Source organism: Hippocampus guttulatus, chromosome 1 (assembly GCF_054856545.1).
Source record: "Hippocampus guttulatus isolate MCC_2025c chromosome 1, RoL_Hgut_1.0, whole genome shotgun sequence".
Classification (NCBI taxonomy): domain Eukaryota; kingdom Metazoa; phylum Chordata; class Actinopteri; order Syngnathiformes; family Syngnathidae; genus Hippocampus; species Hippocampus guttulatus.
This window is the reverse complement of record NC_141261.1, coordinates 28,760,172-28,904,350: the sequence shown is the minus strand read 5'-3', so window position 1 is coordinate 28,904,350 and position 144,179 is coordinate 28,760,172. Positions and strand designations below refer to the sequence as shown.

Sequence of the window (144,179 nt, the reverse complement as noted above, 5' to 3'; positions counted from 1 at the left end):
AACAGTGGCAGACATACAGGAAAGAGTCTCAGATATGAAGAACTGGACAGCACCAGGCCCGGACATGGTCCACACCTACTGGCTAAAGAAACTCACAGCACTCCATGAGCGCCTAGCAGCACAAATGAACCAGCTGCTGAGGGATGGGACTCACCCAGGATGGCTAACGGAAGGGCGAACGATCCTGATCATGAAGGATCCTTTGAAGGGTGCAGTCCCATCCAACTATCGGCCAATAACCTGTCTCTCCACAACATGGAAGCTCATGTCAGGCATCATTGCGAAGCACAGAAGGGCATTGGTAGAGATACCAGAGGAGCCAAACATCAGCTCCTGGTTGACAGAACAGTCGCACAAGACTGCAGGTCCCGACGTAACAACCTGTGCACAGCCTGGATTGATTACAAGAAAGCCTATGACTCGATGCCACATACATGGATCACTGAATGCTTGGAGTTGTATAAGGTGAACAGGACCCTAAGAGCCTTCGTTGCGAACTCGATGAAGATGTGGAAAACCACACTGGAAGCCAATGGCAAGCCACTTACCCAAGTGTCCATCAAATGTGGCATATACCAAGGTGATGCACTCTCCCCACTGCTGTTCTGCATAGGACTGAACCCCCTAAGCCTAGTAATCACCAAGACAGGCTATGGATACCGCCTCAGAAATGGAGCTACAATCAGTCACCTCCTCTACATGGATGACATAAAGCTGTATGCTAAGAGCGAAAGGGACATAGACTCCCTGATCCACACAACCAGGATCGACAGCAGCGACATCGGGATGTCATTCAGGCTTGAGAAATGTAGTCGGATGGTGACTAAGAGAGGAAAGGTAGTCCGCACTGAAGGGGTCTCACTCCCTGAAGGAACAATAGCAGACATTGAGGACAGCTACAAGTACCTCGGTATACCACAAGCCAATGGCAACCTCGAACTGGCAACAAGGAAAGCGGCAACGGCCAAATACCTCCAGCGAGTGAGGCAAGTCCTAAGAAGCCAGCTCAATGGCAAGAATAAGACCCGGGCAATAAACAGCTATGCCCTGCCAGTGATCAGATACCCTGCAGGAATAAAAAGGTGGCCAAAGGAAGAGATTCAGACCACGGACGTTAAGACCCGAAAGCTCCTAACCATGCACGGAGGGTTCCATCCCAAATCCAGCACCCTGAGACTGTACGCAAGCCGAAAGGAAGGAGGCCGGGGACAAGTGAGTGTGAGAGCCACTGTCCAGGATGAAACATCCAAGCTCCATGAATACATCAAGGAGAAGGCTCCAACGGATGACATACTCAGAGAATGTCTCAGACAATGGGGAACAGAAGATGAGGCGCTGGAAGAGGGACCATCATGGGAGGACAAGCCCCTACACGGGATGTACCACCGGACCATAACTGAAGTGGCCGATCTCAAGACGTCTTATCAGTGGCTAGAGAGGGCTGGCCTGAGGGACAGCACGGAGGCACTCATCCTGGCTGCTCAGGAGCAGGCCCTGAGCACCAGAGCCATTGAGCCCCAGATATACCACACCAGACAAGCCCCAAGGTGTAGGTTGTGCAAAGAGGCACCTGAGACGATACAACACATAACTGCAGAGTGGAAGATGCTGGCAGGGAAAGCCTACATGGAACGCCATAACCAGGTGGCTGGCATCGTCTACCGAAACATCTGTGCGGAGTATGGACTGGAAACCCCAAGGCCAAAATGGGAAACACCTCCGAAGGTGGTGGAGAATGACAACCAAGGGGTGAGACGAGGATTTTTTTTTAAAAAAAATATATATATATATGTGTGTGTGTGTGTGTGTGTGTGTGTGTGTGCGTGCCCTGCGGCTGGTTGGCGACCAGTTCAGGGTGTAGTCTGCCTTTCATCCACAAGTCTTGTGGGATAGGCTCCAGTACCCCCCTGTCTCTTAGTGTGATTGTGAGCATGGATGGTTGTTTGTCTATGTGTGCCCTGCAATTGGCTGGCAGCCAATTCAGGGTTTACGCCACCTACTGCTCGAAGACAGCTGGGAGAGGCTTCAGCACGGCCGCCACCCTTATGAGGACATATGGATGAGAAGATGGATGGATGTATAGATGAATGCATAGTTATTCCGCCATAATTTCAGAAATGATTTGTTCTTTTTCTTTCAGAGGTTTGTATGCGTGTCGATGTTCCTGATGTCTACTGTGACATTCACTGCCACCTTCTTCAGAATTTTTCAGCTTAATGCTGTGACATGTTTTTATCAACTGATGTTCCCGGACATAGCTGGCATGACATGGCAATCATGTGATATCTGTCACGCCGGCAATGTCCTTCTGCTCCTGGTGGCATCTGGAGGAGTGAATCCCATGTGTCCGAGCGCAAAAAAATTCCTCGGTCTCTGTTGAGCGTGTCGGTGTTCCTGATGTCTGTTGTGTCTTTTCTAAATAAATGTATCCTATGGATATAAAAGGTCGACGTCACGCCGGCTGGGTTCAGGAACATTAGCTGATGCAAGATGTCACAGTGCTCAGCAGACAGGCTCTGAATAAAGCGGGAGTGAACGTTGAAACTAGTAAATGTAAATACAAAACTTATTGTCTTAAAAAAATAATTTTATGTACAAGAAGACAAGATGGACCTGTCCCCCAAGTGCCTGCCCTCTAAGATTCTTGTGGCCCCCACTTGAGGCACAGATCTCTACAAATAAGCTTTTTTATTTTTTACAAAGTCATTTGCATTTTATTTCATCATAGTAGCTATTTTTGAGGAGTGAAATATTGTTGAGTTGTTTCTCACTAATACATTAAAAATATGAAAAAAAATACATATGGTGCGATTTAATTTGAATGATGGCCAGTCTTCTTGACAGCAGCCTATCGTAGCCTTAATGAAAATACTTTTCGGTGAACAGGCCTATATGTGACAAATTTGTTAATGTTGGAATGCCTGAGCCCCGCACATTTATCAAAGTGAATCTGCAAATGTTCGTGTCATGTGTTATGTGGAATGCAGAACCGTCCCCACCCATCATCCCCTTGTGCCTCCCCGATTTTAGCCATGGATCTCTAAAAATAAACTTAATAAAAATACATTTATTTCATCATAGTAGCTGTTTTTGTGTTGTGAAATACTAATGTGGAGTTTCTTATCCAACAGGTTCAGGGTGTCCCCCGCCTACTGCCCGAAGACAGCTGGGATAGGCTCCAGCACCCCCCGCGACCCTTGCGAAGATAAAGCGGATCGGTAAATGGATGGATGGGTGGATGGATGGAGTTTCTTATCACCAAGACATTAAAAATATCAAGAAACAGTGGTGTGACTTTTGTTTGATTGATGACCTTATCAAGCCAATCATGGCCTTACTGAAAATAAAGTTAGGTATGCAGGCTTAAACGCAACGAATATGTCACTGTTGGCATGTGAAAATCTAGCACTTTTTAAAATAAATCTTCAATTTTTTAAAAACTTTTCTTTCCAAACGTCCATAAAATCTGTGCATATTTGTAAATAACAAGGGCCAAGGACACTTAAGCAGACTGTCATTTAGGCCACTGCTGGTACTCTAAAACTCAACATTAATGAAACAAAAGAGCTTACGTCGCTTTCAAAATCTTCTTGCAACAAGAAAAACTGTTCACGAACGTTTGTGACCTTGAATGAACACTGATGTGAAAAAAAACAAAACAAAAAAACAAATGTTTGCCCTTCATTGGGTTAAGGGCTAAAAGCCTGTCTATCACAAGCTGGCAAAGGTTTGCAAGTACCGGTACTTTTGCGCATGTAGCAAATGTTATTTTTTTGTCAGGGTTTCGTAAAGGTTTGTGAAAAAGGTTTTACTTGTGGCAAACAGTTTTTTTCTTCTTACAAAGACATTTTAAACATGTTCAAAAAGAAAAATTGTTTGCAACAGTTTAGCAACTCAGACAACCAACATTCACTACGCGCGCAAAGACTCGCGAGCAGTTGCGGCTCAGAGAGGTACCAGCTTTAATATGTTAGAAAACTGCAATAACTGTGCACCAAAATGTATATGGACATTGCAGTTTCAGAATTGAACAACGATCCGTTGCATCTTTCAAGAAAATAAAGAAAGATACCCCTTGGCAACAACTGGCTATGGTTTTAACGGTTCGTAGTGATAAGGAAAAGAGTTCTGCGGTACATCTGTGGTACAACTGATTCCTATCACTGCCCTTTTGACACTTGGTCTTCCTGTTCATTTTCAAAACTGTTTCCTTCGTCAAACTAAAGATTGACCCTGTCTCTTAAAAAATAAATTTTGCTTAATCCACCAAATAAAATGTAGCCATTCTTACAATTAAACCTTCCCAACTGTCAGTTTTGTCAATACCGGGCTTTGACACAGGACACAGTTGCAGGGTTCAGAGTAAAGGGGAGATTTATTTGAGGGTCAGCAGCTGCTGAAACATGGCAAGGGCTGGTCAGACCTGTGGCCAAAGGCTGGAGTGCACGCACAAGGACAAGACACACTGGCAAAGGACAAAGGGAGACAGGACTTTTTAAACACTAAGTCTGGAGTAACAGATGGAAACAATCAGAACGAGGCTGACAATCAGACCGGCACAGGAGGAAGGGCAATTGATCTTCACCTTCACCTGGTGGGGTCCAGATGCGTGCGAGCATGGCGGATGACGCGTTTGGAGCGACGGGAAGCGAGCACATGCACCGAAAATTCACCAACTCTTTGAACTTTTTACGCGCTTCGCCTCGTGGCAGCCATTCTTGGCTTTGGGATGTGCTACGTCACACACAGCGTCCCGTACATTGGGCGGGATTTGTGACCACATTTGAGAGCACAATGGAGGAGATTATTGTTGTGGTCTCCGGACACACCGAGCTGTATGTACAATTCGGCCAGTTACTAGCGCCGCAGTAAAAATAAACGTGAGCTAGCAGCGGAACTCCCGCTGTCTAATGCTAGCAAAAAAAGCGAGGTGGAATGTTCGCAATGGATTTGTCTGAGGTGTGGGGATGTGCCCCTGAGTAAACAGCAAGTGATTAACACCTCGTCAGTCATGCACTCTGTCGCTGATTGGTTGTTTTTCCTGGGGATGTTGCCTTCTGGCGAATCAAATATAAAAGTTCATACCTCATCTATTGCGGGGAATATATTCCAGTCTGCCGCCCATGACAGACTAAATCCACAAAACAGCCATAGAACATTTAGTTATTTTATTATGTTTTTTTTGGTTTGTTTTTCCTGAGCTTTACTCATAAAACCAATACTATATTCATGTGAGCTTTGTCTCATTCGGGGCCGCAATCCTCTCATTCTAAAGTACTGTACTGTATCTGTGACTGAATGCGTGTCACTTTCAAAGGCGAGTCTTGACCTGCTGAGTGACGTGGGACTCAGCAAATACAGGTGTAGAATTGGCTGGCTATTAACTGACTCACTATTAGCGCGGCTGCGAGGAGAGTGACTCTGCTTTAGGTGCTTGTGTTTATTTTGGTACCGTTGCTCAATAACGAGAAATTGCACCGGTGGCTTCGTGAACCGATCCCAAATTTTGGTCATTCTTTACCTTTTATGCAGTCTTTCCTGCTGGATCTCACTTGTTGCTCTACAGAATTAGTTTGTGTGGAAAAATCCAATGACATATAAAAATAATCTGCACTGCATCTTTGCTGCAAAAAGTGAACCCCGCCATACAGATACTACTGTCTGGTACTACTGACAGACATTTGACAAAAAAATGTTTTTAGGAGGTACAGTGGCGAATTCACTGATTACTTCAGCACCCTTACCTCCTGACCTGGACAGTTTGTGATGGTTGTACATTCTTGGGCCAGGAAAACAATTTTGAAAAGGAAATGGGGGTTTTGATCACATGGCTGCTACACTGCAATCACTTCCTTGACTCCCTGTGTCTTTTAGGATTCAGTTATTTATTTATTTATTGGATGTGTGTGAATGGTCTGGCTCCTGTATATTTGTCACAAATGTTGTGGATGAGCCCTCTGGTCTTGTGGCCAATTGTTGCTAACCTGTCCTCATTCAAGGCTGAAAATCACAGGTGAGAGGGCTTTTGCGGTCGCAGGACATAAGCGCAGGAATGAGCTTCCTCTGAAAATCCGCTCTGCTTCATCTGTCGAGTTTTTTAAGTCATTCTTAAAAACACATTTGTTTGCACTGCCGTTTAAGAGAAACTGAGCTTGACATTTGCATCTTATTGTTTGAACTAGTATTTTTTTTCAAAATGTTATTTATAATATGTGTTACACTTAAGGCTGTGTATTTTAAATGTGCTATATAGATAAATCTTGCATTTTAAGAATGAACCCTGAGGGTGACACGAGTGTTGGCTGGACCTTGAGATACTCTCCTGCTGTGTCTATATGCGCAGTAATGGAAAAGCACATTGGAATGCAAATCGCTGGACATAATTGTTTGGGGGACGTATTTGGAAAATGTGTCGCACTCACACAAAATCTGACATTCTCCCCCTCACTGAGCCTGAATAGCATCGCCGGTGATTCGGCCAATCGTGGTGATGGCATATTCGCTGTTGTTTGACAACACTGATCACTCCAGCTGCATATCTTTCCTGCAGATTACTAAAGCTGAAATTGTCTGCATTCCCCATGTGACTGATTTGCATTTGATATTGTCGGCCGGATGCATTGGCGGTGATTTGAATTCAGCACCATCACCGAGGACTCTTTCACATGAGCGTGCACACACGCTGATGATGATCACACTGCAACTACAGCTCATTCACGCACTAATGACACAGCATGGGAAGCAATTAGGGGATTCACTATGAGGCTTGGAGACATTTTGGCACTTGAAGTGACTGGAGGATCAAACCAGCAATCTTTTAATTGCAAGGCAGCCGCTCAGCCTAAGTCGCGTCGCTGCTGCTGCTCTATCAAGGCGTTTGCTTTCCTAACCACTCGTTCTACTGGGTCAATTTCAAATGAATTGAATTGGGATGGATGTTTGTATTACGAGGGCCTACATTCTCATTCCTCCATGCACTGAATTTTTGAACTGGTATTTGCCTGCATCTTTTAGATGTTTCCCTCCTCCGTCACACTGATTCAAAAGATCAGGCTCATTGTCAGGCTTCTGCAGAGCTTGCTGATGAGCTGCTCATTTGAATCAGGCGTGTTGGAGGAAGTAAACATTGAAACATGTAGGATAGCAGCCCTCAAGGACCGGGATTGGTCACCTGTGTTCGTAGAGGCTGCCTAGAACTGAAGCCACTTACAGTGTTCATTCAGTGGAAGGTATTGTGTCAAATAATTCATCCGGAACTTGCAAAGCTATCCTAAAGTTTGGACGTGGTAATGGCTGTTTCTCTATGTATGCGTGTGTGTTACGGGCTGATAAGAGTTGCTTGGACGTGTCCTCTGGAGGTCACAATACCCTGTGGGAGAAGGTGTCACAGAGGAGGATATCAGGCAGAACGAGGACGACACCGCTCTGTGATTGGTGTGGGGGGCCTTTCCCTTCTCGATGCCTCTGTTCATTACAGTGTCCCAGAACTGGCAGTACACATTACTTGGTTCCTATTTCATTTATATTTACATGTTTGGTATATTTTGATTATGTTACTGCACTCTGAGTTTTGAATGAAATTACATATTTTCAGTCACTGATAATAAAACAATATTCATCCTTATCACACACATTTTTACCAGTTTAATCAACTTTTTTACTTCACATCTGACCATGATTAAAATGTTCTTTCCTGTTCATCCAAGCCCGTTTCCACAAAATTTAGAATTGAAGAAAATAGAAAGTGCTGAGCAGCAGGTGAGCTGAATTCTTGATTTAGGAATGTGATAGTGGTGTCTGGTGGCAACTTAGAGTTGTGCCATCCCGGCTCATTCATCCAATAATGTTCAGAACCTTGCTCATTCAATCACATTCAGACACCGAGATTGCCTCGCAGTTGGAAATTGTAAAAAAAAAAAAAAAAAAAAAAAAGTCTAGCCACTAATTCAAGTAATATAACTACAGGGTCGTACAATAATTAAAATGGCAGGAGAAGGGAATGCTTTGCATTAATGTATCGCAGTGGCTCTGCTCCTGACACTGTTACATAGATTCTTGTCGGGATTGTATAAATGAATACAGTGAGGCAGTAACGGTGCCGGCACTGGATTTGTGACTGGATGAGTCAGTTGGGCGGAAGGGTGACAATGTGTTGGTGTGTGTCCGCAGGATGAAGGCTTGAGTTAAACCCAAGCCAGGAGTTTTGTTTTTGTCAGTGTACTTACAGCCAACATTAACCTTTCATTTTCATAAAAAAAGATGTTGATTGACAAACACTCGTCCTCGTTTCATCGTCCAGTCAATCATTACAACATATCGTCTGACTTTGCACTGGTCCAGGAGGGTGTTTGGTCAATTTACTAATTGCTGCTCATCAGCTAGTGTCAGCAAATGACTTTTCAGATGGACGTTCATAGCACTTGTATTTTTGCTAGATTTGTGGATAGGCGTGCACATTTTGCAAGTTACTGTGTTACTTGTTTTTGAAAAGTATTTCCACATGCTTGAGGTGCTACTGCTTGCTCACTATCCCGGCCAACCACCAGTTGGCTTCGGTTAGGCATCTGTGTTATCACCAAAACACGTGATTGACGATTCATTGACCTACCACTGATTAATTGAGGTTCCTAAATGAATGTCCACTTATATCCACAGCTTATTGCAGTGTTAATTTTTTTTCTACATTGCAAATCGTCAAAAGGGCCGTAACATGCACCATAAAGTGACATAAGAACTTAGATTACTTGACTCAGAGTCATGAGCGTGTTTGCCCCAATGTCTTCACTGTCCCGTATGGTATAATTGCACACTGCTACTTAAACTTGTTAGTTGCCAATCAACTGTCACTCACTCCTCTCTAACAGTCCAGGCAGCACACAGGAACATGCTAATAAGATCTTAACAATGTGGCCACCAAAGTCTTATAATGTTGTGTAGGCTTTGTTAATGTTTCAATTTAACTGTTACAGCCGTAGGAAAAATCTCGTCCATTACACGTTTTATTTTCCCTTTCGTTTAAATAATTTCAATTGATATTTAATTAACACTTGACCTTATATTTGACATTATGTTTCATTGTTATTTCACTTTTAGTATCTTTGGAATACTTATGTCACAATTTTGTGTGGTGGAGGCAAAGGGTAGACTGAAATACAGTAAATCTGGGGTACTCCAAGAAAAACACATTTTCACCCCCCCAAAACAAACAAACAAAAGCAAACATGGCATGTAGAATGATCAAAAATACTAAATTAACAAAGTCAGAGGAGAGATGAGAGTTAGCACTTAAAAGCAAAGTAAAGAGAGATAGACGACAGGAGAATTGATCCATTTTGTGTGTACAGTATTTGTTGCTCGCCAATGAAAAAGCTATTGGTTTTTGGATAACTGCCAGTGCTTCTTTATTTTGAAACCTAGCATGTCGTAAACGTGACTGGCCTCATGCTGACACAAGGAAAAGTTGGAAATGACTTTAATAATAACTTTGACATGAACTATGACAGATCACTAAAAAGCCAAGCTGCAGAGCAGATAACTTCTCGTTCATGAGACTTTAAAGGATAGAAATTTGTTGTGGGCCAAAGACTTCTAATGCTCCGTAATCCACATGTAGCAAGCCAGTCATGCTCATACTTGGTAACCACAATTCACACGCAGCAGGACAGGGAACTCACAAATTCATTGTCGCGATAGCAGAATCCCCAACAGCCACAGGGACTGGAAAACAAACGTGCTGAAGCAGAACTTGTGGTCGGAAACAGAAGGCTGGGTAGACAGCCACAGGAACAGCCAAACGTGATATGGCAAATTGTATTCAGAGCTGGAAGTGATTCAATGTATTGGATTGCCGCGCCTTTCATGGATAGATTTTTGACAATGACACAATCGTTGCATCATCGACAAAGCCTGAAATAAGGGAGGTGTATCAGACTGTGTCTTACAGATTGTGATTGACTGACAGACTATGACACATGCACGCTGTGATCGCACCATCTCTGATCCCGGCACTCTCATACTGGTCAGGGGAGACTTCGGTCTTGCCGATCTCTCATCTACAAATAGCCACAAACAACAAAGACAGGGAATAAAACTCTACGCCTCCTGCATTTGAATTGCATGTGTACGAAGATCTGCCGTATATTTGGATTAGAGATTTTGTTAGTGTCGCGTTCTGCATGGTGGTAATTGGACGACCCCAAAAAGCAGGGAGGAGCAGGGTGGCTTGACCAAAATATATTTCACAAAAAATACACACAGGATTACAATGGAAAAAACACTAAGTCGAAGTACTCAAAAAATGTCAAATTTCATCATCATGACGTTCTTACAGACTGAATTGGTAAGATTTTTTTCTTTGGGGCTATCTTAAGGACAGAGTCTACGCAGGGAAACCCAGAACCATCACGGAACTCAAGAAAGCCATCAGGGAGGAGATGAGATCCATTACCAATTCAGTCTGTAAGAACGTCATGGAGAACTTCGTGCTGCGCCTCAAGAAATGCACGAAGCTAAATGGAGGCCATCTAGAACATATGCTGTAGAACGGAGAAAAAAAGGCCAAAGACCCTCGTGTTTTGATGTGATGTTTTGAATATAATAAACTTGTTATGGCCAAAGTTTCATTTCATTCGGACAAAACACTAAGAAACGGGGCCTAATTAGAGTTGGGGCCCGTTTTTTTGGGTCACCCTGTATAATTGCTCAATACCTTTACCTAATATTTATCCCCGTGATGTATTTCTGAATCAAACGAGACATGAAGGAAAGTAGCATGCGGTGAATTTCTCAGCCCACCACCAAGCTCCCCTACTTTCATCTCCTCCCCTTCCCCTGATGAAGGACTAATGATTTTCACTTGGTGCTACAGTGTCAGAAATCTCCTCAAGGCTGACTTCAAAGACTTTAGAAAGGGAGAAAAATGTATAGATATTGTACATTAAAATAAAAAGTGTGAAGAATTCTTGTTCGAGTGGCATCTGACTAAATCAAGTGCAACAAGTTATCTCTTTCAACCGAAAACACCTCAGAAAGGCCGAAACTTCAGTTGATCGAGCTTTGAAACAGCACGACACAGCACCAGGAATTTAAAACTTCCAAAGATGTACTGCCAAGTTCATATTGTCATAAAAAGTTTCATTCAAAGTTCTTTTCAATTTCCGACCTGTTTACACAAAGAGCTTTTAAGCACACTGAGAAAGTTTCGAGGAAGGGAATATTTTGTGGCCCAAGTCAAGATCACCCAACAATGCCTCAAAAACTTGCTCATCTCACCAAATAAAGTTGACATTTTGCATTCAACATCACAGTCTCTGTATCAAGTCGATGTTGGACTGCAACATGTGACTGCAGCCAAATAACAAGACAAAACAGGCGTCACAACGCGCACAATGATTTTTTTTTTTCAAACACGAGGCAAAAAAGATGAATCATGTTAGATACTTGCCTCAAGGTCTGATGAGATTGAAAATTCAAAGAAAATTATGCGCACCTATGATGGCAGGTTTTAATTACAGCGCTGAGCTTATGTCTCTGCTTGATCTACTGCCCTCCCCCGCTTTCTCCCCTTCTTCCCTCAGTGACCAGTCAAGTCACAGCCTTCATCAAATAGTGACTATATTGCAAATGCAATTAATCGTTCGGCCCTAGTTCAGATTCAACACGCCACATTTAAGATCATGTTAAGTGTGAGTCAACACATTACGAACACCATTTAAAGTGCATCAGATTTACCAAAAATTAAGTTCAGCTGTTCTCTTTGTCTTTGCCTCTCTTTTTTCTCTCTCCACAGAAGCCTGACTAGTATTTCATACTAGTCATAATTTTCTTCACCTTAACTAAGGTCCCTGTTCCGGCTGAAGAAAAATGGCTCGAAAGCATGCAGGCGATACCACCCGCACGCTACAATGAAAGCATGATGAGCAATGTTGAGTTTCTGCCAAAAATACTTTTAGGGCCAAAATGTTCAATCTTGGTTTCATCGAACCATAACACATATTGTCACTTTCTTTTTTTAATTAATATTGAATTAAAATTATTTTTGGAATGAGCAGGCTTTCATTTTAGCTAGCCTACCCCTTAGCCCTGCCATATGAAGATTACAGGAGATTGTTTTCACATGGACTACACAGGACTTGTCAGAAAACCTTACAGGTCCTTCAATGTTGCCATCGACCTCTTGGCAGCCTACCAGGCCCATTTTCTTTTAGTCTTTACAACAATTTTGGACAAATGTGAAGTTCTTGACAATGTCAGGCTACATTTTCTCCTCTGCGTTCCATGGTATATTTGATGCCACTTTTGGAAAATTGGAAAATGATACCTTTGAACAGGAGTGCCCAATCCGTCTATCGTGCGTGGTCAACTGGTAGATGGCAAACTGCTCCCAAGTAAAGAGAAGGAAAAAAAATGTTTTTTTTGTTATGTGTCTGCTGTTGGTGTATCTTTTTTATGTACGCTACAGTTTGCGCAGTCTACCTCACGTCCACAAAAATATTTTTTTCTTTTCAAATAGAAAAAAGTGGGTCACCTTTTTAAAATAAAACCTCACTTCCTGTCCCTTCAAATACATTGCTGAGCTAATGCGACGGCCTGGAATTTTAACTCAGTGGTCAGTGCTCTCCACTCCCAACTGCAGTCGGATTGGCGGTGCGAATTCGGTCCCCGAGTTGAGGATGCCACCACAAGAGTAAAATGCCACCATTTACACAAATACACATCAATTCCCCCAAGTCGCCACCCCCAGTTGGCATTAAAAAAAAAAAGGGTTCTTGGGGATCTTGGGTCACAAACTGGTGGTCATCCCTTCCTTTGATCAGTGTGATCCCTCTGATGTTGTGGAAGCTCTTTGCGGACCATGACTTTTGCTGTTAGATGCCACTCGACAAATCACAGAGCCTCCTCCAATTTTTGCGCTTGGGATTAATCGGAGGCAATTGCAATGGTGGCAGGTGAGTGCTGACTTCAAATTAACATAGTTTAAATGATTGATTTTGATACATCAGCAGTTATGAGGGTGAGGACACTTGTGCAACTCTATTATTTCAGATGTTTATTATTGCTCCCCTTCTCGAAAAAAAAGACGTTTTTTTGGGGATTGAGTTTACAAATCATAGGTCATAGGTGGAAAACCTTTTGAAATGATTTTTCTGGCTCTATTTATAAATTTTCTTACACCACAAAAAAGTCGTTTGAACAGGGGCGTGTAGACTTTTTAGATGAAGTATAACCCAAAGACTAAATGCAGGCAACTGTGCTACTATCCATCCATCCATTTTCGCTTATCCTCACGAGGGTCGTGGGCATGCTGGAGTCTATTCCAGCTGTCTTCGGGGAGTCTATACCCTGAACTGGTTGCCAGCCAATTGCAGTGCTACTATCCAACTAAGCAAAACACTCATTTATTCATTCATTCTCCAAACCGCTTATGCTCACCAGAGTTGTAATTGTGCCGAATTGGTGTCATGATGCTAACTTCCATCCATCTTCTATTTTAGATCCTGTGTGGTCACTCCACCAATGACAAAATCTGAGCCGAGCATCGTTACCAGTCCATCATTGGAACGTTGAATCTCGATTGCCATCTCAGCTTCTCCTCTCCTTTGTGATCTTGCCCTCTCCCACCATCTTGTTCACCTTCCTCTTATCCTTTTTTATCATCTTAAGTGCTTTTATGTTTTGTCCTTTTGTTGTATCTTGTCTACATTTTTCTATCTCTCTCTGTTCATTTCCTTCTCTTCACTGCTGGGCTGGGCCAGAACTCACTTGCACCCAATCTGGCCTGCTGACTGCGCTCAGCTAATTGCTTGCTCACTCACCACATCCTCTATAGTTCAAGCAGAATGGAATTGTTCACAACTCATTAGAATAGTTAAGAAAATTGGCACATATAAAGTAAAATACTTTACAGGCTTTTGAATTTGCTGGGAACTGATTAGATCCAGATGAAAGCGGCCGTTATCAAATTATATACAGTATTTGTTGAAGCTGTCCGAACAGTAAAATGATCTGAGAAAAAAAATCCGCCTTTCTGGTCCCGTCTTATGCATTTGCAAGAATCCACTGCGCCTGGGGAAAAATAGCCAATCAGCGACAGATTCAGGAGCTTTGCTGAAATTGTGGCATAAAATCCAATTCTGGAACGAATCAGAAGTGATGTGGAATTAATAACATTTCTGCTGGCCAACAATGTTTAGTACCTCTTTTTGATCTAAAATAGCTTGTACACCCCCCCCCCCCCAAAAAAATTACAACTTTAAACCACTAACATTTAGTGTTACAGTAACACATACTCCAATGAAAATAAGTCATGCTATCAATGTAAAAGCTGTTGTTTACAGTGCTAATGCTAGCTTATTATTGCTCGCACTGCAATTTTGAAGCTGCATATGCGCCATTTCTGACAATCACGACAATGCATTTTCATAATTGCACGCCATTACGAACGGCCGTGTTTGAGAATCGTGATGATGCATGTCCGTGAGGGAGCGTGGTATTGGTTGAATACTCGAGAGGGGAGTGATGAGTAAAGTTCCATGATGTAAATTCAATTCAAATCTTGCTAGCAGTTTTAAAACTCCACCTTTGAGTTTGTACAACAACGCTACAAACAGGAATGTGTATTTTGTTTATTATGTTGCTCTTATGAGAACTTGCCAATCAGTTCCTGGAAGAGGAAGAAGGCCTACGATCCCTCCAGCGCAGATTGCTGACCAACAGTAACAGTCCGATCACAGCCTTTCAGAGTGGAGAAATTTATTTGCTGATTGCACTGTTTGTTGTGTGTTCCGGCAATCTTCTTGTTAAGTGAACCAAGTGGATAAAATGTAAAGTGATTTCGCTGCAAAAAATAAACCCGAAATCTACTGAGCCTTAAGAGTCGTTTGAATGGATGACATGCTGAATTATATTCCAAGGACAACTTTGCCCCAAGGTGAATACAAATGAAAGTGAAACAAAAGTCCATAAAAGCATTTCCTCTCCATGCATTGAACCAAACGTTCATAGCTTCAGTTTGATTAGCTTGGTCTTGGTACACATCTCCCGTGGGCTTGACTGTACTGACTCCATTCTCTACACCGTGTGTTTATACGTGATTACCATAAGTCTATTATCATCACATCCACGCACAAGATATAGCGTAACCTATAATTACTGCACTCACAGATCACCAAATGTGAATTTGAGCAACAGCAAGAGATCCGGTGTTAATCTGATTATTATTTGCATGAATAATACCAATCCGTTCATTCCATTCACGTAACACTGCAACATTTGCCTTGCACTTTGTTCTTGGGAGGATTCGCTTGGGGAAATCAACACATATTTCCGAAATTCTCAATGGCCAGCACGCCCCTGGTTATAATACCCTCAGAGTGGTTCTGGAATCTTTCCTACTTCAAGGAAGGACCAATTTGTTTTACTGTACACATGCGTCAGTTCATATTTTCCTAAATGCACATCTGATGTTGCGCAGAGGGGGCACAACTAATGCAGTGGGACTGCAGCGGTAAATGTACTGTATTTAAATTGAGTGCTTTGTGAACAGACCTTTGATACAATCCTAGAATGCTTCGTATAAGTCTTGCTCTCAGTGACTGGGACCTCGCAGTGATTAGCCTCCCAGCACAGACTGCCTGATAAGATTGTACTGGGGGTGTGGGCGATAACCACACTGACGGAATTGGTATGCACTTTGAGTGCGAAGGGGAAATGCAGCAAAGGAAACGTGTGAGGCTCTTGAGCAGATATAGACTGATGATGGAAATTCTTTTGGAGATTAAGGTTATTTTTCTGTTGTGAAAATACATTTTGTGTTGAATACTACGATCGATGATCTGTACGACTGCTTGATAACACCCACACAAGCCTGCTACGCTAGCTGCAGCTTTCCCTTCATTTTAGAAAGGGCCTCCCTCGTCCATTGAGTGACCTCCCGTTTGAAGTGAAGGATCCAAGTAATACTGATTTATGTGACTGAATTTGTATGTTTCATTCGAGACTCCAGACGCCTGAGGCTGAATTGAATAATGTGCTCTTTTAATTAACGCCAACGCCTTCTGTACTGAAATGCGCACCAAAGTCACATTCACATCACTCCCCATCCTTGCAAAGACATCTCTTTAAACGGATAGAAATTATTTTCAGTTTTGTAAAATAGCTTGTATAGGTTCTTTTCACATCAAGGGTTTTAAGATAGTAATAGAATGCACAAAAACTGATGCTTCTTTAGTCGACGGAAACAACAGTGCAAACATTTTTATGAATGACCATTTTCTTGAATTAGCCTAACAGAAAATACTTCTTACCCATGACGTACATGTGCATATCCATATGCACATTAAAAGACACTGTACGGTTACTTACATTTGTGATGCCTGTGCTCTCAGATTGCGCTTTTGTTATTTTCAGAACCAGAGTGTGAGCGGTGGCCGTGATGGAATAGTGGTTAGTACCCTGCGTTGTGGCTGCGCATCGACCTCACAGTGCAGAGGACGTGGGTTTGATCCCAGCTCCGGCCTTCCTGTGTGGAGTTTGCACGTTCTCCCCGGGCCTGCGTGGGTTTTGTCCGGGTAGTCCGGTTTCCTCCCACATTCCAAAAACATGCGTGGCAGGTTAGCGGAACACTCTAAACCATAGGTGTCAAATTCAGGTCCTGGAGGGCCGCTGTCCTGCATGTTTTCCAAGTCTCCCTGCTGCAACACACCTGATTCAAATGAACAGGTTCAATATCAGGCTTCCGCAGAGCTTGCTGATGATCTAATCATTTGAATCAGGTGTGTTGCAACAGGGAGACTTGGAAAACATGCAGGACAGCGGCCCTCCAGGACCTGAGTTTGACACCTATGCTCTAAACTGTCCCTAGGTGTGATTGTGAGCGCAAATGATTGTTCGTATGTGTGTGCCTTGCGATTGGCTGGCAACCGATTCAGGGTGTCCCCCCGCCTACTGTCCAAAGACAGCTGGCATAGGCTCCAGCACCCTTGTGAGGATAAAGCGGATCGAAAAATGGATGGATGGAGTGTGAGCAGTTCCTCCTGCCGCCTGTTTGCAATCAGCTGCCTTTATAGGGCAGCTGAAGCTCCTCACAGGTGTCGGACTATTCACTGAAATGTGTCTTTGCTGTGTTACTCTCTGGTTTAATTTGCTCCGCTTTTGGCTTTTCTGCGATTCTGCTCATGTGTGAGTCAATTTACCTGTGTTTCCTTTGGTTTTCCTGTTTTCCCATTAGCATTTATCCCACTTGCTTGCATTACCATTTACTCCAGGAGTGCCTAACGGTACCATTAGACCATCCGCGGACTGGTTCCAAATCGACCGTGTGGGGTATAGGAATAAAAGAAGAAAAGAAAATGTACGTGTGTGCGCGTGTTTGTGTGTCCGCACGCTCGTTTTGGTTAATTCAGGAATGTTGTCAAGTGAAAACACTTCAGTCCTAGAAGACGAAGCACTTGATCGATCACAGTGACCATATTATATTGATGTGTTGCTTAGTGAAGGTGATTGGATGGAGATCAGTGAATATTTATCATGTGCTGGCCAATATCTCATGCTTCCATTCACTGTGAGTCCCCCACTACTTCATTCCCAGTGGCAATAAATTTGAGATGAGAAAGAATGACACACGGCTCTTTGCTGTCAGTGCAACACCCTGACAAAAAAAAAAAAGATCGTGACAGCAAAATATTCAGAGTTAATGATCTAATGATGTTCCCTCCTCTCATTTCTAGTTTGGTTTCACGCTTCCCTCGCATGACAGAGTAACAAGTAGAGAATGGCATGATTTTGGATAAAGACAGTGATAAAATTGAACTTGCAGGTTGCAAAATATCTGAAATATTAGTATATGCGCAAGGGAAATACTACAGTATTGTCAAATATGTAAAGCAGAACATTTGTAGGTGTTTGACAATGTATGTACCTGATGGTGAATCTTTTTGTGATCTTGGCAAAAAGTGCAAGGAATAAATGCATGTAAAAAGAGGCCTAATTGGGGATTGGTTCTGAAATCACCCCCACTGCAGTTTTCTTTGGATATTGAGAATCCATAATTCAATTTCTTCTCTTGGCCTTCAAGGATATGAGCTAATTTCCGATTGTTCTATAGGTTTTTAGTAATATTGCTATGGCAATGTTGACAATAAAGTAATATGAAATTAAGATGAGATGATCAACTCTTGGAATCAAAGATGGATCTTAACAAAGCCCCTTGAGCCAAAAGTTGTGCTGTTCCATATTAGTCCATTGAAATAGGATTTGCTGGATTTTAACATACATACACCATTGTCGTTATTCCTATTTAAAAGTATGGTTAGTGTTTTGTGCAATAGCCCAATCCTGAAAGGGCAATAAGTCCAAAAAAATTCTAAAGCAAAAAGGCACTTTATATGCCAGCGTTCGTTAAAACACGGAATTCCTTTTAACAATGTGTTTGATGGAATAAGAATTGGTGTTCGCTGATAGAATGCAAAGAGTGATGGATGTACTCCAAGCCTAAGACGGAAAACATACAGCGATCATCCGAAGAGGTGTCACCGAGAGTCAGCGTGCTGCACATCAACTTTTTAAAACTTTTCTTCAAACACATTTTTATTCTTTGTCACATTAGAGAATGAACCAAATTATATTTTGGATCCCCAAAATGCCAACAACAAAAACGTTTTTTTAATCAAGAATGCAAAACTGACAGAAATCGCTGGTCACAAGGAGCCAGGAAAAACAAGGCATTAACAAAACATGCTTGCAAAAGACAAGGTAATAGTAAACCAGAGAATACAAAGGAAATGACAATAAGTCCAATTAACACAACAAAAAAAGCAAAATTAAATGACTAAACTATGACTATACTTCGGTCTAGAAAACCATACTCGAGCATGAACAGCAAACAAGGTCAATAATCCGACAGGAGACTGGGCAGCATGGCAGTCCTTAAATATTTGATTGGAAACAAGGCGCACTTCACTCCAGCTAGAGCTGAAACAAAACAAACAGACACCGAACATGGCATTTTGGCTTTTGACTCAGCATTGATTTGGTGTTTTATGGTGTTCACTGTTTTAGGTGATTTTTTTTTTCATTGTCTTTGTTTTGTATGTCCAAATTGTACTCCACGTACAGTAGATTGCATTCAACAATGTGTGAGTTGAGGAGCAGAATTAAGACCCAGAAGCTGACAGGACATAAAAGTGGAAAAGTCTTTGCACAAAAGTTGTCAAAGGAACAACAGAGAGCAGGGCTGAATGCAGATGACATGAAAGAAAGCTTGATGTTCTGGCAGGGAAGAAAGCTTGATGTCATGGTAACGCGTCCCTGAGCAACTCAAGCTTAAATACTTGCGACATCAGGCCATGCCTAATCTTTTATGACAATAAAGGTGACCGCATCAGGACCCAAAACACAGTCACACCCAGTCACAATAGCACCACACCTCAAAGGGCACTCCCGGTGTCCGACCCGGCTTGTGAGGGAACTCCCAGTAGAGTCCCGGAGGAGGTAAAGGTAGGGTATGATGGACCTTGAGACCTAGGAACGTTCCTTGGGGCCGTTTGGAAGGAGGCCTGAGGGGGCTAGAGACCAGCTACAGGAGGGATGCTGAGTCGAGCCGGGATGGCATGGTTGTTGACTGGCTCGCACGTCCGCTTCACAGTGCAGAGGTCTGGTGTTTGATTCCGGGCCCGGGCCTTCCTGTGTGGCATTTGCATGTTTTATCCGTGTACTCTGGTTTCCTCCCACATTACAGAAAAAATGGATGGCAGGTTAATGGAACACTCTAAATTGTCCGTAGGTGTGAGTGTGAGTGCAGATGGTTGTTCGTCTATGTGTGCATTGCGATTAGGTGACAACCATTTCAGGGAGTCCCACACCTACTCACTGAACACAGCTCGGATAGGCTCCAGCACGTCTGTGACCCTTGTGAAGATAAGCATGATCATGGATGGATGGGGTTTTACTACTAAATTACACATTATATTGTTGTCATCTATCCATCCATCCATTTTCTAATCAAGTCACGGGCGTGCTGGATCCTATCCCAGCTGTCCTCGCGCAACACCCTGAATTGGTTGGCGGCCAATCACAGGACACCGATAGACGAACAACCATCCACGCTCACACTCACACCTAGGGACAAATTAAGATAAGAAAACCTTTATCAGTCTCGCAATGGAGAAATTCCCAATTCACAGCAGCAAAGTTATGAAAGGAAGAAGTAGAACAACAAAATATAGGAGCTGCTGGAAAGGCAGCCACTCTCGCGGCGCCATTTTGAAGTCAAAATAACAAAAATAACACAACACAACACAACACATAGGACACAGACAGTCGTGCAATCTTCACCACTTTTCTGCATACATTTTGTTGTCTGAAGCAGTTCTAGATGAAAGAGGAGAGGATCAAAGTCACTCTTCTTGTACTACAAATACTGCTACTGGTTACTCTAAAATGGTTCAATGATTTGTTGTTTACGATGATACTAATGCAGCGTGTTATACCGGAGACAAATTCCTTGTGTGTTCTACATACTTGGCCAATAAAGATGATTCTGATTCTGATTATGAAGTGTCCTTTCACCAGTGGATCAGAGTGTTCAATCAACCTACCATGCATGTTTCTGGAATGTGGGAGGAAGCCGGTGAACCCAGAGAAAACACAAGCAGGCACGGGGAGAACATGCAAACTCCACACAGGAAGCTCGGAGCTGGAATCGAACCCGGTACCTCCGCACTGTGAGGTCGACGCGCTAACCACTGGGCCGATCATGAACAACTGTTGTTGTCATGTGATTGTTTTTATTACATTTATGGAAACCTGATGTGCCAGAAAATAAACTAGGGAAGATTCCAAATCTGCGCAAAAAAACAAATTTAGAAAAGCTTACTTGTGTATACTGTATATATTCTCTATATTATATGTACAGTATATCCATCCATCCATTTTCCGAACCGCTTGATCCTCACTAGGTCGCGGGGGGTGCTGGAGCCTATCCCAGCCGTCTTCGGGCAGTAGGCGGGGACACCCTGAATCAGTTGCCAGCCAATCGCAGGGAACACAGAGACGAACAACCATTCACGCCCACACTCACACCTAGGGACAATTTAGAGCGTCCAATCAGCCTGCCATGCATGTTTTTGGAATGTGGGAGGAAACCGGAGCACCCGGAGAAATATATATATATATATACAGTATATACAAGTAAGCTTTTCTAAATGTGTTTTTTCTAAATATATATATTTAAAAAAATATATATTCCTCGTCTCACCCCCCCTCGGGTGGTGATCGTCCCTCATTCAGCTCGGGTCCTCTACCAGAGGCCAGGAAGCCTGAGGGTTCTGCGCAGTATCCTTGCTGTTCCCAGCACTGCACATTTCTGGACTGAGATGTCCAATGTTGTTCCCGGGATCTGTCGCAAACACTCATCTAGTTTGGGGGTCACTGCCCCGAGTGCTCCGACCACCACAGGCACGACTGTCACCTTTACCTTCCAGGCTCTCTCCAGCTCCTCTCTGAGCCCTTGGTATTCCTCGAGTTTCTCGTGTTCCTTCTTTCTGATGTTTCCATCACTTGGGACCGCTACATCCACTACAACGACTTTCCTCTGCCCTTTATCTATGATCACGATATCTGGTTGGTTCGCCATTACCATCTTGTCAGTCTGGATCTGGAAGTCCCACAGGATCTTCGCTCTGTCATTCTCCACCACCTTCGGAGGTGTTTCCCATTTTGACATTGGGGTTTCCAGTTCATACTCCGCACAGATGTTTCGGTAGACTATGCCAGCCACCTGGTTATGGCGTTCCATGTAGGCTTTCCCTGTCAGCATCTTACACCCTGCAGTTATGTGTTGGATCGTCTCAGGTGCCTCTTTGCACAACCTACACCTTGGGTCTTGTCTGGTGTGGTATATCTGGGCCTCGATGGATCTGGTGCTCAGGGCCTGCTCCTGAGCAGCCAGGATGAGTGTCTCTGTGCTGTCCTTCAGGCCAGCCCTCTCTAGCCACTGATAGGATTTCTTGAGATCAGCCACTTCAGTTATGGTCCGGTGGTACATCCCGTGTAGGGGCTTGTCCTCCCATGATGGTCCCTCTTCCAGCGCCTCATCCTCTGTTCCCCATTGTCTGAGACATTCTCTGAGTACGTCATCCGTTGGAGCCTTCTCCTTGATGTATTCATGGAGCTTGGATGTTTCATCCTGGACAGTGGCTCTCACACTCACTAGTCCCCGGCCTCCTTCCTTTCGGCTTGCATACAGTCTCAGGGTGCTGGATTTGGGATGGAACCCTCCATGCATGGTTAGGAGCTTCCGGGTCTTAACGTCTGTGGTCTGAATCTCTTCCTTTGGCCACCTTATTATTCCTGCAGGGTATCTGATCACTGGCAGGGCATAGCTTTTTATTGCCCGGGTCTTATTCTTGCCATTGAGCTGGCTTCTTAGGACTTGCCTCACTCGCTGGAGGTATTTGGCCGTAGCCGCTTTCCTTGTTGCCAGTTCGAGGTTGCCATTGGCTTGTGGTATACCGAGGTACTTGTAGCTGTCCTCAATGTCTGCTATTGTTCCTTCAGGGAGTGAGACCCCTTCAGTGCGGACTACCTTTCCTCTCTTAGTCACCATCCGACTACATTTCTCAAGCCCGAATGACATCCCGATGTCGCTGCTGTAGATCCTGGTTGTGTGGATCAGGGAGTCTATGTCCCTTTCGCTCTTAGCATACAGCTTTATGTCATCCATGTAGAGGAGGTGACTGATTGTAGCTCCATTTCTGAGGCGGTATCCATAGCCTGTCTTGGTGATTACTTGGCTTAGGGGGTTCAGTCCTATGCAGAACAGCAGTGGGGAGAGTGCATCACCTTGGTATATGCCACATTTGATGGACACTTGTGTATTTGGCTTGCCATTGGCTTCAAGTGTGGTTTTCCACATTCTCATCGAGTTCGCAAAGAAGGCTCTTAAGGCCCTGTTCACCTTATACAACTCCAAGCAGTCAGTGATCCATGTATGTGGCATCGAGTAATCAATCTTTCTTGTAATCAATCCAGGCTGTGCACAGGTTGGTATCTCGGGACCTGCAGTCTTGTGCGACTGTTCTGTCAACCAGGAGCTAATGTTTGGCTCCTCTAGTATCTCTACCAATGCCCTTCTGTGCTTCGCTCATGTATTGATCCATGTGTCCACTTATCTTAGCCGCAATGATGCCTGACATGAGCCTCCATGTTGTGGAGAGACATGGTATTGGCCGATAGTTGGATGGGACTGCACCCTTTGAGGGATCCTTCATAATCAGGGTCGTGCGCAGGGTTGTATATATATATACAGGTATATATATATATATATATATCGCATCTCGCCCTGGCCTGAAGGACAGCACAGAGGCACTCATCCTGGCTGCTCAAGAGCAGGCCCTGAGCACCAGAGCCATTGAGGCCCAGATATACCACACCAGACAAGACCCAAGGTGTAGGTTGTGCAAAGAGGCACCTGAGACGATCCAACACATAACTGCAGGGTGTAAGATGCTGGCAGGGAAAGCCTACATGGAACGCCATAACCAGGTGGCTGGCATAGTCTACCGAAACATCTGTGCGGAGTATGGACTGGAAACCCCAAGGTCAAAATGGGAAACACCTCCGAACGTGGCGGAGAATGACAGAGCGAAGATCCTGTGGGACTTCCAGATCCAGACTGACAAGATGGTAATGGCGAACCAACCAGATATCGTGATCAAAGATAAAGGGCAGAGGAAAGCCGTTGTAGTGGATGTAGCGGTCCCAAGTGATGGAAACATCAGAAAGAAGGAACACGAGAAACTCGAGAAATACCAAGGGCTCAGAGAGGAGCTGGAGAGAGCCTGGAAGGTAAAGGTGACAGTCGTGCCTGTGGTGGTCGGTGCAATTGGGGCAGTGACCCCCAAACTAGATGAGTGGTTGCAACAGATCCCGGGAACAACATCGGACATCTCAATCCAGAAATGTGCAGTGCTGGGAACTGCACTGCACTTCCTTCAGTATTAATTAGCATCAGAGTTGAGCAGGTTCACTGGTTGGCCCCGACTGCGCCAAGCCTGTCTGAGTAAGCAAATGGGACAAGACGGAATGGTTCATTGGCCTTCCTCTACGCCTTAGACACCGTGTAACATCTGCTGCCCACAGCTGCTGGACTCACATTAACACACAAGTAGAAAATGGATGGGTGGATGGATGGATATCTTTCTTTCGTCCTATTTTTTTATTTATATGTTTGTAATTGGTGACCTCAAATGATAATCTTGTGTTGTCTCATGTGTCAATGTGCTAGTGTGACAAAAAGAAGCCTTGATCTTTTTGAAATATGTACAAAGCACTTTTGGCCACAGCCCAATTTAATGAGTTTATCAATCACATTTTTCTGAAGTAGATCTCTCTCTTCAGACAGGATTAAAACAAAACACTCTGAAGTGTAACTCAATTAATCATTTCCTGCCCCATGAAAGCTTTATGCCCGGCCACCTGTCCAGACTCCTCTGGCGAATCTTCACATGAGTCCGGGCGGAGGAGCTGGTCACGACACGAAATTAATTTTTCATTTAAACTCCTCCTAGTCAATTTCCACTGTGAACGGAGCGGTCAATTCCACTGCACGGAACATTTCATCAACTCCCTCACATGTGGCGCAGTCCATTGCTGCTATCTGCAGGCTGTATGAAGGTCTTGTAATAGAGTGAAAAATGATCACACTCCTCCCGTACATTTTTATTCAAGTGTGGGTGGCTGGCCTGGAACCTTGTCATCAATGGCTCATTTTGCAGCAAATTTCCACAGATGTTGCATAATTCCAGAAAAGTGAGGGAGCCGGTGGGTGAGAGCTGACGACCAGTCATCTGGACCTTGATTTGCACTGGAGGAGTCAAAGCATCTGAGATTGAACGCATCTGTTATGTTCACACTTGGTGGTACTTTAACACTCCAGTTTACAGAATTGGTTATTAGTCAAAATGTAGTGGGTGTAACATTCTAGGTCATGCCTCAGCAGGAACTACCCCACACAACTGTTCCTCCCACCCTGTGCTTCAGTGTGCTCCTCTCTTTCCCCTTCATTGATCCACACTGGAGAAAGTAAATGCTCATACGGAAGTCACTGTGAACGTTGACAACTTGAATCAATATTGTGAGACAACTGGGTCTGAAAGAAACAAATGTTTTTGAAATCGATTATCCATCATCAGTTTTCAATGACTACAACTACACTAGACTAAAATGCAGTTGTCAAATCCAGGTTCAGAAAGTATAAAAAAAAAAATGCCACAGCTTAGCCACAGGTGTTTCCACTCAACCGGCAGGTGAACGAACTCGGTTCAGTTGTAGCAGCTGTGCTTAAAGCCAAACTGTGGCAGCATTTTCATTTTCTGGACCTGAACTGTCTATCTCTGCTAAAATGTCACCAGTAAGCTTTGACAAAATCTTGACTAAAATGTTATCAGTTTTCTTCAACTAAAACTAAAATAGTCATGGACAATTCTGCCTAAAATAAGAATAGGACTAAAATTCTCAGACTTTTAGTTGAGTAAAATTTGACGAGATGAAAAATAGCATGAGCATGACTAAAACTATAAAAACTCAAATGAAAGCTTCACACAAAGACTAAACACAAGCTAACACAGGCTGCAAAAAAAAAACAAAAAAAACAACAACAACACTCGTGCGAACCTTTAAACCCCCCAAAAGCGTGTCAAGGCAAGAATAAGGCAATGTAATTATTGTTTGAGTGGACAAGCGCTGTTTGTTATGCAAGCGCGTCTCCTCAACTCAACCATCCTTTCTTCACGTTTGCATCATGGTGCACTTGGTTTTGCCCAAGTGAGATGTATTTAATTCAAAACATCTTTGGCTAGAACATATGAAATGGCGGGGCAAGGTCGAGATGAACTGGATGGTAACGAGATTCATCTTTTCAAATATAGAATCAGCTTCTTGGTCAAAACAAAGAGCATGCACGTAATAAACAGACATTTAAGCTTTTTTCCCCTTTTACCAGGTGAATCTATATAGACACAATAGTTTCCCAAATTTTGACAGCATCATTGATATTCGGCTATTTTTGAGTTACAACATGCAAAGGGATTATGCCCGTTTGTCGATCTGTTGCACACCGGTGCTTTCGTTTCTCAAAAAGTGGAATAAAGAGTGAACACTTTGATGTCTTTTCTTTTCATTCTTCCATCTCTTTCCTTCTCTTTATTCCAACGTCACAACTGGAGTCGAATTAGTCCGAATCGATTCTGAACTTATAGAGGCCGATGCAGAGCACGCTTAAACAGTTACGGAGATATGAGAATATATGGAGTCGATAAAGTAAATGGGAGTGGAACAGTCATGTTCAATGTAAAACAGATACAAAAAAAGACACAATCCAGTCGTGATCCGGTGTGGTCATAAAAGTTGGTATGTGTGAGGAGGCAGACAACTTGTGAGAAAAAAACCCACGCTCGAACTACCCTCATTTTGAGGATAATTTGAGTTAGGCAAAAAAACTCCTGCACAAGCATATGACAGTTACAACAGGTCACAAGACATAAACAATGAAGACGGTGAAACAAGGGAATGTATGAAGGAGGGGGTGATGGTGGGGGACTAGCTTCCCTGCATACTTTCATCAGGGGAAGGTCGAGATAGCAGATGTTGTTTTGGTAGCAGGCTGCCCAAGAATTTAAGACAGCCTTGAGTCCGCAAGTGAAAGCCTCTTATGTCTCTTAAGTGGCGTAGATCAGCCAAATCCGTGATTTCTTTCAATATTTGAGCACGGATTCCAGTTTCTCCAAGTTGTTGACCATCTTGCAGTGACGCTCCAAACCTGCAACAGTTTGTGGTTGAGCACAGTCTGAGTCTGAGTGTTGGACATCCACACTATGCCATCCTTAGACTGGCAGCCTCTTCACTTCCAATCGAGGTGCTCCAGTTGGTTGAATTTTGCGATAGATCAGGAAACTGCTAACACCAAACAGCAGCATACCTGTTATCGCAAGGCCGAAAATGTAGATGTCATCCACATCCTCAACAGACAGTGTTGACAGGCACACCATTCTCCGCTTCCTCCAAGGATCTAGGGTGTACCCAGCAGCAGGAGCAGAAAGCAAAAGCGTCCGCCTTCTTCGAGAGCCAAGGTGCGTGTGATTAGGACGCAATAAAGGAAGTATTAAATCCAAGTAAGCAGTTAATTCCTCTACAAATGTGTTCTAAAATACAAACATTCTTTTTTTTTTTAACTGTTGTTTCTCCACAATAGACGTGGCAATCCCTAAATTCTTCAAATTCACCAGTTTCCAGTTATTTCAGTCGTCGCTGTGTTTCTCTCTTTTCATTCCTTCATGAACAATTGTATCCAATGTGTACTTGTAATTCTGTTCTGTCTGTGTAGCCTTGTGTACTGTATGACAAGCATCATTTTACTTGTAAATAGACTCTTCAAATAGCTGGACTTTTTCGTGCATCACAAAAAATAAATAAATAAATATGCTTTCTCAGCAAGAGTGTCACATGAATCGGCGTGACATCCTGCATTACATTCAGACCAAAACGCCTCAATTCAGACTTAGACGTCAGCATTGTGGCTTGATGTAAATTTTTCATTACTACTGGGTGTGTAATTCATTTAACAATGTAAGACTGTAAAAGAATATAGCAGGCCCAGAGCGGTAGACGTGATTCCTTGTGAGCAAAAAGAAGACCATGAAAATGCCAGCGGCGAATCTGACCATGACGGAACGTGACAGTGTGGCCTTCACAAGGGGAACAAATCTCCTTGTCAGTCACATTGTGTTTCTCTTTACTCCCCGTTTTGTGGCTCTACTTCCTATGTTACGTTTGGTGATTTTGTTCAAGGACAATTTGTGATGGATGGAAATCCCAAGGTAACTTTCTATAAACGCTTGACAGAGAACATTTCAAATATTCAGCGTAAAAAAAGCCAATGTTGCGTACATGTCTTAATTTTGTTTAGGTAGTATTATTGCTGTTTATTTGGACGCAGGCACTGTATTTTGGTGCAAGTGAAGGTCATTATGCAACCCCCAGGAGGGTCCAACTCTATCTTAGTTGTAATGAAAGTTTGAAATACTAAATGTGCGTTTCTATGCATGAATATGAGGTTCTGCTTATCTCTCACACAAGAGGTTGAGGAAATTGTTCTGCTTTATATACGCGTAACCGCATGAGCTTTGTCGTTTATCACTACAGATAGGGACCACCAACCTCAGCAATGCCGATGCATCACGTGCATGAATAAATGCCGGTTAATTAACATACACCACAGGACTAAACAGAGGCAGGAAATAAAGGAGGTTGTACAGTTGCAGGATGCCAAAAGGGATAGACCACAAATGATAACCAAAAAAAAAAAAAAAAGACAATTCTTATCAGAACATGAGTGTTCACACCAGGCTTCTCCACCAGTCGCTCGCGGCGTAGATTTTAGTTGCGGAAAGATTTTGAATTTGACTATATTTACCTGCAAGGTTTGATATATACAAATACAATATGATGTTGCTCGAGCATTCTACTCTATTTGATTGGGTATATGCTAGCCAATCAAATAGCATTGATCTTCCACCACCGCCACCCCATTTCCTGTACGATACTCTCCATTTGCCATCAATCAAACTGTTGCTCTAGCAAATGCTTGATGTCTAGCTGTGTGTAGCTAGTAGGGGTGTAAAAATATGTTTTTGGACCGATACGATATATAGTCTATGTTGCGCACTTCTGGCATCTGCGATTGGGTGAATGTACAGTACTGTACTAGGTGGAACTTGTGACAACATGCGTCAAAAGCTATTTGATGTGATTACACTGAAATTAAAGGCTTGTTCTTTCAAATAAATAACATACACACTGTAAAGAGTGAAAATGAAATGATTTTCCGACTTCACAAATGCAACTCCGATTTGTGATTGGATGATTGAGGATACAGAGGTGGAACTTTGCCCGAAAAAAATGTGGTATTCTGGAAAGAAGAAAAGTAGCAAGAAAACCTGCAAAATAGTGAGATAAAATAACAATAAATTAAGTTATGGTCACAAATGAACGTGAAACGTGAAGTAATGAGAGCACACAGTAGAGACAGTGGTACCTCAATTTACAAGCCTAATTAAGTCATTGACCCCGCTTGTAACTCGAACCGTTTTAATCAAGGTGCATTTTCCCATTGAAATCAATAGAAATACAATTTTGTAATCCGTTCCAGGCCTGAAATTGTTTTATTCTTATTTTTTGATGTTTTTTCTCATTTTAAGCAGTGAGTAGTGATACATACAGATAAATAAAATAAATACAGTACAACTTAAGAAATAAGTGAAAATAAACAATCAGTGTTGGACCGGAACGAGTTTAATGAACAAAAGTTCACGAACATTTTGGGCAAACGTAAACTAAATATATTTCTGCCTAATGAACGTTTCCGCAAACACACTCATTCTGTTTCTTTTTGTTTTCTCAAGAGTGTCAGGTTTCGTTAGTCTTCCGGGAGAAAACCCTACTAAACACACAGTGGCGAAAAATACTGTGAGAGCTGAGCAAGACTGAGTTTGTGTCAACCAGAAGAGAGAAACAGAGAGGAGCTACCACGTGCACGGATGGCCAGGAAATGTCAATAATTGTCCAAGAACTATGTCAATGACGATTCAAGCCCTATCATCAAATTACCTCCTGTTGCTGCTGAGTGGTCACTTTCACCCCATTGCATTCAGTACATACACTTGAACCTTATTCTTTACACACATACAAAAATACTCCCAAATGTTGCATTTCATGTTGAAGTTGGACTGAAGAACAGAATACATCTATTGTTGACACCCCCTCACTGAAGAATATAGATGTCAGACTTAAGAAAAATGGAGGCTGATTCAGACAAAGGTGGATTGAAGTGGATGTTTTGCAAGGACCAGTTTATCCCTCTTGAACCTGGAGGATGAATAGGTTGTGTCTGACAACCTTCAGATTTGCAGCTGAAAAGCCATTTGACGCGGACACAATTTTGTTTCTACTTCTCGGGCCACATATTGTGATATTTTGCCTTATAATGAAAATGTGACATTAAAAGATTTTCAATAAGTTTTCAGTTTACGGTAAATTACATCGTATTATCAAGTGAATGGAATTTGACCTACAGAACTTACTGACGGTGTCCATCAGTGAGTTCGGGGCTTGCTGCCACATCAGCATACCTGTCAACTCATACGGTTTAGCCATAGTTCATACGGATTTTGTGGTGAATCTTACGTATATGGCCGTATCGCACAAATCATACGGATTCTGAAAATTTCCGTTCCCCCCCCCCTGACAGGTAGTTCCGTTTGCTTTTGCTCGTGTACTCGAATGCTTTCATTTCCGGAATACAACTCTGAACACAGTAATGCCACTAAGTAGAATGATGATTAGACATTAACCAGACATTGTATTATGGAGATCTACAATAAATATCATTGAAAATTTCGTGGGTTTTTTTCTGTGCCGTTATTTTGACATAAAATGCTTTGGTATGTTATAAGGATTTTTTGCTCTTTATACGGATTTTTTTGGCAGTTTTTACAGGTTGGCGCTCCGAAAAGTTGACAGGTATGCATCAGGCACTGACCATCTTACAGCCACAACTCCGATCTGCCTGCCTCAACAATAGAGGTGGGGAACATGGTGGTCCACTCAGACTCAATGTCCCTTGCCTCTCCCACAACATGGGAGAAGCTTTGCCGGAAGATGAGCCAGATGCTCCCAACAAACCCTCACAATATGTTTGTGTCGATGGCAGCTATGGCTTCACCATTTGCACCATGAGCAGCCCCTGCACCATCTGTGGTGCATGCACCGAAGGCCACCAGGTAAAGCAAATACACTAGGACAAAATACATAAGTGATTTTAAAACAGGACTTTAAAACATTGAAATTACACATTTAAAAATGATTAAGTATGTACCGGTAATAAACCTACATTTACATCTGAAAATATTTTGGCGGGTCATAGCTCCTAAACTGCTGCTCCAATTGACCTAAAATTTGAGATTTTGTGTTGTGTCATCACTATCAACAAGTGCAGTACGTTTCAGTCTCCAACTTTGCTGAAGCCTTGTGGTTTTGGTGCTCAAGTGAGGGTTTACATTTTTGCAAATTGGACATGGCATTTCAAATTGGGGACTCACTCGTGCCAGACTGGCCACTTTGCTGGCCCTGGTGGACATTTCCCATCTTGGTTGACAGCCAACTTTGTGTCATACTGACTTTTGTTGACTCCCCAGACTTTGGTTTGTTTATCTGCGCCTCTGCAGAAGCACTTAAGTCATACGCCTGGAAGTAACAGTCCTCCTGTGATAGAGCATGAGAGTGTGGACACCTTTTTGTTTGGTTGCTCTTTTAATTAACTGTTACCACTTTTGATTACTGTGTCAGTTGTGTGTGTATGTGTGTGTGTGTGTGTGTGTGTGTGTGTGTGTGTGTGTGTGTGTGTGTGTGTCACTCAGCTTGAGTTACTCTTTCCCTCCTTCAGTCTCATTTTACCACAGTAATGCTTAGATTCATGATGCAATTCTGTTCAACCAGGGGCATACGGAGACCTTTGGCGGGCCAGGTGCTCCAAGTTGATAAGGAGGCACAGATAACTTTTTAAAAATGATTATTATTGTGGAACGAATATAAAATGTGCACTAATTAGCGGGTATTCCATACAGGTTAGAAAATTATGGCGCCCTTCTGAACACTTAGTTAAGCAAAATGAGAGCTCCTATTATGGAAATAGTAAAATAGAGGATATTGGAGGGATCGAATTTTCTTTTAGGCTGGAATTACTGTAGCGAAAAAGACATTCTCAAAAGCCATACTGTACAGGGAATTGATGAGAACAGAATACTGAATGACACTTAAAATTACAGAAGTTTCCAGCAAAGCCTCTCTCAACAAAGAGTCTTCTAGTCTCCAAACTGTCACCAGTAGAGTCAATAATTCACATTGCAACATTTCCAATGCATATGTGTTGTGATCATATAATACTTGTCAAAACTATTCTCCCATTTTCGTTTGTATCTACTCTGGCCAGCAGTGCAGGAAAGCCATCAGTCTATTTTCAGTCTTTACTTTGAGCACCTGCCCTTCCAGAGATCACTGCGCAACTTGTATTTTCTCCAACATTAAAGCACATTGTTTTTTTATCTATCGTGAGTCAATGGGGAAGAAAAAGCTTAATTGTAGATTACATTTTCAGGGGAAGTGGGCATGAGAAGAGACGTGCATGTGAGTTTTGACGATTGGTCAGTTTTCTCACATGGAGGTGTTTTTTTTACTTTAAGCTGTCACAAAACAGACCAAATAGCAATTATGTTTGCTTGAATGTAAATTTAATTTCAAGCGTAGAAATGAACATTCTGTTTAACCTTTAGCAGAAGCGGCCAGCAGGGTGAGATGGTTAAGCCATTTATTTTCTTTGTGTGTGTCAAAACATGACTTATTGTATGAGGGTGCAGATATGGTCAACTGCTGATGTGGCACTCTACACACGCTTTGCTTCCATCTAGTGGCAAGATTTCTCGAAATGCTGATTTAATGCACCAGCAGGACTTGACACCTGACCCCACTTCCAAAAGCATCTGAGAAGCAAACATGCCGTTACATTGCTTGAATAGCCGGCAAACCTTCAAACACTGAAGCCCATGGGGTATTGCCAAGGCTAAACTAAGAAGCTAGATCCAGTAAAGCAGACAAACTGAAGTTGGACTCTAATGACACCGGATCAGTTTCATAAGCTGTGTGATGATCTCCATGCAACGCACGGATGCAGTCATTCATGAAAAAGTACCAACTGTATAAGCATGAATATACCTTTCAGAAAGAATGTACAGTATCTATATCACAATATTTTAATGACATTTTCTTTTAGGCTGACAAATCATGATGAAGAAAATCAAACAATATTTTGAAATGTTCCCATATGTGGCATGACTCTACATCATACAAGCATTTCACTTTGAACTACTGAAAGACTTCCACAAAATGACCGTGGTGCACCATGTTATGAACACGGCTTTGATGTTAAGTAAGATCATGTGAAATTTCTCCCAAGTTACAAAATCATCAAGAGCTCCCATAAATGCAAACCATGATGACAACCATTAATTTATGGGATTGTTTATTTATTTTTAATTATTCAGACATTGCTTGAGGCGATTGTATAAAAGCAATGAAACACACAAACAAACATTGTAATAAATAAACAGCAATTCATTTGTAGTGACCTTGATTAGAGAAGCACAGTACATTTTACACAAGCCACAATTCCAGTTCTATTTAAAGCACAGTGAAGTTACGGGAATCTTGCCCGGGGATATAAATAAACATTGATCTCATCCAGGAGCCAGACTCGCAAATTACGGCAACTTGCAATGAGTCTGAAGGTTTCTTTATGTTCATGTTTATTTCTCTCTTTTCATTGCCAAAAGGAGCTGGTGTGTGCATTTGACACTTATGAAATGTTACCCTCATTCAGTAAGCTTCAGCTCATCGGTGGTGCTTACTAAGTAAAACACCCAGCCAGAAATATTGAGTCATAAAATATAAAATGACACTATTGCACATTCTTCGCCTGACACAAAGTAAACTTTTCACTGAAGCAGGATAAAAACGAAAGGTGTTATTGTATTTCTTTACTGTACATTCAAAGAGTCTGTGACTTCACAAGTAGCAAACACAGTGATGTCGTGTCAAACATCAGTGATTTGAATTAACTGCTTATTATAAGATAAGATAAGAAAATCTTTGTTAGTCTTGCAATGGAGAAATTCCCGATTCACAGCAGCAAAGTTATGAAAGGAAGAAGTAGAACAACAAAATGGTGCAGACAATGTGACATTCAAGTCAGGAACAATCCTTTTCACAGAAATATTTGGCCTCGGGTGTTTGCTAGTGCAATTTTGCTGAACTTCCTCATGAGAGGAACACATCCCAGCAATCTCTTCACATCACCATGGTGGCAGTTGAAAAGGAGAAAAAAAAAGGGCATGTGACTGAAGTCTTTGTGACTCTCACATGCCGTGGAATATGTGAGCGCTTTGTATTTCCATCTGGCGGAAAAGTGTTCACTTCACAGAAGCTCTGCCTCGTCGTCGTCATCCTCTGAACCTGAGGGACCCTGACGAACTTCTTCATACCATTTGTTGGTTAGAGTCTTCATCTGGATCCGTCCGTGCATCAGGTCCTGTTGAATACACATTACAAGTTAGCTCATGTGAACACGCACCACATCCAATAACACACTGTCAAATTCCGGAAGGCTTTTCAGTTATATTAATGCAGTGAGAAGCTTTGAGAGAAAGAAAAAAAATCACTTTCTTGCCAAGTCAACAAAAACTACAAACACTACACGCATATTCCAGTGGACATCTCCAGAATTTCCATCATGCATTCTGATTCAAAAGCAGTATACAAACCGCAGTGTAGTTGCTCTTCCTAGTGGGGCTGAATGTCCCCTCAAGCTTATAGTCTGACTTAGAAATGTCGCAACTTTATCCCGACTGAAAAGATGTGAAGGTCTCAATCTAGAAATTCTAAACCCAAGCAACTTTAATCCAAAAGGTGCAGCAGACAAAAGCCAAGAGAAGCGTAATGGTACCCCTGCGGGATACCATTAACCCTTTCAGGGACAGCGTTTACTACAGTGGACAGCTGACCATTGTGTCAGGTTACAGGGTGCATGAAAGTATAGCTATATCAATAAGCCAAGAAAAAAATTCTTGATAAAACATGTTTTAATGTCAAAACAGTTTGGTACTGGCACTTTTTTGTAACTTGAAAAATCCGTCATTCAGCCATATGCAGAGTACTTTAATTGGCTTAAAGGATTGCCAGCAAAGCGGCGAAGCGGCCTCCCATGTGACGGAGGATTTCAGTCTCTCTTGCCATCTCTTACCTCCTGGGTGAGCCTTCGGGTGAAGAAGGGGTTAAGGTACTTTGCATCAAGCCACATGAAGCCCTTCAGATCCTGTCTCTGGTATATGTGAGCCTCATATTCCTCCTCTGTCAGTTCTGAAAGATGCTCCGACTCAACAGTATTCCCCTGGTGGGAGCAAGAAGAGGGTAGGGGTCAGATAAATAGAGAGAAATGAAAGAAGGGCTGACTGACCAGCCAGAGGGGGAAAAGGATGATGCAAAGGAAGGAGGACCATGGGTGCGGGGGGGGGGGGGGGGGGGGGGGGTCCAAACGACAAAATTTGTGTCGAGGATTGAGAGTAAAGAGAGGGCAAAGGGGCTTTTAGTAGTAGGGAGAAATGCAAGTTGTATGATCTCGCACCCTTTGAGTGCAGCATTCACATTAGAAAGACCTTAAATAAGCAAACGCTGCACAAAAAAAATACAAAACAACAAACTGCCTTAATGACTTTTAGCAGTCATGTCGACTCATTAACAAGTTGGCATTTCTTTTGTGGTTTAAGCGTGTGACTGCAATGAGAGCGGTTTACATTGTGGAAATTGTGTGCCCTTCGTACACCATCCTTTGATGTTTTTTTTCCCCCTCTCAAGAGAAACCCAACAGTCTGATGGCAGAAGATGAAGAGGATGGCACAGCTTGTATCAACGCAAGACAAGCGCACGAGTGCGTTACCATTTTCTGCGTCTTGCTCAGATTGATGTCCTTCTTATTCTTGCGTCGTGACTGACTATCTTCAATGTCCATGAGGCGGATGAGTGGCATGGTCCCGCCCCCGAGGAAGAGGATAGTAAAGAGCACGATGATGATGGTGGTGGTGCCAATGAGTTGCCGCTTCTCAATTGGCTCCAGGCCAAGATGCAAGCTCAAAGCATATGGGATAGCACCTCTCAAACCTAAAGGTGCAGCAATAAAATAACAAAACAAACACAAAAAAAACAACTACAGTAAAACCAAGAGGCCCTGAATGTTTTTCTTTCCCCCACCGTAGAGCATCTCGACAGCCCCTCTACTTATCAATGTTAGTCACTAACTGTCTGTATGTGAGAATGTGAATATTTTGTCTTTGGAAAGGCAGAATAATTTGATTCAGCATTTGCATTGAGTCTCAAAATAATGAGCACAAGGAAATAATGTTGTGGCTGGTCCGTGTATAAGAAATATATGTGATAATCCCCAAACGTTTGAAGTCTGATTGACCGCAGCTACAGTATGACAGCCATTTTGTCAGACATAGTTAAGTGGTAGAGCTGGCAAGAAATTTCATGAACACGACAGACTCAGTCGATATCTATGTCTTGGGTAAACGGTTGTGGTGAAAAAAAAAAAGGTTAAAGGAAGGCATTGATTAGATGAACAAAACTAGCCAATTTAAAAGCGGAACAAAATCTTGCCTCCTGAGTCGTGAACAACAAATTTCAATGAGATCTCAACACTCAGAGGGATTCGAACCCTTGCAAGGTGAAACATATCACCCGCTTTTTGTGAGAACAAACGCTGGATTTTGATTACTCTCTGACAAAGGGCAACCTAATTATCACGCGCACACAGTCTTCTTTGCATCATCGTTAACAGCACCAACAATTTAAAGCATGACTTCCTGTTTTTTCTTGGGAAAACAAATGTTGACTGTCTCTTCTCACCACTGAACCACATTATGAACATCATCTTGGGTGTGATCTTGTGATCTCTGCAAAAGTTGAGGAGGAATGACAGAGGGAAGATATTGATGGCACGGCCCAGTAGAACCAGCACCTAGGAGGAGACAAAACGGGAGTTAGTCTTCACGGTGATGGGAGACATAAGCCACGGCCACCGGATGTCAACAAAACAACAAAAGCACTTACGATGCACCAAATGACAAAGGATATTTCAAAGTTGTGAGGGAAGCTGAAGATGGATAGGCCGAGGAAGGCAAACACACACGTCTCTGGAAGGAAAAGTGAACAAACCGGCTTAACGGCAACAGTCGTGAGATTCGCGATGGGGAAATGACGGAGGGAAGTAACTGACCGCACATAAAAGCCATGGTGCGCAGTGTCTGCTGCATGAGGATCTGGGTGACAGGAGACAGGTTGTGATGGGTGTAATGAGACATGACGATTCCCGCAAACAGGATGGACATAATTCCTGTGGAAGGAGAGTGGTCAACGCTCACATGAGATATTACAAGCCTAGGGGAGGGGAAAAAAGATATCCAGTCGACCTTCGAGTGGGCACCTACCAGACAGTTTAATACCCTCTGCTAGACCGTAGGGAAGGTAAGCAAAGATGATCATCATGCCAAACTCGAGTGAGGGTGTCTTCCTCAAGTCAAAGTGTTTTAAGAACTGGTGTGCCAGTTAGGGAATACCAATAAGGCTGCTTGAAAACCGATATTCACTCAGTACGTCGTACAGAAACAGAGCCAACATAAGTGGATACAAGAGCAGAGATGAGTCCTGTCAGTGTCCCCAAGGCAGCAGAACCAAAGAACATTTTGAGGAAATAACCCACTGCCTGCAGAAATGTCTCCCAGGCTGTGACCCTGCTTGTGTCTGAGCGGGAGAAGAAACCCTCAGCAGTACTGAAAACACCAGACAGAGAACAACATGTGGTGACCAAGACTAGTAATACCTTCGACCGGCCCTAGAGGGCAGACAAACTCCACCTATTCGACTCTCCAAATGCAACGTGGATACTCCTGCAGCCAAACTCATTGAATGACTTTATTGGCAAATGTGTAGTGCATTGCCACAAGAAAACACATTAATGGACAATATGCGACAGCATTCATAAAAAGTAACAAAATACGTGATGTGAACAACTACACTTTAAATAGCATTTTCTGTCATACTTGGATATCAATCATCTATATGGTTAAAAAAAAGTTGAATTGAGTACGATGGCCGGGGGGGGGGACTGATGAGTTGCACATGACCAACTAATATGCCAATGTGCGACAACCTTGCCAAGCCAGAAGAAAAGTGAAAATGGACTCTTACTTTGTGAGGACGATAGAGACTGCATCGTTCAGGATGCTCTCACCAAACACCAACATGTTCAGGACAGGGTCCACGTTGAGTGCATTAAAGATGGCAATGGTAGCAACGGGGTCTACGGCGGAGATGAGTGAGCCAAAGGCAAAACTACAGCAAGAAAAAGGTCATTTCAAGTAGACAATAGTTAATCAGTGATATTAAATTTAAAAAAAAAACTACAACCGTTTCAAAACTGAGAGGAATCAGAGAAGCAAAATTAACATATAATAAAGGCAGATTTCCATTTAAGTTGCATCATTTGAGCCCACGTATTGTGGATGGAAAAAGTTGACATGCCCCTGTTCAGATGTCAGGTTTTTGTGAAAGGAAAAAAAAATGGACCAAAATAATTTCAGAATAAACTGTGTGACTGAATTACAGGAATAAAACCCTCGAAAATCAATTACAGAAGGTAGTAAAATAAAACTGAAAGAATGTTGTTGGACAAATGTGCGCACCTTTTTACAAATGGGTATGTAGTGGTATTCACAATCAACCAATCACATTCGAACCCAGGTTAAACTGAAGTCCGTGCACACTTGCCACCACTTAAAGTGCCTCTCATGAACCACAAATTAAATTAAGCTCTTCTCATAGGCGTTTCCTTTTTTTTTTCCCCCCTTTCTTCCTTCGAGCAGAAGCCCAGAGATTTTGTGCCAACACTCAATGCTTTATGGAATGGTTCAAAATTCCCGCCACCTTGATTTAAAGGCCTTTTCACACTGCAACTGCATTGCTCCCTTGACGAAGCCATTCATTTTCCATGTGCTGCGATGGAATTCCCAATACAAAATTCCATCATTGCGCAAGGTTGCCGTTGTGCCATGCCTGGAATTGAAATATTTTCACCTCTGAAGCGGCTTCGCGGTGGTGTCAGGCGGCCATCCAATGCGAGAGGGATTGGTGGGGACATTTCAGAGTGCTAACAGCAACAGACCAAGCATCAGGAAAAGCATCCATGGCACTTCCTGGTAGGCTGCTAAGCAACCCCTTGCAAATATGGGCTTGTATCGGAGTGCCGTTGTCCATACGCCCTGCAGGCGGTGAACAACAAATAAACTAGCTGCAGTGTGGAAAGGCTTTTTGGACCCAGTTCCAGCTGAAGGAGGAAAAAAAAGACCCCCAAAGCATGCTGTTTCCAGCACCATGCTTAACTGTGTATATGGTGTTCTTTGGGTGATGGCCAATATTGCGTTTGTGGCAAACTGACCCTTTGAAATTATCACCAAAAAGTTAATTTGCAACATTGGATTGTGAGGTTACAAGTGTGTTTTTGCAAATTGTAGCCTGGCATTGATGTTTTTCTTTGTACTGTAAGCTAAGGCTTCTGTTGTGACACCGGACTACCCCAAAAGCACAGATGTGAAGATGGGAGATGACCGTCTTCAACATAGAATTACTACAAATGCAACTTGACTGTATAAAATACAGTACAATCCAATCTGCACGTTAAATGAGCAGTGATTGAATCTCGTAATATTCACATTTTAATGAAGAAACAGCAGTGAATTAATTTTGAGCAACAACAACAAAAAATAATCAATGATAGCAATGATACGCAAGGGTTCTTTGTACTACACTTCTTTACTTTACGATAATAGAGGCTGTTAAACAAGGCAAAGTCTCACCTATCTGTCATGGTCATCTTGTAGATCACATCTGCCTAAGGAGGTTTAAAAATAAAAAAAGGAAGGACACTCAACACTGAGCAATGTGAAACATGAGGAAACGCATCACACTTTATTTTTGATGACAAAAACATGGCCTGAGCATATCTTACCTGTCCAAGAAAGTAGATGCCTCCTCCGACGATGAAGGCCGAGATAGCCGTACCGATCACAGCAAACAGGGTGATGGAGCCAATGTTCTGGAAGAAGTTACCCTAAACACATAGGGGGGCAGACTTTTAGTACAGTGCTGAGGCAACGTTAGTCACAACAATACTCTCAGCAAATAACGTCAGGATGTCTGGGAACCATTTTAATAGAAACACAGTTTGGGATGTGAACTGTATGTATTGCAAGTCAGCAACGTGGCAACTAATTGTAAAAATATATATATATATATATATATATATATATATATATATATATATATTTTTTTTTTTTTTTTTAAGACAGTGAAGAAATGTTTGCCCCTGCTATCTGCATTGGGCCCGAGTTGCTGTTTAACAATACAATTAGGAAAGCAGTTTGCTCTTCAGTACTTCGGGTGACATACAGCGCCTTGCAAAAGTATTAGCCTGTCTTGAGCTTTTCGACTTTTGGACACATTTCCAGTTTCAAACAAATGTGGGGGTTTTTTCTGTAGTGTGTCATCTAAATCAGCCCCAAAATACTCATTGCTCTGTCGATTACCTTCCAAAGGGCAATATAAATATGGCTCGGTGATTAAATGATCATGAATTATGGTATTACGGTGACCGGCTGTGAGCATCAGCGAACGATCAGACACAACAAGCATGTGCGTGACAGCAGCCAACCCGAGTCCGGCTTTTCCTTCCCTATTTTGGTTTGCAAGGTGACGATGTACACAGGAAGTAAAAGAAACAGAAGTAAACAATGACAGAATCCGCAGCTGAACACAAGATGAAACTATTTTGACAGGATTGTTTCCCCCCGGGGCGGCCCGGCAGTCGAGTGGTTAGCACGTTGACTTCACAGTGCAGAGCTCCGGCCTTCCTGTGTGGAGTTTGTATGTTCTCCCCGTGCTTGCGTGCGTTCTCTCCGGTTTCATCCCATATTCCAAATAACATGTATGGCAGGTTAATGGAACACTCTGAATTGACCCTATGTCTGAGTGTGAGCGCGAATGGTTGTTCGTTTCTGTGTGCCCTGCGATTGGCTGGGTGTCCCCCCGCCTACTGCCCGAAGACAGCTGGGATAGGCTCCAGCACCCCTCGCGACCCAAGTGAGCATAAAGCGGTTCGGAAAATGAATGAATGTTTCCCCCCCGTTGCTTGCGTGGCACAACAGCGGCGTTGAGTAAATGAAGCTGTTGAGCAAGTTAAGTCCTGAATAACAAGCAACACAACAATCCTGTTGCATCACTTCAACAATTCGGTCCTCAGAAACCATGTTCTTGTTTGAAAAGGTCCGCGGCGCCAAAAAGGTTGGGGACCTGTGCTGGAAAGACATATGCTTGATTTTGTTGTGCACCCTCTGAAGTTACACAAAACAATGGCTATGAAAGACAATTTATACATCCATCCATTATCCAAATCGCTTATCCTCACGAGGGTCGCATCGCAGGCAAGTGTTCCATTAACCTGTCATGCATGTTTTTGGAATGTGGGAAGAAACCGTCCTTTCACAAACTCTTAATTCTGATGTCGAGTACCTTATGTAAAGAGTATCCTGATTCAAAGATGATTGGTGGCAGGAGCAAAAGGAAGAACATGTTGGGTCGGAACATTTCCTCCTCCTTTTGGAAAGCAAAAAGAGGAAAAGTCAAGCAATATTTCACACTGTAAAAGCAATGAACAAAAAATAAATATACCGGTACTGATTATATTTTAGCAAGCTGATTGTGAAAAAGCAAACCAGGACAATGCTTTTCAATGGCCATCTTTGTAGCTCTTGGGAAATTCAACATGCAAATTAGCATGAACCGTTTTTGAACATCCTGAAATGAAAAACCACCAAATCCAAAAAGAGAGTAATCGGAGATTCCATTTTTAGGAAGTTACATCAACTGGATTTGTTGATTTAGTTCCGCACTTTTGTCTGTGTAAATACCCACAAAAGAACAAAGTAAAGCATTGAAAGGCCTTCGATTCGGGTGTGCAAAAGCATCATGGGTGTGAGTAGAAATTAACTGAATGCGGTAGTCCTTACAGGACACTGCAATCTGACAGAAACCCAAGACACCATCGGGCCAGGCTACGTCCTGCAACATGCCCAAAATGTGGTATCGAAGACGAAACATTTAACCACCGTGTGGGAATGTCTACAGTACTGCTGACTAGGATATTCGGACACTATAGCTGGTAGGGCTGGACGATGAATGGAAATTTTAACCATGATTTCGATTTTGGCTTCTCTCAATCTTTAAAACATTCTCATCGAAGAAAAAGGATGAATGTGCACAACGGCACGGTGCGTTGACATTTTGAAAGTAGCCTGAATGTGCCACATGTCGCTTGCGTAGCGAGGGTGTAGTCTCTAATAAATAACACCCACAAACATCGCATGATTCAAACAGTGAACTTGATGCAAATACACCCCACAGAAAATTAAATGAACACATCCTTCTTGTTCATACTAAATCTACCACAAATATTTCTTATTCCTTTTTCTAGTGGCACCAATCATCAGTTGGCTTTAATACTTGACTGTGGTCATTTGAGGAACAGAGGAGCAGAGTCTGAACGGCAAGGAAAAAAAAAGGCTTTCTTTGACAGGACGTATTAGTATGTTTGCTTCTGGATGATTGGTGCACACGCGCATGTGCGCGCACGCACGCACACAGCCGATGCCAGCAAATTCACGCATGAATTTAAACAGAATTGCAGAGAAACTCAAACACACATGCTATAAAAAGACATGTGAACCTCCCCCGAAGAAGAATCCACGTACACAATGCGTGCGACCTTAGCTTTCTGATCATTTCGGTGCGATAATGAAATCATTGTTGCATCTCAGCTAAATGGGCCAGTCTAGGTCAGGCGTGGGCTTCATCTGCCCGTGCATTGCTCTCTGCTTGCCACGCAGTCTGTGTACGACAGACTATGTGTTCTTGCATGAACAAGTTTACCGTATATGCACTATGAACACGCACGCACACATACTGTAGACTCGTAAGTGGATGTGATGCACATGCGTTATCTGCCCATGCATGACATTATCTGCCCATGCATGACATTCACTTGGAGGTGAATGCAAAAACCGAGAAGCCGAGGAAGGAGCCGAGTAACAAACTGTTCAGCAGAAATGTCCATAATTTCGCCTAGCACAAGTTAGACTCAATACACTGAGTGCATTAGAGAAGCAAAAGAGGGAACGATCTATTTCTGGGTGGTGGCTGACTGGACGTTTGTATCAGTTTTCTGTCAGAAAGATCGAAGAGGGCCGGTCCATATTTAGTCCATCTAGTCAACAATCTCTCCCTTTGTGTATAGGCAGCAGTCTTGACAGCTTGTTCGAGCCTCTATGCCCCAATGACCCCACGAGCAGATGGAGGCGAACACAGTCTGCAGTCATCAGCTCCAGGCACAGCATACCCACGACGAATAGTTCTAGTTTTTGATACCTGAGCAAAGCACACGTCGTGCACGGTTACGTTTAAATCGCTTACTTGTTCGTACGCTACCAGAATGATGCAAAAGCCAAAACAACAACACTGTTTCGAGCATTGGCATGGCGGGTCAAAAGGAGATCCCATTCAAATGCCGTGCCACAGGTAAGTAACAGCTTTTTTCAAGACCTAGATAAAAAGCGGCCACCTAATTAAAAAACAAAACTGAAATAAAAAAGAAGAAATAATACAGTATAGCTGGAAATGAACCGAAAGGAAATTTGTTACTAATTATAAAAAAAGATCTCTGAAATCACAGCCTCTTTTTTTCCATCGATTTTTGTCAATTATTCAGGGCTCAAACCCCAAAACAGCATGCCAACACAAATCTATACTAGTCTAAATACAAGCTGTTTAAAAGGAGGTCAAGCACAGGGACTGCATACAGAGAATGTGTGGTGGTGGTGGAGGGGGGGGGGGGGGACGCCTCCTTTGCATACTTCCTCACTCGGATGTAAGCGAAAAGAGCCGTTCAGAGAGCGGTTCAGAAATTCGGCTAAGTTGCTGCTCTACCGGAACTGCCTTTCAGGGGAAGCGAAAGGTCAAACGTGAATATTAACATCTGAGACTGAGGATGGTAGGTCGTGCATGCACAGTGGCTTGATAACCATGCCTCTGCATGCGTGCACAAGTTAAACAGCAAAACAAAAGAATGAGTATTGTGGAGTGACTAAGCGCACCACACAGTAAGTCAAAATGTATTTATTTAGATAGATTTTTTGTAACAATATGCACAATTTTATTTACTACCCCAGTAATGTGTTTATTATATTTTTTATACAATGTGTTTAATGCACAGCATGTTTGCACTGAGGATTGAGAGGAAGAAATTTCATCTATGCTGCATGTCATACATAAAGCATATTTGACAATAAAGATGACCTTGAACCTTAAAGGAACAGTCAGAAATAACAAAACCCCTTCATATCAATATCAATCGTTTAAAAAGTTAGTGAGGAGATACTGTATATGATCGACGCACCTGTTATGAACCTTTCATTCACCATGTGCTATGATGAATAACTTTTGTAAATATATAACCATTACATTGTACAGGTTGACATATTCAAATTTACTTTCATTTTGCTTCGTTTTACTCTGCTGTCTGCAGCCAGATCATCAATGAAAACTATGGTATAAACCGTGGTGTTCATCAAATAGTTCGCAGATTTTTTTCGATGTATCAATGGATGCTATTTTCTTAACATTACGGTGCGAGCATGCAACTGTAACACAGAAAACGTGGTTTAAACTGTCGTCGCAGGTCGCGGCCGCCGCCACGTTTCAATGTTGTTGACAGACGACAGGGCAAACGACGCACCCGCTCAACTTGAATATCATGAGAGTGTGCACCGATGTAAACCCTCTACACAAAAATGTAGAGGGTTGTTTGAAAAAAATGCCGACCGTAAAGTTTATTTTCGACGTAGGAATTCTCGGTCGGTCGGGTTACCGGAAACACACTACTTTTTTTTCTACGCCTTATAGGGCACATAGAATAGAACACTGGTGTGCAAACTACGGCCCGCGGGCCGGATCCGGCCCGTTGGTCTTTTTAATCCGGTCCGCCGAACATTGGTGCACAATTAAGGTTTGATTGCATTCATTTCGTTTGGACTTGTAATGACAGGTATTTCAACGCCAGGTGGCGCAGTTACTTCAAGTTGCAGAGCACAGGGAGGGAGGGGAAGAGGGAGAGAGTAATGACCATGGAGGGGAAAGTGATATGTATCTGATTAAACGAAGCGGGTAACAAAGTACGAAACATTCAGGAGACGCCTGGAGTCGGAAAGACTCAAATCTACGAGACTTTGAAAAACAAGGAAGCGATTCTTACTCAGTCCGATTCTGGCAATTTCCATGCTCAGCGTGAATTGCTTGTGGCTCGAGTAAATGAACATTTCCTAGAATGGTTTAATTGTTATCATGTTAAAAACTTTCTGCAAACTGGACCGCTAATAAGAGTCGGAGAGCAGTCAAATGTGTAGAGCGTGAACAACAGGGGGCTCAGTACACATCCTTGAGGAGAACCGGTGCTGAGTGTGATGGTGGAGGAGAATGTTACATTATTACTGGCATACAAAGACATTGTGCTATCTTCTTTATTTTCTATTTCTAACTTTTGGCCCGGCCCTCCACAATATTTTCTGCTTCTCATTTGGCCCCCCCGGGAAAATAATTGCCCACCCCTGGAATAGAAGCTAAAATAGTGGCTGTGGTTGCGTTATGCATCGCCTAGATGGAGCTACTCTAAAGGGGACAAAATACAGATTTATTTCTATAGAGCTTTCACAACCGCTGCAGCTGTAACAATAATAATAATAATAATACATTTCATTTATAAGCGCCTTTCAAAACACTCAAGGACACTTTACAACCAAAACAAGAATAATAAAACCACAGATAACATTGTAAATAATAAAAGGAGAGATGAATTTAAACCGACACAAAGTGCTTCACAGAACATTTAAAATACTACGTCAAAGAAAACAGAAAATTGATCCATAAATAAAGCACATCAGATTACCAGGCACTGTCGGCTTTTGAGAAAAATTGAATGCTTTTAGATGTGCCTTATAAGGGGTGTTCACACGGCACACATTTGCTCCGGCGCTGCATCGATGTATTTTGTTGCGATATATTTTGCACCGCAGAAAATTGTGTGGAGCGTTCACACGTACAAAGCCGCTGAGCGTGTCTGCAACGGCACAGCGTCGGTGCTGCCCCACTTGCGTTCACACAAACACATGACGGAAGTCTGACAGAGCACGAAAGCAACACATTTTCGCCGTACGTAAACTCTTCACAAGCATTTGCTCTGGAGCAAATTTAACCCAGTTGCGTTCACACGTGCAAATTTACATCGGTGCTGCTTCGCAAACGAGCATTTGCTCTGGAGCAAATTTTTAAACCACCTCCCTGAGGTGGATCAAATTTGGTCCGGTGTAAGCCTTTTTCCGGGGCTACGCCGGAGCTAATTTGCACGTGTGAACGCTCTACTGGGGCAGCCCCGGCGTCGCACCGGACCAAATCTTGCCGTGTGAACACCCCTATAGTGTGGAAAATACGGTGCATAAAAGGTAAAAATAATCGGCAAATATCGACCATTTGGCCCTTGTTCGCAGGGACAAAATCGGCTGATTTAGTCAGTCAGCCAATTGATTGGTTGGGCCCTAAAAAATACACTTAAAAAGAAGAGAATTAAAAGAAAACTTCGATGATGATTATACTTATGACTGTGCCACAACAGAAAGATGTGAGCAGGACGATGAATGGAGATGAGACATACTGTATTTGCTTAGTTTCCCCTGAGGTTTGACTGTGACCGCACTTGATGAGCAAAAAGGGCCCTGAAACCACAATTAAAATCGCTCTGCCTGTGTTGGTCTCATTTCTTGGTGTGAAGAGAGTGAATCAAATAAAAGTCTGTGGTGCCCTTTTGAGCGTCAAAACACACCACAATAATCACAGAGAAAACCCATGAGCCCATCATAAAGAGACCGCTAAACTAGGAGACAGGAGATTGTACTCACTCATGGAGCTTGATGTATGTGCTTTGACAGCTGTCAGAGATTAAGCATCATTCTAGTTTTACAGAATGACTTTATTCAGAATCCAAAAAAATGCAAAAATGATTTTTTAAAATATGCACACAAGTGCAGATAGTTTGCAGGAAAGGGCAACGAAAGCAGATTGGTGGTGAGAGGCAAGGCCAAAGCCTTGAATGCCAGGATGCGTCTGCCTCGGGGGTCTGTACACCCTTGCTGGTTTGTGAAACAATGCTGAAGGCCTGATAGACTTGGAAAATGGGCCAATTTTGGAAACATGCTTTCTGAGAGTGTGAGAGAGAGGGGGATGGAGAGGGAGAGAGAGAAGACGAGAAAGTGTCTCCCGATAACTAGAAGCATAAAGGAGAGGCCTGTTTGAGCCCTCATTAAAAACAGATTCAATAAAAAATTGAATGAAAGGAACAGATTGTTTCCGCTAAATATAACGGTGAAAAACTATTCACTACTTGGCAACATTTTAAAAGACTTTGGAGATCCCTTGACATGAGTTTGTGTTCCTTGAGAACGCTCATAAATCAAAACACTCAATTTGTGAGCAGCTTTCCCAGTTCTGCCGAGTCTGTGATCGATACAGATGTCAAAATCAGTCGGCGGCTGTACCTGGAGTTGGACAAAGACAACATCACGGAAATTCTGGATTTCCCAAGAAGAAGAGCTATCACCCACCCAAGACCTGATTGAATTGGAGAACCAGATAATGCAGGACAACGAATCCACAGCAGATCCAGAAGAAAGGCATTTCACAACCAAAGGCTGAACTGAGGCCTTTTCACTTCAAGACCAGGCCGTGTCGCGGTGCGATGCAGAGGATCCCAATATGAACGATTTTCAAAAGCTTCAAGTGGAGTGATGGATAGTGTATGGTGAGATCTGGAAGGAAAAGAGAAAGATTTCCTACCAGCGAGTACTTCACCAAGGTGGAGAGGCCAGTAGAACCTGCAGAAGCATCCTCAGCAATATCTCTTACAGCCTCCCCTCCTTCTTCTCAATCCACCTAGTAGCAATGGTAAGTGCAGTGTCTTTTTTTTAATGTATTCTAGTTTTTTGTTATACAAAGTACTTTGACGTAAATTTCTAATTTAACGGTGAAATCTGACTTAGGAGGAAATTGGGGTTACGTCACAGTCATCGGATTGGTACTTGTTTGTAAACTGAAGACTCCCTGTCCTAAGGTAAAGGTATGGTTATTTTTGGTGTGCGTAGTTATGCCTGGAAACAAGAGAGGGACGAAAGGATGACATTGCAACGTTGTTGCCTAATGCACTTTATCACAAGATCAATCAGTCATTAAATTGTCAGGGGGGGAAACACAAACAAACTGCAGAAGCGCTTTCTGCAGCCCAACAGCATGTTCCAGCCTGATTGCTCAACACAAGTGAGTTCTTTTACACTAAACAATTGTTGAAAAAATGTCCAAGAGTATAAGAATGATTTGTTCTTTTTTGGGGGGTTATTTATTTACATTAATGTCATAGTTGCATGACAGCTGGCACAGTGGTTGACTGGTTAGCACGTTAGCCTCAAAATGCAGAGGTGTAAGGTTGGATCCCGGCTCCGGCCTTCTTGTGTGGAATTTGCATGTTCTCCCCGTGCCTGCGTGGGTTTTCTTTGGGTACTCCGGTTTCCACCCACATTCCAAAAAAATGCGTGGCAGGTTAATGGAACACTCTAAATCAGTGGTCCTCAACTAGAAAGGCTGTCGGTCCACTTTTCTTTTTTTTTATAAGACCAAGGTCCGGTCCCATGCACGGCGGTCATGGGGAGCAGGGCTATATGCCCATTTAGTATGGTCAAGCCAAGCTTATACAAATCAACACTCCTCACAACCAACCAATAATGGGGTGCATGAAAATAACAATTATTCACTTTGCCAGTCCACAGCAAATAATGAGAGGTATTGTGTTGAGGCAGAGGAACTCTTTTATTTTGTTAAGTTGTGCCTGCTTAATAATAGAAATAGCCCTTTTAGGGAAATAAGACATTTTTACTTTAACTTTGTTAAACAGTAGTTGTCTTTTTTTCCCTTAATTTAACAAAAGCAAAACAAAATACTCATTTTACCAAAATAAATACTAAACACGAAAACAAAAATATTATTTTCATTTGTACAATTCCCCTTTTCACATCCCCTCTGAAATCACTGAAAAATATATCAGAAGAGGAGTTAAGAACCATTTTAAATACTGACACAAGGGAGCACAGGAATGTGCAGTGCTGTTCTTCCACTAAAGGTGAATGCAATGTCTGAGGCATGCAAATATTATTTGAGGACGCCATTGGGATGTTCATTTACCATGTTGCGGTGTTCTGCTGTTAAACAGCTGCAAAGATCCCCGGGTAGACGGGAGCAAAACTGCACACAATCGAAACCTCCCGCGATTCGTCTTGTCTAATCGTCTGTGTGCGGCTCTCCTGGGCTGAATCTGTGAGCACACTGTGGCGTCGCGCATGCGTCTGTTTCCTGACACAATCATCCATTTTGAATGCGTGTGTACTGGGATAGACGCGTGCTGACGCTTATGTATGGGCACACCTTAAATTCAGAGGAGCCAATCAGCGCATCGTATATGCTGACGCTTATGTATGGGCACACCTTAAGTTCAGAGGAGCCAATCAGTGCATCGTTATCGCCGACATGCCCTGCTCAGCCAGGGTCTCCAGTTCGTCAAACATTATACACACACAGTCGCGCTGCTGCGTCCTCTGCAATACATCTGTTCGTGCACGCAAATAATAAAACGGATAATTTTAACAAGCGATCGCGGTAATGCGCAGATTATAGTCCAAAAATATAAAATGTATAACGTAAAAATCACTTTATAATTTATTATTTTATACAATTTGCCGAGAGTCCGGACAGAGGAGGTCGGCGGTCCGGACAGAGGAGGTCGGCGGTCCGGTCGTGGATCGCGGTCCGCCAGTTGAGGAAGACGGCTCTAAATTGTCCCTAGGTGTGAGTGTGGATGGTTGTTTGTCTGTGTGTGCCCTGCGAGTGGTTGGCAACCGGTTCAGGGTGTCCCTCCCCTACTGCCCAAAGATAGTTGCAAGACAACACATTTCTTTAAAAAAAAAAAAAGGCTGCAAGTTTGATATATTTTCCCTAAACAAAAAAAGTACCTATGAAATAAGGCACCAGATCGATTAAGTGTATCGTAAAGAATTGTAGTATGAATAAAATCTTATCAATACCAATCCCTCCATACGAATAAAGAGTACTGTACCATCGAAGCAAATCCTCTCTAGATTTTTGAGGACAGCAATAATATTAATCATTCTTTGTAGAGGATATAGAATATATCGTGTGACTATTACATTGTCTATGTGCTTTGTTGTTAAATGTTCAGATGCTTAAAGGGTAATAACACTGCCACAAAGATGCTAATTGTTGTAATGTTAGCCCATTTACCAAAAAAAATTCCATTTTGTTTACGAGGTAATATTTTTGGGAGGTTCTGAACACACTTTCTGAGGAGATAATGGGCTCCAAGGGCTCATGTTACTGGGGTCAATGACTACACTGAACCCGAAGCGGCCCAAAGGGGGAGGGGGGGACATACAATGGCTCCCTGTGTGTACAAAACATTGACATAACCTGTCCCCTCCCTTCCCTCTTTTCTCTGTATTTCTCTCTCTCCTGTTCATTCATTCATTCTTCACTCGATGGTAGAGAATGAGGAATGTTAATTAAAGGCTCCAAGTTCCACAAGAAAGACAACAGGTGGTACAGGCAAGGCTCCAAGAGAGAATGAGTGAGCAACAAACAGGCGTGAGCAGGTATGGGGTGGAAATCTATGCTTCATGACAAAACACTCGAGTCAAGATAACAAGGGCAGAAGAGAAATGGACAGAAAAAAATTGGGGCGCAACATGCAACTGCACGCAGAAGCACAAATTCAAACCCAAATACAATTAATCTGGGAAGTTGTGTTTTAGCAAATAATCATGAACTTAAAATTTGATGGCTGCAACACGTTTCCATAATGCTGAGACAGGTGGCGAAAAAAAGACTAAGAAAGTTGAGGAATGCTCACCAAACATCCTTTGAAACATCTCACAAGTGTACAGGCTAACTCGGAAACAGGTGGGTGCCATGATTGGGTAGAAAAGGAAAACAGATGGGGAGAGGGTCACCTCTTTGTGAGCAACTGCGTGAAAAAAAAGGCCAAACTGTTCCCCAATGTACAATTGCAAGGAATTTTGGGATTTCATCATCTGCAGTCGAAAATATCATCAAAAGGTTCAGAGCATCTGGAGAAATCACTGGACGTAAGCGGCAAGACCAATAATCCATCATTGAATGCCCGTGACCTTCGATACCGCAAAACAGCACTGCATCAAATACAAACATTCATGTGTCAAGGATAGGTTTTGGAGAGAAAGTCAGGGAGGCCAGACTGAGATGGTTTGGACATGTCCAAAGGAGAGAGAGTGAATATATTGGTCAAAGAATGCTGAGGCTCGAACTACCAGGCAGGAGGCCGAGGTGGAGGACCAAAGAGGAGGTTTATGGATGTAGTCAAAGAGGACATGAAGGGAGCTGGTGTGAGAGAAGTGGATCCACAAAACAGGGTTAGTAAGTGTAGGGTATCTAGACTGGCCGCCCTGCAGTCCAGACATGCCTCCCAATGAAAATGTGTGGCGCATTCTGAAGCTTAAAATACGATAAAAGAGACCCCAGAATGTTGAATAGCTGAAGCTGCACATCAAGCAAGAATAGGAAAGAATTCCACCTACAAAGCTTCACCAATTACTGTCCTCAGTTCCCAAACGTTGGTTGAACGGAAAAGGCGAGGTAACACAATGGAAAATATAACTCTGTGCGAGCTTTTTTGGAACCAGTTTAAGCCATAAAATTCTAAGTTAATGATTATTTGCTAAAAACAATGATGTTTAACAGTTCGAACATTAAAATATCTTGTCTTTGGGGTGTATTCAATTAAACACAGGTTTAACATGATTTGCAAATCATTGTATTGCATTGCATTTTTATTTGTTTAACACAACGTCCCAACATCATTGGAATTGGTATTGTACAAGAAACAACAAACATGAGTCAAATCGTACCTTCCAGTTGGCCAATTCTTGGAACTCAATGACCTTAATAAATCCTCCCATTAGAATCCCTAAAAGGAACAGAGACAAGAGAACAAAATACTGTACCACTTTTAATATATAAAAACATTTCATTCCAACCACAATGGAGATCAAAGACAAAATGGAGGCAAGTTGTCCATTGAGAGCAGGGGTCCACAACCTTTTTTGCCCCACGGACCGGTTTATGTCAGACAATATTTTCAGGGACCGGCATTTAAGGTGTGGCGGAAATAATACAACAAAATAATATGCTATGAGCTGCATGAAAACTGTGGCGTTTTCGAAATATCATAACAATAAACACAAGGAGCGTATAATCCGGCCGCAACACTTTGATCGCGATGGTAATGTTATATGCATTCAAAATACGATACAATGCAAATTTAAAGTGCATGAAAATAACGACTCACCACAGCCCCGAGCTTGATTTTCTGCAACCAGACGGTCCCATCTCGTGGTAATAGGAGACAATGACACCTCAAGTGTGTGTTTTATGTCCAGTCTACTTCGTAATTTTGTTTTAGTCGCCGTTGCTGCAGAAAACCCCCACCTCACACAGGTAGCATGTTGGAAATAGCAACAGTGCTATTGTGGCGATCTCAGATATTCAACCATAACTTTAATCCAGTTGTCTCAAACGTCCTTTTAAGGCCGCCGTCATTTGCGATCTCCAGCAGTTTTTTTACTAATTTTTTTAAGTCTTTTTTTTTTTTTTTTGCGTAATCGGTCACGTGACGCAGAAGCGTGGTTTGATGCGTGTCAAGCGTGACGGAGACGGATGTAACGGAGAATCCCGTAATTTTTCAAAATAAAACATCTTTCGTATTCCGAAATAAATAAAATGGAATTAAGGCAAGTTCTTTCTGTGTGGCCTGGCACCAAATGCCCTGCGGACCGGTACCGGTCCGCGGACCGGCGGTTGGGGACCACTGGTTTAGAGGTTAAAATAATGGACTCCTCGTACAACATGTTGAATTAAGTTACTGACTATTATATACTCCAAATAGTGTCCCAACACCCTTTAACACGCATTACAAGGAAACACATTAACTAACACAGTGAGGAAATGCAATCAGGGTGCGTGCTCTCAGTTCACCACATGGCCGATGAGTTGAAAGAGGGAGTGGTGTGGTAACTATTACCCATATTCGCCACTCGGCAAAGGGCCAAGTCGTCTGTCAAAATTGCCCTGGGAAATCCTGCATTAAAAGCTATGGCTATAAAGTGCCGATGTCCCATAAGAACCATCATCAAAATACAGTAACATACTGGGTTTAAAATTTCATAAAAATGAGGCAGGAATTTTATTCCTAAAATATACCTGTATATGTATGATTGTCATCTCAAACTGCTTCAAACAACAAAGCGTGTGACGGAAAAGTGGTTAGGACTGCACGACTGTCCGTGTTTTATGTTATGTGTTGTGTTTATTATTTTACTTTGTTAACTGTTTTGTGGAGCGCTTTGTTACAGCTGTCGCTGTTGTGAAAGCGCTATATAAATCAGCATGTATTGTATTGTATTGTATTGTAAGCCATTGCAACTTGATGTTTATCACATCAAAATCAAGATATGAACATTCAAGATATTAATATCTAAATGAGGACAAGATTAGTCACGTGGCCTTGCCAGACTTTTGCATTGCATGTAAATCTCATTTCAGCGAAACGCATTCTTCATTCATTCATTCATTCATTCATTTTCCGAATCGCTTTATCTTCACTTGGGGCGTGGGGGGTGCTGGAGCCTATCCCAGCTGTCTTCGGGCAGTAGGCGGGGGACACCCCGAGCCGATTGCCAGCCAATCGCAGGGCACACGGAGACGAACAAGCATTCACGCTCACACTCACACCGAGGGACACTTTGGAGTGTTCAATCAGCCTGCCATGCATGTTTTTGGAATGTTGGAGGAAACTGGAGGACCCGGAGAAAACCCACGCAGGCCCGGGGAGAACATGCAAACTCCACACAGGAAGGCCACAGCTGGAATTGAACCCGGTACCTCTCCACTGTGAAGTCAACGTGCTAACCACTCGACTACCGGGCCGCCCTCGAAACACAATAATCCTTCCAAATTTGGCGTTGATCGACAGATCAAAGGAGCAGATGGCAATCATCTTGCGGAGGGAGCGAGCGAGCGAGGGACACACAAATCCGCTGTTGCCTAGACAGCACACACCAAATGAATCCATTTCCGTGTCTGCTGCCAAGTATATATGGACGATACGCATAGATTGTCTTTCATAGTATTACGTGACCATATTTATCATTTCAGAATTACCTATGGACAAAACAGCAGAGTTTGTTGTAAAAAGGAACAAGCGCCTTGCCTAAGGCTCTATACTATTTTGGTCACATCGTAACAAAAAGTCATACAATATAACGTAACAATGTTTTTGGAGGCGGGGCTGAAATCCAGGGGGAGCTGAGGCAACCGATCAACGGCTCCCTTGCTGATGTCAGTAAGGATGACTTACTGATGATGACTTGGCCCATTTCTTCCACTACAAATACAGTAAGCCTTAAAGTATGCCTACATAATGTCTTTACCATGTGCACATTAGTACAGGGCAATAAACAAGACAGCGGCAAAACAAACAGAATCTCTTAACTCACTACTCTTAAGTGTAGCTAGGAGAGTTTTATCCTGTGTAGCCACATTGGCAAAGAAGGTTCATGACCCAGTGCAGACCCTGACAAAGATCTGTAAGAGGGCGCTGGAAGAACAAGATAAAAGGGAAACTATAAGTGTAAGCATCAAACTAGAGAGTTACAGATCTACAGGCACGTTTGATGGATTGGGATGGCGAGAAGCAAAGCAGACAATTAGTGGATGACAGAGAAGAGATAAGGAAGGAAGAGCGGTGTCTCCCTGATTTGTTCGCACATTGTTATCTCTCCTCAGCAGAGTCCTGCTCCAAACACTCAGACATCTCAATGCAATTGAGGGGGTTGGTGGGGACAAAAAAGTCAGTTCCTGTAGGAAATTAGCTGCAAACTCAATCCCCATCCACCTTCTATGTTTACCAGCAAATTTAGGTTTGTGTGGCTTTGCCAAGTGGCGCATTGTGTTTTCCACCTTAAAAAATAAACAGAGTTGCAAACAAGACAATTAGGAAAATGTTTTGACAAATTCAACTCACCAAGGGACACAACAGCAACACTCTCTGGAAGAAAATGTAGCTTGAACTTGATAAGCAGATGAACCAAGATGATGCAGATACCTGGGGTAACAAGAATGAACAAAGAGCACAGTCCTAAGATGCTCCTCACAGAGATGGGGAAGAACATTATCGATCTCAATTATATGTATGAAATAAACATTAGTCAGCAAGTTTGACATCATCGATTCACCTATCGGTACCAGGCGGTTGACATTTGATCAATTAGCATCCTGGGTATTTCAAACTGGTCACATGATATTTGCCAAGAGGGAGAAGTTGTTGCGCGTCCGGATTCGCCACTCACAGGGCGGCCACACCCTAATGCATATCCTGCACTCTTTACCTGTGCTTGAAGGCATTACAGCAGGGGTGTCCAAAGTCGGTCCTCAAGGGCAGCTGTCCTGACTGTTTTCCAGCTCTCCCAGGAGCAACATACCTGATTCAAATAATCAGGAATGTCCAAATGCTGCTTCAGAGCTGGCTGATGAGCTGATCATCTGAATCAGGTGTGTTGCAGCCGAGAGAGATGGAAAACAGGCAGGACGGTGGCCCTCCAGGCCCGGAGCTGGACATGCCTGCATTACAGTATACTGAAAAAGCTCAGTGCTGCAATGGCTTGCGTTTAGCACCCAAAAGAACATGCCGTACCTGAACACAGACTGATGTGTAATCCTGCATTAAACAACGTGGTGTAGTATAGAAGAGGGGCTCGAAAACGTTTTTGTATGAAGTGGAGTTGTCCATAAAGGCCGTTAAAATGCATAACGCAGTCTATATTGTCAATGCAAGTGGAACAGATCCAATCAAGTTTCTTTGGTGCATTTCCACGTGACAACTGCATGTAGTTGCTGTGGACTCAAAAACACTCATTCTTAATAAGCGGTTAGATACATTAAATTGACCCCAACTAAAGAGCTCTCTATGATGGTACTGAAAAATGTCTATTAGCCCAAGATCAGAGTCAATAACAATGCGCAGATGGTTTAAAATCAAAAACTACAAACTGAGGTAATGTCAACACAATAAACTGTATGTACACTGATACTTCAGTATAAAGGGTGTCCACAAAAACAAAAACAAACAAACACTGAGTTAAAACACATAATAACTGTAACACTTTGATTCTCTCCTCTTTCATCTCAAACTGCTTCAAACCGGAAAAGTGGTTAGGAATGCTCGAGTGTCCGTGTTTTATGTTATGTGTTGTTTGTTTTACTTTATGTTAACTGTTTTGTTAAGCGCTTTGTTACAGCTGCCGCTGTTGTGAAAGCGCTATATAAATCAGCATGTATTGTAATATGGCACACTTTGGAGCTAAAGTCACATGATTTCATCATGTGGTATCGAGGGGAATTCCAGACAATGAATGCATGCCGTTATTTGAGTAAACATCGCTGCCTTTTTTTTTGTACATACTCAGTATAATGTGGAGTGGTCATGCATATCGCTTCAGTGATATATATTTCTTTTTTTTTTTTCTTCAACTCAACCAGGGTTGCAGGAAGATATTCTATGGTGCTTGCAGAACACCTGGTCGCCTTGTCCAGCACAGACAATACATCTGTTAGGCAGGTGCTCATAGAGAAAAATCCTTCTGCTCCCCATGCCACAGGAAATTATATGAAATCATGCAACTGTAGAGACTAACTCATTCATTCATTCATCTTTCGAACCGCTTCATCCTCACTAGGGTCGCGGGGGGTGCTGGAGCCTATCCCAGCTGTCTTCGGGCAGTAGGCGGGGGACACCCCGAATTAGTAGCCAGCCAATCGCAGGGCACACAGAGACAAACAACCATGCACGCCCTCACTCACACCTAGGGACAATTTAGAGTGATCAATCAGCCTGCTATGCATGTTTTTGGAATGTGGGAGGAAACCGGAGCACCCGGAGAAAACCCACGCAGGCCCGGGGAGAACATGCAAACTCCACACAGGGAGGCCGGAGCTGGAAATGAACCCGGTACCTCTGCACTGTGAAGTCGACGTGCTAACCACTGGACTACCGGGCCGCCCGTAGAGACTAACTGAAAAAGGTATTAAAGTTACGTCTTACAAAAATCTGTCTTTCAACCTTAAAGCCAAACGCAACTTTCTTATTGAATATGGCATTACCTCATTGACACGATGATACCAAACCCAAACCATCAATGGCTTGAACATTTATACACGATTGACACAGCTTCAGAAACTACTCAGTATTGCGTACCCTTCTTATGGAATCTTCCACAAGACTGACTGTGAACTCGGAAGGAAGCCGGAACCTGTAGCAGCAATGTAATAAGGCTAGACGATTAATGAAAAAATAAGATAAATAACGATCATTTTGATTGAGATTTAAATCACGATTAACAAAACAATTATTATTGATTTCAAAACTTTGTATTGTTTTCAACAACTAAAAAGCCCATTTACTACTACACGTTGAACACTTTATTTGTGAACACCTTATTCTTTTTGTCAGGTACAAAATGACCTTGTTAATTTGTAAAATTCAAATTCATGCTGTGAGATCCACACTTTTGACACCTTGCATTTTTTGCACAATTGAAGCTGTGAATTCTCTCTTTATCATACTTATTTTATCTTATGTTATTTTCACAAGTCCTTGGATTTACTGGGCTAACTATGGACCTCATGGGTTGTGCCATATCATGTGCAAAAGTGTGTTGGTATGACAATAAAAAAAGTTTGCCTGCGAATATTCGTTATTTGAAAGACTATCATGACCCAAGTCGATACTGTACTCATTTCCCGTTAGCATGTCAATGGTACACTGTATTACATTAGCTTTAGCACTAGCCCCAGCGATGTTCTAAAACAAAGCATATTTTGTATTCAAGTAAAAAATGCTTGTAATTATTTTTGTTGTGTGTTTAGTTTTACAGTAAACTCCAACTAGGGTGTCATCAAACAGCTTGAAGCATGCTCAGGGACAGCAAAATCACATACAATACACGCTTGCCAAGCAAAACAATATGGTGTATACACGGTACTTTCACAACGTCGGGAACCGTTCCGTATGTAAATCTCTTTTCTTCAATTATAATGTTCTAAAGATTGAGAGAAGCCATAATTGAAATCCCGGATAAATTTTCAATTACCGGTAATCATTTAGCCCTACAATGCAACCACTCTGCCAGATGAAAAACTGCCACAAATCAAGGTGCTGTCTGCCTGCAATGAGCGCTCACCAAAATATTTTGTCAGACAATATACACAACCAAATAAAAGTTTGCATAGCCTTTCAGTGTTATAATTTAGAAATTTCCTGAATTGTGAATTAATACGATAACAATAGATAAGAAGTGTTCATTGAATTATTTGGTAAACACAAAAAATGTTAATCAAAACGGAATATGTTGAATAATCTACATTCTTCAAGATGGCATCTTTTTCCAGGATAACAGCTTTGCACAGAAAAGACATGGAGAAGCTGCGGCACCGGTCACAGAATAATTGATGCGTTTCGACTCAAAGATTCTTCATCGGGTCCAAATTAGGGTCAAGCCCAATTTCTCGATCAGCTCATTGCTTACCAATGACCAATCTATGAAGTGCATACAATTCCATTTGTACATTTCAGAGATCATAATATCCATTACAAACTGGATTCCATAATATTTTTGACCCTGTATGCTGCAAGTAAGTACCCAACATCCTGTTTGGTCTCACTTGTTGCTTATGGAGATGAACACAATGAAAGGCAACCTACCAATAACGAGAAGGCTGAAGAAAATGGTCAACCCGTTGGACTGCTCTTCTTCTTGAGCCTGGACGCCCGTTTGCACGGGCAGAATGGCCTTGGGATTTGGGGGTGCTGGCATTGTTGGCTTGGTTGATGATGATGTGAAGTGGATGGACTCATTTGCGCGGTTATCTGTGTCATTAGTCTTGCTGCAAAGAAAAAGGCAGAACAGTTTGAGTGGTGGGTGAACAGTAACAAGTTAGTTTTACTCAAGAAACATTTCTTCAAGATTTTACCCGTTAGTCATTTTCATGCAAAATACTTTCTACATTTCCTTGAGGATTTTTGTTACGTAGAGACAATACTTCTACTAGGTTTGCACTGAGCTACATTTCGATTGCTACTTATAGTTTTATCTACAGGTATTTATTACTACTTGTGCACTCTATTTTGAGAGGTCAGACAGACTTGTGTCACATGACTGTTTCGCCAATCCAACATAACTACTAGTAATGTTTGACTCCATTTGAAAAAGAAAAAAAAAACACCTCTGCTAGAGTGATTAACCATCTTAGTAGTTTGACTTGTATTGCTTACACAATGCCAAAGAGACGATACATTTTGGAGGCACTGACTAGAGAAAGGAATTTAGTTTTGACACATGGGTAACCTGTTTTGGGAGAGCTATAAGCTTTTGCGGGTGATCCAGTGTGTTCCGTTGTGGGTGTTGTGGGTGTTCCGATGAATCATCCAGATTATTTTGGGCAAAACCACTAAGTGAATACAGAGCAAAGCAATTAACAATGATCTTTGCTGTTTTGATGGTACTGACTCCAGATTTGGGAAAAAAATCTTGTTTTGAAGTGTGTGTGAACAGATTTGGGAGAGACATGAGAGTTTGCTAATGAGCTGTACTGTTGTGCAACGGTACAAGACTGTTTGGCCAAATGAGAGGTGGTAGTTTTAAGAATGTCATTTCTGATTCAAGAAATGAGCCAAACCAATGGAGGAAAACGTTGCATTTCAATGGGCGTCAATTATACGCACATTTTGTCAAGTCGTGGGCTGGGCCAATCCCAATCCCAGGTGAAAAGTGGACATGGATTTGACAGTAAATAAATCGCTTAAAGAAACTGGATAAATTGGTTCGCCTTCTGATCGGATTTGTGATTGGTTATCGATTTGAATTTGTATTTGTAAAACTGAACGGGGAAAATATACAGAATAGAAACTTTAGTGAAGAATTCAAATTCTGTATAAATTCATAACAGATTCAAATAGACAATGCAAATTCATTTTGTGTATTCAGATTCAGTTTTTCAAGTTTAGTGATTTAAATTCCAATAGAAATTATTCAGATTCAGTTTCTGGTGGCACATATTTTTGCCCAAAAATTACATCCAACAATGACACACGTACGTAGCCTTCGAGTGGTTTCGTCCATCCGGTATTGTTTTTTTTTCCTTAGCAACATATTGAGAGCTATAGGCTTCTCCACAAAGGACTTAAATTAAAACCATAAGGTCAAACCTGACAGTCGCTATGTCTTCGGATCGGTCGAGTAAATCGCGAGCCTCTTCAGTGTCATGTTTGGTTGATGAAAGCCGGTTGTCAGAAAGAGCATAATCCTTATGGAAAGCGTCCCTTCCCTCGTTATCTCGCTGGAACACATGCAAAGTCTTTGCTGTCTCTGTTCGTACTGACATGCACGGGTAAAGAAACAAAACTAATACCAACAACAGAACGTAAACTCTAGCATTTGCCATTATGTAAAAACATCAGTCCAAACAAGAAAACGAACGTCTGTCCTTAAAAAGTGGAGCACTTCCATATCGACGACGCCATACCCGTTTTAATGTCAAAATTCAACTTCCGGAGTGTATGTTTCTGGGAGTAGTAGTTCTACGTATACACGCATGCGCAGCAAAGACAGATCAATGGAGTTTAATTTGCGCTTCGCTGTTAAATTATGGATTTCATGTGTTTATATATTAATTGAGGGTTAACTTAAGTGATTATGAGTTTTTTTTAAATAAAAACATTGATGTTTCACGTGGTAGTTTTTAGTATACAAACGCAATTTCCCAAAAGCCATTGCAACGGCGCCAGTTGTCAGGTGCCTTCCAAGTGTATAATGCAACAAAGTGATGCTTTATGGAGGCAGGTAGCGGCACTTAAGAACCCTGCTACCAAATGGAGAGGAAATTGGAGGCTTTTCACAAAAGAAAGTCGTGAAGCAAAACGATGTGGTGTTTCACGATACAGTCTTCGCATTTGGCGGTTTACTTTCATAATTAACTCCAGAGTCCCGTTCGTTCATAGATGACGTCGTACGAGCCGTCCCCGAAGGCAATAACGAAAAATTAAAAAATAATTCGCGTGTCTGTGTCAATGCGAATATACGCCGCCAGATACCAAACCCCCCACCCCACCCTCTCCTCAGTGTACTGTGGAAAGGCACGTTGCAGTGGTGCTCGGCGTCTACGCCCACTGAGGTGCCGCTGCTCATTTTCCTGCGGGAAACACTCATCACGGCACGGCAAGCAAGGAAAGGCAGGCAAGGCAGACAGGCTAGAAGGCTGGGAAGGAAAGATCGTCCGAGGCGCGTCCGAGTTCCATCAGCGACGTACATCGTGACAAATGATGGCCCAGCAGTGAAAAACGACAAGGCCGCCGGGTTGCTTCGCTCTGTCACCGCTAAAGCCCGTTGTTGTTGTGTGTGTGCGTGCGTGCGTGTGTGTGTGTGTGTGTGTGTGTGTGTGTGTGTGCTTGCGTTTGTTATGTGTGTATGTGATTTTATGATTTCCACCCCGGACTTTAGCCGCCATTAGAGCCGAAGCCACCCCATGCCAGGAATGTAATTCGTATGACTGGACTGATTACCGGAGGACCGCTCTTGTCAACCTGCCGAGGAAATCGACGTGAGCTTTTGCTCGCCTGCTGCCTCGACGCTGCCGCAGACAGCGACACGACCACACCGCTCGGATCGTTAAAAGCCTACCACTGTCCGAACCTTCCAGCACCTGGACACATCGAAACCTCTCTGTCTGCTGGCAGTGTATAGATAACGCGAACGTGCCACCGTGTGCTTCTTGCTGCCTGTATAATGTCGACACATTTGCGTTTCCGGAGAAGGTCATACCTTGGGCTTTTATTCCTTTTTTCGCTTTCAACCTCGGCACTGTATTTCATCTACTCCGCACCTGGTATCGGTAAGTCACATTAATTGTTTTTATATGTCATTATCTTGTTGTGTGAGATCGGCTGGTTAAGTCATGTGTGACAGCCGTTGGGAGTGGAGACATGCGCCTATATGGGCTGAGCCTCATCAGTTCCCAATCTCTCGACGATGATGATTCCCAACTGGATGGAGCTCAATTCCATTATGATAATGATGATAATGATAAAGTATCATAATGCATAGCTCACTGTGATTAATAGAACTACTGGCTACTGTAATCCGGCTCAAGTTAGCAGGCCTAACTATTATGATTACACAGCTTTAAAATGCTTTTGCTTCAATTGTGAGGCCCACTCAACAGTCCAATTTGACCATGTGTGTATTAGGCAAATACCAACCGCAACCCACTGCTTATTGGTGTGCGAAAGGTTACACCGTGAGTCATGGTGCATGAGAAATTATGCTTCTCAAACTAATTTCACAAATAGTTTACTGACAGTCAAGTGATTCAGGCAACCAATTTCATCATTTTCAGCCAGGAAGTCATGTGCATGTGGGTCATCGCACGTTACTTATTTCTATCTTCCTTTGCTTGCCTCTTTTCAATGTGTGTGGAAACACCAGTGTCAGCCAAATCTCTTCCAATAACTGCATCTCACTCATCCCTTTGATGAAGTCCTCTAATCTTCGGGCATGGTCCAGAACTTATCATCTGAGATATGAAGAGCCGATCCCAGTTGCTGTTGGAGGATTATTATCCAAGATGCAAGGCTGTCGAAGCTCAAAGGACAGATGCATGTACAGTGATCCCTCGCTCTAACGCGGTTCACTTTCCTCGGCTTCGCAGTTTCACAGATTTTTTTAGTGCATTTTTTTAAATGCTTTGAAACAATGAATTGCGTTCTGCATCCTGATTGGCTAAGGCACTGACCAACGTGAACAGTCTCCGCACCTCGTCTCTGTACAGCTTGCCAAATTTACCTTTGCAAATTTTTGGTCTTTGGTTTCATTATATCAGTGGCGGATGCTGGTCTGTTAAGGAGGGGAAGCTCAATTTCGGCCTACATCATAAAATGTGTCCGTTTATTTATACGTGAATTCTACTCTCCGTTCCTTTAAAAAAAAAAAAATGACAAGGTTGCCTTCACCATAAGATCGGTGATTGGCTCATTTCGCTGTTAATCAAAAAGAAGATTCAGCCTCAGACAGATCATCCAATCATCATGCAGAAAGCTGAGCTTCCTGGCCAGCCTATAAACGCCCACTGTCCATAGACTCCCAGAGACGCTGAGTGTCCAATTGGTGGGACAAAACCAGCATTTATCCAATGACTCGTCTCATTTCAATGCATTGGGACAACCTACACTCAACTCGAGATGACCAGCGTACGTGCGGTCGACACTCAGCGTCCACACAGTTTAAAGCACAGTGAAGCTGCGGGAATGAATAAGAAGAGAGTCGCGTCGCAACCAGTAATAAGAAGCTGATTCGGAACAAAAGTTGGGCGCATTGTAGCACATATTTAGTCAATGACATGTCCACACAATTGTACGTACACACATATATTTGATCACTTACTTTTTGACATTTTAGGGGAAGCTCAGCTTCCCTTGCAGTCTTAGAGCAATCGCCTCTGCGTTGTATACATAGTTCAGTATTGTATAATAACTGTAAAAAATAAAAGCTATCAAGTACCAAGTACAACTTTTTTTGTCAAATGTCTGAAATTTCGTCCCTCTCACATTTTTTTGCTTTTTTTTAATAAATCCTACTTCACGGATTTCACTTATCACTGGTTCTTTTTGGAACGTAACCCCCGCGATAAATGATAATTACTGTATCACACTCATACACTAAAACCTTTTGGTTCACTTGATCTTTCTGTGTAACTTCTCATCTATAATGCTTCCACAAAGTACCAGTAGCAGAAACACTAGAAAAGTACAATGTACATGTGAGAGGCTTTTTCCATTTACTGCTTGAGTCAGCATCAGTTGGATATCCTGTTGTGCTGGCAGAACAAGGCACTCTTACTAAGCCGGGCTGCTTTAGTTGGGTGTAATTCATTCTAAATGAACCTGCAAACAAAGCTTGATGGTGACCAAATGTTCAAACAGATTTGAAAATGTGAAACGTAAAGTCCCTGCGAAGTGGAAATACATTTACGGTATTTAAAATATGACACACCATAGGAAAAAAAGTGTTGTCAGCAACCCTGCCAAATTTGAATGATTAAAAAAAAACGGTTATATTAATTGAGGCTTCTGAATCCATAACAAAAGAAAAAACCTTGACAGTTGTGTCCTCTCTCAAACACTGTGGGTGTGTTCACTGAATTTTGAAAGTACGACCTGTTGAGATATCAACACTATTTCATCCAGAGCAACTTTCTAATGAATACACATACCGACATGATTTAGTTGTGAACATCTGTCTGATTAAAGTGCCTGTTAGCTGGAATATATGCCACCAGGTCTTCGCGGGGCTTTCCATGCCATGACAAGAAGCGCTAGCTTACAAGCCAACAAACAGACTTGAGGGGCACCTCTCGGTTAGTGGATAGGCAGTGAGCCCACCTGCGACATCACCTCATGCTGTTAAATTTCAATAATAACACTGAGCCATTCTGTAAATTGTAGCATTCTGCAAAGATGCTTTTGGGGTGATGTAAACACAGCCAGCTCGTGGTAGAAATGGACTTAGTCATAGTAACTCGGAATTGTGCCAGATAACTGCTGATGTGAACGAAGGCGGCCAAGTTATTGTACAGTGAGGGACTGGGACTCTTGCTGGTCAACAAGTCTGTCACTGGGCACCTGTTTTAGCCATACCTAAAATAAATCAGGAACACGGAAACGGGGAAAACACTTGGACACTATATCTCCACAATTCAATACTGTGTAGTCATCAATTATCTTCAAACGTGTAAATGTATTTAAAAACAAATCTCCAAATTCATATGACAGGGTCTTTAAGATACTATCATTGTTGGAGCAGAGAGTGATGTTGTAATGCTGAATATGTTTGATTAAACAACAATTGCTTCCATAGTGAAGACTAAGGAAAACATTTCTCTCTTACTCATCAAAATGGTGATTGATCCATTCTTGCTTTTTACCTGCTTTGGATAACAAAGTCAAAATTGAATCTATTCTCATATGCAAGGCACAATAGTGACAGGAATATCTTGTGTAATTTGTATATCCATGGCCAAATCCATCCTCTTGGGTGTGAGGTCCAGGAATGAAAAGGTCCTTGGCCTTGGCCTCGGAGTCAAGTCCTTGGTCCTTGGCCTTGGCCTCGGAGTCAAGTCCTTGGCCTTGGCCTCGGGTTGCCGGTCCTCGGACACTACGAAGGATTTGAGCCTCTAATCCTTCGTCCACAGATATAAAGTGGGCCAGAGGACCACAAAAATCATGAAGAAATCAAACAAAATCCATCCAGGGAAACCCATGTTGATGACTTTATCTGGCGCTTTAAGAGGGGCGGGGCTGCCACTGACAGGTGACATTCAGTGCAACGTGTAAAGAGCGGCATCACAGTTAGTTTCAATCACGGTTCGTTCCGTTCGCGATCGGCAGTTTAAATAGCGTGTAAAGCCTTTCTGTAACAGTGGTGTCTTTTATTTAGTTATTTTTGCACAGTCGTCACGTTTGTGCGGTGGCACTAGAATGTTTGTTTGAACCAAGTAATTTGCGTTACAGCTGGAGTCAATAATGCCGGCACTTCACTTCCGGGTTTGGCCATTGGGATTTGGAGTCCTTTTGCTCGATTCCAGTTATGTTTGCTGAATGCTTTCTCATGTTTGGAATAATGAATATTGATAATACATACCGTAGTTTAAAATCATGGTTGATTTAAATATTTTTTATTATTATTGTGAAGTTGAAGGTATTAAATTAATTAATGTAATATTAGTGGGAGTGGTAATAATAGTAGTACTCAGAGAATGTTTAGAGATCAGCCATCTCGTTACCTCTGCATCCCGCGTCCTAGACGCATAATTAACCCACGGGACGCACAGTTCCAAACAATGTGCGTTTTTGGGACGCAAGGAAATTTCTCAGTCAAAACAAACAAACAAACATTTCCGTGGCGTCATTTTAACGGTACCGACAAATAGTTTAACCATAAAAGTCACCGCACACGAGTTGACTGTGTGATCAACGCGATTTCACTGCGCCTGTATGTGTGTTTGTGATGTGGTGTGGTGTGTGAGTGTGTTTCTTCTAATTTACTTTTGTTTTGTTTTGTTTTCAGTGTTGGGGGGGGGACGCAACAGATGACGTTATGTGCACATGCGGGTTGCTATTTTAGTTCGCAAACTGAGGAATCGCGCGGATGAAAATTTGAGATGGCGGCGAAAAAAAACTCACCAAGGTCTACTAATTACGATATTTAAGAAATGGGAATGCTAGTCTGATTTTTCGTATGAATCGTCCAAAGGGCGTATCACTAAACTCACCTGTGACGTATGCGCAGAACGAGAGAGCGAGATACGACGCGAGGCACGATTACGAGGCAAGTTGGTCATTAGATTTGTAGGCTAATCGCTGTGAAAAATATTATGAAACAGTATTGGTTATTCTACAATTTACTGGTTGTAGCATGGTAACTTTATGAATAAAACATTCGTCACAAGGTGTAGTAATGCTAATGTTAACTGTTGGTAGAACTCATGATGACGTGTGTTAAATTCTTTCGTCAAATTGATCGTAGATTACACATGCATCGTCTTGGGAAGAGGATGTCAAGCCACATCAATACTTACCTGTATTAATGATTACCAGTCAATTAATCTTTGCAGTGTGAGATTGGAAAAAAAAGACTCTGATGATGCCACACGAGTACACCAGTTTTTGATCCATTTATTTTTTGGATTAAACCTGGAGTACACAGCTGCTGATGTAATGTTAATTTTTAATGCATCGTTTTCAAACATTATACTTTTGAGTTTCGGAATTCTTGATTATCAAAATAGAAAAATGGGTTCCCATGATGAACGTTTACGGAACCCAACATTTGTTATCGTGGTTTCCCATTGGGTAATCCGACGGAACCGAAAAACGGTTACCATGAATTTCCGAAATCCTCAGGCCTGCTCCTGAATTATTTAAATTTTTGCAGCATTTGTTTATCATTGTATGTACTGTATATGTTGTTGTTTGTGTTATTATGATATGCAATTTAATAAGTAGATCCTTTCAGAATTCGAAATTTGGGACTCTCTCAATGCATAATGAGACTCATACTTTTCTGATCAGCGAGTCCCTGGGACTCGCTGCTGGTAAACTGTAAAATTATCACTGAGAGATTACCGCTTTTTCTGCAGTCAGTGATTGACTTCTATGCAAAGTCATTTCTCAACTTGTGGTCCGTGACATGTCATGCCTGTGGAGTGTGGATTTACTTCATATTAAGAAACTACTGCACTAAAACATTAATTCATAAATGTATGCGATATGATTTTATTTTATTTTCTCAGTATAAATATTTCTTTAAAAAAATACTTAATGCTTCTTGTTAATTTACATTTTCACAGCAGACATGACAGAATAATTGTATTTTGGATTGTTCTGCAGCATGAGACAGTACTGTCCATGCGATCAAATTTTGCCCATCTGGTAGATCTGTGCTCTTTTAGTATTGGAGTAATATGATGTAAAAAATCGGAGAGGGACCAATTTCCTATTGTGTGTCAGGGGACATTGCAAAGTAAGTCATAGTAAATGGGTAAAAATGTAAAGAGGACAAAGGGAGGGATGCAGCCAAGAAAAAGATCTTTGCTTCCCTAAGGTTTGTACAAGAGGGAGTTGATTCCAACAAACATGAGCACTGCTTCCTGTGTTCGTCAGGTGGCTTCAGTTCAGAATGCCCCACTTTCACAGCTTAGGTCAATTGTCTCCCCCCTTTCACGGGCTGCCCCTGTCTTTCCTTATTTGTCTGCTGCCACGCACTCTCATGCACTCAGGCCGCCGCCTCTAGGGTACCCCAGAGCGTGGATGCTGACTGATGCAGGGTGAGGATGCAGACCACAGCTGGGCCCGATTGCAGCTGTTTTTCTTTTTCTCATTATAACATGAGAGAATCCCATTGGTGCGAAAAGCCAGGGAAGACACAAATTCTATTTATAGGTTTGAACACAGATGCGTGCACACACACCTCCACATCCAGGGGGAGCGGAGCAGAGGAGACAGGCCAGGTGGCTCCCTTTTGTCTCTGGAGACTAGGCTGATCTCTCCATTGAAAGGCAGTATGTAGTTGTGCTCATCTGAATCTGTTCATCTGCTGTTGTAGAAATGTTCCTGCGTTTATCTTCTTTTGAGGGTTTTTATATACTGTACGTACCGTATTTTCACGACCATTTGGCGCACCGTGTTGTTGGGCGCAGTCTCAGTAAGGGGTGCTATTTCTGTATTTGACACATACACAAAACGCACTGTATTATTGGGCGCAGCCAGGCATGGTAAAACATACGCCAGCTTAAACATACGGCATGCATGCACGCACGCTAAAAACACGTTTTTCAAAAGGCAACGGAAGCAAAACTGAGTTCGGTTGTACTTTATTTCGCCATTTTACAATTTATCCACGCAACTGGTACCTGCTAGGGGCGTGCCTTTAGCGTCCTCTTACACGCCCACCCTTCACTCATTGGCGACTGGTACCTGCGAGGGGCGTGCCTTTAGCGTCCTCTTACACGCCCACCCTTCACTCATTGGCGGACTTCCGCATGCCTGTCGTCACTCATTCCGCCTTTTCTCTATATAAACAGCGTGTCCGCCAGAGGTGCTCTCAGTCAGGCTTTGGAACTCTGCGCATACACTAGACCAGGGGTGGGCAATTATTTTCCCGGGGGGGCCAAATGAGAAGCAGAAAATATTGTGGAGGGCCGGGCCAAAAGTTAGAAATAGAAATAGAAAATAAAGAAGATAGCACAATGTCTTTGTATGCCAGTAATAATGTAACATTCTCCTCCACCATCACACTCAGCACCGGTTCTCCTCAAGGATGTGTACTGAGCCCCCTGTTGTTCACGCTCTACACATTTGACTGCTCTCCGACTCTTATTAGCGGTCCAGTTTGCGGAAAGTTTTAAACATGATAACAATCAAACCATTCTAGGAAATGTTCATTTACTCGAGCCACAAGCAATTCACTCTGAGCATGGAAATTGCCAGAATTGGACTGAGTAAGAATCGCTTCCTTGTTTTTCAAAGTCTCGTAGATTTGAGTCTTTCCGACTCCAGGCATCTCCTGAATGTTTCGTACATTGTTACCCGCTTCGTTTAATCAGATACATATCACTTTCCCTTCCATGGTCATTACTCTCTCCCTCTTTCTTTGTCTTCCCCTCCCTCCCTGTGCTCTGCAACTTGAAGTATAACTGTGCCACCTGGTGTTGAAATACCTGTCATTACAAGTCCAAACGAAATGAATGCAATCAAACCTTAATTGTGCACCAATCTTCGGCGGGCCGGATTAAAAAGACCAACGGGCCGGATCCGGCACGCGGGCCGTAGTTTGCTCACCGCTGCACTAGACGCTCCGCATTATAAGGCGTCCTGTCCATTTTGGAGAAAATGTAAGACTTTTAATGGCGCCTTATAGTCGTGAAAATACGGTATATATACACATCTATATTTTATATACACACACATATATATATATATGTTAGTGCTGTCAAACGATTAAAATATGTAATCATGATTAAAAACGCAACTGTCATAATTAACTCAATCGTGATTACTCACATTTTTTATCGTTTCTAAATTTTCTTTTATATCTTTTTGTCCTATTTTTTCCTGTTTTAATGCTCTCATCAACATGGAATCATGGATCAGTTTTCTATGCAGAAAATGCAAATATTTACTGAAACAACAATTTCGATTTTCAATTTTACATGAACATTTTTCACGTGGAGCAGTTATTCACACATAATCTCTCACACAATATTACTGTCCATCAACAACAGTGAAAAAAATATTTTGTCACACAACAGCTCCTTTAACAGCTCTTTTTATGGAATCAAAACAGAGCAATATAAAATTATAAAGTGCACATCTAAGGTAAACTAGTGCTCAGCCTACAGTGGATTTAAGCCAAGGTTGCATACTTCGTTTTTCTCAACTTTGCTTTGAACACAGCAGTCAGGCTATGTTGATTCTGTTGGTCCTTCGAGCGCGGAAGTCTCTCTATGGTTTTGTGTGGACATCATTTCGGACGACTACACTTGCGTCGAGGCACAACCCTGGAGACGTTTTCTTATTTTCAGTGTGGTCGCTAGGTCGCTACCACTGCACCGCTGAACTCTCGACGTTCCTCAGCGCACCGTCACTGTCAGACGAACGCAGAGAAGCTCCACCCACTTTATTTATATGGGCACGGAACACGGTAACCTTCCACACTAAATAGTTCCAAACAAGTAACAATCGTGTCAGTGGCATACATCGTACTCAACATGCTACCTGCTCTTTATTCACCAGAGGCTCATCAACCTAGTCACTTATTTTTCTCCCGAAACAGTGTCTTCTCCCTTTTGGTGTACCTTAGCCTTCTCCGCTATGTACAATTTCTGTTCATAGCTTGTAATGGAGGCTCTCGCTGGCAATCCGTAGTGGAGTCGTTAGACGCAATGCGAATGATTTCAGCTTGAGTCTAGCTGTGGACAATGTTGACAGGCTTGCATGCAGTAGCCATACATTTAGCTATGGCTTCAGCAAATTTGTTCTTCGTTGTGTTGTCCCTTTTCTTCGCTTTGAAATGATCCATGGCTGTCTGTCTTAGACGAGGGGGCGGAGTACTCACATTAGCTGTGTGCTTGGCCATTAAGTGGTATTTCAGACTCGACGTGCGATGATGATGGCTCAGTTTACGACTGCAAAACATCCAGGTAACTTTGGTCTTGTCAATGGAACCATCTGGCAACTTTTTAAAAGTAAACTTTCCATTCATAAACTCTTTAAGTATCCGTTTTCAGTGTCTCACGCTGCCATGGCTGGCAAAACAGACATGGGCGTGGACCTGTGCAGTGCGCTTGTTTTGTTTCCGGTTTATTTATGGAGCAACGTAACATCCGCTGTGATGTGTTCCCGCATTAATCTCGCGATAAAAAATTTAATCACGTTAAAATTGATTTAAATTAATGCCGATAATAACGCGCTAAACTGACAGCACTAATATATCCATATAACGTATACAGTCATCTCGTTACCTCTGCGTCCCGCGTCCGAAACATATAATTTTCCCGCGGGACACACAGTTCCAAATAATGTGCGTTTTTGGGACGCAAGGAAATTTCTCAGTCAAAACAAAAAAAGAACTATGGTACATCTTTTTTTCCAGCAACGCAGTGTCGCAGTTCGACAATCGCCGCCATTGTTGTTTTGATTTCGCGTTAAGTAATCTCGTGACAAGATTTCCGTTCTCGCACGTCACCTGACCTCAACTCTGAACAGGCTCCACAGTTTACATCAAAACTGCACGACAGTCTCTCAGGGTTTGGCTTCACCATACTGCGACATACCACCCGCAAGGCAACTGACTCTGTGAGCGATTGAATTGTTCGATTTAAGCCGTTCTGCGGGCCAGCCTCATGCACAGCAACTGGGTTGACCCTCTCCCGTGGGTCATGCTCGGTCTCCGATCTGCTCCCAAGTACAACCTTCACACCCCATTTGCTCAGCTGATCGATGTCCAGCCAATGCGTGTTCCGGGGAAGTGCTTCCCAGATGCTGTAGCTCCTCGGTCTGCTGCCATTTATTGCGCTCTGTCCCGGGTTTTTCCTGATGATTTAGTCCTGGTGGACCAACTGTCAGAAAGTACATCTTTGTCCACCATGATGGCCAGTGGACCTCGCTGCAGCCCCTCTACTAAGGGCCCTTCCAGCTGGTGTAGGCAGACCTGAAGAGCTTTGTGGTGGTCAGTGGAGTCAGCCATGACGGATCACTATAGCTCTGCTCAAGCTTCCTCACGTGCACGTTGATTATCTGTTGCAGTTGGTTCTGCCACTACAAGCCACCCCGACCCCAGCTCCGGACCTACCCCTGGTCCCTGACCCTCCTCCTGTTCAGCGCAGCCGTTTTGGCTGCTTGTGCTGGCCTTCCCCGCATTGACCGTTTTTCTTGACATTGTTCATGATTGGGGGCGGGGGGGCTGTGTTTTTGACCCACAAGAGAGAGACAATAATCCGAACAAATGATAGACTTGAAAGGGTTAAAGGAAGTTTGCTGCTTTTTCTGGAAACGATCAGTTTTGTGTGGAGAGTAAATTTGGCATGACTTGCCTTTGTCTCCTCATCTTGTCATTTATCACATCTCCACAATATAGCAATTATCATCTGATAAATAAATGAATAGATAATGGTCTCTGTGAAAACCCATAATAGATTGATCAACCTAATTAGAGTTCAAAGTTTGCTGATGTTTGTGGTACAATGGAATGATTGATAAAGTTCTATCAGCATGCACTGCTGTGGTATATTGTGATTTATGCTGTACAGTCAATGTCCTACAAATCCAAACTATGCAGGAAGATTTGCTGTCTCTGTGCCATGTTTCACTTAAACTTACACAACATGTTTGTTTGGTTTTTTTTACGACTAAAACGCGGATTTTTGTGCTCTATAAATACAGTTGAGTTGAGATTGGTGCATTGGTATGCACATACAGGATGTGATTGTTCAATCTATGACTGGCTATCCTGTTGAACGTGGCTTCTTCAAAAACATTTGAATCCTAATTTGGGTAAGAACTGGCACTTGATAGAGCGGTAGCCTACTAAAAGAGAACATGCGAATAAAGTTGGTACCAATATGTTTGGGGTTGTGCAGATTGCACGTTGCAATGGAAGAAAACGGAATAAGACCAAAAGTATTTAGCCACAGTGTTGAAGCTTTAAGATGACCCGACCTTAGTTAACAATGGTAAATGATTAATTTAGAACCTTGCTTCCTTGTTAGCTTGTTGATAACACTTGTTTGAATTTTTGACACCACTGCTGTGGACATAAACCCCCCAATCATAACCAGTTGGCATGACTTAAATCTCTTTGTATACCCTCTCTAGGCTCCATTTGAAGTGGCGAGTGTTTGCATTCCGATTTTTACACTCCTATGTTTATGATCAGATTTCTATGTAAATAGGTGTGTGAACATGAATGCATGCACACTGATGACTTCTTGCATTCATCAAGTAGATAGGCACAATACGGTCCCGGACCCACTGTAATGTTACACTCACCCGACCACCTTATGCTACCTAAAATATCCATCCATTTAACTCCTGCCTCATAAGGCTCCTTTCCAGATGATAACTGGTGTGAAAAGAGAGCTAATGTATGCAACTTGTAATCCAGCTTCTTACAGAAGCCTTTTTAATTGATTTCTTTTTTTTTTTTTTTTAGCTGACAGCCTTAATAACAAACAGAACATGGCATAAAAGGACAACATAGGGAGCTTAATGGATGCCGTTTTAATCACTGTAATTCTTGCGGCTGGAGCATGAAAGTCTAATGTTTGACATTTTCACTACAGTTGCCATGGTTCCCACAGGGCTTATTCCCAACTAGGACTAACTCTTATTTATTGTCACAGAAACCATAGAAACCCGCTACTTGTGATAACACTTGTCCTGCTCTTTTCCAGTGACTGACTGGAACAATGCACCTGCATTAATAAATAAAAGGGGAGCCATTTTTTTTGTTTCTGCACCCAGCTAGACAAATGTATGCTGGAGAAATACACCTTGTCTTCTATACATGTATGAGCACAGACTAAGGACATGTGACTCCAAAAAAAAAACATTCCGTTGTTAATAGACTTTTTAGTTAAACATCAATAGCGCAGGAGTTCATTGCACTCTGAGTCAGTCAGAGGCATGAGCAATCCTCTTAAAGCCTTTTGTTGACCGTGCACGCTCACGCACACATAGCAGGAAGGATATGAGGTACATATCTGTTTTGGCTGGGGACAGTGGAAACTGGGAAATGTTAATTCTGCTTTGTGTAAGTCACTTTAAAGCAAGACACTGGCTGTAAATCTCTGAACACCATTGCTCAAATGGCAGGTATTTGTGACGTTTAAAAAAAAAAAACACACAAGACCAAGATAAATAATTTCAATGCTTTTTTTTCACATTTTATGTGACATATATGATCCAAAAAACACACCATGAATGGGGAAAATAAAAACATAAATAAGCTAGTAGCATAACTATGCCCACTCTCAACATAACACAGCGGTGCCTTGATATAAGAGTTAAATTAATTCCATGACCACACGAGTCAGGCAAAACTTTGTATCTCAAATCGTCTTTGCCCATTGAAATGAATGGAAATGCCATTAATCCATTCCAGCACCCCCCAAAACATTTTTGGTTTGTTTTCTTAACACTCTGTATTGTAATTTATAAAACTGAGTAATGATGTAATTACATAGAATGTAAAGAATTAAACAAGTTGTGTATCATGATTTAATGCTGCAAACGAATTCAATGTGCTGTACCTGCTTGGTAACCAGGAGGCCATACGGTGTACGCAAATGAAGACGAATGTTTTACTACTACTGTTAGTGACTTGTACAGTAAAATATTATTCATTTTTTTATCAAGGAAAAAGAATTGATGTCTGTGAGTAATTATATGTTTAATTCTGTTGTTCCACCGTTTGTGTTCAAATAGCTGGTGCTTGGGACCGGGCAGATTGGCTGGCAACTGATTCAGGGTGTCCCCCGCCTACTGCCCGGAGATGGCTGGGATAGGCTCCAGCACCCCCCGCGACCCTAGTGAGGATCAAGCGGTTCGGAAAATGGATGGATGGATAGGGCCGGGCAGTATGGTTGAAAAGTACATCACAATATGAGAATTTATTTATTTATATTTTTTCCTGCTCTTCAAAATAAGGACCTGGAGAAAAAAAAATGTTGAATGTAGGTAAATTTATTTTAAAATATAATACTTAACCTTAAATAAGAGGTCAAGGCAGCGATGGAAAGATCAAATTAACTGGTCAATTTAAAGAATAAACATCTCTTTAAACATAATGTGCTTATCAGGGCAATGGGAATCACGATGTACGTATTAATATCAGTCTATCGATAATTATTGATTTTTTAAAAAGATATTTAAAATAAGAGACACACTTAAATTGATTAAAGAAAAAAATTAAAAACTATTAAACAGCTTCTTCCCTCTAGCCATTAACTCCCTAAACAGTCACTGACGCAGTCACTCTTCTTGTACTACAAATACTGCTACTGGTCACTCTAAAATGGTTCAATGATTTTCTGCACCAACTGTACAAACTGTCATAGTATTGTATTCTACCACTGATCACTTTAGCTCTGCTTGATACTTTGCACATTGTCTCACAGTTGTCACTGGGTGGTACCACCGCACTACGGTTCACTTACATTACGAAATGTCCTTGCATACCTATTTGTCATGTCCTTGTTTACGATGATACTAATGCAGCGTGTTATACCGGAGACAAATTCCTTGTGTGTTCTACATACTTGGCCAATAAAGATGATTCTGATTCTGATTCTGATTAAAATGATTAGCGAGCACTGCGCCGGGGGAAGCAGCGAGGTCACTGCAGGGCCTCCCCCGATACTGTGGTCCCAAAATAAATCTGTCGATATCAAAAGAAATTGCACTCAATATCATATTGATTGAAAAATAATAATAATAATGATAAAAATCAGGAAGTAATCTGACGTTGGCATTCTGTGTGCTGTAGGCAGAGGCTGCAGTATAACGTTTTGTATTACAGTTAAAAGCAGCTAAGAGGACTTTTGGAGCACAAAGTGTGTTTTGATTGCACAAGGAATCGTTTTTGTGAACCTTGTCTGCCAAACCAGCGAAGAAGTGCACGAACGCCACGCGTGCATGAGTGTATGTATGTGTGGTATATACAGTATCTGCTGAATGAAAGTGTGGCTTAACCTTAACTTCTCAAAAGTAAATGGCCAGTTGCCTCAGTGCAACGTTTGCAATATAATTATATTGTGCATACTAACACAATCAAACACTTTCAAATGGAAACAATGTGGAAATAAAGTACTTGCTAGCTCTGGTGTTAACCAGCTCCGATCCTCTCAGTGTCGCACTTCACAGGCTGTAAAACAATGCCCTATGACATGACCTATAAGCCAGCTAAAAAGATGAAGTCGCCCCAAGATGGATGCTCAACTGTGATGCATGCACTCCAAGAGAGTATTAGTTCGCTATGCTTACATTGTTTGAACAACGAATGAAGGTTAGTATAACTGCATCAACAATACTGCTTTGGGGTATAGTGTCTTCCAAAAATAAGCATTTATGGCGCAATGCCAGAGGGGCAGGGATGTTCAAATGGCATGTTGCACTCCATTAATTTTACTACCTTGAATGAATGGTATTTTTCCTCTGATTGTTGTGCTTTATTAAATTTGATCTGTATTGATTTGTTATCAATTTGAATCTGTATTTAATTTGTTTTTCTCATTTTGTGTGGCTAAAAAAATGTTATTATCAGTCTTGACTGAAATGAGTTACTTATACTGTGAAACATTGTTCCACCTTGGTTTCACATGACCGTAACACAGTTCCCACACATGTTTGGGAGCTTTCAAGTGTGTTTTTGCAGAACAATAGGGTTTGGGTGTTTTTCTCTGTTGGCTAAGGGCCTAACAAAGCTCAGAGAACTGAAGATGATAGGAGATTGTTGTCACGTAGTCATCAGCTGATACTTGCCAGGAATTCCTGTAGCTTCTTTAGTGTTGCTGTTGGCCACTTAACACCTCCCTGACATGTTTTCTCCTCATCTTTTCATCAACTTCAAAGGGCCTTGGTAGTGTCACTGTTGTCCCATATTTTCTTCACTTGATGATGACTGTCTTCCATGGTACATGGCCTTGGACACTCTTTTATTCCCTTCTCCTGACTTTGAACAATGTGATCCATCTGATGCTGAAGAAGCTCTTGTGATTCAAGATGTGACTGCAAAGATGTCAGAAAAAGCCTACTAGAAAATCTGAATGTAAGCGTTGAATCAGAATAGTGGCAAATGTGTGCTGACTTACATTTAACAGGAGTTGGAATGTGGTTAATTCCAAACACAGCCACATCACCATTTACAGTACAAGTGGGCATTTACACTTGTGTAAGCACATTATCTCACGTGTTTTTTTCTTATCTTCTATGTATCTCCTCCTATTTCCTGTCTCGAAAAACGTTGTGTCTCAGTTGAGCTGTACAGGTTGTACACCCTGTTCGAAATTATTATACAAAAGCTGTTTTTTTCAAATGTGTATAGTTCTTATGCAAATAGCCCTCATCCTAACTTTCAAGACATCAACGAGAATAATTTGAATGTTTTAAACAAACCTTACAATGATAGCAGCATTTTTATTTTAAAAAATGATTACAATACACTTTTCTTATTTGTTATGGACAGCATTGTTTCAAGACATATGTAGGTTGTGAAGAAGTGAAAATAGCTATTCGTTGAATTTGCAGCATTAGAGGTTGCAAAAGCTGAAGTGTCAAACTCAAGGCCCGAGAGACAGATCTGGCCACATCATTTTACGTGGCCTGCACAAACCAAATTAGCTGCATCAACTTTGTTTTTTGCTGAAATATCAAAATTGCAAAATGTCTTTACTTTAAAAACGTTGAGATGTTGCAAGCATGTTTTGTTACCAAGCTTCCTTTTTGGCTACCAATCCCACTTTCAAAATAAATGTAAGAAGCAGTTTTTCTGCCAGTTGATTTCAAAAATAGTTACTCAGCAATGTGTTGTGTTTGTGGAATATGAGGCTATCATATATTTATTTGGGGTCACAGTCATAATGGCCTTCGGAAGAAAGCCGTACCTCCAATTCGGTCTGTGACAACAATGGATTTGACACACCTGAGTAACGACCTCTTATTTGATTGCATCTTCGCAATTCTTGCAGCCATTGAACTGTTTTTCAATCATTTGGAACGCAGTGTAGGCCACATTAACGGTGGAAAACGTTTGGAGTGATTTATTTGAGTCTCGTTTTTTATGATGAATACCTGGCATTTGAGCAGAGGTGTTTAGATGTTTTTATGTCCACTGTATATTACTTGAACCCATTTTTTTTGTAATATATTAAAAGTGATTCTTTTCAAATCTTTTTAACAGCCCGAGCTAATCTTTTTGCCGATTCAGCTACATTTTTGCCTTTTTTTCTGGTAACGTATGTCTTACTCGTTTTAGACAGCAGAGTATGTACATCTGTTTGTACTTTGTATCCTCGTTTGTTGTGTTTATCCGTTGGTTCTTGTAATCTCCTTGTATTTGGCAAAATGTGCCTACAAATATGAAACTTCCTCCAGTTTCATCATAGATTTTAAAACCCCAATTTACCTAACTGTGTACCAAGGTAACCTTGCTTCAGTTCCTCATCGTAGATATTTCCATGCGTCTTACTTTAGTGACCGTAACATGACCCTTGTCCAACCCCACAGACAGATGGAGGGGCCGAGTGCAATCGAGGTGATCCAGGAAGGCGGGCCGCTGTTTGTAGGTCTATGGGGAGAGTTGGGAGTGAGCGCTGGGGTGGGCCAAAGCGCTAATCATTTATGTAACCTAATCATCCTGAGGAGAATCCCAGCCTTTGTTGACTCGGCCTGGGCCCGCCTTTGTTACTGAAACTGTTACCGTGGTTACAGTGGCCTTGTGTTTGAGGCCACTGACGCATAACCCTAATGCACAGGTTAATAACAATGTGATTGCTGTCTGTTGTCTTCGAGTCGAGTTGATTAAAAACAAAACGCCAGAGATGCAAGTCACTCCCGAGCTCTTCGCTGAGGCTGTTGTGCGAGCACCAAGCATCTCCTCATGTCAATTGATCTTTGTGATGTCATTCAGCCACTGAGCTGTTGTTTGTGAAACAAGACGTGCAAAAGATGATCCTCCCTCCATATCCTACTCTCTGTCCTCTCCCGTTGTGTGCAATGTTTGGAACAGGTGCGGATACCTGACATCCATTCATCCAAATTAGAGAGATGATTGTACAACCCCGCAAAGTGTGAACAACAGTTGTATTTGTTTTTTTCCAACAAAGTTGGCACCGAAGTTTGCTCTCTGCTGGGAAATGCATGGGAGTACGCGCCAATGTAACCAGATCAACACCTCAGGTTGGCCATGGCACCAGACACACACAATTAGTAAAGCCCTTGTAAGATTCATTCGATTGTGCTCGTTTGAGCTACCCTGTGGACGGTTTAGACAATTGTAGAATATTTGTGCCGAAAGCTGATTTCCAACCGCTTCATGGTCATATTCACAATCAATGGCTGATCATTAGCTTGCTTCTTTCTTTCTTTCTTTCCTTCTTTTTTATGCATGCGTGCATCCTCCTCCTATAAACACAATTAAATGCTCGCAATGTGCAGTGGAAAATATACTTTAGGTATGATGATTCCCTGTTGCACTCCGATTCCGCGTCTGCAGCAGAAATGTAACTGAGATCAGCCTGACTTGTAAAAACATTTTATTGATCGTCAGAGCGGAAACTGTAGGTTGAAATAATGCTGGCACCGTGTTTTGGGGGGAATGGGGCAGTTGGCTAAAACTGTTTCTCTGTTTACCAGTTAAGCACACCTGGTGTGTGGGTATAATTTGATGTTCATTACAGCAACATTGGAATGGATAGTTCCAAATGACGACAGGTAATTACAGTATGTGACAGATATTCAAATAAAAAGTCAAATTTACCCAAAATGATGTTCACCCTTTCCAAATTTCCGTCTTGATGGATTTTAAAAACGAAAATAAAATAGAACATATGCCGTACTTTCAAAATTATTGCTTTGAGCAACAACTTCATTGTTGTCAACTTCACGACTTTGTAGCTGTACTGAATGATTTTTTCTGACCTCGCGAGCAAGTAGTTTTCCAAAAGCCACTCATGCGAACGATGCCAACAGTGGTTTTCATGTTAGCAACGTTCTTATTTCCTGTAGGATAGAAGTAAGACATGGGAATCATCCCTGATAGTGATTTAGGATTCCCAACTAGGAAAGGTGAATATCCATTAGCAGTTAGTGATCAATTGCCTCGGACGCTTTAAAACCAAAGATAAATTGACGGACACTGCAGTCATGGCTTTATCAACGTTTAGGAAATGGTGATATAAGGATAAGGTGTATTCATCCAATTCTATTATGACTGTTTATAATTACTTTTCCCCTAATTATACCAACCTATATTGCACGTATATGACATGAAATTCCTATTGAACACAGGTGAAGTTAGCATGGCGTGGCCCTCGACCAACACTCCCGTTTCTCAAGTCACCATGGAATAGTAATTGCTCACCGCTGATCAAGAACATTCTAATCAACTACAAATTTCTGTCGTTAGACATGCATTGTGTTCATAATTGCCGCTATTTCTTTCAAAATTTAAAAAGTCAGCCATTTTTTCTCTCTCCCTTTTACTGTGTCATTATTAGCGAACCAAGGTAGATGAATTATTAATCTTGGCCAGAGTATGAATGCGATTATGCAACCATGCATGTTTTTCTATACATCTAATCTGCTATACTGTATGTGGAACGTTAACTGACAAACCCAATGAACATGATTCTTGACTTCCTGGGTGTGCCTCAATATTTATATGTATATGTATAAACCCTTATGGGCGGGGTCTTTGGATGAATGTTGAATTCATATCTATTGTTTATTTATCCAAATATGATTCAAAGATATCAAAACATGTATTCTAAACAACATTAACACAAAGATTTAAAAATACAAAGTATGTACAGGTTATAATAAAAGTACAGAAGCAAGGCTTGTGAAATGAAGCCTTCCCTCAATAACAATGTGCTTGTATTTATTCATAACAGAATAACAAAATACAAATAAATTTAGTGAGGCTGATACAAATGTTGATAATTGTTTCCTACATTAAGTTTAATGTAAAAAAAATCAATATTGTATTTCAATATTTACATAGAAATTATGTAGTATGAAAATGAATAAGATAAGATAAGAAAAAGAAAGGAAACCTTTATTAGTCTCGAATTTGGAGAAATTCCCAATTCACAGCAGCAAAGTTATGAAAGGAAGAAGTAGAAAAACAAAATATAGGAGCTGCTGGAAAGGCAGCCACTCTCGCGGCGCCATTTTGAAGTCAAAATAACAAAAATAACACAACACAACACATAGGACACAGACAGTCGTGCAATCTTCACCACTTTTCTGCATACACTTTGTTGTCTGAAGCAGTTATAGATGAAAGAGGAGAGGATCAAAGTGTCCTTTCACCAGTGGATCAGAGACGTCATGCTGAAAATGTGCACACGTCTGCTACAAGCTAAGTTTTGAAAGCAAACACGAAACATTGACGAAAAGAGATTCGTTCACTTCTCCTGTCCCACGTAATCCGCTTCAAACTCCAAGCCGCGACTCCCAGTTCCAAATCCGCATCGAACAAAGCGGGGCTGTGAAAAATGCTGCCCATTCCAGGCGCAAGGCACAAGCGCCCCGGGACTGTCCAGCAACGACAGTCAAATGGCGCCGACATTCCTCCCTCCCAGTCAAAAACAGTGCTGGTATACCCATGCTGCCGAGAGGGCGCCACCACCAAGCACAGAGTCTCCTCCTTGATGAATGTCGTGGCCAAAAAATGCTGAAAAAAGTCCACATCAGGTCCACACGACGTAACAACAAACACAAAGTGACAAAACAAACACAAAAGCAACAAAAAAAAGCAAGGCTCATGAGAGCACTTGCTGACGGCTGCCTACTCGGACGCCATCTTGACTTCAAAGTCATAATGGGGATGGAGTAGATATTTTTTAAGTAGGAATGGTGTTTTGTTTTTTGTGTTTTTTTAATAAGTGACTGTGTTTTAATGATCTGATACATGTAAACACTAACAACGTCTAAGCATTGCCTAATGTCATCTTTGGTGGCTATGGTGACAAAAAAGAGAGAAATTGTAAACATCAAAGGTTGCCACGGGTGTTATATTTTGCTTCACCATTTACCTGAAGTAGGACAAAATACTTTTGACGAATGCGGAAGTAGGTTGCGCATACAACTGATTGTGACCACAATGGGTGTGGGGTAACAAACAGTAAAATGCAAAAAACGTTATCTGCAGTTATCAGACATGATTCTTTACTTTGTCTCTGTATGTGGTGTGCGCTGTGCGTCTTTCCTGTAGCAGTAGTCCAGCGACAACAATAATGTTGAGAATGTTCTGGGAGGCCGCCAAATACAAAAGCCGGTAGAAACAAGCTGACAGAAGGGAGAGAGGTAGTTGGCCCTGCAGGAATGAATCATGATTTGGTGGCCTCAGTCCTGCCAGAATTCTCTCTGTCACCATCCTGTGAGACGGCAAATGGAATTTGCTTCTTTACAACAGTCAAATCAAGACCAGTATGTCTAGTAATGCGCTGTAATCAAATTGTCATGTCTGCCATTCATCATCTGAAAAAGTTGCTTCCTTTTGTTTCATCTAATTAAGAGATGGAATTGCAGCAATGTGCCAACGATTCAATATACGTATTTAGACTTAAAATATTCCCCTGACTTCAAATACATTAGAAATAAGTAACTCAGTGGCTATAATTGTGGTGTATCTAAACTTTTCACGATTTACATTCATTTTTCTGCACGTGGTTATAAATACACACTAACTGTTGTCAGTTTGTCATATGTGCTTATAAGTACACTAAAAAGCTGTAGAATAAGCCTGGAGTAAAAAAAGATTTTAAAAAATAATAATGCATTCGATTTATGTAGTGCATGCCTCTTTTCACCGTACCCCGTTTATTATGTATCCAACCCTATAACCTTTACACTTCCAAGTCCCAATTTCACCGAATTCCTTTTCCATTTACCGATTTTTCTTACAACGAACACCTTGATGTCGTAAAGGTAAACGACCAGATTTTTCCCGCAAAATAGTGAGAAGGCCTTCGTTACAATGAACCGTGGGAGGGTATTTGCCGCCGCGACCTTGCTTATGAGCAAAATGTACAGCGCGGGATTCCCCTCCGTTGCATAGCAACGCTAATGATCGACACGTACATTGTTGTACTTTTGGAGGCACAGCGAATATCGCTCTCTATGAAGGCTGAAATTGTCTCTCACTTTCGAAAGGGAGTATACCAGACGAAGCTCAGCGGAGACTTCGAATTGGCAAAGTTGACAATTGTTTTGTTTGTTTGTTTATGAGCATACAGTATATACTACACACAATAACAGATTGACAAAAGGCAAACAAAAATTATGAAAGGAAAATTAAAAAGTAAGTAAAAGAAAAAACACATCATCACAGTTGTATGCTCAAATGAGTAGGAAGAAGTAAATAACTTATCTAGTCATACCCCTTATTATGTAGCAATTTGAATTGATCATTTTTCAAAACAAAGAAGAAAAATCTACATATCATCAAATACTTTTACCCTTATGTATACTATACTTTTCTATTTATACACCTTTCGGTTTGTATATATCATTATTCTTTCTCCTTTTTTATTTCAATTTTCTCATATTCATTATAATTAGCATTTCTTGAATACAATTGATAAGTTGATCAATTTCGACAATCATCAATAATGGCAACAAAATAATGGCAGAATTCAAGGCCAACAAATTGAAAGTTGATCGTAAAATTCTTCGGGGCGTGGCACATCCTGGACTGGATATGGTACTTTTCATTTGCTGAATGTTTTCAGAGATCAAGTAGTAACGTTACAGTTGTTTGTTTTACATCTAATAAAATATTTTTTCTTTATACTGTATAAACATATTTGTAATTGACATGTTTATTCGGATTACATCTTCATGCTTTTACATCTATAAATGTTCATACTGCATTATACATCGTAGTTGGCGGCCATTTTGTGGGACGTGGTTACAACAAACTACCGTAATAACGTACAGATTTGTTATATCCCTCAAGGTACGTTGTAACGAGGTTCGACTATGTTTCATACCGTAATATGATTGCACACAACACTACGCTGGGACAGGAAGGAGTCACAGGTGCCTCTCTTGCATGATGCTTGCAATGTAGCACAATGGATCGTCTTTGATTCTGAAAATACATCTGATTGATAATTTTATTGCTCTTTAGAATCAAGATCAGAGAGGTTGAAGGTGCAAACTAACATTCATATTGCCTGAATAAATAGAGTTAATTTGAATGATTTCTCCAGGACTGTTAACAGAACCGTTTAGGGTCGGGCTTATTGGGGCCAGTTTAGTACCGGGGTCCATACCCATCCCTGCACACAAGTAAACTGTAAAGCTTATCTAAGCAGTCTACGAAAGCACATGCGGTATATGTAAGTACGTATATGCTGTGTATGCTACAAGCTAAATATTAGTTGGCCATTTGCATTTGTATGTTGACCCACTCGTTTAGTTCCAGTTTAACTTGTTGGTTCTCAATGTTAGCATAAGACGTATTTTATTGTTTTACAAACCCGATTCTGACTTCGATGCGGTACCAGGGTGAGTGTTGGAGCCAGAGTTAGTGGCAGCTCAGGAACGTCGAATACAGGCCACAATCAACTTTATTCTGTGTACGCAGGCGTGTTTTATCATACTGTATATGAAAAGCACCCTGTGATATTATTTGAAGACTGTCCTTTTTTGTTTGTGTGTTTGTTTTCTTTTTCTTTTTTGGAGTAGTGTCCATTATCACAGCTCACACTTCCTGCTGGTTCTTCTAGCATACACACCGCGTGCATGCATTTTAAATTGGTTCTTCTTTGTTCGAGTTGGGTGGCTTCTTCCACGAGGCCAACAAGGCATCAGAATTTAGCATTTAGTTTGAGTTTTAAAACTGAATGATTGGAGGAGAAACTGAATGTTAGTGCTGCTTTGACTCGATTCTCGATGCTCAACCCTACACACAAGCTAACTGCTAGCAATGAGCATCATTTATTAGGAAAGCCACAAAAAGTCCAGAATTATTTTATGAATGTTTCTCCAGTGTAAAAACAAAAATCCTTCTAAACTATAACCATGATTGCGATTAGAGATGCAAGGATCAATCAATTAATCACCAACTAATTGATTATCAAATACATTGATAATTATTTTTGATCATCGTTGAGAGGCTCAGAATATGGATGGTTGGATTAATCGAATCCTTGTTTGATTTAAAATACTTCGAATCCTGTGAATTTCAGCCTCTCAACATTAAATGTTCTCTCATTTCTGCAATCTGCATTAAGATGACTAATCATCAAAATGTATGCAATTTTTTCCCTGAAATTACAGCCCAAATCTGAAATTCTTAGTAACATCTAAATGTTTGTGCATTTTCTGCACTATCAATTTGAAAAAAAAAATTTTTTAAATTAACTATGGAAATAAAACCATTGTTTTTCTTAATCCAATTCATCGATTAACAGTCCAAACAATTGACTGATTAATCAATTTTATAATCATCGTTAGTTGCAGCCCTAATTGGTTTTTTTTGTTTTGTTTTTTATTTTGTTTTTTCTCAAAGCTGGCACTTGCAGCTCTCTTCAGCACCCAACGCCATTTATTTAATGGATCTTTCTATTTACGCAAATCTATTCATGTTTTCAGTTGGTGCAGAAGGACAATTGAGTACTGCAACTTGTCAGTTCTGTTAACCTTGCTTCCCCCATCTCTCAGGGCAGGCTATTTTTTGCTCATTGATGCAGTCAATAGCGACAGCTGGAAAGATAAAATGAGTTTGTGCTCGGAAAATAGAGTGCATTTCCCTGTCTCCCTCTCTCTTTATCTCAGTCACTCACACACATACAAATAGTTGAAATCTGTCTGCCTTCCTGATTCCATTTTTCACGCACCCTCCTACCAATGTGTTTTTCACTATTTGCTTGCAGCAGAGGGGAAAACAAGGGGTCCTGGCACCTCTGCAGTGTCCATCTGCATGCTTGCAGCGCATCTGTTCTCCGTGCCGTGTAACGTCTCAACAGACGCGGTGACTCAGGGGAGGGTCTTGAATGCACACAGTTAGCTGATAAGCACACATGGACTGTGGTGCAGCAGAGCATGTAGGGGGCTTGAGTGGCTAGTCCAAGATAAAGGAATTCAACACTGAGTAGACGTGTTCTCCCTGCTCTGTCGGTGTGTGCCATCTGTGCTTGTAAATGATCACACTGCAGTCTGTATTTTCATTGCACTGCACGTCACAACACACAGCACACAGTATGTTAGTTTTGGCCAGTGTAAATCCACACACAGCATATTTGTATGTACAGGTATACAGTACGCACAATTGACAATAAAGTTGACTTGTCTTGGAGAAGTTATTGGTTGTAACTCAGTGTTATCTCATTAAAGTACAAAGTATGACAAGAAGGCTGCACCATTATAAAGGATGAATGCACTGATTAAAAACCAGCACTTGCACTAAAGAGTATTTGTCTCACAGGATAATATGAAATCGTTTGCAAGTGTTCTGCTTGATTAAACAAAGTAGCATATTCGTTGAGACTTTGTGATCGTTGGTGCGTGTTGATTTTAAAAAGACAATGAGGAAGAGAGGGCAACGGAAGGCTTGATGCTTTAGATAAATGAAAATTGTATTAATGAATGAAAGTGACCAGCCAAGCGGAAATGGGAAGCAGAAAAAGAGGGGCATGAGCTTATTTTGGAGACTCTCAGGAAGTAGGCCTGATGCCAGAGACTGTGATAAATGTTGATGTCATTTGTGGACTTTCAAACCTGTCAAAGGGACATCTGCTCAGAGTATCCGTCTCTTTGTTTTGTTTGCTTCTATTGCCTGTATATATTAATAAAACCTTTATTAGTCTCGCAATGGAGAAATTCCCGATTTACACCTAGCCAATGTTTTTTTATGATTCCAGTGCTTTTGAATTCCGATGCCCATTGGGCAGCTATGTTGTTTCTGGTCATTGTATTTCCACCCACTCCTGTCATTTTCACAGTGGAGTGCCTTGAATTGCACACATGAATTAGATTTGAAATGAATAGAAATACAATTAATCCTTTTCAATCCCCAAGTTAAGTTATATCAGGCTTTTTTTTTAAACCGCGTGTAGTCAAAATAAATATGATGTAATTTAGAAGCAAATCAGTGCTGTTGTTCAATCCAGCTTTTTTTTCGTCTGAAGCAACTGGCTAAGGTAAAGCCCTTCCTTTCTCAACAGCACAACAGTAATCGGTGTCTTTGTTATTTCGAATCAGACAGTGCTCCCTCAAGCATTTCCAGTCGGTCCAAAATACTGCTGCTTGCCTCCTAAAACTACTGCTCGCCTCCTAACTGGTGCTCTTAAGAGGGAGCATATACTGTAACTCCAATTCTGCCCCCCTTCACTGGCTACCTAATCATTTTGGGCTCCTTTTAAGATACTTGTATTTGTTTTCAAATCTTCAAATGGTCTCACAACACCGTACTTCTCTGAGCTACTCCACCCCTGCACGCCTGCCCGGTGCCTTGGGTCTGTGGACCAGATGCTACTGGAAGTACTGAGAACTAAGCAGAGCCTCGGAGGGAATCAAGCCTTTTCTGTTGCAGGTCCCTCCCTTCGGATTGAGCTTGCGTTAAATGTTAGGAAGCCCCCTCTCTGTCCATCTTTAAAACTTGTTTTAAGACACATTTTTATTCTATGGCTTTTGACTCAGCCTTGTAGTGTTTCCTGGTGTCTGCTGTATTTTTGTTCGTATTGATTGAGGAATTTATTAATTTGTTTTTGGTTGATGATATTGATTAAAAAAAAGTATGAATTTGTGTTATTAATTTAGTGTTTTCACTGTCTTTGTCATTGTATAATTGAGTTTTACTCCATGTAGAGCATTTTGTATGCAGCAAAGGTCGTGTCAAAGTGCGATATAAATAAACTTGAGATCAGTTGAGCCTCACGCTCAGTCAATTTTAATTGCCTTATGTTTTAATTGTTAAACAAAGAAAATTTGCCACGGCTCTCGTGGTTTTGGTGGAACCATTAAGGTAGAGATTGCAGAATGCTTCTGCAGCGTTTCAACCGAATACTTGACTGAAGTTTGATTAAACAAATACGCTACTGTACTTCTTCTGGCTTGTCTTTGTGTTCTGTTATATCTATCCTTTTTCTGGATTGCTTGTTGTGTGAGCTGGAGCCTATCCCAGCTGACTCTTGGCGAGAAGCAGGCTACATCCTGGACTGGTCACAAGTCAATGACATGGCACATTATCAAACATTTTCCATTTGTTAGGGTAGCAAAAGACACAGTTACATGTTGGTCTTATTTTTAATGTTCATGGAATAACATGATTCAGACATGATTTATATTTTTATTTACCCCGTAATACATTTTAAGGTAAAGCTACGTATGACTTTTGATCCCGTGATACTCTGATTAGCTCAGTCACCATTTCACAGTTTAATTGATATTCCACAACTTTTTCAAAATGTTTTTTTTTTTTAATTATCGAAATAATTCCAATTCTTGACTGATTGAATGATTGATTTAGCCATTGTAGCATATATTTCTTTTCCTTGTTGATCACAACACACTTCCCCTTTGCTTGGGAATTCAATGTTACTGATTGGAACATGTTTCAATATGGGCTGGATCGAGGCGTTTACAATTACCGGTACATGCAAGAGAAATGTGTTTGTTAGTCAAACATTTGCAGAGGTCGGTTAAAGTCTGGTTTAAATTTCTGCTGTAGGTTGGCTTTCTTTAGTGCACTTTCAAGTACTAACTGTGCCCTTGTGCCCAGTGCGGGGGGGTTTCACAAGGACTCCCGTGATCCACTTATGACTGTCATGTGACTACTATTACTACTACTTCCTTTATGTCACGTTAACCACACAAGGAAAGAATTACTTTTTGAGGCTTCCTTTGTGCCCGTTGTCTTGTGATTAATTCCATCATCAATGACGTCCTGCGGTTAACTCGGGTTTTCACTTTTTCCTGTTGAAATAAGTTTCATAACCATGTATCAACACATTTACGACTGTGCTCATACAGGCATGGGGAAATGTCTTTGAGGTTGAACCATAAATGCCATTGCAAGCTTGATCAACCTGTTTCGTAAAGAGGGTATCACAGAGTGTCACTGGCATACTAAAACATCTCCCCAGACGCTACAATTTGCCATGATCACAGGATTGGTGTATTCCTAAACATATGCCATGACATGGAGATTTACCTCCATTCTGTATCCATAATAATATGAAGAATTGGCAAGGAAGGTCCCTCTTGTTTTTTCCGCGAAAACACAAAAGAGAAGAATACTTTTGATTCATTTACTTCGACTGAACAATAATTTTTAAATTACAGATTTAGACAATTCCCAAATTGTAAGTAAATACAGTAAGTTGTGGAAGGGTTGTTATAAATGTTCCCTATTACCATACACGATACAGTACGCATATATTGTTTTAGAGCAGCATTTTAACATATTCACAATTTCATATGTACCAATGGATGAAATAGTGAATCTTGTGGTTGTGTGTGAATTTTTATGAGCGTTGCACATCTCGCCGAATCCATTCAAGTGAATGAGAGCGAGCCCCGTCTCTCAGGTTATTATAGCCACACATTTCCTCTTTTACGGGCGCTGCACCTAGCATCTTATCAGTCAAGGAAGACACACAGGTTGTTCCAGAAAGAGGACATGACCTTCAATGAAGGCCAAAATGGAGATATATTGAGAGACGGGTCTCACTCTCATTCACTTGAATCGGTCCATTCAAGTGAATGAAAGTGGTGACATGCGTGTCACTTGCAAAGTTTTACCACAAGCTACAGCATTTCATCCATAGGTACTGTACATATGACATTTTAAATATGGTTAAGCGTTGTTGTCAAAAACAAAAAAAATGTGTACTGTATATGCTATATTCATACTCAGAATCTGTCCAAACCTAGTAGCCAAAACTCAGCCACTAGTGAACTCTTCAGTCAGAACCCCGCTGAATGACAAAATGGGTTCCCATGATAAAATTAGGATCACATACATGCATTCTGAAACTGCTGTATTACGTTATGAGTATTACGCTGCCGCAAAAGAATTTAAAACAAGGGGTGCATTTTTACATCGATCCGTGTTGTGTGTGCATTTTTACATTGATCTGTGTGTGTGTGTGTGTGTGGGTGTGGGTGTGGGTGTGGTTGTGTGTGTGTGTGCGCATACATTGATCCACTCCAGCCTCAGGGTTTCTCAACATCACTTAGAGAAGCTTAAACGAGGCAATAACAGGCTCATCGCCTTTCGGGAAGATTAATAATGGTTTGTTTTTAATGGTGGCGTATTTCACATGCTTGTTTGAAAATAAGCTCTATCAGAAATGCATAACCTTCAACATATGTATCCTCAGCATCCTCTGGAGAGCAATACATTCAAATTATCATTGCTATTGGAGTTAAATGTGAGACATTTTGTGCTAATGCGTTGCGAGCACAGCTTTTTACATCCCTATGAGATGTTGAAATGGGCTGTGGCCAATTTAGAGTGTCACCTCACTGATGGGTGCCATTAATTTAGTTTTGACTCTGACATAACACTCATTCGCTGTTCACTGAGAACATTGGAACTCAGGTGCTCCACTACCTGGGTGTCTGTGGGCATCACTGATATGCAGTGGCAGTAAAAATGTCCCTTTTCTCAGAGTGACAGCTTTAATCCTTGAAAGATGGGAGTGCACGTATAGGGTGTGTGCTTGTGTCACTGCGTGTGCGCATACAGGGAGGAAAACTGCCTTTCAGCTCTTATCAGTGAGCCAGCAGCGTGAGGCTGATCACCTAGCACTGCTGAGCTATCAAAGTGGAGTTAATTGCCTTTCAGAGGAAAAATAAAGCTGGGGGTGGAAGGGGTTCATTTTTTGAGAGAGATCAAGTGTGGCGATAAAGGAAGAGCAGGTAGGTAGAGTGAGGGGTATCTGCAATCGGAATGAGCGAAAGGTGGGCGGGGTTTGGCATGTGGACTCCTTGCTCTGCCGAAGCTATAGCACATAAGGTTGTTCAAGGTCTACTTTCATGCTTGATATATCCCCTTTTTTTTCTGGAGCACGATGGAAGTGTGGTAGCTTTCTAATTTTGTATCGTCAATCATCATGTAGCACAGTGGAAACTCGGTTGATGACAGCGTTGTTTAATGCAGATTTGGATTTTTAATAAAACTTGGTGTACTTGTTGATAGTGATGGCACAAAACAAAATCTTAAATTTTGGGTCAATCGGCTCAGGGGTTTGGGATGTACGGCCCACGGAATTTTGTCCGTTATGGTGTCCTCCTTCTTTTGAACCCTTATCTCTCAATGACCAAAATGGTGGTCGACTGGTTAGCACGTCCCTCTTACAGTACAGAGGTGCAGGGTACGATTCCGGGCACCGGCCTTGCTGTTTGTAGCATGTTCCTCTCTGTGCCATGCACCATAGGTTAATTGAACACTCCAATTTGTCCCTAGTTGTGACTGTGAGTGTGAATGGTGGTTTGTCTGTGTACCCGATACCAACTGGGATAGGCTCCAGCGCACCCGCGATCCAAACCGTTCAGGAAATGGATGGAGGGAGAGAGAGAGCAAGAGAGAGAGAGATTGTGAACCACATAGGCCATGATACTTTGCACCGCTGAACCAATAGAGACATGTGACAATAAAGTGACTGGCCAAGCTTATTTCTCTGTCAGTGTAGCTATGTACAAAAACACAATTTTGTGCTTTTATTTTACTCAGTACTATGACCTTTTTTTATTATTACAGTAATGTTTTTGCTTTTTTATAATATCACTAACCTCCCACAATATCGTAGTAATTATCATCTTGTGAGGTTCATGTCGTGATAATATTGTATCGTGACATTTGGATATCGTTCCATGCACATCCCTTAGCCACTGCTCAGTTTGGTACAAGTGGCCTTGTGTTGTCAACTGCCACATTTTCTTCCTCTGAACGCAGTCTCATATGTCTAATTGCATTTGTCACTGTTTGTAGCCTCCAATGCCTTGCACTCACCATTACTTCATTCCACAGAGATGCGTCTATGCTGCTTTGCTGGAAACGGAATCAAATGTTGACATTATCTGTCTCCTGCAAGAGTATTTCCCGCAAGCTCAACCCTTGAATGAATACAGTCACTGTGCTTTTCGAGGAGTGCCCACAATTTTTCAAGGAAAGCATGACAATGTCCAGGCCTTTATGCTTTGCTTACTGTGCAGTGGAAGTATGCAGCGTGACACCGTAGTCACCCGCAATGGAAATTAGGACCAATTTGTGGGTTATGTAACCACTGAGAATGATGAAGATTGTGTGGAATGGGTTGTTGATTAATCACAATTTGAAAATCCCTCGAATGCAACCCTGTACAGTGATGGGCCATGAATTAGTGCTGGGCAATATCGGAAAAATCATCTATCACGATAGTGACGATTTTATATCATGATAATGATACACAGCAATCTATTTTCAGTTATTCTAAAACCAAATATACAACAGACTATGACTTTATTTTGGAGTGACATTCAACAGACCTCTATCAAATGTGAAATGTATCCAGTGGTGCTACTCTATAAAGTTATCAAATGTAAACAGAAGTACAGAACATACTTTTCACAAATGTACTGGTATATGTCAATCTAAATAAGAGGCATAAAAAATCATGTTGCTGATAGAAAATCGTGGACTTTACTGTACTGAAATTTTGAAAACATTTATTTTGCAGATCTCAAAAGTCAAAATCAATATTAAGAACTGCATTGTGAAATCAAATCACATTTTTAATATTTTATGCATTCAATATCCTATCTGCATCCATTTTTGGAATCACGTATGCTCAGTATTAACATACATTTAATCTTCTAGGCCTTTCTTCCTGGCTGACAAACAGAACGGCGTAACGTTTATTGTTTAGCTTTGCGTGTCGTATGATTTTGTATTAATTTCCTCTCCGACACTTAAATATCCTGCTATTTTTCTCCTCAAATTTGGATACGTGTCGCTTTAACGTGGTTACAGCGAGACCTCTGTGAGGTTACCCAAGCACTTTAATTCTGCTCTTTCACGATGGTATAGCGTTAGCTTAGCAATTAGCATGGATTCTATGGCTTTCCCTCTGATTAATCACTCCTCATAATCCCTTCATGAAAACGATACTTGTAAGAAGTGTAGTTCATACACCGCCATGGAGGCGAGATATGGAGGCTGTGACTGCTGAGTTAGCAGCGAAACAGCAACATGTTTAGCAGGCGGTGGTAATCAACCAAACCTCATTGCTAAACTTGCTATCGCTAGCTGCAGCGGCGTCTTGCCTCAACCTGCCAACTACCTGGCTGCAGCCGACATAACCGGCCCAAAGTTTTTTGGGGGAAATCTCCACCGTTCAATTTTGGAAAAACGGAAAACATGCTGTTCTTTGTGTTTTGAAGAGGCTCAAAGTAAAAACTGCTGTGCTTGTCTAGTTTGAGGGCATACGCAGCATGCCTCGAGTGCATTCGTTTTTCATAATTACGGATTACTTGTTAGTTTATTATTTCCCAACACAGTAATATTTATTTGGATTCACTCATCTCGTTATATACTCATTTTCATTGTTTCTTAGACTTAATTTTGCACCGTAGGTTTATGTACAATGACTGCTTTGTGTTTCACTTCCCTGTATTGTTCAGTCTTTCACCTGGTGGCAGCAGTGCGCCATAAAATTGTTAAGTGAAAGCCTTTGCCCATCAAATCAAGCTTATTTGACGGATTAATTGCATGCAGTTTGATGCAGCTGACAAATGCCGAAAAGACAATCGTAAAAAAAAGTGACCTGATAAAATGTTATCTATTGTCTTGGCAATATATTTTGTCACCGCCCATCTCTACCATAAATAGAGTGACCTTCACCAAGCTAACAGAGTTGCTACATCATTCTGTCTGCTTAACAGCGGCCATGTTTATTGTTGAAGAGGGTTCAGGCTTGACTGTCATCGTCTGGACTTCCACCCATGCATCCATCCATTTTCTATACCGCTTATCCTCATTAGGGTTGCAGGTGAGCTGGAGCCTATCGCATCTGACTTTTTGTCGAGCGGTGGGATACAACTTGGACTGTTGTCAGCTAATCGCATTGTCTGCTGTACCCCTTTTTTTAACATTTAAATGGTACGCTTTTCAACACTTATATCCGCTGTCATAATTTTCAACCTTGATAAATAAAATGTCAAGTGCGCAACCCAAGCATTCACTTGTATGTAGTAGCAGGAGTGCCATCTCCATATGCTTGGCAGTCATGGAAAGGACACTTGTCAAAGTAGGTTGGTGCCTGCAGGATTGGGTCACATGCCAGAAGTCTCTAAGCAATTTTCCATCTTATGGCATCACAGAGTGTCATCAGCGAGAGAGATGGTGCGCGTGTGAGAGACATTTTAACGGTGGTGCTTGGGGGGGTGCAATTATTTTCGGGAGTGTGTTATGCTGAGTCTGTCATGATATTCACATATACATACTTGGATACACACATACAGTATTTTCTCTGATTCCCATTTAATGCTGATAACTTCTGTCAAAGTCGCTGTTTCACCTCGAGTGTCTCGTCCTGCAAGGTAGGCACTTTGTGCTGAACAAGATGAATGGGATGGAAACGGAAATACAATTACTGATGACAAATCACATCAAGTGGATTTATAGCTCAGTGCTATTACTCACATGCACATGGACAATTACATGCACGTGCATTCATCAAGGGGTGTGCATCATGTTGGGATTGCTTGCTCTGGATTAGTGGTGGAGGGATTGAGCTGAGTTGCAGGTTCACAGAGGAAGCCATTCAACTGTAGCAGTGTTGTGCTAGCATATATTTCCCAGTCAAACAAAAAATCTAAGTGGTCAAAACACTGTTCAGAGTTGTGGCCAAGTAGTCTCATTTGCCATTTTTTCCATGTGCACGAGTCCAGTGCCTATCGATGTTGCTCGATCGCGGGGCAGACACATCAATACATCGATTAAATATATGTATCGTTCCACCCCTATTCAGAACCACATGTTAAACCTGTGATCGACGATAGGGAGGTAGTTCTCCTTTTACTGCTTTCTTTGGAAACAGTTTACGACTTGAGCAATCAACTGTAAGATCAAGACCAACCAGCCTTACTGCTTTTTATGTCACTTGTTTCCCTGATCTCATGCTTTCATATTGAAAATAATGTGAACGTGGTCTTGCTCAGCATTTGCCCAATAAGTCTATCGGTGAGTTTTTATCTGGCATTCCATCAACTGATAGAACAGCTGCAGCATATATTTATCTTTTATCCTGTTAGTGCCCGTTTTTCCCTCCATTACAAATCATCATTGATGACTCACAGTCAGTAGATGAATGTCTGTTGCCTAACAAGGGAACACACAGCAATTACATTATGACAGACCCGAGCAGTCCATTCATTCATCCTTTCCATTTCGTTTCCTTATCCCCCCACACCCTCCCATGTCAGGAAATTCCCTTCATTGAGTCACCAAGGCAGAGAAAAATATTTCAGGGGCAGTTTTAGGTCAGCTATGATGTTTTGTTTTGGGGTTTTAAACACTAGCTTTCGTACTCTGTAGGTAAATGCTAATGTTGGAACAGCTCTGTTTAAAGCAACGCAGAAATGTGAGGAATTCATTATTAGGTGTTGGTAAGTATAAAAATTACCCTGTTAAACTTACAATTGAATTTTTAAAGTTGCTCTTCTGGCAATGAGAGTAGTTATATCAAATATAGAGGAAAATTGTATATACTGTAATTACTAGATGGATCAAACCCGTGTTGTGTTGGCACTGACAGAGCTGAAAAGTTTTACTTGAACATGTGTTGCTGTTTAACACAAGTTCATTGGCCAAGTCATTGTCACTTATTATTTCTCATAGTTAGAAAGGACTTTCACAAGATTTATTTTTCTATACTTGGCAAGATGTTAATAAATGAAAGCATAAAATAGTGTACAGTACCTGGGGTCTGTGGGATATCCACACCAGAGATGGATATAATCCAGTGGTTCTCAATTATTTTCTGTCATGCCCCCCCAAGGAAGAGGAAAACATCTCGCCCCCCCCACCCCCCGCATGACTATAAATACAGTAGTATCATTTGTCTATAAAATTGTTATAAGTACACCTTTGCATAACACTGTATCCTTATTAACGTATAAGAGAATTAAAAAAAGAGAGAAATATGGACCAACTTTATGGACCAACTTACAACAAAGAATAGCTTTAGTAACTGGAACAGAAAAGATTTAAAGTGCATCTGAAATTCAAAAATAACATTGAATCCTTAGTTCAACAATAAATATTTTTTGACTGACCATGTCAAACCATACGATACTGAAAAATAAAATGATAAACTCAATAACTAATAATGCATTCAAACTAATCACCAACATTATCTCAGGAACACAATATTTAAAAAAAAACTTTAACCAGCAAAACAAAAATATATAAAAGAATTTGTGCTTTATTTATTTTTTTAATTTAATCAAAGATGATGTCTGGCTTAATGGCTACAATGAGCACGTTTTGCAATGCACAGCTTTTCGAAGCGAGGTTTGAAGCAGGACACAGCAACTCTCGGCTCCTGCTCATTTTAGGGATTTTAGTTTACTGAAGTAGCAGTCACAAAGCGTCATGATTGTTGGCAATATTCGGCACGTTTTCGCTGAAAAAAACTCAAGCAGCTTATCAGCGTGATTGGGGTGTAATGTCTTTAAGTGACGCCTTAATTTATTTGGCTTCATGCTGTCCACGACCAAAACTTTTAGACAAAGTAAGCACATCGATCTTCCCTCGTCTGCCACCGCAGGCACATTGAAGCCAAGCGCTACATACGCCTCGTCATATTTCCTCCCTGAGAATGCTCCCTGCGCAAACTCTGCCAATGAGAGCGCCACTGCCCCGCAACGTAGTGGAGGTGCAACTGCAAGTTATTTTAGGACAGTAAAAAAATTAAAAAGCATATTCCCCGAGGTCAAACGCGCCCCCCCTGATGGAGCCTCGCGCCCCCCCAGGGGGGCGCGCCCCACTATTTGAGAAACAAATAGTGGGATATAATCTAACCACTCAGTTTTCGAGCTCATTGTTTGCTATTGTCGATCCAATAATTAATAGCTTCCTGGCTGATGGCTTAAGAGTGAATTACATGAAACAGCTCCCGGTGAGAATTCAGGAGTGGGAGGAGATGTGGGGAGCAATGGTTACATTTACATATTACTGTATCTGTAAAGAAAGTGCCAGACTTTGTTTCGCATTGACGGACTATTGTGGGCTCTTCCATCCACATCAGCCTGAGTTCTTCTTTGAATGTGCTAGGACGAAACACAATGAGTGGGAGCACAAACCTAACGTTCGTCTGTGTCTCTCTCCACAGTGAACGAGTATGTGTTCATGGTCCAAGCCAGAGGGATCCGGATCAGAGAAAATGTGAAGAATATCGGTGCTCAGGTCCTGGAGCAGGTGGTGAGAGGTGCCTACAGCAATGGCACAGGTACCTAACCCATCACAGATCTTTCTACACTGAGGCCCATGAGGATTGTGGACGGCTCATGCATGAATAATACTTTCTAAGACACGAACTGACATCTGTGCCTGTTTCCAGATTACTCTTATGACTTTAACATGAGTGAGAGTGATGCCCCTCCCACTGCATACCTCCCTGAGGGCTTCACGTACCTCCACTCACAAGTTTGCCCTGAGAAGCTACCCTCTATGAGTAAGTTCATTGTTGATTTTGTTTTAGCTTCCCTTAAATATTTGTTGTCCGGGTTATTTTTGGTGCCGCTAATATTATGGCCGGTCCCGTTTTCCGGTCTTATTTGGGTGTTATGGGAGTCGGGATGGGAATTAACAAGAATTTAGCAATTCGGATTCTATCAGCTAAACTATGACCCGATTCCTTGCCGATTTTCCTATCGATTTTCATTCGATGTGATCATTAATGTCATTCTCATTTACTATATAAATCAGTATGTATTGTATTGTATTGTATTGTACCCTATCAAATATTTTTTTTCATATATTTTTTAAAAGTATTCTTTAATTGTTTTTTTCTTGGAGGCTGGGGGCAACCCATTTTTTCTGTTTTTCATTGGAAATGTTTCTGGTGGTTTATGCCAATTTATTCAAGAACGTTTGGGGGTTACAATGTTATTTAATTTTATTCATTAATTTTTTTTCACTGCGTATATAACGGCTGTTAATTAGATGCGGATTTCCCCTTTTCACATGCCAGACATGTCCACATGTCCCCACTACACTGGGGTATATTCTGATGTTTTTTATTTTATTTTATTTTTTCATTGAAATGGCATGCAATTAATGCCAGTTTTCTCTGATCTTTTTCCTTTTATTTATCGATCCATTCATCCATCCATTATCCGAAGCGCTTATCCTCTCGAGGGTCACTGTCGTGCTGGAGCCTATCCCAGCTGTCTTTGGGCTTTTGTAACACACATCTTAAATAGAAAAGCAAATATATGTCTAGAGTATGAATATAATGCAATAAAACACAAACATTCAATGAAAAATATCATTCACAATATCGAGTAATACAGTACGATCAGGGGTTTTTTGCGGGAATGTACACTGTGTTAACATCCATGCTCATCGAGCAGTGCTGCAAACTAATATTTGGGGCTGATGTAGTAGTGTTGCTGCAGTCACAGTAAATTAACCTACATTCATCTTTCATTCCATGTCAGTGAGTGTAGTATCCGAAGTGTAGTGCAAAAATGACACTTGTCGAGGGATTATTCAATAAAAGGTTTTCATATCCGACACCGATACCAATATTGCAGCCTGGAGGATCGGTCCATACCGATCCTATACGATCCGATACTTTTTGTCACTGTAGAAATTGTTATATGAAGATGTAATTTGCTTGATACTGACATCTAAAAGCAATGTTCACTGTATACAGTAATCCCTCGCTATTTTGCGGTTCGTTTATCGCGGCTTCAGTGCATCGTGGATTTTTTTCAAACATATTCATAATTTATTTTTTTAATATATACATGGAGTACAGTACTGTATATGTTGCTCTATATGACTCGCTGTTGTTTTGCAGCTTCTCGCGGACCGTTTGCGGACTTAAATTATTATTATTATATATATTTATTTTTTTTACCTGTATATGTTTATTGGTCGCTACTTAGCGGATTTTCGTTTATCGCGGGTGGTTTTGGTCCCCATTAACCACGATAAACGAGGGATTACTGTAACAACTAATCTTGTGCCCTGAAGAATGAGTCCAACTCTGTCGGCTTCTGCTTACGTGACGAAAACACCAGCACATAGCAACCGTGGTGACAGATTGTCTGTGCTGTGGCTTGTTGTGTAACCTGAAGATGAGGATATATGGGATAGTTTGGGCTTCTGGATTGCATCAGATTGGTTCTAATAAAAACAATCCAATACAAATCAAGTCATTTTGGCCTGGATCAGACTAGATATTGATCCATTGATTGGATCAGACCATCCCTACTCTTGTCACAACAAAACTTAGGAACTCATTGTACCTTGGAGCCCAAATGCGAGGGTTGTCATCCGGTGCGGGTCTACCACGGACCCCCACCCCCTGCTCCCCATGTGGAGAACCAAGTTGACTACCCACTGGCTTAGAGCCTGGGCAGCTAACCCAATGACTAAGATAAGAAAGCCTTTATTAGTCTCGCAATGGAGAAATTCCCAATTCACAGCAGCAAAGTTATGAAAGGAAGAAGTAGAACAACAAAATATAGGAGCTGCTGGAAAGGCAGCCACTCTCGCAGCGCCATTTTGAAGTCAAAATAACAAAAATAACACTACTACTAGCACTACTCTTCAGGCTTTGAGGACTGAAGTTTTGAAATTTTGGACATTGTGAGCTGGCATCTGTTACCTATGCACACTGCAATTACTCGATGGTGTAACGGTAATAGCTGGATTAACCCTTTCAGGGATAGCGGTTACTACAGTGGACATCTTATCATCTTATCACATTACAAGGCGCATGAAAGGGTTAACCATTGGTTGATTGGTCATGTCTGCAGAGTAAGGCACAAGATCACATAATAAAAAAGTGGCTGTCGTGTTACCTTCTTGGACGCGACAGAGCAAACGCAATGCCCCACACATCAACTCAACTGTATTTATAGAGCACTTCCAAACAGCCATCGCTGCATACAAAGTGCTGTACGTGGAACAACTATCATATATACAACAATAAAGCAATAAATCAGGACGGACAAGGACAAGGACGGTAGAAAGCACTAACAGGAAAACTAAGACCAAGTCTGAGTCATTCTGAGTCTAAATAAACATACAAACAAAAGAATGTTACGTCAAACGTTAGCCTCATGTTGGGAAAGTTCAGAACCAAAATACATGACTTGCCTGTGACATCATCACTGATTTGTACAGTTAAGAGGAACCAATGTGGAATTGTCAGGTGAGCTAACAAGCAAGCGATTTCTAGGAAGTGAATTACTAAAAAGTGGTTACCCATTCCAAACTTGATGAACTTGTGTTACACATCAAGCCATTGTTCCAGCTGTCATACTGGCGGCGTCATCAAATCCAGTCGCGCAAATGGAATGTTGAAAAGCAAATGTTGAAGGCAACTGTGCGGACCTAAAAGGTTGATGGATGCACACTTCACATCAAAATCTCTCTAAAAAAAGAAGGAAAAAAAAACTCGATTACTGTTACATTTTTTTCTCGAATAGGTTTTGGCATTTCAGTTTTTTGTTTTGATTGATGATTTATACAAATGTTAAGTCATTCCAGGGAATAGCTTAATGTGCCTAATTATGCTTCTGAGCGCTCAACCATCAAAGCGGTTCAATCACATTGCTCTTTTTCCCTCCTACATGCTGCTCCTCTAACCACTTGTTGTAATCATTAACGAATATTGCTTTTTGTCGTTTTCCTTACCACTCTTTCATATTATACAACCCCTGTGTTTTTCCTGCAAACACAGAGGGTAGGTTGGAGGTGAATATGAGTGAGGTGTCACTGGAAGATGTGGAGCGATCACTGCTGCAAGAGACTACTCTTGCCCCAGGAGGCCACTGGAAGCCCAAAGACTGTTTACCTCGCTGGAAGGTATGTCACCGCACAGTGCGGAGGAGCAGTCGCCAAAAAGCCTGCAGTCGCCCCCTGATGATCACACTCGATTTTCTCTGTCTGTCTGATTTCACTTGAAGCCCGACAAGTTGAAGCGCTAAAAAAAGGGCATGCCTGTGAATATCCTCAGTCATTCCTCTCATTGTATTCTCGGGGCATTGAATTGATCTTCTGGATGGCTTAGAAGTCGTTTTTTTCAATAATGGAACAAAGAGTTCTTCTCTTTGCTTGTGTCCAGCAGTCCTGCATGCCATCCATATGTCTCATGGGGCTCATGAATGCCCCAGGAGGGTGCGCCTACAAACAAATCTTTATATTCACTCTTCTATAGATCAGGCTTGGCTCTCTCAACTAACAATAAGCACTCTGCGTGTGCTTTTCATTCATGTGACTTTTGTTTGCTTTATATTCACTTTCAAAGGAAGCTCGAAATGCAATTTTTGAATAGCAGCAACTCACGTGTGACCTCCACAACACACCTTTCAACCGACATTGACTGCCCCGCTTCATCCGTGATTGATTGAATGCCAAATGTCATTGCACAAATAAGATATCTTTTTTTTTTTCTCCTGATCTAAGTCCACATGCATGTCAGCTCATGTCTCTTTGACTACCTTGTGTCGCCCTAGGTGGCAATCTTAGTCCCGTTCAGAAACCGACATGAGCATCTGCCCATCCTCCTGAGACATCTCGTGCCAGTGCTGCAGAAACAGAGGCTCCAGTTTGGCTTTTATGTCATTGAGCAGGTATGCTTGCATTGAGCTTTTTGACAGTTTTTCCACCGAGCATTTTGACCTCTCAAAATGACACCCTGTCAAAATGTTAGTCCCTTCAACCTGAATACACCAAGAACGGTGAAAATTGGATGTTGGGTTCCAGAGAAATTGATTTTTTTTTTCATCCATCCATTTTTTGAAAAATGTTTTTGTGTGATATTGGCATAGAAAAGCTGGTCAAAAACACCTGGAGTGTTATTATTCAAGTAAAATACTATAGCTTGATCGGTCATGTGATGTTCTGCGTGTCGTAGATTGTTTGGTTTTTTTCCTTCAAATGTAAAGAGGCCTTTGAAGTGCTCATTCCATCTTGCAACCAAGTGGCCCTCCCACAAGGAGAGGACACGTGTGTTCCTTCATCAATTAAACATTTTGAATTTCTCCGTCCAGGCTGGCACAGAGCCGTTTAACCGAGCCATGTTGTTCAATGTGGGCTACAAGGAGGCCATGAAGGATCTGGACTGGGACTGTCTGGTGTTCCATGATGTGGACCACCTCATGGAGAATGACAGGAACTACTATGGCTGCACGGACATGCCCAGACACTTTGCAGTCAAGCTTGACAAGTACTCGTACATGTGAGTCCAGATACTGACTCCTTGGGGTTTTCTAGTAAGTGTGGCTCAAGCTTAATATTCATTTAATATACGTCTAATTGTTCCTCTAAGGCTTCCGTACAATGAGTTCTTTGGCGGTGTCAGCGGCCTGAGAGTGGGACAGTTCAATAGGATTAATGGATTTCCTAATGCATTCTGGGGCTGGGGAGGAGAGGACGATGACCTTTGGAACAGGTAAGAACAGAGACACACACACCTACGCACACAATCCTCTCAACGTGTCCAATTGTAGCAAGTGACCAATATGACATTAAGTATGTCCAAGAGACAGATGAACCGCCGAAACTGGTTGTGTGCCGTTTCTTTTTTTTGGGGGGGGGGGGGGGGGTCCCACCCCATCCCGCCCCATCCCGTCCCGTCCCCATCCCCGTCCCCGTCCCCGTCCCTGTCCCCTGCATCTACAGTACCTTTTTCACACAGATTTGTCTTTCCACTTGGTTTGAGCATGTACAGCTATGCGCACACAGTACTGGTCTTTTCTCCTGATTTGAATCCGCTACTGCACTTGTATGTCCATAATTATGTTCCAGGCTGAGTCTTGACAGGCATTCTGTGAACATACGGTAATTTGTGTCGCCACCGGAGTATTCATGCATCGACGACTGTGTTTGTAGGGTGCTGTATGCCAATTACACCGTAAGCAGACCACACGGAGAGCTGGGGCGCTACATGTCCATTCCACACCACCATCGCGGAGAGGTCCAGTTCCTGGGGAGGTCAGTTGCATGCTAAACTCATTTACACGCACACTCGCACTCTCTAATTGGAGTGAAGCTTAGGCTCATGTGAGCCAGTCACATGAAAAACCCGAGCGGTGACTTGAAGGGAATTCGAACTTGTTTCAAGACTTTGCATGTGACATATTTCGAACCGCTCAGGGACCGTCGTCCCGACTGGGAAATTTCAAGTTGCATTCATTGCGTGGAATTCTGTGTTATGTTATTCATGTCTTATGTTATTTGTCTTCCGATGCTTTCAACATTACAAATGCAGTGCCTTGAAATGCGAGTTTAATTGATTCTGTGACTGTGCTCACATCTCAGATCATCTTTCCCCTTTAAAATGAATGGAAGTGCCATTAATCCATTCCATCTTCCATCTCGTTTTTTTAAAGGGCAACTAGCGCTCAAGAAAACGGTACTTTATAAAAACATAATAGAATTAAATAGTATGGAGACAATTAAATCATTTGTCCATTGTGGCTCATGCGGTGCGTGACCTGGCCACCAAAGCCCAAATGGAACACTGTCATTCAGACACAAATGAAGAGGAGTTTCACAACTGTTGTGAGTGACTCTGTATTTATTATTTTTTTTTTTAATTTTAGTCATTTTTCTCATCGGATAAAGATTGTGTCTTATGATGGTGGTCAACAAATGTTTTTGAAGATTTGCTGTTCCCAAGTACCGATCCGACACGTCGGCAAGGAGAAGTCAAGTCAAAAAATGTTTTGACACAATATGGTCTGTGTGGTAACTGGACAAACATATACGTTTAAGCCAAACATATGCCACGGCCTCATTGTAGAAGTTAAACTGAAATACCTTGAAAAAAGCAAACGTGATGAATTGTGTGATTGCTCCCGCAGGTATAGTCTTCTCCGCCACTCAAAGGAGAGGCAGAAAGTGGATGGTCTGAACAACTTAAACTACTCCCCCCTAGTGTCCAAGAGGCCTCTCTACACCAACGTCACGGTCAGCTTGAGCAGAAGTCTTGCACCTATAGCCGACTACTGATGTAGGCAGAGCTGGACTGAGAAACCACCTGGGAATCAAAAGTCCTCTGGGACATCAGCCATATCTCACCAGTTGCGGCACTGCTGAAAAGCTTTTTAGTTTGTTCGTGCTTTCTTTCTTTTGTGGGTATGCAAAAAAGAAAAAAAAAGAAGACTCAAAATATGCGTGCTGGCTAAATCATACAAGAAAATCGGGATAAATGCTGCACTTTTTTGTGCCACAGTCCACCACTTCACTCATCTGGGATTATCTAGTCTTCAGTGTCCACATGCCTTTTGCACCATTTTGGCCTTCAACACCCATCGAGTCATTAATTTCCTTCATTGAGTCTGCGATTAACTCATCACTGCACTTCAGTTTAAATTAGTTCTACAAAATAGGCCGTGAGACACACTTGCCACTCTTGCACGCGCGCAGCGGTTTGACTTAAAAAGTGATGATGTGGTCTCTTATTTTGCTTTTGCACTTCTTCTTACATGAATGCAGTAGTCCTGTGAAAATATTTGCATGCACACACACACAAACACACACATTTTACTGTGTGACAGCTTGCAGCTGGTTCTGCAAAACGTATGCCAAAATCTACAAATGAAACGAACTATGAAGAGTGTTCAATCATCTATATGTGAGATAGTTGACGCTAAATTTAGAGTATATAAATACCTTGCTAATTTCTTACAACTATATTTTACCCTGTGAACGTACCATTTGAAGACTGTGATATTTGTGTTTGTGTTGTTGCTTTGGGTGTACATGGCTGCCAGCGAGTGGCTGCGGGTGGGAGAGCGTTTTCTCGTCCTGTTAGCAATAAGCCGTAATATCACAGAGATGAATTTCGAACCGACTGCCTCACCATACCGATGCAATAGCGCAGGTGCTAGCATACACTCGCATTGGACTACAGAGACAGACTGCGTATGCAAAGCTTGCGTTCGGCGCATCTTTGCCTAAGTCAACACGTGAAGAAGGACGTCTTCTCAGAACCTCTGCATGGCCCCATTCTTGTCTGAGAGTATGTTAGCAAGGGAGAGCTGATGCACATGGACAATTGATCAAGTTGTCGTGTCATCAGAGTGAGAGTGACAGGATTGACTTCAGACCCCACTTTGTTTGCCTTGCATAATCACAGACCCAATTGTGTGTGTGTGTGTGTGTGTTTGTGTGTGTGTGTGTGTGTGTGTGTGTGTGTGTGTGTGTGTGTGTGTGTGTGTGTGTGTGTGTGTGTGTGTGTGTGTGTGTGTGTGTGTGTGTGTGTGTGTGTGTGTGTGTGTGTGTGTGTGTGTGTGTGTGTGAGAGAGATCACCTCAGTTTTCACATGAGCTAACTGGAGGTAGAGATACTTGATTGCTGTCACTGTCCAGATAGTGTTTACAGGGGGTTTTTTTGATCGATTTGTCAGGTTGCATCGTGTCCCCCCCACCCCCCCCACCCACTGTAAACCTCTTTAGCATTGTATCGATGCCCGCCTACCGTAATATTATTTCAAAACTAAATACGTCTTTCTCGCAAATCTGAATATTTAAGGCATCAGCTTCTATCTCGTCAATTACAAACCCTGTCAGCTTGTTTTGTCGAGTCACGAGCGAGTCGAACTTCACGCACGGACATCAGCCGACGTTCTGCTAGTACAGGGCGGTCAAATAATTGCCCTTCTTTGATTTAAGTGTGTGCTAAATTGACCAGTTCAACGTAAATATATGGGTCAATGAAATTTAAAAAATAAGAAAAGAAAAAAAAAAGAATGCAAATTCAGACATGCTCTCACTGGCTGTCCTCTCGTCACAAAGCGACTCCATTTCACTCATATTGCCTTGTATACATTTTATTTTTTTGCGGGGGGGGGCGAATTACTGTTGTTCCCACAGTGAGGCTGGACCTCTTTTTATTTATTTGATCGCTTATGGATTATTTTCTGTAATTGTTTTTGTTTTTTATAATTTGACAGTTGATGTGCTGATGATGACGTGATGTATGACAGGCTGTGTTAGGCGCACTGAATCTTGTAGTCATGTGTATTTGTGTGGGGGTTGTGAGGTTCGGATCCTGTGTTTATACCTGGGAGCAGCTTTATTTCACGCAGACGTGAGGTCTGATGAAATAAACCGGGACCCGCTTAGGACGGTGTGTGTTCAACTGCTCTGAGGACGCCATTTTGTGTGACAACCGCAGGAAGAGCAAGAAAACCAATTAATTGTGAGCTTTCCAATTCTTTCATTGAGCACCTCCTTTGAAACGGAGTGATGATGGTGTTGGCCTGCTTGGGAGCTCTCTTCTCAAAAGTCTCCATTGCTCTTTTTTGGAACAATTCGAAGGACATGTGCCAGTACCAACATTCTCATCATTCCTGTTAACTAATACCTCTTGTTGTACATCTACAAATCAAACCTAATCTACAAAGGGGGGGAATTTGGCAGTTCAGTGGAACCTGGGTTTTCATGAAATCATTCCAGACAGTCTGACTAAAACTAACTCAGCACATCCAAAGCAGTATTTCTCGTAGGAAATAGCAATTCCAATGTAATCTGTTCCAGACTTCCAAAAGTATTAACAAAAAATACATTCAATAGAGATTTATTTTAGAGTCATTTACACACACAATGTGAAATAATAAATATAAATGACTATTGAAGGGGATAAATGAAAATGTTTATTCAGTACTGTTTATGGCGCCTACAGTTGGGAGGGGTTTTCTTTCTTGAATTTTGCCGTGTTTCTCTTTTTGTTGTATTGTGTAAAAATAAAAGAAAGAAGTTTAGCTGACGGCAAGGCGCATTTTACAATGTAAGCAAGCTTTTATGAACAACTCAAGGCTATAACAAGCCTCCCGGTCTGCTCGGCATCACTCGAACAAGTTGGGGTAACATCGGCGTAACATCTGTCAAAAATCAAGCATGCCAAGAAGTTTAACCACGCTTTATTTGGCCTTTTGGCAGTCGCATTCAATCTATTGTGTGCTTGATTTTCGAGCACAACTGCTAAATATGCCCCCAATGTGGCCTGAGAAAATGTGGTGATACTGTTATTATACAGCGTGCTTTTATTTTGAATGTCTGACTTTAAGAGGATACGTTACATAGAGGTTGCCTGAATGCCGGACAGCAGACTGGAGGTTTATTGCTCTGATTTGTTTGTAAAAGCTTGCATTGTGGAATATGTGAACCTTTCGTACACAATTTGGTCAATTTTATCAACGGGCATAGAAAAAAAAAATACTCCCCAAAAACTTTTCAGAGAAAACTAGGGTATACAAAAACAGAGGTTCCACTGTACTTGCTTGTTCTTGGACAACATGGTAAATTTTTTACTGCCTTCAACCATCAGCAGATTGTTGGTTTGGTGTCAAAGCGCGTATTTAGCTCTAACGAAACGCTAATGAGGTGCTCAGTGGCAGTCGTGAATAGTCACAGCATTTGTGTGAAGGATTAAAGCTTCTCCATGCGTGTTTGAGTGAAATGGCGAAACCCTCCAGAGGTGGAACTGCACTCCTTCTAGAGTTGAGGTTTTGTAGTTTTCTTTTCCTGCACTGATAATGATTTAGAGGAGCCTGATAGTGAACAACTCAGCAGGTTCTTTCTTTTCTTGACACTTACATGAAACACTGTATATGATTTACTTCGGTGCATTAAGTTAAAAGCTCAATGGACATATAGAAGACACCAAATGGTTTAGGTTAGGAGCATTCACAAAAGCATTTGACATGAAGGGTGCTTGCTACATGAAGAGACCTAATGAATCGTGTATAGTCAGTCTTGGGCTTTGTCTTCAATAATGTAGAACAAGCAGCTTCATCCAACTACTGATCAATTAAAAAATTTTAGACTGACTGGTTTACAGTCTTTGTTTTCAGTTGGCGATAGGAGCATGCTGGCCAGTCATACATACATACATACGTGTGTGTGTGTGTGTGTGTGTATATACATATGTATGTGTGTGTATGTATATATACAGTATATACTATATATATATATATATATTTGTATATACACACACATATGTTTGTACACACACATACTGTAAATGGTCTCGGTCCAGACAAAGACGGAGATCTGGTTGCTGATCCATTTTATGCTAGTTTAAATGAAGGAACCATACTTGGGCATCTGACAAAACTGGCAGCCTTAAAAGCTTCTTAATTTATTGCAGCATTTTACACTCAAAATGTTTATTTCCATTTTTTTTTACAAGCAAAAATATTTAAATTTCAATAAGTGCATATCAAGTTATAGATCATTGTAAATATTGTTGTGTGTAGTGTTTTAGAAAATCTATAAGGTCTTAAATTAACTACAGATGGTAGCATAAAGAACAAGGATTTTGAGTGGGTTTGGCTGGTGCGGGTGCCATTTAAATGAAGCTTACATCGCGATGACATCCATGTTTTTACATCACTGCTTCCCAGCACAGCATTTTTTTTCAATAAAAAATGTCAGTATCCTCGCTTCCCCAAATTTTGATTCCTCTCACGTTTGTGGATGCGTTCTGCATTCAAGTGGCCCAACCCACCTAAGATGCTGCTATTTACTAGACGTGTCATGGCAGAAGTGGGCACCTGCCTTTGTATTTTTTTCCGCTCACGACATCTCCAAGGGTGACAGCAGCTGGGGTGTTGATGAGTGGGCTACACTATAAGGCCAAAAACACCATGTGCTTTAAATGCAACAAAAATACTGGCACCCAAACCAGCGACGCAATCTCCTCCAAAATCTCCCAAGTTATTTTCTATGGATTTGAACCAATAAAGTCAAGGAACAGACTCCACTAAATTATTCATGATTGAATTATTGACATGGCATTGTCCCTGTTTGTAAAGAGGGGCATTCTCCTTGAATTTGAGTCCCTCTAAGCCACTTGTCAAAACTTGATGTCAGCCTTACGTGGATCTGTTTGTGTATTGGCATATTTATCTTTTGATTATTGAAATTTGTATGATGGGGATTTTCTTTTATACCATCATTGTTATTGTCAAAGTACACCAATAAAAAAAATTATAAAGATGCAGTGGCTCTGACTGTGTTTTTGTTTTGAACCGCTTGTCATTTACTGACGATCGCTGAGCCACCCCGATGTAGTTGGTGGTTCCATTTTTCAATATTCCAAATAATATTTTGATTACATTTCAAAGTAAAAGCCGGAGACGCAACAAGCGAGAAAGCTGACTATGTGCCACCATTTAATTATCCAGACATTTACGCTACATCTTTATTTATATAGCGCTTTCACACCAGCTGCAGTTGTAGCAAATCGCATTACAGAACAGTTAAGATTAAATAACAAAATAATATAACAACACATAATATATGACACAGACAGTGTTTGGGGCAACGTGGCCTTCTTCCCCCCGCGTGTTGGTTGAATTTCGAATGAGGAGGATGTTGGTTATCCAAATGCAGGCTGGAGTCGATGAACAGTTTCTTCGAAGCTTTTAATAATAGAATATTCCGGGCACCCGCGGTTTACAGATAATGGCTGCGGTGGTCACGAGTGCAAAGAAGCAAGGGATTCACATCATATTTATATCATCAGAAGGGCGGTACCAAAACTCATGGTGAGGCATCAGGACTTTCGTTTCTCCTAAAGCGATTCTTCGCTTGTATCAACTGGCGCATTCATTTGGTCTGTGCGTCTCTACAAGGTCTCCAGGAAGGAGTGTACCAATTTTAAGTGATGATTGCTTCAAAGACACAGTTACGCTGCGGGCATGGGAAAGTTATACAGCATGACTAAATATGGGCAGAATACACACTTCAACAGTCATGCAATCTTAACCACTTTTCCTGCATATGCTTGGTTGTTTGAAGCACTTTTGTCACTGCTCCTGAGACTTTCTTGTGGGCCATCTTTTTTTAAAAATAAAAACCCGCAGAGAATATTTCCACAGCTATTTCAGTCGCTCTTTTCACTCACATTTAGCCTACACACCTGCAAATCCCACTCATTGGAAACTTGACATTTGCCAGAATCATCCTGTGCGTGCCCCAAGATTGATATAAAGGGGCTGGAGTATCCACACTGATAGCATCCTGACAACACAAAGCTTTGTTATCAACAGTTGCAGAACATATAATTGTCTGTGTGATGTTAGTTCACGCAGACTGTATTTGTCTATTGTTGTGACTTGGACGAAGGTCAAAACATATTTCATGACCAATTTATGCAGAAATCCAGGTAATTCGAAAGGGTACTTTTTCTTGCAACTGAATATTCGCTTTAAGCTGCTGCATGCATGCTCCCTTGTGCACTGCTCTCACCCTCTCAGCACATGGCACTACACCAGGGCTGGTTGAGGAAGGTCTATACTGCAGGGGTGTCAAACTCATTTCATATTGTGGGCCGTATACGGCCTTGGTCAATGTCAAGTGGGCCAGACCATTAAAATTATACCATACTCTGCTATAAATAACCAAAATATCATGTCTTTCCTTTGTTTTGATACAGTGAAGCACAACAACATGAGGAAAATGTTGAAATGTACTTACATTTCATTTACCTAACATTTCATAAAACACCTTAGATTTCCTTCGACAAATGTGCAATTTACTTTTATCATTCACATATATGCAGTGCAACTGATCCCACTGATTGTACAAAGGCACAAAACTTGAACAATTAGTATTTAAAAATATAGTCATGCATTTTAAGATTTAACGAGATTTAGAAAGAAAGGATGTTTTATTTTATTTTTTGTCCCCCCCTGGTTTATAATACACGAATTGCATCTTATTAAAATGTTCATTACATGTCTTTTATACATTTTTTCATTTTTAAAGTATTCCGCGGGCCTGATCGAACCCCCTCGGGGGCCGGTTCCGGCCCGCGGGCCGTATGTTTGACACCACCGGACTCTATAGCCTTGCAAAAATCTGTCCGCCCCACATTCAGTCCCCCCCTAGCAATTTATGTTTTCATTTGTTTAATTGTATGTTTATTTTAAGTTTAGAAGCAGTTATTTTCGCATTAGCGGTGCATTAAAAAATAATCTCAGAGCCGGTGTTGGTGCAATAGAAAACTTAAATTTGTTGTTCAGCTATTCAGAGTGCACCAATACCGGTGGTAGGCACGAGGTGCTGCGACCAGAGACATGGTGCGCCAGTGCTGTCTGCATCCGGAAATTAATGAGATTGGAGCGCACGACCTCTCCGAACACACCCACTCTCAGAGTAGTGCACGGGTGTCAAAGTGAATTTCTGAAAGCGCCTTAGGTTAGAGTTAGCTAGCTTGCAATCCATTTCAGCAATGGATCACTTTGTACTTAAAAAAAAGATTTTTTTTAAATCTCCCAGTCTCTCAGGGGGGTAAAGAAGAAGACGGCGCCTGGAAAAATGAGCTTGTATCATCTCCTGAAGAAGCAGCAATTGCAGCACATAAGTGCAGAGGCTACAAAATTGTGTGCAACAAGCATACCCCTTAAGAACAAGGGAAAAGAGTGATGTGATGCAGGTGTACAATTTGGGCATTTCTGTCACATTGAGCTGTGCGTATGGAAGGGGATACAAAGACAAAATCAAGCGGGTCCAAATCTCTACCTTTGTGCAAATATATACCTTATATCAGCGGTCTCCAACCTTTTTTGACCCGTACCGGTTTAGCGTCAGGCAATATTTTCAAGGAATGGCCTTTAAGGTGTGACGGATAAATACACCAAAATAATATGATATGACCTGCATGAAAAGTGTGGTATTTTCTAAACAATAATAAACACGAATCATCGCACGAGGAACGTCCTATCTGGCCGCAAAACTCTATGGTCGCTATGGTAACGTTTAAACGTGCCTTCAAAATAAGATGCAACACAAATACTAAGTGCATGAAAAATAGGACTTGGTGCGTGAGAATCTCCTGTTGAGGTAAAGGCATATTTTAAGTAGGACTCCTGATACTGTCGTTTAAATGTAGCTTTCTTTTTCTTGGAAGTCATGGGCTCCTCTTTTGTTTCCTGGCTGGGCCTTTTCTCCCTCCTAAAGAAACTTTCCAAAGACGTTTGTTTTTTTTACTCATTTTGCTATCTCCCGGGTTTCATTTTTGCGTAACCTATCAGGCGACCGAGAAGCTCGCCTTAACCTGCGTCAAGAGTGACATACTGTAGTGTAGACGGCGGTAACAGAGAATCCGGTAATTTTACAAAATAAAACATTTCAGATTCCGAAATGAATAAAACGGAAGTAATGTAAGTTATTTATTCTTTCTGTGTGGACCGGTACCTAATGACCCACAGACCAGTACCGGTCCGCGGCCCGGGGGTTGGCGACCACTGCCTTATATATATACGTCTCTACTGCACACCACTAGTGTGCACTATACTTTTTTTTTCTTTAAATAAGACAAGTCATGGAAAATACTTTTTTTTTCCTCAGCCACCCCACATATTGGTCAAGCCCCCACTCAGCCGGGAGACAAAAAATATTGGTGTCGTGCTCGCACAACAAATGTACACAGCGCATCAACAACAAAAAAGAAATGTCGAACCTGAGCTGTACTTATATGTTGCATTTTCATATTCACCTCACACAAAGACAAATGAAAAAAATGAGTCAAAAAGCCAGAAAATTGTAAAAGTGTGGGAGCACTTCAGACTGAAATGCTCACTCAGTCAAGTAATCATTGTCACACTGACCTTAACTCGAAGACGCCCACTTGCTTAATTTTAACTAGTCTCTGGTCTGTGATATCAATTGACGTTGAGATACCTTACTAACGTAATGTTATCCCTGCGGAGGGCTTGGTCTCCGTTAAATTTAAGACTTCCATCAAGTTGTGACTTGTTTGTTATTATGGTGACAAATGGAGTGCACAAAATTTTGCTCAGGATATTTTTTTTAAATCTCGGGGGATATTGCTCAAACATATTAAAACCAAAAATAGTTGGGATGTGTTTGACAACACGTCAATTAGAGACGGGGCGTTGTCCAGCGTTTGTGCTGTCCAATCATCTCACCAATCTCCTCATTGTCGAGTGAGGAAAAGAACCCAGATGCTTGAGTTAGATTATGTCTGCACAATTGAAGCATATTGCCCTGATGTACTTACTGTATGTATAGTGTTGATGGCCATGTTGTGCAATTCACACGAGTTGTTCATGCAATAGGTGTGTGTGTGTGTGTGTGTGTGTGTGTGTGTGTGTGTGTGTGTGTGTGTGTATGCATGTGTGTGTATATATACTCATACAGCCCCTCAAGTGGCGTGCCAATTACTGGTTTTGATGTCATTGAAAGCGCCTCCGCCACTTGGGTGTCTGATGTCCCTACAGAGGGCCTTAAACTGAAATACACATAAGAAAGCAGATTAGGAACAATTGGATTTGTGGCGATCACTGGGGTGAAATTGGATCACCATCTCTTTTCACCCATGCCTCCTCTGCCGTTAGTTTCGGAAAGCACGTAGTTGTTTGTGTGTCACTCCTCCAAACATGGTCTCAGTGTGCCACACACATGCACACACAGTCGCACGTACACATGCCCTCCAGCTTGTGACAATTTTTAGCTTTGTGTGTACCTTCTATATGAAGTACTGACATCATGCACTGAAGGGCCCATTCGCTCATATCTGGTTAAATCAGACGTTTGAGTAACGGAACAACAGTGCCTTACAGGAAATTGTGGGTGCATATGTGTGTAGGAATTAGTGTCCAACAGATAAGACTATGTTGTCGCATGCCTGTGCCGAAAGCAAATGGACCATATTAACCATGTGTACATGCCACAGGAATAATAAAACAATGCATACTGGTACTGTGCAAAAGTCATTGGCCACCTTTCGATTTAATGTTTTAGCACAGTGGTTCTTCACCTTCTTAGAGGTAATGAAAAATACATATGTATATTTTTTACAAATTCAAGATATAAAAAAAAACGCATTTATTACAAACAGAAAAAAGTAGATAAAATTTCCAGCGATAAGTATACTTTTTTTCTTTTTTTTTTGTAAATTGTACGACGCACTATCAGGACAGTCACACGTTGATGACTGAGCGAACTAAATTTCCAACTACACTGATTGGACAAGCAATGGGATGTGATCATCTGCAGCCAGTGATGGCCAAGCGGGCGTGTCATAACTAATTGACATCTTGAGTCGGGTGTGTCTTAACCTCCATGGCAGAGGCTCCGTCGAACCCATGAGACAGATTCACCGAACCCAGGTTAAGAAACACTATTTTAACAATACAACAATGACCCCCGAAAAAAGGCATGTTTTTTAAAGGGGAACTAAACCTGTTTTTTCTTTTTTGAAATATGTGGTGATGCCATTAATCCGTTCCACCTCCAAAAAAGGGGAAAACTTGTTTAGTAGAAATAGCAATCTATCATATTATAATTCATAAAAACAGTAATAACAAAATTAAAGGAATTGTGAGGAATTCAATCGTTTGCGCATCATAACTTAATGCTGTTCTGTAATCCAATTCAAAGTGCAATATCCACCTTGACCACCATGAGGCAGTCATGTAGACATAAACAAAGTAGAATCTACTACTACTACTACTAGTACTACTACCACTACTGCTACTTATGTGAGTGACTCGGCAAAATGTTGCCATATTAGTCATTTTTCATTAATGACAAATATATACAGTATGCCTGTGTCTGTTGTTAAATGATATGTCTATATGCATTTCTCCACCATTTGTGTACTAATACCTGTTGCTTAAAGGCCACTATTGTTGCTAACTGTTAACACGTAAATGCCAGTTTAGGTTGGACTGTATGTTAGCATTAAGCCAAATACACTACAATGGACTCTCTTCATCCACAGCTCCAGTCTTTTGTTGTTTCAAATACACACCGTCTAATTCTTTTTGCTTTTTGATTAGTTTGACAACTCGGAGTGGCAAGGAACAACATGAAGCCTCTTTTTTTTAAGCATTGTCGATTATTTGACAAACTGCTGCTCATTGTTCCTTAAATCCTTGCCATGGATTTAAGGAAGCTGCCTAGTCACTGTCGGGTGATTGACCTTGCTCGCTGTTTGCTCAAGAGAAACTTTCTAGATGCCTTGTTCACAGTTATAGTTGCTCGTTTGGATAGTTCTCTTGTTTAGTACCATCATTTCCAGACTATAGAGCGCACCTGATTATAAGCCACACCCACTACATTTTTAAAGGAAAAACCATTTTGTACACACACAAACCACATCTGTCTATAAGACGCAGGTGCCCATATTGTAACATGAGATATTTGCAAAGAAAGATGCTGCGTGTTTCAACGTTTAATTACACACCTTAACTTTTCTTTACAAATAATGCCTGAATGCGGCATTCACACGGCTGGTTTATAAAAAAAAAGCCACCATACACTGTCGAGTAATGCTTTGTTTTAAAATGAAAAAATCCTCGCTTGCCGTAGCACCCGGTCAACCATTCCTTCATTAGGCCTCCTACCATCCACACTTTCGTGTCAACTTTCATGACAATGTCTTTCGGGAGCCCCCCGTTGAGCGTTCACATGTACCAAGCTATACGGGTGTAGCCCCTGAAAACAGCTTAAACCAGAGCAAATTTAACCCTGCTCAGGGGGTGGTTTCAAAATTTACTCCGGAGTAAATGCTAGTTTGCGAGGCAGCAGCGATATAAAATGGGACGTGTGAACGCCACAGGGGTAGACTCGCTACGCATGAGAAGAGTTGATTACATACGGGCCTTGAATCTGTTGCTTTCGTACTCTGTTGTACTTCCATCATCTTTCCTTACTCTCTCTCATCCTTTTACGGTGTCTGATAGACCACAGCGTTGATTCGTCTGGAGAAGTATAAACCATGGTTTTTCGATCTGTCACAAACAAGGCTCGGAAAAAGAAGTACACGTTACACGTGTGTATGTTTTATTTCCGTATTATGACTATCTTACTGCATGGCCGCAGAAACTGCCGTCTGAACGCAAGTGGGACTGCCCCGGGGTTAACACGCTTCTCTTTAGTAAGCAGCTTTTTATGTGTGAACGCTCCACAAAATTTACACCGATGTAAGATATATCACAACAAAATACGTCGGTGCAGCACCAATGCAAATGTGTGCCGTGTGAACACCCATATTGTGAAGTGAGACGAGAGCTGAGCTGTGCTTATTCAGACCTGATGGATCTGCAATCAGTTTTGTAACCCGACTAATATTAAGAATAAAATGTCGTCGTTTGGGAGTTTGAACAATGTTGCATCGTGGGTCGTGTGAATAGCGGTGAAGCAGGGGAGATTGGTTGTTTTCTGCGTGTTTCGAGCACATACAACACAAGCCAACTACTGTTGTCTATTTGTGTATACTTTCCTCTTAGTTAGCCCCATTTGACATACTGTATCTCAGTCGCTTATTTTATGAATACTGTACATGTTCAGTCGTGAATAAAGCCTTCATCAAAATTATTTTGTGTCCGGTCAAGTCTGTCATAGACCTGGCCACACAGCTTTCGGATTGCGGTCCAGTTCATCACAGGTGAAGTGCGCCGTTCCATCGCCGGTTGTTTTCACTGAGCCACATGATAGCGTCTCACTGTTTGTTACCTTTTCTGCTCGTGCGCTCCCTGACGGCCTTTGGAAAAATCTTTAAACAGACTGTATCATTCAATTAGCCGCAGAGTTGAAAGCCTGTGACAAAAGTAGCGGCTTACAGTCCGGAAATTACGGTGTGTATTAAATAAATTAAGTGTTTTTAGATTTTAGATTTAGTTTTTAGATTTCTTGTAATTATGAGTTTCACGTAATTGAATTTTGGCCATTTTGTGCTGTCTACTTTCGGATATCAAAATTACCGTCCCCGTTTACAAGCGTATTTTGTTATAGTGGCTTATCCTGGTTTTCTGTTGCCAGCGCTTTGTGTTTCGACTTTGTCGGTCCTTCATTTTTCTGTAAATGAATGTTTTTTGTACTGTCATTTGTCTGAGTCTACGTTTGTGGGATCCATTTACTATGTGGTTCATTTTCGGATCGTGTCGGAACTGAGTCAAATTGAATCCACTGCTGCCATACAGTGCTAGTATCTCAAGTCTCTGCTTGCAAGTAAAAGGAAAAAAAAATCATCAGAACGGGTCACAAATAGAACAGGGCTGTGTTGTGCAGCGCCTCGAGTGACACTTTTAGCATCCCTTCATGTGTTTGGAGGAACATGTGTTGGAACATGTAAACCTCGCACAGCTTTGTTGTGACCCTGGCCTGCTTTCCATTGTGCACTTCATCTTGCTTGACGTGACTGTCTCAGACTGCCCATCCTTTCGTCTTGTGGCCGGCCTGCCCTTGTCACATCTCTGCCGATCAGTGCCAGTGTTCCTCTTCAGCGAGCCGTTCTCTCAGCTCGCTTCGTCCCTGCACCCGCTGTCAAGGGCTCTCTCATCTATTTATAAATAGATACAGTATATACATATATATTTTTTTTAAATCTGACGGCATCAGAATGTTTTTATAAGGCTTTATTCGCGTTGTCTTACGATCAGCCATGTTCTCATATTTGCACATGACAAGCCGACAAGCAACATTTAGGCAAAAATATCCACGCCTACAAGCTGACTCCCTTATGAAGCATGATTCAACATTGCATTTCCTAACCCTAGACTTCTTAGATATAGCCATAAAGGGGAATTAAAATGTTTCAATTGTATGTGCTAGCACGAGCCAAATTACAGTACTCTGATTAATACTGCGTTCGTGTAATACGAAATGAAAGGACTTGCCGACGTCACATGTACCCCTCCAGGCTCCGCCTCTTAAAGGCACATCCATGCAGACCAGAACTACTATATGAACAGTATTTTCTATACATTTTATGCTTGCTCTTATTTCTTTAGATCAAATGTGTTTTCAATGTGTTTCAAATGATTTTGTTTTTTTGCCAGGCAGCAAACTGGCTCTTAAAAGTTGGCATCAGCAAGTTGCAACAGAAATGACAGAAGTGGACATCTTCTTTGTCTTTGGCTCCTTGTGAGAGACCAGCAAGTTCAAGTTCAAGTCAACTTTCTTGTCAAATGTGCTCTATGCGCACATACAGCACAGATGAAATCTCTTTCCTCTCAACCACAGGAGAGAGAAGAGCCGCTGCGGGTGCCCGCACCGCCATCAACATGACAGTTAACATAAAATGACTAAATAATACAACACAACACATAAGACACAGACAGTCGTGCAATCTTTAACACTTTTTCTGCATGCACTTTGTTGTTTGAAGTAGTTATAGATTAAAGAGGAGAGAATCAAAGTGTTCTTTCACCAGTGGATCAAAGACGTCATGCTGAAATATTTGCGCAAAAAGTACGACCCCACTGAACAGTAGGAACGGGCATTCACAAGTTCAAAGAAGATCAAATTAGGTTGACCAGTGAAGTTTATTGCACACAGTTGGTTCATTCTGAAATCCCACCCAAAGGCTGAATATTGCAAACTTTTTGCGAGTAGTCACACACATCTGAAGCCCCCGACTCCCTTTGCATCCACTCTCTATTGCCCCTGCAAAATTTTTATTTTTGAGTCCAGCGTCTGGTTTTCATCAGCGCCTATTCTGTTCGAGAGAATTTCTCGGAGACAATGTCCTGAGGCTAAACAGAAGAATGGCTGACGGTGCACGCGCTTTGGGAGGTCAGTCTTTTTTCTCCCCCATTGTTCATTTCATGGCTCCACCTATAACCTCTGATTCTACGAACACTTTAATGTCCTCCATGCTGTCACCTCATGACCTTACATCGTCAGCTCACCACATCATGTGACGACAGTCTTGTGAGCGGCATGTTTGGCAAAGCGAGCTAATTTTCACACAAGGACGTGACGTTTGTGTTCAATAAACTCAATTGCTTCCTCGTGCCAGACGTCCTTCCAACTGCGTCAATAAATGTCAACTGCGTGGTGAATCATTTTTTCGTAGCTAATAAGATGGTAACGAGGGAAATGTTTGAACATCAGCAAAACCACAAAAAAAAAAAAAACGACCTTCATAAGCGTGATATCTGCTCGTCCTGTTTTGGCCATTACGGACTCCCCTTTTGAGCTACGTCCACTGCCTTTAAATTAAGACAGAATCAACATGAGGAAAAGCATTGAAGGCACAGTGATGCGTAATCCCTCATTTATAAAGTGGCTTACATTGCAACACACAAAATCTGCAGAGTAGCGAACAAGTCAGGGATGTGCGGTCATGGTAGGTAAGAGAGGCAGTGCCGCACTGCTACCCCCTGGTCTTCTTTCGCCTGCAGGTGAAGACTGAAAAACAAACAAACAAACAAACAAAAAACCTCAATTTATCATTACATTAAATGATGATCAATTTTAGTTGGATGGTCTGTGCATTATATTGATTTTCATTTTCAATCCAATAATGTCAATGATTTCAGATCTGTTCAAATGCATGGGAAGCCCAGTTGCAAGCGCCACCTCAGTCATTGCTCATTTCGTGCTTCAAGCAAGCACTCACACGTCAATTGAGGCTGGCAATTATTGGCATGTGATCTCTCACAGGAGAAATTGGTGTTTCCTTATTACGTCGCCAAGAATATACCTCTTATCACACATGCAACTGCACTTGCTGATGTTCAGCAGTCTGTCTAATCTAGTTCATGAATGTGTGTGACAAATGTGATCACTCCTTCGGCCAGAAAAGTGACTGAAAGTGCACGCTGGAACTGTGTTTGCCTCCAATAAATTCATCATAACTCATCAAATTCTGACCGGTTTTGAGACATTTTGTTTGGTTTGTTTGAAACATGACAGGCATGCAGTTATGATACCGTGAAACTGGGTAATTTTATAATCGGGGCTTTCAAAACAAGACTACATGCTTTTTAGATCTGAACAAAAAACAGCAATAATCCAACAAAATATAACATGACCGTAGATTAAATATTCTTTGGTATTTCTTCACAACGTTGAACAGCGCAGAATTGATTGAAACGTACAAAAATTCAATATTGCCCTTATGTGAACTGTATGTTTCAATGAAGATCAAAATTAACATATTGACTTATCTTTCTTTTAGTTCAGATTTTTTATATCTTATTCCAGCAGAGTAGTGCCTCACTGAACCTCACGCAAATCACTGGACCAAGTTCTCTCTCTCTCTCTCTCTCTCTCTCTCTCTCTCTCTCTCTCTCTCTCTCTCTTTGTTTTGCTCTGCTCTCTGCAGCCAGGTCAGCATTGCTGTTCTTATTTGTCTTAGTCTACCTGGATAAATAAAGATGAAATAAAATAAATACATATTTTTCACCTTTCGTGATGACCCAAGTGTCGAAATCAACAAGAATTTCTGCATTGAAGTTTACGATTGGCCCAGCCAGAGCTGAGATGAAGATGTGACCTGAAAAGGACTTTGCACAGGAGATGTTGTCAGAATCCGACTTGTTTGGAGCATTTTTGCAATGAAGGGTGGAAGCAAATGTGCTCTGACAAAGTTGGTTACAAACCCCTGTAACCAACATAGAACACACATAGATTTGAAAAATATATATCCCCTAACAACTTAAATCGAATTTTGCATTGTGTAATATCCCATCCATTATTCACATTGCTTATCCTCATGAGTGTCGTGAGCGTGCTGGTAGTTTGGTTGTACTTTTGTCCCGGTTATAGCTCCTTAGTCCTATTTCAGTGAGATTTTATTAGTTGTTTAACTTTTCGATGAGGAGTAGTGGGCAGCAGGCAGATCCGATGCAGATCTTGTCTCTTTGCCTTGGTCATGGATGGAACTGCCTGAAAATTGACCATCATGATTTTGTTTGGTGAGTGGAAGCCAGAGGACCTTGAGAGAACAACATGCAAAATCTTCACATAAAGGTCCCTGAGTCAGGTGTTATGAATGCTTCAGTACTGGAATAAACAACACAAATGTTTAAAAATACAGTACAGTAGTGCCTTGAGGTACGAATGAAATTTCCTCTGTAACCATGCCCTTAACTCAAAAAAACACCTGCCCAAATCATCTTTCCTCACTGAAATGAAAAGAAATACCATTAATCGGTTCCAGCCTCCTCAACAAAGGGTTTTTTCCCCCCGAATGTTTTAAGGGAAGCAACACTATAATATTGCAATCTATAAAAACATTGCAATGACATAATTAAATAAAATGATGATCTGACGTTTCAATTCAAATAATTCGGGCGCGCTCGTCTTGGCCACCAGGAGGGTGAAATCCTGTCATATAGACAAACGAAGAAGAGAGTGTGTCTTCTTTATCTGTATTCACATTAGCTGTGTCCGAATGTGCACACGTTTCCCCTTATAGTGTACTATTAAAGGGTTACGCCATTTTGTAGGGCAGTCCGAATGTCCAGAAAGAACAAATGAAGTGCACTCAAAATTACTCACAATGTACTTGTAAAAGTAGTGAGTATTGATGATCAATCCGCAAGTTAATATAGATCACAATGCTTTGCGAGTACGAAAACAACATGGTGCAAGCACGAATATCAAGGTGATACAGTGACTACACACCACAGAAATAATTCATTTAATTCAATTGAAAATATGTACATCAAAAGAAACAAAATACAGTTTTAAATAAATATATTTTTTTTTATTCACAATAAATAGTATGAGATCTTAACGCGTGTGTCATGACTGGTATGGTTGTCACATACTATGCGACAAGAAGAACGTAGTGAGCTGGCTGTCCAAATAGCCAAACAGAATGGGGAAATTACTATATCGTGCTATACTGTATATGGTGCGGACTACTTAGAGAATGAGGGGGTTAGGGAATAAGGGTGGACATTCGGACACAGCCTTACTCTATATTTTCAGTCGCTCAATAAGATGTAATGTTAGTCTTATATTCTCAGAGGATAAAGAATATATGGCCGTGAGTACTGTGATGTTGTCTGTCTACATGTGTTGCAGCATCATTTGTCTTCAAATGTGCTTTGCTGAAGAGTTCTAACACTACCTCCTGGATGTTAATCATTAGCAAGTAAAATGTGTTTTCTATTTATGTTAGCATTAAGCTTGTGGGGCCTTTTTTAGGTGGTTGTTTGGTAGTTTCAAATACGTAACGTAGAATTCTCTTTTTTTACGTTTTGTTTTACAGCAAATGCCAACTCAATATCGTAACCTGAATCCCCTCTCTTGTTTTGATGTTTTTCGATAAATGCTCACTATTTGACAAAGGCTTATTGTGTATTGATTTGAGCTCACTATCACCATACATTGCTTATGTCTCAAGTTTGTGCTCAAAAGTCAAAGCAAAAATATCAGCGGAACGAATTTCGTTGGGGCACTTATATCTCCAGTGGTATATATTGTGTTATATAAACAAATACATCAGTACGTACTGATGTATACCTCAGTTGTTGTTTTTTTGTTTTGTTTTTGTTTGTTTGTTTTTAACCAGTTTTACCGCTTGTCCTCATCAGGATTCTGGTCGAGGTGAGGCCCATCCCGGGTGACATGGGTGACAGGCCGAGGCCATCCTTGGACGGCAGTCAATCACACTTAATCAATACCCTGTTTGCTTACATGAGAATAGATAGTGCAAGCCTATTTGGCATTAATATTGCTCCACAATGAAAACATAATAAAACATGGCAAAACACCCCATAATAAAAGCTTAAAATCTAATATAAACTCAATAGCTGCTCTGCTGTATAAGTATTGGCCTCAGGGATAAATAAAATTGTAATTAATTAAGGAGCGTAACTGAGGCTCACTTTTTGCTGGATGTTATGACCCTCATTTATCAGACAATAAAACGTACACGCCCCAATGTTCTTTCAATGCACAACACTAGGGAGTTTGGGATTTTATTTCTCAGACAATAATGTGTTGTCTCCCATATTTATAGTACATTAAAACCTGCAGCAATCAAAACGAATTCATACCACTGCCAGTGGAAAAAAGTCCTATTTTTAACTTGTGTACAATCAAATGTTTTTGAACACGTAAATAGCACCACATTGATATCAAAACCACACAACCACACAAAAGGTATTGAATGTGCTTGTCAAGAGAAACCCGTAGCAACGTCTTAGTTCCAGGTTGTTCATTTTCTTTAGCATTTTCACACTTGACTTCGACTACAATGTCATAGCAATATGTTGAACAACTTCATATAAGTTAAAAAGATGAGAAACGCGGTGGCCACAGCCATAGGTGTGTCTTTGAAATGTGTATGTGTACTTCTCAAGCAGGTCATTTGGAGGCACTGTGGTGGCGGGCTGATGGAAAATGGCTTTCACCCCTCCAATTAATTTGCATGTGTGCAGAGGAGAGGGAAGGTCAAAGTGGGGAGGAGGAAAAAACATCATTCGAGCCTCAATTTCTTTCCTGCTGTTTAGGCTCAGATGCTACTGGTCTACTTTTGGGCTTACTCATTCCTTTGGCACATTGTCTTTGACTTCCCCTTTCAGCTCAGCGTGCTGCTCTGAATGGACGGTGAGGGTGCCGTTTGCCTGCGCCAGGTAGGAGTCCGAGTGTCTCTCAAGTTCTGCCCTGATCCTCTCCAGCTGCTCTGCCAGCTCCCCCAAGCTCTTGCACTGGCCCTCCACCTGGCTCAACCTGCTGTCAACGTCCTTTACCTCCTCCTGAACTTCTTTTTCCTTGCTCCAGCAGCCTTGAAGCCCCCCGGTGAGTTGTCTCTTCAAGGCCACGAGTTCTCCCTTCAGCTGGGCCAGACGCCTCTCCCCGGCCCCCAGGAGAGACGCTTGGTGGCCCACTAGTTTGGTAATTCCTTGCACCTGACTGACTAGCTGCTGTTCCCGCTGTTCCCATGAGGAGTTGGCATGGCCCACTTCACTCGCAATAAAACTAATAGAGTCCTTTAAACCCTTGAGAGTGCGGTTCACGGAGTTGATGTTGACCTTCAGCAGGGTGATCTCGCCATAGACGGAGTCGCCTGCCTCTTCTTGGGCGATCCGCAAGAGCAGGTTCTTCAGTGTGCTGTTCAGACGCTCCAGCTGGTCTGAATGAGAGTCCAGACGATCTGTCATCTTATTCTCCATGTCCTCACACGCCCCCTCCACTTCACTGCCTCTGACACCCCCTGCTGGAGGAGTGGAAGATGAACAGGAGGAGGTGCAGAGGAGTTCCAGGTCTACGAGGCGTTTTTCGATGCCATCCAGATTGCCATCTAATGTTCTCCTCACGGACTCGATATCTGTTTCCAGCGGCGGGACCACCTGGCCCTCCAAGAGTGCTGGTGCAGTGGCGTTGCTCAGCTCCTCTACAGCCACAAACAGCCTCTCCTCCAGGGCCTTCAACTTGTCATCCAGCATGTTCTTGAATCCATCGAGGCCACCGGGGAACCCCGACATGCCATCGGCTCCGCCTTCTGTCAAATTTAGTCGGTCTTCCAGGTCCACCAAGCGGGTCTCGATCAGGGTCTCTATATGGATGCTCTGCTCACTGAGTGTTGATTGAAGCTGTCGCTGTGATTCTGTGAGACCTTTAACCGACTCCTCCAGTAGCAGCACACGCTGAGAGAGGCTGTTCACCTGAAATGATCAAGAACTGTTCAGATCAAGTGAAAAATCGGTACAATTTTGATCTGAGGTAGTTCTTGATAAGGCTATCATTTTATTCATAAAGCAGCTCATTTTTCTTGGTTTTGGGGTCGCTGATAACATGGTTCAAATGCCTTGTAATGGAACCATTGACAATATTGACTTGACTCAAGTCCCTGTAAAGTGAAAATAAATATCTTCTAAATTTGGCACACTACAGAGAAGAGTGATGTCAAGAACCCTGCCAAATGTTTAAAATCCTCAAGTATATCAATGTTTCAAATCATATAAAATATCACGCCTCTGCTCTCAAATGTTAAACTGCAATGTGCAGAAAAATGGATGGTCTGTCATGCTACTACACATCACTGTTTCAAACGCAAGAATATATCCACTGAGAATCACCGGCGGCTGGAATATATCCCACTGAGTCATCACGGGGGCTTTCCACTCCACGACAAGAGGGTCTAGTCATCAGCTCACTCATGAGCTAACAGGCTTTGGCCTAGTAGTAACAATTAAGCAACTTGCAGTCGATCCACTGAATGACACTGCTCAAGTTCTTATTTAGTGAGGATGAGGGGAAATATACACGACACCCTAGCGCCATGCCCAAAATAATGAAGAAAACCAAAACGGTGCAGTACAGTTTACCGCTATATCGCTACAATTCGTGACACAACATTGTTCTTTCTTGAAACGAAATCAATAATGGAATGTACAAAGTGTAAAAAAAAAAAAATCTCCAAATTCACTTTACAGGGTCCCTAACAAATAATTAAATATGACAAATTTTTAAAATCTTTTTTCTCAAGAAAACAAATGTGTAAATTCTTAATTTATTAGGATTAACCCATTGAGATGTCTGGGGATCCGCATAAAAAAATAAAGACAAAAAAAATAAAGGACTGTCAAACATTTACTTTGGATGTGACTTTTCCTTTTTCAATACCTGTCCACAGCAGCTCTCTGTGAGCGTTAGGCCTTGGATCTGAGCCTGCAATGAGCCCAACTCCGCCCTCAGTCCAGTTTCTCTTCCATCAAGGGACTGTTGCATCTGTTCTCGGCCATCCATGTGTTCCCTGTGACACTGTCTCTGCACAGCCCCTATCTTCTCCTCACACTGGTTCTCCAGACGAGAGAGTCGCTGTTCAAATCCATCCAAGATCTCAGCCTGGATCCCGGCCAGTTTAGCCTCGAGGATGGTGTCCAGATGAGCTGAACTGTGGCCAGGGAAGGGCCTTCCTCTTGCTCCTTCCAGCAGTCTCTTGAGCTGCCCGTCATGGCCTAAGACCATTCCCTAAAGAGGGATACGTTTCAATCAGGGAAAAGCCATCGTCACATTTAACTGTTTAACATGTGGCACAAACCTGGATCTCCTCTAACATGTGAGTCTTGGCTCGCAGCTCATCCTTGACTTCTGTCACTCTCCCCGCAAGATCTCCAAATCTGTTGAAGCTTTCATCCCCTCGCAGTACACCAGGAGTCCCTATTGGGATGACCCCAAATCCCACAGCTGAGTCAGGCCCACGCGGTGTGCTGGGAAGCAGCGATACCAGGATCTTGTTGGTGTCTTCCCAAAGCGATGTGCGCAGTCGCTCTTCCAGGCCGGCCACCATCCCGTTGAGTGAGTCGAAGCCCAGACTGAGGCGCCGTAAATCGTCCTCCATACGGTCCAAACGTTCGCCGCTCACACCGGAAATCCCAAAATTGTTGCCTGTTTTTCCATTGATTGAAGGACAATACAAAAGACTTGGTCTGATGCAAAAGCATTGACGTTTTTGACTTCTTATTCATTCTCACCAGTATTTGTTTTTCCATTGTCCACAGGCAGCCGTCCACTGGGTATTGGTCTGTGATCATGTAGGTTGGGGTCGGGTTTGCTCGGCTCCAGCTGTGCGCCGCCGGGCTTCTGGTCAACGGGGACTCTCGGGCCATGAGGAACACCCATTATCCCGGGGCGATGGGGCAAAGCAGCTGCTTTGAGAGGAGGTACCATGTCAGGCAGTGAGGTGGGTCCGTCATAGCAATTGTCTCCAGAGTAGCCAGGGCAGCATCTCCACTCCAGCTCAGTCACCGTTTTATAACCCACTTTGTATGTTGGTTTGTGGAATGACCGGTACCTAAAAGGGATAAATGAGCTCATTCACCTTCAGGCATTATTTGTGTTGTCATGTTGTTTCAAACCGCTAATTCAGTCTTTGTTTGAACTCATTATTACAGATGAGTCAGGGGAGAGGACAGAAAGACGAGAGGGGCATGGCAAAGATAAAGGGATGTAGTCATTGTCTGTGGGATTAAACAGGGATTAGGGGGAGATTAGGAGATTAGTCTGAAGTGTAATGTAAATGATGTGGTTTTAGGACTGGGAGATTGAACCAGGGTCATTATTGCATGCTAGTGTTACCTTTTGTTAAAATTGGATTTCTTTTGAATTGTTTGATTTGGAATCATCTTTGTCTCATCACGCACGCGCGCACACACACACACACACTGATCTGAGTCATCTTTTATGGAGGAAAAAACCTCTTCTTTAATTTCCCTTGTGAGGGACAGAATGTTATTCCAAATGGGCCCTTTTGGACAAATCAGGCTAACTCATGACATGCATTCAGTCTCAGACACCACTTTTCCCTCTGATTTATCCAATGTTCGTCTGTAGAACAAGCAAGTAAGTAAGCAGTGCACCTAATCAGATGATTCAGTATACAGGACGTGTGTGTGTGTGTGTGTGTGTGTGTGTGCGTGGGTGTGTGGGTGCGTGTGTGTGTGTGTGTGTGTGTGTTCAATTTCCATTCATCTGCTCTGTGTGGAATAATGTTTTTTTTAACACCAGAGGGCAGCCTTGATGCAGTTTTTTCCCTTCTCCCTCTTACATGTGAGGTAATTGATGTCATGTTACCGGCACATTTTTCCTTATTTTATTTTTTTTTATACATTTGAGTGTAGGCGTACATGATAACAGGACACTTCTGTCCCCAGATACACTTGGTTGTGTACTCAGCCTTCACGTATGTCGCTACTCCATCCTGCATTGTGCATGTGATGTTCCTCTGGACCACATAGGCACAGTGATTTCTGCAAGGAGAAGAAAGGGAAATTTGAATTTAATATTGTATAAGAAGATTCATCCAAAGGCCTCTGCTTATACAGCTGCATGTGATGAGGACATGTCTTCCTGATGCATTTGTCATCCAAAATGAAACCTTCATGAGTTCATAATAATTCTTCAATATTGTCGTTTCCATCTGTTCTTCAAAAGAAACAACAGTGGACATGCCATCATGCTGCTCTGCGTATGCAAGACAGAAAACAGGAACACAGTTCAGCTCTTAAGAATGCTGAGATTACAGTCATTACCCGTAAAATAGTTTTTGCATCATGTTGGACCTAAATCCTCTCTCCTTCCCTCATCCTTGCCAGAAGAGCGACTACAACACCAGAGTGTTCCACCGTGCAGCACAGGAAATGATTTTCTGCACTCTTCAGACTCTCATGTGAACAGTTTCTCTCATTCAGCAGGGAGTATTTAGCAACACATGCGGCCCTTAATATTGCTCTGCAGCTGTTACGGAGAAGGCCGTGTTTTTGGAGGAGCAGCGACTAACACGGGGGCTGTGCTGGCCCAATATGTTCTGAGTTAACAGGTTAAGAGGGTGAACAGGCAGAAGGGCCTTTTACAATCTGTGAGAAACTTTTCCCTGCTAACTGTGTTGACGGTGTTTGTGTGTGCACCCCATCATCTCATGTGCAGATGTCACAATGAGTCATGCAACCTGCTGCCAGGTCGAGCGTGGTAAAAGAAGTTGCATTTGGTGAAGCCACAAAAAGGGCAGGCAAGCCAGGTAAGCGCCAAGGGACAGGGACGGCTCCAGAATTGTTTTTTTTCTCTCATGGGGCTAAAGGGGGGGCTTCAGTGATGCATCGGGGGACTGAAAAAAATAGTTGAAATATGTTTTCGAATATCGAATACAACACTGAGAGAGGCTTAACTGAGGCTACGCAGATTTTTGACGGGATATTCTTGAGCAAGATCACAATCAAAACCATTTTACGGTGATGGCCAGGAGAACAATAAATGATAGTTTGTCCATGTAAATTCCAAACAAATAGGTTAGGTGTCCATGTCGATTTACAGCAACATAATAAGCACCTCACAGTCCATATGGTAAGCATTGTGATGTATGTTTGTGTGTCGTTAAGGGTTGACAAAAAGCCTTTATGGCCTTACGGCTGATTGGGAGCAGGCGCTGCATGTGCAAATGTGAAGTCTCACTGTAAGACTGCTTTCATGCGTCTGTCAAAGTGTTTTGCATCTGTGGGTGGTATTTCATTGTTGTGTCTTATATGTTGCGGCCTTTGCAACCTGGCCATCCTGGAAGGGGATCTCTTCATCTGTGATCCCTTCTCAAGGTTTCTTCTTCTTTTCCCAAAAGGGGTTTTGAATTTTTCCTTGCCCGGTTGGGGGTTTAGATCAGAGGATGTCGCTCATCTTTGTCAACTGTGGGTTTTTGAACCCCTTTGAGACTCGTTTGTGATTAAGGGCTATTCAAATAAACTTGACTTGACCTGACTTTGACAGGAAGAAGGACGTCCTACTTTTATTGGTTGCATGTGCACATCGTAAACAGGTGTAACCCAGCAATAGAGTATTTTATTTCTATATCTCAGCGCACGCACACACACACACACACACACATGCTTTATCTCTTCAACTAGCAAATCACTGTACCCAAACTGGCTGCAACTTTGTTTTTGTTTATTTTAGTCAACAGGGAGAAGAATAGATGACTTCTCTAATCTGGAGTGATCTAAAATTAGATGTACTGTATATGAGGAGAGCTATTGCCCTATGGGTGCTATTTTCACACACAAGTTCAAAACCAATATAGCTTAAGGAAGACTGCCGTTCCACTGCATATATGACATTTGCCTTTGTGATCACTGGTGACAAATGAGAATGACTGGCCACACATGAGTAAGTGTCAAGACCAAAGGCACAATGGACCTTTCAATTTATTGGCAGGGTCTGACAGTGTGATAAGTATGAGAAGAAAAAAAAGCCCTGGTGGAAAAGGATGCTGTCGAACCATCCCTCCATCAATCCATCTATTTTCTCATCCTTTTGTCCTTACAAGTCGCCTTTGGGCAGTAACCAGGGTACACCCTGAACTTGTTGCCAGCCAATCGCAGGGCACACACAGACAAACAACCATTCCCGCTCACACTCACACCTCGGGACAATTGAGAGTGTTCCATGAACCTGCCATGCATATTTTTGGAATGTGTGAGGAAACCGGAGTACCCGGAGAAAGCCCACGGAGACACGAAGTGAACATGCAAACTCCACATAGAAAGGCCGGAGCCGTAATCGAACCTTACAACTCTGCACTGTGAAGCCATTGCCCACCATGCCGCCCAATCTGTCAATCCAGCTAATAAATTCTAAAAATAACTGCTGCTGTTTAGGAATGATCTATGCTGTCTATTGGGTTCATATTGCTCTTCTCACTTAGCCAGTAGTCACATGTAAAATTAGATCATCGGTCATCCCTCGCTTATATCACGGTACACCTTTTGCAGGTTTCGTCCATCACAGATTTTTTTTTTTAACTGTACTTGTATTGGGATTTTGCAGTGATTATTTTTCACATTGTGTGTTACTGCAGACTCATGTAGCGATAAGCGCAAGCCAGAGAGAAAGAGAGTTGAAAGGCAGACAATGTCCAAAGTTTGGGATCATTTCACAGAAATAAAAGACATTTCGGTCAAGTACTTTTCTCCTCCTTAGCTCACAGCAAATGTGTCTCATGACAGGTGACGTTGTACCACCAAGTGCCAAAAACTGATTCCGACACAGGACCCGATGCGCTGAGCCAGCACAATACGCTGAAGTTCAAAACCACAAATAAACAAGGCAAAAAAAAAAAAAAAAAGAGACCAGAAAGTAAAAGAAAAGCTCAACGTTGAGCTTGGCGGCCGTAACGAGCTGCCTTTCTCTTAGAACCGTGACTCAACAAATTGCAAAAAATATGAATTGTTTTTCATCGAGGATAAAGAATATATGCCTGCAAGTATTGTTATATTGTCGTTCTATACTGTATGTGTTGTGCACCCAGCTCAAAAATCCTTTGCCTCAAGAGTTATAACACAAATGCGATTGATGCCACTCATTTTACTGTCTGTGATTTTTCTCATTGTGTGTTAGAATAAAGCTAACTGAAGGAAAAGTGTGCTTCTCTATGTTTATGTTAATTTTGACAGTAAACTTCAAATAGGAGTTGCAATAAACAGCTTGTAGCCCATTTTGAAGAAGCCTTCACTATTTGCCAAACTCCTTCTTGTTGTGAAGGCACTTGAGTTGCGTTCATTTCCCATACGGTGCTCATACCTCAATTTTTTTTCCTCACCTCAAAGCAAAAAAATTGACCGAATGACAGTTTTAATCTCAAGTATCTCATAAATCGGGTCACTCAAAGCACCACTGTCGTCTGCAGGTCTTCCCATTCACAGCAACAGCATAGCTTTCAAGACAGATATGACTTTCTGTGCATTTCATGACTGGAGAACACCAGTTGCACATTCTATCGGAACCACCCATCTGACCTCATGCTAAAAGTCATTCTCAAGCGAGTGAAAGTGTCCTCCCAATCACAGCATGCCATACCCGTTCCAACTCCAATCAACAACAAAGCACTCCTCACATCCTTCTGCCACGCAGGAAGAGATACGCTTCCCATTTCCCTCGTCGCTGCAGGTCCGCACAAAAATATTGTCCTTCGTCACTTTTTTTTTCCACCACGAGCCCCATCCCACTGTCAATATTTCCAGTCTAGCATTACACTTGTAAGCTGGCTTACTGCGTCTCCCAGGGGGAGAGAGGAATTCCTATCTTGAATTTTCACGTGCAGTGTTTTTGGCAAATATTGCTACTGGACCTGGTCTCTTTGCACAGTTCAACACAACCTTCCAAAGGCCCCCCTTTTCACATAACTCTTCTGTAGTCCCTCTTAAAAATTTGCAGACAATCTTGTCTTAATTAGAGGCACATGCACACTGTCCTGCCTCTGTCGGTATTTCTGATTTTGCTCATTTGATGACTTTGAGAAATTCTCGTCTGTTCTCTCGTCATCTTTTCTCTTGTTCTCTGAGCCGCTTCTTTTCTCAGTTTGTGTTTTGACAGGTCGGCACCAACGCGCCCACCTTCCTCATTATTTCCTCGACCCTCACCTGCAGGGATCTTGACTCAATGAGCGAACCCTGACACTTTATGACAGGAGTGGGCTGGATGAAAAAAATGACTACATCTTTAATGGATCCTTTGGCAATTACTAAGGGGCTGACTGAGTCTTGAGGATCATTTAGTCAGTTGGTTAATTCGACTTGAAATCACCTCGGTTTCTTCCATTTTTTGACTTGCAACTGGTGTAAAGGCCCCGGGTCGGCCTTGTATGCCTTGCAATAGCAATGCTGTCTTGCTCATCTATATTTTCTGCTTTTTTTTCTTGTGGTTCTCCATTTACATTTTTGCATTTGACAGGAATCATGAAAGGTTTTGTCTATTTGTGCTTTCTATTACTTAACACTGTAATACGTGAACACCACACACCATTGACTTTTTTCTTTTTATTATCCTCAGGCATTTAGCAAAGCACATAATCTTCTTAGAGTAAGAATACTTTTCAGTGTTTCTCGAAAGAAAAGAGGTTACAAATCGGACTTGCTTATAAGGATTACTGCTTTGTGATGGATGTGGGAGTGTAACCAAAACTGGTGCAATGCCATACTTATGATTTGTTTGTATGATCAATTCTGTATAAATTTCTCAAAATAATGGTATAGTCAAGGTTTTTCAACTTATTTTAGCATAGCTCGTTACCGTGCACGTGTAGTAATGTTCTCTGTATACTTTTTAATGCTTTTTTTTCTACCAGTGACAAAAAAAATCACAATTGTCATTGTACAGTATATGTCAAAAATAATTTAACAGTGTAAAAAAGAAGTCATTCCTTTCCATCCATCCATTCATTCTCTTTCACTTACTTAGGTCAGGTTGTGCAGCATGAGCGTGAAACCCAGGCTTCCCTTCTCTCCAGCCACTCTTCTCTCGAGAAGAGTTGGAGATTCGTTTCGATTCAATTATTATTATTTTTTTATTTTTATTTTTGCATTCTTATCTTTATTCGCTCATTGGTGGGAGGTAATCACATGATTCTACTGCCGCTTAGTGATTAGTGGGCTCCCGTCCATTTGGACTTTTATGTTTCATTGCCTTAAAATCGGGGCGGCCCGGAACGGTGGTTAGCGCGTTGACCTCACAGGGCAGAGGTACTGGGTTCAATTCCAGCTCTGGCCTCCCTATGTGGAGTTTGCATGTTCTTCCTGGGCCTGCGTGGGTTTTCTACGGGTAATCCGGTTTACTTCCACATCCCAAAAACATTCATGGCAGGCTAATGGAACACTCGAAATTATCCCTAGGTGTGCATGTGAGCGTGGATAGTTGTTCGTCTCTGTGTGCTCTGCAATTGGGTGGCAACCGGTTCAGGGTGTCCCCCGCCTACTGCCTGAAAACGGCTGGGATAAGCTCCAGCATGTCACGCGACCCTTGGGAGGATAAAGCGGATCGGAAAATGGATGGGTTGATGTCTTAGAATTGGTTGGTGGTCTTAATTGAATTCCTTATTCACATAACATATCCGATATGTTTGGTTCTCAGATTAATCATTCTGTGTGCAAATGTGTGTTCAAAGGGGAAGAGATTTATCTAAAAATAAACAACAACAAAAAAATTCTGGAATGACATTTGTTAAAATTGAGAGTAGAACGTTAGTAAAATGATCTGTGAAACAATATTACACTGCATACATGTCTGATATGTATGGTGTTCGGATTAACCATTCTGTGTGCAAATGGGTTTTGAACTGTGACAGTTTTCCAAAAATAAAAATAACAATTTGATAGTAGAACATGAGTAAAATAATGTGTGAAAAAGAATAAAAAAATCTCTCACTGGCCTCCACCTCTGTTTAGATTTTTAAGAAACCGCCACGCCTGAGGAAGAGCAATCACTCTGAGACAGAATCTTTGACTGATGAGGTGTCAATAGTTTGGCTATGCATTCAGCAACACACTGGTCACGAGCACACCCTCGCTGACAGTGGCTGATCTGATAGTTTGGGGTTCAGGAGCTTTGCTGAAACTGTTGGAATATCCACCTCTGGAAAGTGAAAAAAAAAGTCAATTTCTCATTTGCTCACAACTGGGTTTAGTGCTAGTAAAATGAAGCAATGAAAGGAAACTTGATGCAGCTGAAGATTTCACAACCGACACATCTGCTCGGCAAGTTAATGCATGTTTCACCTCTTTTTGAATTTTTAATTGATTGCACATTCCCCAAAAAAGTAAACTTCACATCGCTGTGTGTTCCAAACACTTGATTATCGACCACTGTGAAAAAAATAACACTTTGGTTCCTTCCATGCAGGCCACTGCTGCAGATTGAAAATGCTATGTTGTAGGTCCCTCGTCAGTAATGGCTATTCAGAATCATCAACACCCTAAGCCAGCTTGTCCAGGATGTAGTAGTCAGAAGTAATGTATTCTTTGTTGTTGTGATTACTCCTTAAAGGATGCAGTAGGCAGAATGGTTAGTTCAGTATGGAACCAGCGCCATACATTTTCAAAGTTGCCTTTATCTGCTCTTTCCCACATACATTTATAAAATAAGCCTCCGGGTGTATCGGATAAATAAATGACTGTTAGATGAAGGTCATCTCTTTCATGCCAGTCGTAGACTAAATTCAAAGATACAGTAAGCAGGCAAGGAGCTTAAGCCTAACAACTGCAGGGAGGGGGAAACATTAGCCCGTTCTCCCTTCAAAGGTAACAAAAACTTTCCTGGCCACATCGCTGCAGCGCATGGATCTACACTTTAGCCCTTGTTTATTTATGCAAAGCCGAGCTATGATCCGGAGCTTCATATTTAAAGGAAGCATATGTGCCATGAGTAGGAAAGGGCAACTTTCCCACAATTCTACTGCTTAAAATAGCCTACTTGTCCCAGTGACTTCAAACCGAAGTTAATGAATCTGCAATCTACTGTTTTGTTGGCATACAGGCATGGCAGCATGTCCATCATCAATTGTAAATAAACAGCAAAGCTCATTGAAATGCTGAAGATGTTATCAATGCAGAGGGTGATGAAAGCGGAACATATGATGAAAAATAGCTGCGAGGTGAAGAGGGAATTTTACGAACCAGCCTTTGTGGCCCACAAGCTGGGGTCTGGCTCTGCACTGGACACTCAACACACACTTACAACAACAGCCGATAACCCTTGACCATGACCACCTCCGTGGCCTTTACCACTCCTGCACCCCCCGGTCTCGAGCCCCATGCATCATTGAAAAACCTTTGGCTAAATCTTTGACCAGATCAGTGATGGCATGTGCCATCTGCTTGCATCCTAATTGATCTATACAACCCTCAACCCTGCCAGGGGACAGTGTCCCACCTGTTGTGTATTAGCGGTCCACTGGTACGTTGTCATGATGACAAATGCGCATGAGGCTTTTTTCTTTTTTCTTTTTTTTTGGGGCTGCACTCTTCCTGTCAGTACTCTACAGTATCAGGCATGTATAATACCGTTTGTGTGATCACTGATCACGGTCTTGAAATAGAAATAGAACAACATACATCAAGTCAAGTCAAGTACAACTTTATTGTCAAATGCAATGTATGATAATAAAGTTGTACTTAACTTGACTTGATGCACGTTGTTCTATTTCTATTTCAAGACCGTGATCAGTGATCACACAAACGGTATTATACATGCCTGATACTGTAGAGTACTGACAGGAAGAGTGCAGCCCCAAAAAAAAAGAAAAAAGAAAAAAGCCTCATGCGCATTTGTCATCATGACAACGTACCAGTGGACCGCTAATACACAAGTCATAGTCAAGTACAACTTTATTGTCAAATGCAATGTATGATAAAGTTGTACTTAACTTGACTTGATGCACGTTGTTCTACTTCTATTTCAAGACCGTGATCAGTGATCACACAAACATTATTAAACGTGACTGATACTGTAAGTGTACATGAACACACAATCGCATTGGAGCACACTTTGATACGTATTTAGCATATGTGGGTTATTTCGAAACACTGTACCTCCTCCAATCGCAGCAGCAGGGCTGATTTATTTCTAGAGGTGGTCTTACGCCAATGGTCAAGGTAGGTCAACCGTCTTTTATAACGGCTATAGTTAGACTTGCAAGTACATGTCGCGGATTATCACCCTGACAGCAAGCAATTACTTACTACTATAGATCAATAAAACTATAAAGTCAGGTTCATTTGCCAATCAGTGGTGACAAGCTTGAAAAGGTACAAGGTAAAAAATGTAAGCCATGCTCATACAGGCTCAATTAAGGGGTCTATTGTGATCAGAGTTCCGTAATATTCTTTATTAATATTAAATATAATATTAGGTAATATCCATCCATTTTCCGAACCGCTTGATCCTCACTAGGGTCGCAGGGGGTGCTGGAGCCTATCCCAGCCATCTCCGGGCAGTAGGCGGGGGACACCCTGAATCAGTTGCCAGCCAATCGCAGGGCACACAGAGACGAACAACCATCCACGCCCACACTCACACCTAGGGACAATTTAGAGCGTCCAATCAACCTGCCATGCATGTTTTTGGAATGTGGGAGGAAACCGGAGCACCCGGAGAAAACCCACGCAGGCCCGGGGAGAACATGCAAACTCCACACAGGGAGGCCGGAGCTGGAATCGAACCCGGTACCTCTGCACTGTGAAGCCGACGTGCCAACCACTGGACTTCCGGGCCGCCCTATTAGGTAATAATAATAAGAAAATAAATTTCATTTGTAATGTACTTTACATTTCAAGAAAATCTCATAGTGCTATTGAGTTTAAAAATGCTTAAAACTAAGCAACATAATTTAAGGAATTACAAGGTTGCAGCAGACACTAGTTAAAATTTAAAAAAAGAGAAGAAATAAAGAAAAATTGAAAAAGGCTAACAAGCAAATAAGCTTTTAGGAAACAATTAAAAAAAGAAAAGTGTTGAGGTCCAAACTTTGAGGAGCCCTGAGGGACTCCGGGAGTGCGTTCAAGAGCCACGGAGCCACTGACTGAGGGCCCTCTCTCCCGTAGTGACACGCTTAGTCTTGGGCTCGTGGAGGGAGTGGGTGCTGGAGTACTGGTGGCTTCCTGGGGAGGTACGTGGGTTTAGAAGCTCATAAAGTTATGTGGGTGCATTTCCATGGAGACACTGATGGGTAAGAAGATGCTTCCATTTTTGTAGGATCCTGCTAATCAGCCCAATGAGGATTGATTTGTAATAGTCCAGCCTGGAGGAGATCAAGGCATCAGGTTCAGAAAGGGAAACAAGGGGTTTGGCAATGTTCTTGAGGTGATAGATGGAAACTTCAGTCAGATGGTGGATGTGGATGGCAAAGGAAAGGTGAGAGTCAAACTTGACTCCCAGATTTGTGGGTGTGGGGGAGAGGGGAATGTTGTGGCAAGAAATAGTGATACATGTGATGGGAGAAACCTGAGTTTGGTGTGGAATTCCAATTTGGATGACTTCCGCTTTGGTGCTGTTAGCTGGGGGATGTTTGCTGTCAGCCATCTTTTGTAGACAGTCATAAAGAGCAGTTGTTGTGACTGATGGGGATGAGAGGTCCACTTTAAGATGTAGCTGAGTGTGATCGGCAGTACAGTGATAGTGATCACTGTCCCTATATGGATAAATTCAACCAAGGGAAACATATAAAAGGAAAAGAGGACCGGCCTGAGAATTGACCCCTGTGGCACCCCACAAGCGACCGAAGAGACCAATGATAATAATAATAATATTAATAATAAAAAATAATAACGATGATGTGAGAACACTGCTACTTATATAACTAGTTCAAATTGTAGTAACCATGAGCCAGTGGAATCAAGTTTTTTGATATTAAGTATTGCCTCAAATAGTCTGCCGATGGATGGAAATTAATGAAATGCTATAGAGAATGAGTATGAGCTGCTTATAAGCAAAAGTTAATTGCATTATTGTTATTTCATGTTGTATTGTTGCAAAACATTGCACTTGGAGCATACTGTCGTGCTTAACCTTTTGGAAGATCTACTAAATCATGATTTTCATGTTACAATATGGGCTAAAATATGGCCTTTCTGAAAGGTATGGATGAACCTGTAAAGAAAAGAATGGATGAATGTTGGACCATTAGCGGGTGCTGACCACAGGGTGTGGGATGCTGGGTTGTCCTATTTGGAAATGGCACATGGCAGGACTAAGGCTGTATTTTTTAAGGCATTTCGAGTGAAGCAGCAGGTAGCTGGGGAGCTGTCCAAAGCCATAACCATTGTCAGGGAAGCCAAGCAAGAGAGACAGGAGGGGGAGGGAAAAAACAGGCCAAATATTCATGACACTCAAATGACAAAGCATGTCACAGTGTTGTGATATTACTTTCTGCTTTGTACTGTAACCGCCGAAAACACATCAGCCTGGAATATAAGGCTGCTACATGTGACCTGTTCTCTGATTGGAAACAGAACTTGCTTCATCTCATTTGAATAATGCAAGGTAATTAACGCTGGGACGCCAGTAATCTGCAGTCTCTGGATATTTCTATTGATAGGCCGTAAATTGCAGCATTCCCTTCGGACAGAGGGTGCCCAGCTGTACTATAAAGACTCCATTTAACGGAGTCCCTCCGGCCACCCAGCCCCACCCCCACACGCACCAAGTGAGGAATCAGCCCACTTGTCATCAGCTATGCGCCAAAAAGACCCAAAACATGGTCTTTCTTTGTCATTGTTGATCTTATATTGCTCCCCAAGTACAGCTGGTTTTAGGTGTGAACTACAAAGAAAGAGGCCAAAACAGAGCGTCAATTCAAGGATCAATGACAAAACCGATGTCATAACTAAAACCATACTTCTGCAAAGGAATGCTCAAAGTGACCTAGTGATTCTCAGGGGTGCAACAGTGGGACAGCCCCCTACTTGGTAATAGTAACTCACTGGATAGAGTAATCTCGGGTAAAGATGAATGACAATGACACCTAGGTCAAAAGGAGAGCACTTACTTGTGTCTGGTCATAGGCTTGTTTGGGATGTGCTGAGGGTTGAGTCCAGTCTTGAACATGTTGTATCTGTAGCCATAAAAAGGATTGACATGACCGCCGTAGAAAGTTCCTTTGCTGTCCACCGCCAAGATGAACACTCCCAGGAGACAGACCGGCACGAGCACCTGGCGCAATTTGGCATTCATTGTTTTAGCCTGCCTTCCTATTAATCCCACAGTCTGGAAAAGGAAACTGGCCGCAGAAAAGAAATGAAGGCTGATGAGTGAGAGCTTTGTAGGCTCCTTGGGGTTGTGTTCTGAAGTTCCTCAGACCTTGCGCTATCTAATTCAGACGTGGAGTCCAAACAGATGTCACATCGGCAGCATCACGCCCCTGTCGCCTTCAGCTTGTACACGAACCACACCATACACACACATCGAACAGAGGGGGGAGGAAGGAGGCTTTTGAGGCTCAAGAGGGAGGGGAGAGAACAGCACAAAGGTGTGCTGGAGGAGGGCAGTGGAGAGATAGTGAGGGTGTCTCCAGAAACACACACAGACACACACACACACTCACACACAAACACACACGCGCGCGTGTGTGGGAAGCCGCTGTCGAGGTTCAGCCCTCCTTGTACACAGCACGAAGCATGAATGAGTGTGGGTGTGAGCAAAAAGCAGCGTCTGAAGGGGGAAGGCAGAAAGATAGACTTCATTTGCATAACCCACCCCAAATCCAGCCTGGCTGCAGCACATAAGCAAGAGGAGGAATTGGTGTTCGTTCTGTTTTACTCCATAGTTGTGTATTTACTCGCGATTTGCTTGAGTCTATATCGGCGAGTAGTTGCTGTACATCACTCTTTACTCTCAGTGGGTGCTGCCATGTGCATGGATGATGTCGAGCAACACACAATGGACCTCCTCCTTGCTTCACCACAGTCACTCGCTCACTGATGAACAATCCAGCCCTCCCCTCACCCATGTGCCAATGCACTTTCACGTCCTTCATGCCAAATTTCTTTCGTTGCCTTTATAAAATTTGCTCTACGGGAATTTCCATAGTATGTGAATTGTGATGAGTGTATTTCGTTCTTTGACCATGGTCATAATGCACAACACATCTCAAATATTTTTTCTTTCTTTCCCTGTTTAAAAGAATTGAAATGAATTCCAGCACCCCCCCCCATCCCCCAAAATCCCCCACAAAATTGTGTTTTTGTATTTTAATATGGGAAAATAGAAGTCCATTCGACTTCAGAAAAACTAATAACATGATAATATAGGACATAAAGCATGAAACAGTTTTTGTATCAAGATTTAATGCTTCAAACCAACAACCTTCTGGAGTGCCCACCAGGAGGCAGTCCTATATAATACAGTGATGCAGTCACAAACAAAGAAGACTTCCACTATTACTCAGTGGGGAAATGCAATAAACGGGCGGCGCTCCCAAGTCAGTTCTAAGTTCTTATTATTGTTGGTGTGATCTTATAAAGCCTCTAAACTCGAACCTCACTAGTTAGCCATATCATCTGCCTCGGTAGCATGTCTAAAGTATTTATTTCCCCAATTGTAGACACTGCAAACATTCACGGCAGTGTTTTGGGAATATGTTAATGTTACCTTGATCTTGTCGAAGATTGATAAGCGGCGCACTCATTAATGTGTTGGAAGTACTGCTTCTTCTAGCAGCCATTCAAAAGCGTGTTTTGCTTATCCTTCATCTACCAAGCCATGGTACTTCAAAAATTCCCAAAAGAGGCGACTCTGTCGACATAGGGAGAAGTTGTAGTGGCTACTGACTGCTCACACCAACAACAGAAGGCCTAATTCAGGTCATGGTAAACCACAAAGGTTGAAGTGAGGCAACTGTTTGTTTTTTGAAATTCCCGTTTTTTCTTATCTTGCGCAGGCTTCAAATACGACAGTCAGCAAAGACCTAATTTGAGTTTCAGACCTCTTCCCGTGGAACTACCAAGACATGGCAACTGTTTCGAACTAAAAGCAAGTTTTGTAACAGCTCAGTTTGTCGCGCACACTGTGTTGAAAGATGACTGTCAATCGGGAACATTTCGACCAAGATGCAACGATCATAATCTTTAATCGGTGCCGTTGTTATGCTTCATCCCAAATGCAGCTTGTAAATTTTAAACAGATCTGTCCTGAATTTCGCTTTGAATCCAAGAGTGACTGGTTAAGTGTACGGTACCTTCACCAAAGCTCACTGGCCCATGGAGGAGCTTGATTCCACGGCTGAGTTCCTCAATCACGACTGTAAAGTCTCTGTTTCCAATTGACGTCACTGCCTCATTATGGCGCGAGCTTTTGCCAGGATATCTGGCTTCATTTGTGCACAGTGGCAGGAAGTAGAGACACACCGTCCACATGTTAAAAATACAGTTTTGGGTAGACTGTTGCAATAGTATAATGCAGGGTGTTCTAAAACTGTGCCATCATTTGAAATATGAATAGCTGGGTAACTAGAGATGAAACTAAAGGGGATTCAGTTTGAAAAATATAATATTTTACCATAAACATTCTAACAAAATACTCAGCAGGTAAAGATTTTTATGACTGAGTTCACAAAGTTTAACAAAGGTTCAGTCTTTTATGTGTTCTGACTCACACTTTTTGCCTTTCTTTTTAAATTTGGGGACTGCTTTCTAGTTGGTGTATTTTTCTGACTTTGCTCAAAAATGCACACTGCTACCTTTTGCTTCAGCGTATTCCATCACACAAAATGCATATTGCTTGCTACAGCATGTCATTCTTCCGAAAAAGCCACAGAAACAAGTGAAACATTCACTATTTTTTGAGGAAATTCAAGCCTGACTTAAAACAGAAATCGAAAAGAAAACCCAAGAGGGTCAGAAGCAGGTGTTGTTGAAATTGTCTATTTGTTTGCACAGTTGGTTGAGCGGGTCTTTCGCACCTGACTGTGGGCTGTGCTCCATTTAACCTACTCTATTTACCCACCATTTTCAGGTCAGTGGGAAAGGAAAACACAGCATCAAAAAGGCACAACGCACAAGTGGGAAAGTTTGCCAAAGCATTCAATAAATTGACTTAAAAAAGCAAAACACACCATGTCATTGAGGCGATGATTCCTGAAAAAATATTCTTCAAAGCATTTGGGAGACTTCACTTCCTTTCATCTTCCTCCACAGCGTGGCAATTCCGTTGACTCCGATGCTGTTCATTTCCTCAGATTATGCCGCATGAGCTTCAGGAGAGGATTTGTAGAGCTTCTGAGGTGTTTCACTTCCTCCTGAAGATTCATCCCGACGTTCCAGAAGCTGTCACGGAAACAGCAGAGAAGAAATTATTTGAAATTGTCTTTTCTCAAAGACATTTTACCGTCAAACCTCGGTTTTCGAACGTCTCTGTTATCGACCAAATTCGATTTGCTTCAGATTACGACCAAAACTCCGGTTTTCGACCAAACTGAGCAAACCCGAATAAGCCACTCGACTCCTCTCGGCTTCCTTACACAGGGAAGTGATTCTTCGTTTAACGTTCATTGTGAGCAGACGTGTTTGTTGTGGTTTACGCAAATCTGACTGTTTTTTTGTTATTTCTGGGTAGTGTATTAGCCCCTAATCATGGGCTAATAAAATAGTTTCGGATTTCAAACAAATCGCTTTTCAAACAGCCTTCTGGAACGGGTTATGGTCGAAAACCGAAGTATGACTGTCTAAGGAAATAAGTGCCAGGTTCAGATGTGATGTCCAGATGGGAAGGAAAACATTCAAATATGTGTGTTAACTTATTCAGTTTGGCAGCTAGTCAGTTAACATTGAAAAAAAAGGTATGTTCTTCATATGTTGCCATACATATGCAAAAAATGGGATATGATACTATAGACCACCCACACATATATATGAGCACTTTCAGATTCCTAAAATGCAGCCATCACATGAAACAAATGGCTCACTGCAGCCAAAGTGTGTCATTTCTCTTTAAACTGTGTGCAAATGACATAAATTATTGACCTAACCCTTCCGTGACCCTTCATTGTTCACAGAGTCATCTGTGTGATTCTTCCACATCATGCTGTTGTTGGAACTGAACTGCAAAACATCCTCATTTTTAACGTAGGGGTCCTGCGTGTACAGTAACTTGTCGGGTGTGTTAATTCCAAGATGGTGAAACCGTCTGACAATTCGACTATTAAATTGACTTGCTAAAATGGAATTGGCAGCAACGCCAGGCATTTCAAGATAGACAATACCAACATCGCCGACTCTACAATTGGCACACCAAATTGGGGATCACAAGACATCATTGGTGGTGAGAGATATGGACATGTAATTGAAGGCTGTTACTCCAGGCTGTCACAAAAACAAGAACAGCTTTGGCCTGAGCCATTTTCACAGGGAGAAATAAAATCAGAGTGAACCATGGGATTCTCACAAAGGTCAAAGGTTTCTTCCTGTCATGGAAACAGCTACTCGTTTTCACAATGGGACCAGGAGGATATGAACTCATAAAGATGTAGGTGTGGGAATGGAACGGCATTTAAGAGTCTGCGCGCACACACATACACATGCACGCGCACATGCACACACACACACATGCTAATGACCACTTCATCTGTCTTGGTCCGCACACGTTCTCCAGGATATCTCCATGTTGTTATCAGGTATGTGCCAGTGTTTACTGTGTCTACTGCTCTTCAAACAGGAGCGTACGCAGGTGACTGGACAACAAAGAGAAGGTCGTGTGTGTTTTGAGACTGTGAGGCGCCTCACTCAGTTCTCGTGGCCTCAGCAGCATCTTGGCTGCGAGGGCATGGCAACCGTTGCTGTTCAAGTGTCACACGGAAACAATCCATAAACCTTCTGGACAGGAGAACATTTGTTGTCGTCCGGTGACAAAGAAGACTGAAGATGTCATTTAAGATGGTGACTTTTAGCCAGTGTTTCTCAAAGGAAAGTGTGGTATGAGTACCACTAGTAGAAGAGTCAAACCTCAGTTTTCGAACGTCTCTGTTCTTGACCAAATCGGTTTTCGACCAAAAATTTTGCGTTTTTTTATGCCTCGGATTACGACCAAAAATTGGTTTTCGAACAAACTGAGCGCACTTGAATGTGCCACTTGACTCCTCTCGCCTTCCTTACACGAGGAAGTGACGCTTCCTCGGGTAGACGAGGAAGTGTAGCGTTCCATTGTGAGTAGACGTGTTCAATAAAGATTTTTTTTTTTAAGAAGCGTGGTTTCGGTTTTCGAACAAATCGGTTTTGGAACAGCCTTCTGGAACGGATTATGGTCAAAAACCGAGGTATGATTGTACGTGGAAAAACAAAATATCCATCCATCCATTATCTAATCCGCTTATCCTCACGAGTGTCGCAGGTGCGCTGGAACTGCTTTTTAAACTTTGATTAAAATACCCTTTTTATGTGCAACACGTTTACATTGAAACCATGATTCAAGTACAACAATTCAATGAGATGAGATGGAATCAACACTGCCACTGTTCTTGAGGCTTGACACAAAGCATTTTGTTGATTTATCATTGAAAAAAACTTTCAATAACAAATAACAATTTCAATGAGACATAACGTTGAGACAGAGTCATATTTTGAAC

General features: G+C 41.9%; 3 protein-coding genes across 3 annotated transcripts; 1 reads left to right on the top strand and 2 right to left on the bottom strand.

The window, feature by feature from the left end:
• Positions 1-33,110: 33,110 nt before the first annotated feature.
• slc9a8 (solute carrier family 9 member 8) lies at positions 33,111-60,618 on the bottom strand. Its single transcript, XM_086124785.1, has 16 exons — positions 60,281-60,618; positions 58,778-58,959; positions 55,043-55,123; positions 51,870-51,928; positions 41,281-41,364; positions 39,722-39,823; positions 39,570-39,604; positions 37,906-38,049; positions 37,346-37,487; positions 37,146-37,251; positions 36,935-37,051; positions 36,769-36,851; positions 36,565-36,676; positions 35,597-35,817; positions 34,904-35,050; positions 33,111-34,192 (listed from the first exon to the last, which is right to left on the bottom strand). Exons 1-16 carry the CDS (start codon positions 60,514-60,516, stop codon positions 34,079-34,081), a joined length of 1,965 nt encoding a protein of 654 aa, XP_085980911.1. The 5' UTR covers positions 60,517-60,618; the 3' UTR covers positions 33,111-34,078.
• Positions 60,619-61,212: 594 nt separating this feature from the next.
• b4galt5 (UDP-Gal:betaGlcNAc beta 1,4- galactosyltransferase, polypeptide 5) lies at positions 61,213-109,091 on the top strand. Its single transcript, XM_086124770.1, has 9 exons — positions 61,213-61,962; positions 97,234-97,350; positions 97,462-97,575; positions 100,822-100,946; positions 101,597-101,713; positions 102,134-102,321; positions 102,412-102,534; positions 102,975-103,076; positions 103,949-109,091. Exons 1-9 carry the CDS (start codon positions 61,857-61,859, stop codon positions 104,094-104,096), a joined length of 1,140 nt encoding a protein of 379 aa, XP_085980896.1. The 5' UTR covers positions 61,213-61,856; the 3' UTR covers positions 104,097-109,091.
• Positions 109,092-121,576: 12,485 nt separating this feature from the next.
• On the bottom strand, positions 121,577-139,013 carry emilin3b (elastin microfibril interfacer 3b). The gene is made up of 6 exons (XM_086124758.1): positions 138,612-139,013; positions 127,441-127,563; positions 126,289-126,608; positions 125,856-126,202; positions 125,438-125,785; positions 121,577-124,476 (listed from the first exon to the last, which is right to left on the bottom strand). Exons 1-6 carry the CDS (start codon positions 138,794-138,796, stop codon positions 123,355-123,357), a joined length of 2,445 nt encoding a protein of 814 aa, XP_085980884.1. The 5' UTR covers positions 138,797-139,013; the 3' UTR covers positions 121,577-123,354.
• Between the last annotated feature and the right edge of the window lie 5,166 nt (positions 139,014-144,179).

Coding starts and splice junctions, on each gene's coding strand:
- slc9a8 (XM_086124785.1), bottom strand. CDS start 60,516: ATGGCAAATGCTAGAGTTTACGTTCTGTTGTTGGTATTAGTTTTGTTT. Junction 51,929..55,042: donor TGTTGCTGTTGTGTCCCTTG/GTGAGTTGAATT, acceptor TGTTCCTTTTAG/GGATTCTAATGGGAGGATTT. Junction 37,052..37,145: donor AGAGGGTATTAAACTGTCTG/GTAGGTGCCCAC, acceptor CTCCTTCCACAG/GAATTATGTCCATCCTGTTT.
- emilin3b (XM_086124758.1), bottom strand. CDS start 138,796: ATGAATGCCAAATTGCGCCAGGTGCTCGTGCCGGTCTGTCTCCTGGGA. Junction 126,609..127,440: donor CAGAAGTGTCCTGTTATCAT/GTACGCCTACAC, acceptor TATCCCTTTTAG/GTACCGGTCATTCCACAAAC. Junction 126,203..126,288: donor CAATGGAAAAACAAATACTG/GTGAGAATGAAT, acceptor ATGGAAAAACAG/GCAACAATTTTGGGATTTCC.
- b4galt5 (XM_086124770.1), top strand. CDS start 61,857: ATGTCGACACATTTGCGTTTCCGGAGAAGGTCATACCTTGGGCTTTTA. Junction 61,963..97,233: donor CTACTCCGCACCTGGTATCG/GTAAGTCACATT, acceptor CTCTCTCCACAG/TGAACGAGTATGTGTTCATG. Junction 103,077..103,948: donor GAGGTCCAGTTCCTGGGGAG/GTCAGTTGCATG, acceptor TTGCTCCCGCAG/GTATAGTCTTCTCCGCCACT.